General features: G+C 53.5%; 3 protein-coding genes across 9 annotated transcripts; 1 reads left to right on the plus strand and 2 right to left on the minus strand.

Annotated features, from left to right (window-relative positions):
* Positions 1-49,008: 49,008 nt before the first annotated feature.
* Positions 49,009-68,962, minus strand: DHCR7 (7-dehydrocholesterol reductase). 3 transcript variants are annotated; one of them, XM_040255297.1, is made up of 9 exons: positions 68,588-68,867; positions 62,749-62,877; positions 60,388-60,491; positions 59,606-59,828; positions 58,016-58,106; positions 57,118-57,331; positions 55,164-55,368; positions 54,252-54,383; positions 49,009-51,050 (listed from the first exon to the last, which is right to left on the minus strand). In XM_040255297.1, exons 1-9 carry the CDS (start codon positions 68,669-68,671, stop codon positions 50,586-50,588), a joined length of 1,647 nt encoding a protein of 548 aa, XP_040111231.1. In that variant the 5' UTR covers positions 68,672-68,867; the 3' UTR covers positions 49,009-50,585. The 3 variants fall into 3 exon arrangements, with proteins under 3 accessions (XP_040111231.1, XP_040111232.1, XP_040111233.1); XM_040255298.1 differs by lacking the exon at positions 68,588-68,867 and adding an exon at positions 68,895-68,962 and having other exon boundaries at positions 49,263-51,050; XM_040255299.1 differs by having other exon boundaries at positions 49,789-51,050; positions 68,857-68,940.
* Positions 68,963-73,682: 4,720 nt separating this feature from the next.
* NADSYN1 (NAD synthetase 1) lies at positions 73,683-102,324 on the plus strand. Of its 5 annotated transcripts, none has more exons than XR_005723599.1 (21): positions 73,683-73,914; positions 74,934-74,994; positions 77,057-77,173; positions 81,209-81,262; positions 81,674-81,763; positions 84,008-84,059; positions 86,539-86,627; positions 86,792-86,909; positions 87,676-87,807; positions 92,245-92,319; positions 93,142-93,266; positions 94,076-94,124; positions 94,877-94,979; positions 95,431-95,599; positions 96,769-96,904; positions 97,723-97,829; positions 98,384-98,678; positions 98,860-98,929; positions 99,202-99,330; positions 100,001-100,177; positions 102,030-102,324. XR_005723599.1 is itself a non-coding variant. In XM_040255300.1 (21 exons), exons 1-21 carry the CDS (start codon positions 73,830-73,832, stop codon positions 102,078-102,080), a joined length of 2,121 nt encoding a protein of 706 aa, XP_040111234.1. In that variant the 5' UTR covers positions 73,685-73,829; the 3' UTR covers positions 102,081-102,324. The 5 variants fall into 5 exon arrangements, 2 of the variants coding, with proteins under 2 accessions (XP_040111234.1, XP_040111235.1); XR_005723600.1 differs by having other exon boundaries at positions 98,384-98,515; positions 99,206-99,330; XM_040255300.1 differs by having other exon boundaries at positions 73,685-73,914; positions 98,384-98,515.
* Positions 102,325-107,202: 4,878 nt separating this feature from the next.
* LOC120874111 (mas-related G-protein coupled receptor member B5-like) lies at positions 107,203-108,141 on the minus strand. The gene has a single exon (XM_040255217.1). It carries the CDS (start codon positions 108,139-108,141, stop codon positions 107,203-107,205), a length of 939 nt encoding a protein of 312 aa, XP_040111151.1.
* Positions 108,142-108,804: the final 663 nt, after the last annotated feature.

A 108,804-nucleotide genomic window follows, 5' to 3' on the forward strand; every position in this document is an offset into this window, starting at 1 on the left:
GATTCATGGGAGGCCTGGCCTGCTGTGATTCATGGGAGGCCTGGCGTGCTGTGATTCATGGGAGGCCTGGCCTGCTGTGATTCATGGGAGGCCTGGCGTGCTGTGATTCATGGGAGGCCTGGCGTGCTGTGATTCATGGGGTTGCAAAGAGTCAGAAATGACTGAGCAATTGAACTGAATGGAGTTTTATATATAATGTATATACAAGAGGGCTGCTGACTTTGGAAGGGAAGCCTGTATTGATTATATAATACCTGATACATTTATCTTTCCATGAAATTCCTGAGTCTTTCCTATTGCCCCAATAGCTCTGGAGGGGGAGGCATAGAGACCACCCAGAGCAAGGAGCACTGCTGTGCTTGGGGGACAAGCCTCAGTCCTTGGTCTCTGAGGGGTGAAGAAAGTGCTTATTTAACCAAGAGCATGTGGGTGGCCCCATCCCTCCAACCCCCAGCCACCCAGCCTGGGCTCATGCTGATCTGGTTCCTTACAATTAGAGGGAGAGACAGGAAGATGCTTCTTCCTGGCACAAATTGGGACTGAAATTCCAAACCCAGTGTATCAGTTCAGTTCAGTTCAGTCACTCAGTCATGTCCGACTCTGTGACCCCATGGACTGCAGCACTCCAGGCTTCCATGTCCTTCACTAACTCCCATAGCCTACCCAAACTTATGTCCGTTGAGTCAGTGATGTCATCCAACCATCTCATCCTTTGTCGTCGTCCCCTTCTCCTCCCACCTTCAATCTTTCCTAGTATCAGGGTCTTCTCAAATGAGTCATTTCTTTGCATCAGGTGGCCAAAGTATTGGAGTTTCAGCTTCAGCATCAGTCCTGCCAATGAACATTCAGTACTGATTTCCTTTAGGATGAACTGGTTTGATATCCTGGCAATCCAAGGGACTCTCAAGAGTCTTCTCCAACACCACAGTTCAAAAAGATCAATTCTTTGGCGCTCAGCTTTGTTTATAGTCTAACTCTTATATCCATACATGACTCCTGGAAAAACCATAGCTTTGACTAGACAAATCTTTATGGGCAAAGAGATGTCTCTGCTTCTAATATGCTGTCTCGGTTGGTCATAGCTTTTCTTCCAAGGAGCAAGCATCTTTTAATTTAGTGGCTGCAGTCACCATCTACAGTAATTTTGGAGCCTCCCAAAAATAAAGTCTGTCACTGTTTCCATTGTTTCCTCATCTGTTTTCCATGAACTGATGGGACCAGATGCCATGATCTTAGTTTTCTGAATGTTGAGTTTTAAGCCAAATTTTTCACTCTCCTCTTTTACTTTCATCAAGAGGCTCTTTAGTTCTTCACTTTCTTCCATAAGGGTGGTGTCATCTGTGTATCTGATATTATTGATGTTTCTCCCTGCAATCTTGATTCCAGCTTGAGCTTTATCTAGCCTGGCATTTCATATGATGTACTCTGCATATAAGTTAAATATGGATGACAATATACAGCCTTGACATGGTCCTTTCCTGATTTTGAAGCAGTCCATTGTTTCATGTCCAGTTCTAACTGTTGCTTCTTGACCTGCATACAGATTTCTCCAGAGGCAGGTCAGGTGGTCTGGTATTCTCATCTCTTTAAGAACTGTGGATGGAGGTTCATGACATTGTACAGGGGGCAGTGATCAAGACCATCTCCAAGAAAAATAAATGCAAAAAGGCAAAATGGTTGTCTGAAGAGGCTTTACAAATAGCTGAGAAAAGAAGAGAAGCTAAAGGCAAAGGAGAAAAGGAAAGATACACCCATCTGAATGCAGAGTTCCAAAGAATAGCAAGTAAAGATCAGAAAGCCTTCCTCAATGATCAGTGCAAAGAAATAGAGGGAAACAATAGAATGGGAAAGACTAGAGATCTCTTCAAGAAAATTAGAGATACTGAAAGGTTGTTGCTGAACCACAAAAGATGCCGGGATTCTTGGCCTGCGGAGGAGAAGAATTCTGAGGCTTGATTGCTTAGCGCTTTTGTGCAATAAAGTTTTATTAAAGTATAAAAGAGATAGAGAAAGCTTCTGACACAGGCATCAGATGGGGGCAGAAAGAGTACTCCCTGCTAGTCTTCAGCTAGATGTTATATAGCTACTCAGTTCAGCTCAGTTCAGTCGCTCAGTCGTGTCCAACTCTTTGCGACCCCATGAATTGCAGCATGCCCGCCAGGCCTCCCTGTCCATCACCAACTCCCGGAGTTCACTCAAACTCATGTCCATTGAGTCAGTGATGCCATCCAGCCAATCTCATCCTCTGTCATCCCCTTCTCCTCCTGCCCCCAATCCCTCCCAGCATCAGAGTCTTTTCCAATGAGTCAACTGCTCACATGAGGTGGCCAAAGTACTGGAGTTTCAGCTTTAGCATCAGTCCTTCCAAAGAACACCCAGGACTGATCTCGTTTAGGATGGACTGGTTGGATCTCCTTGCAGTCCAAGGGACTCTCAAGAGTCTTCTCCAACACCACAGTTTAAAAGCATCAATTCTTCGGTGCTCAGCTTTCCTCACAGTCCAACTCTCACATCCAAACATGACCACTGGAAAAACCATAGCCTTGACTAGACGGACCTTTATTGGCAACGTAATGTCTCTGCTTTTGAATATGTTACTAGCAGTCTGCTAATTAAAGAAAGGAAATGTCTCAAAACAGAGGATGGCACCAGGCCCCTCACCCACAAGATGCATTCTGAGAGAACCTTGGCACCAGATGAGCCCTCCTGGGCCATAACGTGATTGACATGAATCTTGGGGAAAGGCAGATTTCCATACAAGTACATAGTTTCATTAACAGATTAGGAGAACAATGTGTGAGTATAACACACTGGTTTGTGAAGTCAGTTCTGAGCCTTTAGGTGAACCCACTTGAAGACAAAGTCTGGGGTAAATACATAGCCCATTAACATAGCTTAAGACAAACATCTCCATAAGAAAAACGCATTGGTTAGCTCTAGGTTTGAGAAAAGTTAAGTTCAGGTGGAGCCAGGTGTCTTTCTGGCAACACAGAATTTTAAGAGAAACCTCCTTTTAAGTTTGCAGAGATAAGGGGGGAAATGTAGACTGGTTTGTTCCCTCCTGCTGCTTAAGAGAGAGATTAAAAAACGTCTGACACTTGTAGCCTAGTTCCTCCATTTGGAGACCCCTGGCCTTCCTGCCTGTTACCCTCTTAATACCAAGGGAACATTTCATGTGAAGACGGGTACAATAAAGGACAGAAGTGGTGTGGACCTAACAGATGCAGAAAAAACCCAGGGCATACACATTGCTTCTAGAACTACTTTTATAAACAGGAGGGGGGGAAAGAAAGAAACGGTTTGAAAATGGAGTCAAAAAGAAGCCCACGTGCAAAGGCTACAGGCTCTGTGATTCCAGCCACACGAGCGTCCAACGACTTGATTCCAGCTACATGGCATTCTGGAAAAGGCAAATCTATGCAGACATTAAAATCATCCGTCGCCGTTGCTCGGGGCCGGGGCCGGTGGGGAGCAGTGGGCAGCTCCCAGGGGGTTATAACATGAACTATCATGAGACAGCCACAGAGAATGTGGAATCACTTCCTCTACAGGACAGGGCGTCTGCGGGTGCACGGCTTTCTACATTCCTCAGAGCCCAGCAGACGCACAACACCAGGGGTGAAGCATGCCGTCAACTCCAGACTTCAGTTGACAACAATTGGTTCACCGGTTGTAACCGACGCACCAGAAGAGAACAACGGGTGGGCTCATGGGGCAACTGGGTGCACGGGGAGGAATCTGGGGGAACTCGCTCTCTCTTCCGTTTTTCTGTAAACCTAAGACTGCTCTTAAAAACTAAAGGCTGCGAATTTGAAAGTAAACAAGTAAAATTTACATGGTGGTGAGAGCATGGCAGGAAGCCCCCTGGCAGGGGTGGAGGGTCAGGCAGGGGAGGGTCCCTGCCTTCCTAAAGCCTGAGGTGCGTGGAAGCCGGCCTGCCTTTTGCAGACCTGGACCCAGGAAGTGGGGGTGGAGGTGGGAGAAGCGGGGGGGGGGGGGGGGCCCGCCTTTGCGTCAGCCTCTCTCCGCGCCATCAGCTTGCTCTCCTCTCAGATAGTCCCCGGCAGGGGTCATCCAGGCAGGTAGCTCTCCCGTCTTAAAACCGCCGCCACCGCACCCACAGAACTGATCTGGCGTCCCAGCTTTTCTGTGCTTCTTTGCAGCTAAAGTCCAAGTCCCCTCCAGACATGGGTTTTACAGGCCCTCCAGCGGGTCTGTCTCCCCGGACAGAAGACGCTGAATCCCGGGCCCCCAGGGGCTGGTCGTGAGCCTTGCCCCACCTGCCAGTGCTGCAGGATTTCTAGCCCGCTTTCTGCCACCTAGTAGGGCTGCCCACTCTCCTCCTTTCCTGCCTGCGCTCTGGAGCTCCGGTCCCTGGGGGCACCCCTGTTCCTCCAGCCTCTCCCGATGGACCGAGGGGGCTGCGTGTGGAGCTCGGCCCAGCACCCTGCCTGCACCCCTGCCCCCCCAGTCTCTAGGCATCCTGCCTCTGCTGAAGTCTCCAGTGTGGAGGTGGAGCCCAGCCTCCTCCCACCTCTGAGCTCTAGCCCTCCTGAATTCTGCTCCCCGACAGAGAGGGGACATCCCAAGTGGATGAGTCCAAAACGCCACTTCAGACTTCCCCTGACTCCCCCTCTGGTGAGCTTGACCATCTCTGCCGCAGCGTCTCTGTCTCCCCAGTTGTTCAGGCTAGAACTTCAGGACCTGCCCAGGGTTCCTCTATCTCATCACTGCTTCACATCTCCCCGAAAATCTTATTGCCTTTGCCTTGAGTGTGAGCTCAAAATTTGGTCACCTCCCCACACCCTCCGTGCTGCCGACCCTGAGCCACCAGCATCCCTCACCTGGACCCCAGCATCACCTCCCAGCTGCATCCACACAGTCCACCCCCCAGCAGCCTGACCCCCCCTCCAGAGCCTGGCCTGATGTTGTCACTGCTCTGCCCAAACCTCCTGCTGGTTTCCAGTCTCCTTCACGGTAAAATCTCACATGGCTTCTCTGAGCCCGTTTACTCTGCTCCCTCTCTCAGCCCAGCCAACCTTTCTCAGCGTTTCCTTAAGAAACCAGCCTCTGGGCCGCTGTGTGGGCTGTTCCCTGAGCCTGGATGCTCTTCCCCACATATCCAGCTGCTCCCCTCTCCTCCTTCAAGTATTCACTCAACACTGCCTTTCCAGGAATGCCCCTGCCCTGACCGCTATCCCCTTCTCCTTCCTTACTGTCTCCCCACCCCAAGGCTAATAGCCCTTCCCAGCATATTACCTCCGTACATATGAACTGTATTGCTTACTCCTTATCACCACCCCCAACACATACCAGAATGTAAGCTCCCGGAGTTTTGTCGTTTTCTGTTAACTGAGGCTTCTGCAAGCGCCTGGCACCTCAGAGACATTCCAGGAACATCTGTGGAATAAATCACTGAGCCCCAGAGGGTGGGTGGAGGGGCCCTACCTTCACATTAATCTTCGGGGAGACCAGGGTGTATGCTTCTTTCTGCAGCCGGGACCTCAAGCCAGAACAGGTGCCCGTACCTCCCGACAGGATGATGTGGCCAAAAAGGACCTTCCAGAGGGCGGGGTTGCAGGAGCTGATGCATTCGAATGCCTTTATGTGGATGCCCAGGCTGTTCCTCCCTGTCAGGATGGACGGAACAAGGAAGAAACTTAGGGGACCAGAGGCCTAGCAGCTGCACCCCTGAGCTCCTCCCTTCCCCGGCAGGGACAAGGGAGGCAAGGGCCCCCGCGTCTAGGCAGTTCGAGTGCAGTGGACAAACAGCACTGCTGACCACGAGGCCCTTACGGGTTCAACACAGCAAAGTACGTGACCTGCCCAGTGCAGTCGTGGGGTCCACTACTCATGACTGAAGAAATACATGTTAATTCTCCTCGCTCATCCGGACGACCTTGCATCGAAATGTCACCGACAGTTCTTAATTTTTAATTAAAATTCTTTAGATTAATTTTGATCGGGTACGGTTTCTTTACGATGTTGTTTGTCCGTCTCTGCTGTTCACCAAAGTGAATCCGCTATTCGCACACACACGTCTCCTCTCTGCTGGATTTCCTCTCCGTTTAGGTCACCGAGCACTGAGTTCTCTGAGCTGCACGCAGGTTGCCATTAGCTGTCTGTTTTACACACAGTGTCAATAGTGCAGAAATGTCTATCCCAGTCGCCCAATTCATCCCACCCCCCTGCTGTCCACATGTTTGTTCTCTTTGTCTGTGAGTTATTCATTTACAATGTGTTGGCATCAGTTGCCTTATAAAAGGACTTCTGTAGCCGCAGGGTCTTTGCTCAGGGGGCCTTGGAAAATTATCCTGGTCCTTCCTCTCCAGACTCATCCCTCGCCTGTATGGCCTCAGATGCAACGAGCACAGACCTAAAGGATATGTGCGCTGTGGTCCTGTCTGTCTGAGAGTGTGAGGTGCTGGGAGGGATGGTTGGTGCCTATCACTGTGGCCGCAGCTGTGACGGTTCCGACGCGTGACGCTGGGACAAGGACCGAAAAGTCGAATTCACAGGAGCCGTGTAGACGTGTGCACCAGCAGCTACCGTCAAAGTCACAGTTGTGCCTGCAAAGCTGCAGTCTACCTAGACCCGGAAGAGAACTTTCACACTGCGGGTGAAACTTCATCCAACGGCTTCTCCATTTCCCCTTAATATCTGGAGGCATGTGCCATGTTTTAAACCTTTACCCCCTACACAGCCTGTCAGAGAACACAGAACCCGGCTCACCTATACTAGATAAAAACGCTGGGTCCTTCCTAGGTACTAATTCGGCGGATGTTTACTTCTCTTTTATTCCCCTTTGTCCCTTATTAATGTAACCAAGTATCTTTAAGTTTTGATTTCAGGCAAGAGCTGGCTTTCCTTGACTACTTTGCAGACTTCATTTGCCCAATCAAAGGGAATTTTATAACTCATCACTTTTTTTCCCTGTTCTCCCATGTCTACCAGAGAACTTTGTCAGCTCAACCTTCATTTAAAATCTCTAGATCAGCCAGATTTTTAAAGTTTCCTTCAAATTCCACGGGTTTTGCTTCTTTGCCTTGTCTCAATACTTATATTCCAAAGTATCTTGTAAGTAGGTAGAGTATAAATAATATGTAATGAAAGAGACTTGCTGTCCAGGGCAGCATCTCATCACGTCTGATGAATGAGCTAACACTTTCTAGTGGGTTTCTTCATCTGTAAGATGAAATAATGTGAGATCTGGGGAAGGCTGAAAGGACACAACCCACGTACAAATGGTCTCTGCTGTTCAGCAAAGTGAATCTGCTATTCGCACACACACATCTCCTCTTTGTTGGATTTCTTTTCTGACGGGTATGCTGTTGTTAATTGTTGTTTAGTCACTGAGTCATGTCCAGCTCTTTTGTGACCCCCATGGACTATAGCCCACCAGGCTCCCCTGTTCATGGGATTTCCCAGGCAAGAATACTGGATTGGGTTGCCATTTCCTTCTCCAGGGGATCATCCCGACCGAGGGATCGAACCCCCATCTCCTGTATTGGCAGGTGGATTCTGTACCTGCTGAGCCACCGAGGAAGTCCTGGAGACTTTAAATAGTGGTAAACTGTGTTTTGGTGCTTAACAAGTGACGGTTGATATCAGGGCACCTTTTGAAATGAGGTGTCAGCTTGGTATTATTTGCTACTCAAAATAGAATGCCCTCCTGGCAACCCATCTCCTTCTGCCTTGTGACCTGCTCATCTGTCTGTCCCCTCCCACGGACTCACCTATGAGGTCTGGCTGGAAAAGCGCTTCGGGGCAGAAAAACCTCTCCCTCCCAAGGTCTATCTCCTGGCCGTCAGGCAGCTGACACTTTTGTGGGTAGGAGGGAGAGTTGGCTTCTGCCTTCTCTTTTTCAAAGTCCAAAGCCACAAAACAGTTTTTCTCTTTCAGGTCCCGCGCACACTCCCGATCAGCTGTGGAAGAAATGAAAAGGGTCTGGCTGTGAGTTGAGTTCACGAAAGGATTTGTTTCTCCAGGAGCCTCCTTCTAAAGCTTCAGCTCCTTGCAGGTGTGGGGACCAGACGGAACTGTTAAGGGAAGCAGACTGATTGAAAATGCCCACCCTGGCCAGGCACCATAGTAACCATTTGCATGAGTTTTACGACAGGAGGTCCTGGCAAGGAACAAGGAACTATAAGCCTCCACCAACCAGAAGAGTTCGGGAAAGGTCAAAAGGAGACACCACCTGTCCGACCACCTCCCAGAATCCTGCTCTCTGGCGTCCATCTCTGAACAAGGCGTGCACCACCAGGAAGGACTCTGAGTCAGAATGACTGGCTAAGGACAACCCGGACACTAATCCCGTCACCATAAGACCCGAGACTGCAAGCCAAGTGACAGACCTGTTCTCTTGGGTCCCCTTACCTACTGCTCTCCACCCGGGTGCCCTTTCCCAATAAAATCTCTTGCTTTGTCAGCACCTGTGTCTCCTCAGACAATTCATTTCCGAGTGTTAGACAAGAGCCCATTTTCGGGCCCTGGAAGGGGTCCCTTTTCCTGCAACAGAAGCATGCAGTGGCAGTTTCTCCTTTCATCTCATATTCTAGTACTGGACTTCACATAGCTCAGCGGAAAGACTTTTCCTGCAATGCAGGAGACTCGGGTTCTATCCCTAGGTTGGGAAGATTCTTTCAAGAAGGGAAGGGCCACCTGCTCCAGTATTCTTGCCTGGGAAATCCCATGGACAGAGGAGCCTTGGGGGCTATGGTGCATACGGTCTCAAAGAACTGGACACAACTTAGCGACTAAACAGCAGCACTCTAGCGCCTGCTGATCCGTGACATGTGCTGGGGCCAGGTCTGTGCTTGAGAAGGGTGGACTAGGGATGTTCCGAGCTAAAATGCAAATGTTTGAGAAGCGTCTTCATTTTATATACCGTGTGCTTTGGGGGCTGGATAATCAAGTTCAATTTTATTATCTCTTAATCTAGGAGGTGATGGTGCTCGCAGCCCTACCTGCTACAAATATTGCCTCCGAACAGTTCACAACTGCCTCCTCCTCTGGAGAACTGCCCAAGACAATGGAAGCCCCTTATTCCAGAAACATCCCACCTTCTGGACTGCTGAGAACAGGTTTCAGACTCAGCTGCATCTCCTGGTGTTAGGCTTCTATTTTTCATCCCTCATCACTTTTGAGATTGGGTCAGACAGCTCTCCCTGCGCCAGCTCCCCTGGAAATCCCACTGGTCCTTCAGCCCATGGACATCTGACCTCTACCTTGTCACTTCACCTAAACCAGGATGACGAATCTGTCACTTGGTAACGGCAGAAGTGGGAGAGGTGAAAGTTAAAAGTAGATTTTTTGTTGACTTCTTTCCCTCCAACAACTGATGCTGTTGGTCACACCCTTCTCTTTCCTTGCCTCCTGGGTAACACCTTATAGTTTCCCCTTCTTTGCCTGGTTTGGGCTTTGGTGAGACAAGTATAGGTTCAAATAACCTCTTCCACCTCTGCCATTTACCAAGTGCCAAGCTTCCCTGATAGCTCAGTTGGTAAAGAATCTGCCTGCAATGGAGGAGACCCTAGTTTGAGTCCTGGATTGGGAAGATCCTCTGTAGAAGGGATAGATTACCCACTCCAATATTCTGGGGCTTCCCTTGTAGCTCAGCTAGTAAATAGTCCACCTGCAATCCGGGAGACCTGGGTTCGATCACTGGGTTAGGAAGATCCCCTGGAGAAGGGAAAGGCTACCCACTGCAGTACTCATGGCCAGAATTCCATGTGCTGTATAGTCCATGAGGTCGCAAAGAGTTGGACACAACTGAGCAACTTTCACTCACTTTCAAGCTCATTATCCTCTTAACCTTCCCTCTCCTTGTCTTCAAGAGTGGGACTGGTCCTGCCTCACAGCATTGCTGTAAGGATGAGATGAAACAATGTATTTGTGGCTTTGCTGAGTGTGAGGGGTCAGTAACACGTCTGAGTCTGTCCCAGCCGATCCTCACCACTGTCCCTTGCTTTCCTCTAATTGCCACTATTCCTCTGGGGTTCCGTACTTTGCATGCTTTGGATACAGACCCCTCGCCTGAGAAGACCAGAAACCGCAAGGTGGGTTAGAGGCTTGTTGGGAACGGGTGTCAGGTAGGGTCTACAGGCTGGGACTTAGTCCAGGAAGTGGGTGAAGAGTGGACAGGCACCTCCTTGTCTGCAGTCCTTGGGTTCCCTTCCCATCAGTTATACCTACTAGTCATGGGAAGTTGAAGTCATCTAACTTTCCTAAACCTATTCCTCTTGCAGTGGAGGTAATTGTTTCTACTCAGGGTATCGAAGCATAAAGCAATGAGAGAATGTATGCGAACTGTTTCCTTGGCCTGGTGCCTTTCACAGGTAAGTACTCTGTAAAGCTTAGCTCATCAGCCTCAGCGTCAGCGTCCCCTCACAGCCGTTACCATCACGACCACCACCATCATCACCACCATCGGCACCATTACACCCGCATCACCGCCTTCATCACCATCATACCCTCGTCTTCACCGTCATCCTTGTTGCCATCATCAATGCAGTAAATGTCCCTAAACATAGATAGCATTGCTTTTTAGAACTAGAATGATGATAAAGTAGCCTTTGCTTTACAGATTGAGAGCTGTAGGTGGAGGAAGCTAAGGAGGCCATTACAGCCCAAAGGCTGGTTTACCTGGCTGAGAAGAGCAACGTCCTACCTGTGCTCACAAATGAGTGCCCACTTTCTGACAGCAGATGTAGGAAGTACAAGGTTAGGTCTTGGCCTGCAATGTCCATGTGGAAGGTTGACTGATGCAAAGGACAGCCATCAACGACGGGCACAAAGTATGTCATTCCTTCTCCAGATTCAATTGTCATTCCTAGGCAAGAAAACACACTGGCATCATAATGTCAGGTACAGGGCATTGCTTATCAATTGTCAGGTCTGCCTGAAGACATGGCAGAGGAGCAATAACCGGATGGGAAAACAAGGGATCCGAGGAGAACACTTCCTTTCCCTGCAGGAGAACGTGCTGGGATGGTGCCAATCTGGGTCAGACCAGTGGCTAAATGCGTTGGAGAGGAAGCCTGCAGGTTTTCTAATTAAATCAGACATTCAGGTATTAGCCTTTTCATACTGTTCATGGGTTCTTAAGGCAAGACTACTGACATGGTTTGCCATTCCCTGCTGCAGTGGACCATGTCAAGGCTGTATGTTGTCACCCGGCTTAATTAACTTATTGCAGAGTACATCATGTGAAACGCCCAGTGAATTCCAGATGAATCACAAGCTGGAATCAAGATTGCTGGGAGAATTATCAACAACTTCAGATATGCAGATGACACCACTCTAAAGGCAGAAAGCAAAGTAGAATTAAGAAGCCTCTTGATGAGGGTCGAAGAGGAACAAAACTGGCTTAAAACTAACATTCAGAAAACAACGATCGTGGCATCTGATTCTATCACTTCATGGCAAACAGATGGGGAAAAAGTGGAAACAGTGACAGATTTAATTTTCTTGGGCTCCAAAATCATTGTGGATGGTGACTGCAGCCATGAAATTAAAAGATGCTTGCTCTTTGGAAGAAAAACTATGACAGACTTAGTGTATTGAAAAGCAGAAACATTACTTTGCTGGCAAAGGTCTGTATAGTCGAAGCTATGGTTTTTCCAGTAGTCATGTATGGATGTGAGAGCTGGACCATGAAGAAGGCTGAGCACCTAAGAATCGATGCTTTTGAATTGTGGTGCTAGAGAAGACCCTTGGCAGTCCCTTGGGCTGCAGGGAGATCAAACCAGTCAGTCCTAAAGGAAATTAGTCCTGAATATTCATTGGAAGGACTGATGCTGAAGCTGAAGCTCCAATACTTTGGCCACCTGATCATAAGAGCCAACTCACTGGGAAAGACTCTGATGCTGCGAAAGACTGAGAAGAAGAAAGGAGAAGGGGGCGACAGAGGATGAGACGGTTGGATGGCATCACCGACTCAAGGGACAGGAGTTTGAGCAAGCTCTGGGAGATGGTGATGGACAGGGAACCGTGGCGCGCTGCAGTTCATGGGGTCACAAAGAGTAGGACACGACTCAGCAACTGAGCAACAGAAGGGCGTGGCACCAGCATATTCTTATTTTAAGACTTCTTAAGCCAGGAAAAGGCAAGCCACTCCAGTATTCTTGCCTGAAGAATTCCTTGGACAGAGGAGCCTGGCGGGCTACCGTGCACAGGGTCACAAAGAGTCAGACATGACTGAGTGACTCACCTTTTCAAAGCTACAGTAATCAAGACGGTAGTATCATCCTATAGCTACACAAATAGATCTGGAGGAGGAATGGCAACCCGCTCCAGTGCTCCTGCCTGGGAAACCCCGTGGACAGAGGAGCCCGGCGGGCTGCAGTCCATGGGGCCGCAAACATCCAGACAAGCACACACAAACAGACTGAGGAAGCAGGACAGAGGACACAGAAGCAGACCCCCCCACACAGACAACTGGCTTTCAAAAAATGGGCAAAGGCAATTCAATGAAGAAAGCCTGGTCTTTAAACAAATACTGGGGGGAACATGAGACCTCTACACACACACAAAACCTCACTCACACTTCATACCATATACAAAAATTTATTCGAAATGGGTCTAAATGGAAAACTAAATGACAGTCTCTAGAAGAAAACAGCAGAAAACTTCTCGGGCTCCGCATGTATTTCTTAGATATGACACTGAAAATAAGATCCACAGAAACGAAATTGATAAACTGATCTTCCTTGAAGTTAAAAGCTTCTGCTCTTCAAAATACACATTGAAGAGGGTGAAAAGTCAAGTCATAAACTGGGAATAAATAGTTGCAAAACTTCTGTCTGATAAAAAGAGTTGTACCCAGAATACCAAAAAAATTTCATAAAGCTTCAAGATAAACAACTCAATAAAAAATTGGGCAAAACATTTGAAGAGACTGACGTAGATCTACGGATGGTAAATAAACACATGAAAAATGCTCAGTCTGATTGGTCTTCAGGGAAATGCCAATTGAAACCACAATGAGAAACCGCTACCCACCTGTTCAAAAGCAGAAATGAAAGACTGACCCCATCAAGGGCCTTGGAGGAGCCGGGCCCCTCACAACGGCTGCGTGGGACCACACAAAACGGCCCATGCGACACCACTCTGCAGCTAGTTTGGCCGAGTTTTTCAAAAGTTAAACACCCACCTACCACATAACACAGTCACCTCCCTTCTAGGTATTTGCCCAAATGAAATGAAAACAAGTGTCCGTGCAAATGTACACAGATGGACACCTGTACACAAATGTCCGCAGAAACTTTATTGATAAAGCTCCCCAACTGGAAACATCCCAAATGTCCATTCCCGGGTGAATGGATGAAGTATGGGCACTCATCCAAAGGAGCATTACTCAGCAGCAGCAAGGGATGAGCTGTTGATGCAAACAACAGCATGAGTGAGTCTCCAGATAATCACCTTGAGCGTAAAAAGCTGTACAGGAAAGGGCACCCACTGCATGATGACACTTCTACGGAACCTCGGAAGATGCAGACCCATGTGTGGGGACAGACGCCCGGAGGAGGCAGCGTGTGGGGTGGCGGTGGGGGAGTGTTTGCGGGTGATGGACAAGTTCGTCCTCTTGACTGTGCGGGTGGGTTCAGGATGTACCCATGCCTCAAGGTGTATCCAGCTGTACGCACTGCCATTCAGTACATGTCAATCACACCTCAATAGAGATGCTCAGGAAAAAAGTGAGTCAGTGTGGGAAGTCGGGGGGAAGTTCAACCAGGAGGGTTGAAAAGGGCTCGTAGGTGGCTTTTATGCATTTTTCTTTTCTTTTATTATTTGGCAACAAGGGAGTGGGCAGCCAGAGGGATGGGCTGGTGTGGGCGTGGGCTCCCAGGGACGGGCTTCCTCAGGGCCACTCACCAGCAGTGTGGCCAGAAGCATAGAGAGAAAGGACTGCTTGGTTGGCTAAATATAAGGCAGGCACACTGAAGGTCTCAAACAGGATCTGTGTGCGAGAGGTGTAGAAGCAGTCAGGGAGCGGTTTGCCCAAATTCCCTGAGCACACGAGTCCCTTTGGCAAGAGGCACATGACTCCCGCAGAGGGATCCAGACAGTGGGGTCAGGAACGCCCCTCTTCATCCCAGCCCTGCCCTGACGACCTCTACAACACCCTGTCTCCCTGTCTGCAGAATGGGCCCGCACCCTTCCCAGGTACTGAACGGGTGAGCACCTTCTGTGCTGTCTCAGGACCTACTAGAGGGCATCACGCCGTCTTGTAAGCCACCATTTCCTCACAGTGGGGAAAACGCAGATTTCCAAAGCCTCTGAGAAGCCATTGCTGGTCCCTCCACTGAGGACACCCTTCTTTCCTCTCTCCAAGGGCGGGCAGACCCATACAGACCAGGGTTCTTGTCCTTCCCCAATCAATAGAAATCGACCAGAGGCCAGACAAGACATTCAGGCAAGGCTTGATCGGGGCCCCTGTTGCAGAAGCGGGGGGTGGCAAGAACAAGTAACAGGTGCCTGGCTGCCCCTGAGGGGGAATGAGCTGCTTCCTTACGTGGGGGAGGGTCGGGGTATGTCCAGGGGTGAGCAGAGGAGCGGTGTAGGTGGCTTGCACACCCCTTCGTGGTGCTGAGAGCAGGGGGCACGCACAGGGCCCCGCTTCTGCCAGCACTACCCACTTTCCGTCAGTTTTGGTTTTTTCTGCTGCCAGCTCCTCAGAAGTGGCCGCTGAGGTTTTCCGTCTCTTTGTATCTTTTGCTCCGGAATTTGTCCCCAGTGCACTTGCAGTTATTTTGGGGGCTGTATAGTTTCTTTACTGGAGGAGAGGTGTGTCCCAGCGCAAGCACCACAGCAAAGGCCAGGTCCCAGGGCCTCCCATCTCCAGACGTCATCGAAATTCCGACACTTGGACTTGGGACAACTCGCTTGTTTCATCACGATGGAGCAATGAAAGCTAAAGGCTATTGTGTGTCAACTACAGGCCAGGCACTTAGTCCAGACGTGGCTTGGTCAAGAAATCTCTCCTGGGTGCTATGTACAGGGGGAAGGCGCCCACAGGGGAGGCCTAGCCTCATGTTTATGGCCCACGGTGGCAGCCCCCTGGTGGATGTGACGTACGATCCCCTCCCGCCAACCCCATCCACATGAGAGCCCAGTGGGCAAGAACGTGAGGCAGCAGGTGGCAGAAGTGGGATGTGAGCGTGGGCTGCGGGGTACGCCGGGGCACCACCTCTGCGGCCTTGGTGGGGTAAGTGAACAATTCTCCTGCAAGATGGTGACACTGGGGTCCACAGGACTATGGGTTCTTTTTTTTTTTAAGTTCCCTCAAGTCCTTCCTAAGTGTATTCCTGCCCCTACACTCCAGAGGCAGCCACGATTGTTTTTCTTTTTTGGCTGGGCTGGCTTGCTGCATGTTGGCTTTGGTCTGGGTGTGGGGGCTCCTCTCCAGTTTCACGGCGGCGGCTTCTCCTGTTGCAGAGCCTGGGCTCTGGGTGCATGGGCTGGGTAGTTGTGGTGAATGGGCTTAGTTGCCCTACAGCATGTAGAATATTCCTGGACCAGGGATCGAAGCTGTGTCCCCATTGAAACTGTGGTTGCATTGGCAAGAGGATTCTTAACCACTGGACCAGCAGGGAAATTGTATCGGTTCTTCCAGTGGCGGGACTCAACGTGGTCTCACTTGGATAAATGGCAGGCAGACTTTGTCACAAGCAGCTCCAAACCAGGGACAACAGCCAGGCTGCGCCATGGGGGGTGGGACGGAGGTCACCCAGGGACAGGTGAGCAAGCGCTGATGGGTACAGGCTGTGCCATGGGGGTGGGACGGGGGTCACCCAGGGACAGGTGAGCAGGCGCTGATGGGTACAGGCTGTGCCATGGGGGGTGGGATGGGGGGTGCACCCAGGAACAGGGTGAGCGGGCGCTGATGGGTACAGAGCACTGGTGCCTGCGGGGTGGTCTGCCCAGTTTCAAGGGATCCTTTGGGTCAGCTTGTTTGGCTAAGGTCATGGGCTCCTGTGCATAGAAGCAGACCCTAGTAGTCTAGTACCCGGCTCTGAAGCAATTAGGGCAGGTGTATAGTGCCCTGGGGTGTGTGACAGGACCACAAACAGAGGGGTTGGGGTGTGGGCTTAATCCGCTGCCCAAGAGGAAAATTAACCAGCCTCTAGCCAAGACCCCAAGCCAGGTCAAGACAGCCTTTTTAAACAACATTCTACATGGAACACACACCACTGAGTGTGTTACTCACAAAGTGCTACCCTCTAAGGGGGTTATTACAGAGCAGGGTCTGGGCCTTGAAGATTTACCCCGAGAGGTGAGAAGATACGTCCACACAAAGGTTAGCCTGTGAGTCTGTGCCATTCTTGGGTCCCCCCTCGACTGGATCCTGGAATTTGGATCCTAGTGGAGGTGGGAGGGCAGCTTTTACAATTCAGCTAGAGACCCTTCCCCTTAAAAACACAAAGAAAAAACCAGCTCCACTCCCCGTGGCCTGGCAAGAGCTTGGAAGGGTCTTCAGGGAACCTGAGGTCAAGCTCCCATTTCATAGATGAGAAAAAAGGTGTAGAGACAAGAACCAGCGTTTAGTGAGTGCTTGATGGCGCTAAACATTGGGACAAGCACTTCACAGCATTAACCTATCTCATTTCCATGGCGCCCCCGGGTGATACCGTTATCACCCTCTGAGCGGGCACCAGGACGCCGAGAAGACCAGTCACCCACCCGAGGTCATGGGGCCAGTACTCAGGAGGTTCAATGCCAGCCCACACCCTTCCCTGTGTGCTAGGCTGACCCCACACTGGTTTCTTTCCTGGGACCTGACCCCCAGAAATCCTCTTCAGATACACGTTTATTCTCGGAGGAGAACCAGCCCCGCAGTACTCAGACTGCTTGTCTCCAGGAGGAGACCCGGTTGGATCAGCTGCTGGACCAAGGGCCAAAGGCAGGGAGGGGACCAGCTGGAAGGCCGGGGCAGGATGGGGAGCTCGGCACAGAGCCGCAGATGTGGAGAAGTCCCCTGCCCGCAGGGAGGTGGCGTTCCGGGGCCTCAGCGCAGCCACCACGGCTGGCTGCCTCTTGTTTGTCTGCAGAAGCCCCCACCCTCCAGCACTGTTCCGTTCTGGGCTGTGCTCACAGGTTCCCCTGCCCTGGGTAACCCACTGGGATCTGCCCGTTGGGGTCCCGAAGGAGAGACAAGGGAGGCAGGAGAAGGCACTGGGCCCCACTCCCTCCCTCCTGGCCCCTCTGGCTGCTGGTGCCTGCCGGCTGCCCACTCAGCCCCAGGGGTGTGTTGGCTCATTACCAGCCCGGAGCCCTGCGCCTCTCCTGTGACTGTTGTTTTTTCTTTCTTTCTTTCTTTCTTTCTTTTTTTTTTTTTACTTTACAATATTGTATTGGTTTTGCCATACATCAACATGAATCCGCCACGGGTGCAAACGTGTTCCCAGTCCTGAACCCCCCTCCCACCTCCCTGAGACTTGGGCTCCCCATGTCTGTCGGCTCTTCAATAAACTCTCACCAATGCTACCCCATGTGGGTGTCCTTTGGTTTCCTACTGGGATCCTGATACAATTAGGGAGTGAATTCAGAGACAGTCGTGGCAGAAAGGCAGGGAGTGGGCTTGGGGGTGGTGGGGAAGCGCCCAAGCCAGGCCTCATGGCCGGCACTGCAGTTAGAGTGAGGCTGGTCAACTTGCCTGGGCCACAGAGTGGGGGGGCCAGACATTGGGTCAAACACCGGTCTGGGTGTGTCTGAGGGTGTTTCTGGACGAGACTGGCAATTAAGGGCTGTGCTCAATCGCTCAGTCGTGGCCAACTCTTGCAGCCCCATGGACTGTGGCCCGCCAGGCTCCTCTGTCCATAAGATTCTCCAAGCAAGAATACTGCAGTGGGTTGCCATTTCCTTCTCCAGGGGATCTTCCCCACCCAGGGGTTGAACCTGTGTCTCTTAAGTCTCCTACACCGGCAGGCGGGTTCTTTACCACTAGCGCCACCCATAGACTGAGCAAAGCAGATTGCTTTTCCCACAGTGAGTGGTGTGAAAGTGAAAGTGCTAGTCACTCAGTTCTGCTGGACTCTTTGTGACCTCATGGACTGTAGCCCACCAGGCTCCTCGGTCCGTGGGATTCTCTAGGCCAGAATACTGGAGTGGGTAGTCATTCCCTTCTCCAGGGGATCTTCTCGACCCAGGAATCAAACCCAGGTCTCCTTCATTGCAGTCAGATTCCTCACCACCTGAGCCACCAGGGAAGGTGGGTCTCATCTAATCAACTGAAGGGCTGACAGAACAAAAGGCCTGAACTTCCCTGAAGGAGAGGGAATTCCTCCTGCCTGACTGCCTTTGAACTGGGACATCCGGTCTCTTTTTAAAAAATATATTCCTTATTATTATTTTATTTATTTTTGGCTGTGCTGGGTCTTCGTTGCTGCTCGGGCTTTTTCTAGCTGCAGCCAGCACAAGCTTCCCGTTCCCGTGGCTTCTCTTGTTGTGGAACCCAGGCTCTAGGGTTTGCAGGCTCAGTAAGTGTGACTCCCGAGCTCTGGAGCACAGGCTCAGCAGCTGTAGCACACGGGCTTCGTTGCCTGAGGCATGCGGAATCTTCCCAGATCAGGGATCGAGCCCGTGTCTCCCGCCTTGGCAGGCAGATTTTTACCACTGAGCCCTCAGGAAATCCTGGGACATCACTTTTTTTTGTGGTTTTGGACTGGAACTTAGACCACTGACTGTCCTGGGGTCCATCCTGCTGGCTGCAGATGCAGGGACTTGCCGGCTCCCACGATCCTCATTGACTCCTTACAATAATATGTATTTCTCCTTGTTGTCGTTGAGTCGCTCAGTCATGTTCAACTCTTTGCAACCCCATGGACTGCAGCACAGCAGGCTTCCCTGTCCATCACCATCTCCCAGAGTTTGGTCAAACTCTTGTCCATTGAGTCAGCGATGCCATCCAACCATCTCATCCTCGGTCGCCCCCTTCTCCTCCTGCCCTCCATCTTTCCCAGTATCAGGGTCTTTTCCTGTGAGTCGGCTCTTTGCATCAGGTGGCCAAGGATTGGAGCTTCAGCTTCCGCATCAGTCCTTCCGGCGGATATTCAGGGTTGGTTTCCTGTAGGAGGGACAGGTCTAAATCCCTTGACTCTGTGTTTCCTCCACGGCATGTGTATCTCCTCCTGGGGAGCCCCGATCAAGATTGTCTGGAGCAGCGCGTTCCCTTGGGGGAGGGATGCTTCTGTCTCTCTCTTCTCTCTCTGGCTCACAGGGGCCCCTTCGGGCACTGGGCATTCTCGAAGCTGCTGTCTGCCATGGCAGGACTGAGGCTTATGCCGGGTCAACGTGCCGCCTGGCATGGCCTACCGCCCGCATGCAGGGGAGGACTCGTGGGCACCCCCGAGCCCTGTGTTAAATGAGGCAGAGCTCACACCTGTGCTGCGGTGGATGCCCCTCTGTTTCTGGGCTGTGGAGGGAGCCTCCTCCCTGGGCAGATGGTGCCTCGGACCGCTGGGCATGCCTGCTGGGTCACCGCTCGCCGCAGGAAGCGCCGCTGGCTCCAGGGAGTCCACGCCTGGTGGTAGAACCTGGCTGCTTGCTTAATTAGCTCGCCGATGAACTCATTAGGCAGCCGCTGCGGCCCCTGCCCCATCTGGACCCCGTGCCAGCCCTGAGGAGGGCTCTGCTGTCTGCACTGGGGGTGCAATCCCCTCTCCCCACCAGCCTCGATGGGCTCCGTCACCCAGTTCAACCCAGTTCGAGCTGAGGCAATCCAACCAGCACACATCACCCACTCCTTGGGGTTGGGGAACAAGCCGGGGTGAGGCCTAGAGACGGAGGAGGTCCTGGAGCTTTTAAGACAGGCTTAGACCCGCAGGCTGGACATACCAGGCATCAATGCTGAGAATACACTGCAAACACAGACCCCGGGGGTCTGGGTGTGTCCACAGGCCACTTGCTGTGTGACCTCAGCCCATGACTTCCTCGGCTCCTGGAAGCCCCAGTTTCCCTGCCTGCCCAAAGGGGTACATAAGCGCCCTGCACATACAGCAGCTGCAGGTCCCGATGAAACCATTCAGCTTCAACAGCTTACCTGTGCTCGAAGGTTTGGTGAGCCCTCTGGTGGAAGTTGTCACTCTTGCTGCTGATGTTGAAAGGGTCAGATCTCGCTGGCGTCTCTGTCTCTCCCAAGGTTGGGGAGGGGCCCCTGCCGCCCTCCACCAGGCTGCTCCCTGACCCCCGAGCTCAGCTCCTGGCCTCTTACCTGTGACAGTCTCTCTTTACTGGACATGGAGTTCAAGGGCGGCTCTGCCATCAGCAGAGGGTGCTGCTCTGGGGCCACGTGGAGCATCCGGTAGAAGGAGTAATGCCAGATCTGACGAGAGAGGGGGTGCGGCCGTCAGCACCCCGCGGCCCCCACCCCGGCCCCTACCATTGCCCACCCGGGAGGAGGCCAGCTGTGGGCCGTGAGGACTGTAGGGAGGCCCCACAGAGAGGCCACGTCGAGAGGGGCCTCCTTGCTGGCCCTGCAGAGCAACATCTCAGAAATGCGTCCTCCGGCCCTAGTCGAGGATGCCACAGCCCCAGCCAACACCTGCCTGCAACCCTGTGAGAATCGAGCCAGAACCACCCAGCTAAGCTGCCCCCAAGTTCCTGGCCCACGGAAAGTGTGGGAGGTAACCAGTGACCATCCCTGTTTCCAGCCACTCCATGTCGGGATGACCTTAAGCCTTGGATACTTAACGCACTGTCCAAGGCAATGTGAACCTGTTCGACTACGTACGGAGCCCTCAGTTACTGAGAGAGTGGTTCAAGTCAGCTGCGTCCATCCCAACCACACTGCACTGGACATGGTTGGATGGCATCACCGACTCAGTGGGCATGAACGTGGGCAACCTCTGGGAGACAGTGAGGGACAGGGAGGCCTGGCGCGCTGCAGTCCATGGGGTCGCAAAGAGTCAGACACGACTGAGCGGCTGAGCAGCAATAACAAAGATACACAGAACACAAACTCTGCCATTGTAACCTTTTTCCAACCGCACAGTCCGGGGGCATTAAGTTCATGAACACTGCTGTACAACCATCACCTCCATCCATCTCCAGGACTTTCTGTCTTCCCGAACTGACCCTCTGTCCCCAGGAAACACTAATTCTCCATGCCCTCCCCCAGCCCCTGGTCCCCAGCCTCCAACTCTCTGTCTCCATGAACTTGATGACCCTGCGTCCTCATGGAAGTGGCGTCATACATTATTGCCCTTCTGGGACTGCCCTATTTCCCTGAGCATCTTGTCCTCAAGGTTCACCCCCATTGTAGCTGTGTCAGGATTTCCTTCCTTTTAAAGACCAGATAATAGTCCACTGTATTGAAGGGCCACACTGTGTGCGTCCAGTCGTTCACTGGAGGACCCTTAGGTCATGTCTCCCTTTTAGCTGTTGTGAATCTTACTGCTATGAACACACGTGTACAAATATCTCTTCCTGGCCTGGCTTCCAAGTCTTTGGGGATTTACTGAAGGGGCATTGCTTCCCTGGTGGCTCAGACAGCAAAAGTCTTCCGGAGACTGACTGATCTACAGGATACCCTGGGTTCGATGCTTGGGTCAGGAAGATCTCCTGGAGAAGCGAATGGAAACCCACTCCAGTATTCTTGCCTGGAGAATTCCATGGACAAAGGAGCCTGGCGGGCTACAGCCCACAGGGTCTCAGAGTCGGACACGACCGGCTGGCTAGCACGTTCATTTTCATGGTGATTTCAGCATGATTCTTTGAGGAACCACCGTATCGTTCTCTCTAGTGACTGCACTGTTTTACATTCCCACCAAGAGTGTTTGAGAATTCCAATTTCTGACTCCTCGTTCTCACCAACATTTGTCATTTGGTGGAAGGTGAGGGGTGAGGTGTTTATTTGTTTTTAAGATAATAGCCATCTTAATAGGTGTGGCGCGTGTTTCAGAATTTTAAAAATCCATTGTCTCCTTTAATTCTCACAACAGCATTACATGGTAGGAAAAGTTAGATCCCTTTCTTACAGGTTAGGAAACTGCGGACCAGAGAGCCAAGTTGTGGGTCCGAAATGATGCGGGTCACGTGTGATGGAGGCGGGATTCAGGCCCGGGTCTGTGGTCTAAAGCCTGTATGGTGAGTACTGTGCTGCAGCAACTCCAGGGACCCAGAGCCGGGAGATGCCGCGAGCGCCCTGGGTGCTGTCCGTGCATCCCTTCCGAGATGCCGGGCAGCAGGCCAGCCCAGGCACCGGTGGGGGCCCTTGAGCACATCCCACCCAACAGAAGCCACAGCCTACCTTCTCCATGTCGTCCCAGTTGGTGATGGCAGCCCGCGAGATGGGGTATAAGAGGTTGAGTTTCCCTCGGTTTTTCAGAACCTCGTTTCCGATGAACCAGTCTTCCTCTTCCATTCCCACCAACAGCTTCTGAAACACACAGGCCAGGCCACGCCTGCCCTCAGCAGCATCTCCCTCGACTTTGGTCTGTGGGTGCCCAGCGGACGGCGGGGAGCCCCAGTGTAATGCCGGGGACCACCCTGGGTCACGGCGCCGCTGCTGGTGGCCTCCTCAGACCCCCACACTGTGTCAAAATGCTGCTAAGGGGTTTCAGCAGATGACCTGCATGCAGAAGGTGCACCCAGGAACCCCTGCTGGGACAGGCGCTTGCCCGCTTTGTAGGTGAGGAGACTAAGGCCACAGAGAGAGGGGTGGGAAGGAAGGAGCTCTGGAAGAGGGGGTGGGGGCGGACACACTGCTTTGGAAAGTAAGCAGGCAGAGTCTCCAATTTAATATAATTCGTTATTTGGGGGGAGACAAATCTACTTTAATGCAGATTAAACCATGCATTCCATCATTTGGAAACGATCTGAGAGTCAGCTGTATGTTAATCTGAGTCCACCAAAAACCAGACACCAAGAGGAGATGAACAGTATACAAGGATTTTATTTGGGAACACGCCAGATGAGGAGAGACACCAGGCTATTGTTCAATTCTGAGGCCAGGTGCAGGACAGTGGGCTGGATGGGCGACCTGGAGGAGTCCTTGAGCCAAAGTCATTCAGCAGGGTCACTCATTCATTCGTGTCTCCCAGAAGCAGGTCTGCCTGGGTGTCCCGCTGCGCTCTGTTGTTGGCTACCGGGCATCTGCGGGCAGCATGGCCCTGGTGTCCCAGGGCAGGCTGGCACTGGTGCGGAGGCAGGGGGCTGTGGTGGTGTGCTGGTGCACGGGGGCCATGCCGCATGGTGCCAGGTTCCGATGGTGTGTGTGGCAGTGATGCTGGGGATCCAGTGGCCTGGTGGTGCCAGGCTGCCCTGCTGCAGCAGATTTCGGAGATAGGAGGCCCCGTCAGGGAGCAACACAGCTCCTCCGCACAGAGCTCTCCCACCTCAGGAATTAGTATTTTAGGTGGAAGAGGCCGTGCGCCTCACGCGTGGAGCCCACCCTCTCTGAGCTCCACTTCCTTCTCTGGCCGGTGTGACGATGGCCGGCCGGCCCTGCGTCTGGCCACAGTGTTGCCAGGGATGAAGTCTAGTGAGTCCGTGGCTGGGAACACATTTTATAAACCGAAAGTATCCGTTGATACAAGGGGCAGATTTCAGCTCAGCCCAATGTTCGTGAGAAAGGAGAGGGACCAGGGGTGCCTGCGGGAATGAGGCAGAGGCAGCCTCGTCCTGGTTTGACGTGGACGGAGCTCGGGTCTGACGACGGCTTTGGTTACAGCGGTTGAGTGACTCTGGGCAGAGCCTGTCCTGCCCCTCCATGGGCAGAGGTCCCCCACGAGGGGTCTCCCTGCCCTCCTGTGGCCGCACAGAAGGGCCTGGGATGGACTGCGGCGTGGTCGGCACGGATGGAAATGAGCCCACGTGGAGCATCCTGCAGCGTGCCGACCCCTCTTGGAGGCAGAAGCTTCACCAGGGACTCGCCTGGAGCCCAGACAGGCGGCACCGAGATGCCTCACGGAACACGAAGACCAAGAACCCAGTAGGCTGCGGTTCCAATAGAGGGTTTGCCTGAGCGTCCATCTTGGTCACATGGTGCCATTTTGGTGAGGAATTCGAACTTTTTTGCAGTAACCTTGTGCTTCCCCAGGTATGTAACCTACACTGTTTCTCATTGAACCTCTTTGTAGAGTGAACAGGTTTTACACCCTCCCTGGGACTGTAGCATGTTGTTCTGTGAGCCAACGTTAATTTATTATTATTATTTTTTTTAGGATTTAGGCTATTTCTTTCTTTCTTTCTTTTAGTTAGAGGATAATTACTTTACAACATTGTGATTTTTTTGCCATACATCGACGTGAATCAGAGTTAGTTACACACATGACCCCTCCCTCTTGAACCCCCTTTCCCACTGCTTTAGGTTTGACCTTGCAGGACAAATGACCACACCTGTTGGGGCAAGAGATGTCACACCAAGGGTTTCAAACAGAGGGACTGAATACAGGGAGGCGGTTACACCGAGCTGGGAGTTTGAAAATGCACAAAGGACCGAGAGTAGGACCCCCTGGAGGCCACTCGACTGTGGGAAGAACCGGGCAGTGGGTTTGCAGAACAAGGCTCAGAGGAGGCCCCTCAGGGCTGGGAGGGGCTCTCTTGGGGCGGCAGGGCAATCCACAGATGGAGGGGAGGATGAAGACCGCCTGCTGGTGGGGGGTAGTGGGGCTGAACAGTGTGGGGAACAGGAAGCCCACCCCCTCCTGCCGCCTTCTGAGTGGCTTTGGTGCCTCCTATTTGCAGAACCTCTCCGAGGCCAGTTGGTAGAGGAGCCCCAGCACCAGCATCTCAGAGCAGAGCAGAGGTCTGAATGGCGGTTCCTGGGATAGGTCCACGTGTAGCCCCAGAACCCACGTGAGTGCGACCTTGCTTGGGAACAGGGTCTTTGCTGATGTGACTCATTTAGGGATCTGGAATGCGGCTGGATTTAGGGCAGGCCTCAGACCCAGAATGTGGTCCACTGGAGAAGGGAATGGAAAACCACTTCATTATTCTTGCCTTGAGGACCCCATGAACAGTATGAAAAGGCAAAATGATAGGATACTGAAAGAGGAACTCCCCAGGTCAGTAGGTGCCCAATATGCTACTGGAGATCAGTGGAGAAATAACTCCAGAAGGAATGAAGGGATGGAGCCAAAGCAAAAACAATACCCAGCTGTGGATGTGACTGGTGATAGAAGCAAGGTCTGATGCTGTAAAGAGCAATGTTGCATAGGAACCTGGAATTCAGGTCCATGAATCAAGGCAAATTGCAAGTGGTCAAACAAGAGATGGCAAGAGTGAACATTGATATTCTAGGAATCAGCGAACTAAAATGGACTGGAATGGGTGAATTTAACTCAGATGGCCATTACATCTACAACTGCGGGCAGGAATCCCTCAGAAGAAATGGAGTAGCCATCATGGTCAACAAAAGAGTCCAAAATGCAGTACTTGGATGCAATCTCAAAAATGACAGAATGATCTCTGTTCATTTCCAAGGCAAACCATTCAATATCACAGTAATCCAAGTCTATGCCCCAACCAGTAATGCTGAAGAAGCTGAAGTAGAACGGTTCTATGAAGACCTACAAGACCTTTTAGAACTAACACCCAAAAAAGATGTCCTTTTCATTATAGGGGACTGGAATGCAAAAGTAGCAAGTCAAGAAACACCTGGAGTAACAGGCAAATTTGGCCTTGGAATGCGGAATGAAGCAGAGCAAAGACTAATAGAGTTTTGCCAAGAAAATGCACTGGTCATAGCAAGCACCCTCTTCCAACAACACAAGAGAAGACTCTACACATGGACATCACCAGATGGTCAACACCGAAATCAGATTGATTATATTCTTTGCAGCCAAAGATGGAGAAGCTCTATACAGTCAACAAAAACGAGACCAGGAGCTGACTGTGGCTCAGATCATGAACTCCTTATTACCAAATTCAGACTTAAGTTGAAGAAAGTACGGAAAACTGCTAGACCATTCAGGTATGACCTAAATCAAATCCCTTATGATTATACAGTGGAAGTGAGAAATAGATTTAAGGGCCTAGATCTGATAGACAGAGTGCCTGATGAACTATGGAATGAGGTTTGTGACACTGTACAGGAAACAGGGATCAAGACCATCCCCATGGAAAAGAAATGCAAAAAAGCAAAGTGGCTGTCTGGGGAGGCCTTACAAATAGCTGTGAAGAGAAGTGAAAAGCAAAGGAGAAAAGGAAAGATATAAGCATCTGAATGCAGAGTTCCAAAGAATAGCAAGAAGAGATAAGAAAGCCTTCTTCAGCGATCAATGCAAAGAAATAGAGGAAAAGAACAGAATGGGAAAGACTAGAGATCTCTTCAAGAAAACTAGAGATACCAAGGGAACATTTCATGAAAAGATGGGCTCGATAAAGGACAGAGATGGTATGGACCCAACAGAAGCAGAAGATATTAAGAAGAGGTGGCAAGAATACATGGAAGAACTGTACAAAAAAGATCTTCACGACCCAGATAATCAAGATGGTGTGATCACTCATCTAGAGCCAGACATCTTGGAAAGTGAGGTCAAGTGGGCCTTAGAAAGCATCACTACGATCAAAGCTAGTGGAGGTGATGGAATTCCAGTTGAGCTGTTTCAAATCCTGAAAGATGATGCTGCGAAAGTGCTGCACTCAATATGCCAGCAAATTTGGAAAACTCGGCAGTGGCCACAGGACTGGAAAAGGTCAGTTTTCATTCCAATCCCAAAGAAAGGCAATGCCAAAGAGTGCTCAAACTACCGCACAATTGCACTCATCTCACGTGCTAGTAAAGTAATGCTCAAAATTCTCCAAGCCAGGCTTCAGTAATACGTGAACTGTGAACTTCCTGATGTTCAAGCTGATTTTAGAAAAGGCAGAGGAACCAGAGATCAAATTGCCAACATCCGCTGGATCATGGAAAAAGCAAGAGAATTCCAGAAAAACATCTATTTCTGCTTTATTGACTATACTAAGGCCTTTGACTTTGTGGATCATGATAAACTGGAAAATTCTGAAAGAGATGGGAATACCAGACCACCTGACCTGCCTCTTGAGAAATCTGTATGCAGGTCAGGAAGCTACAGTTAGAACTGGACATGGAACAGACTGGTTCCAAATAGGAAAAGGAGTCCATCAAGGCTGTGTATTGTCGCCCTGCTTATTTAACTTATATGCAGAGTACATCATGAGAAACGCTGGGCTGGAAGAAGTACAAGCTGGAATCAAGATTGCCGGGAGAAATATCAATAACCTCAGATATGCAGATGACACCACCCTTATGGCAGAAAGTGAAGAGGAACTAAAAAGCCTCTTGATGAAAGTGAAAGAGGAAAGCGAAAAAGTTGGCTTAAAGCTCAGCATTCAGAAAACAAAGATCATGGCATCCGGTCCCATCACTTTATGGGAAATAGATGGGGAAACAGTGTCAGACTTTATTTTTTGGGCTCCAAAATCACTGCAGATGGTGACTGCAGCCATGAAATGAAAAGATGCTTACTCCTTGGAAGAAAAGTTATGACCAACCTAAACAGCATATTCAAAAGCAGAGACATTACTTTGCCGACTAAGGTCCGTCTAGTCAAGGCTATGGTTTTTCCTGTGGTCATGTATGGATGTGAGAGTTGGACTGTGAAGAAGGCTGAGCACCGAAGAATTTATGCTTTTGAACTGTGGTGTTGGAGAAGACTCTTGAGAGTCCCTTGGACTGCAAGGAGATCCAACCAGTCCATTCTGAAGGAGATCAGCCCTGGGATTTCTTTGAAAGAAATGATGCTAAAGCTGAAACTCCAGTACTTTGGCCACCTCATGCGAAGAGTTGACTCATTGGAAAAGACTCTGATGCTGGGAGGGATTGGGGGCAGGAGGAGAAGGGGATGACAGAGGATGAGATGGCTGGATGGCATCACGGACCCGATGGACGTGGGTCTGAGTGAACTCTAGGAGATGGTGATGGACAGGGAGGCTTGGTGTGCTGCGATTCATGGGGTCGCAAAGAGTCAGACACGACTGAGCGACTGAAATGAACTGAACTGAACTGAACTGAGACCCAGTGGCAAGTGTCCTTACAAGATAGAAGGGAGGGGAGAGTGAGCAGAGAAGGGGAAGGAGGAGAGAGAAGCCACGGGACGATGGAGGCAGAGGCCGCAGCAATCCAGCCTCAGGCCTGTGAATGCCACTGGAAGTGGGAAGATGCCGGGAGGACCCTCCCCCAGACCCTGGAGAGTGTGGCCCTGCGAAACGCTGTTACCTGCTGTATAAGTAAACAGAGGGTGTCGTGGCCAACAAGCCCCCAGCCAGTGCAGCCACCCCGACTGTGCACCCCCAGGGGACTCGGGATGGAGAAAAGCAGATGCTGGCACCAGAGAGCTGAAAGTGCTCGTCGCTCAGTTGTGTCCGACTCTTTGCAACCCCATGGACTATAGCCCACCAGGCTCCTCTGTCCATGGGGATTTTCCAGGCAAGAGTACTGGAGTCGGGTGCCATTTCTTCCTCCAGGGGATCTTCCCGACCCAGGGATCAAACCTGCATCTCTCAGTTGGCAGGCGGGTTCTTCACCAGCTGAGCCAGACAGTCGAAGTGCATATCAAAGGAATGATTCCAACGAGCCCAGACTCTTGCCTCTTTCCGTATAGAGAAGACCGCTAAATTTATTGACTTGAGATATGTGCCTTTCCTTAACTAAGAGCAATCTTGTGATGTACTGACTACCTGGTTTTCATCACAAAACCCCCTATATCCCCTGGTTCCTCCCTCACCCTTCAGAGCAGATCCTCAGAGCGATCTGAAAGCATGTCTGCTGGACCTAAGTCCCTCAGCAAGTCCACCGAATGAAACAGAATTCTCAGCTTTCAGGCTGTGCCGGTTTGTCTCTTTGCTTCCGTCGACAACACCTTGATTCTGGGCCTTGGGCTCCAGAACCAGGACAGTCCGAAGTTGCACTGTTTCGGCACCAAGACAGCAGCCCTCGGTCATGGCCGCCCCAGGGCACTAACCCAGCACCAGTTACAACAGATGAAGTATAAGCCTCCCTGCTCCACGCACCCCCAGCTAACTCCCATCCCCCCTCCCAACTATCAAGTAGATAAACCCCTAAAAAGCAGCTTGGGCGAGGGGGGAGGTGAACACATTTCCATCTCCTCAAGGCTGGTGGGGAATTATTCAGAGACAGTTCAGTTTCCAAGAGAGAGTGGAGAGCAGAGGGGGTTCAAAGGCCCCGTACCTCTGGGAGGGAGGAGCCAGGGGAGGCCCGGGCCAAGCTGCTGCTTCTGGGGATGCGGCGGAAGGTGGGCAGGGACCGACGGACAGTCTGCTCCTTCTTGGCCTTGACCGGCAGCTGTCACGGTGGCCGGGGCTCTGCCTGCAGCTGTGCGTTGGGAGGGCGGCCTAGAGGGGTGTCGGGACCCCTCTCTCACCCAGCTGAGCTGTGGTAAGTGGATTAAGCGGGGCTCTTACAGCCTTTTCTTATCTCCAGTGATCACGCCGCCCCAGACTCTGGAGCCTACGGGACCGGAAGTCAGCCGCCACCACTAGCAACAAAGGCTAGACGTGGGGAGCTTGGGCGGCTCTTCCTGGAGGTCAGGTGGCTCAGGCTCCCAGGAAACCTGCACGCCCGACAGGCTCCCCTGCCTCTGACTCTGGCAGCCCTGCCTCTTCCGCCCCCCATGCTTCCTCTCTCTGCTTCTCGGGTGCATAGGATGGGCCCACCTGGCTCCAGGGGATGCGGCTGGAGGGGCAGCCAGGAGACACAGAAGGAGGGAAGGGATGGCCTCAGAGAGAGGGGGCTCATACAGGGCAAGGCTGGTGCTTCTTTTCCCTCCCCCAAGAGAGCACACCTTCCATTACTGCTTAAAGCATGTTATCAGCTGAACTGCGTGTCCTCCCAGCAAACCCTGTGTTGAAGCCCTGACCTCAGAGTGTGGCTGTATTGGGAGCCGGGCCCTTAAAGAGGTGATTACAGGAAAATGAGGTCACGAGGTGGGGCTCTAGACCCACAGGACTGGGGTCCTTATAAGAGAAGGAGGTCAGGCCACAGACACACACAGACGGACAGCCCAGTGAGGACACAGGGAGGAGACGGCCGTCTGCACGCCCAGGAGAGAGGCCTCAGGAGGACCACCCCGCCCACAGCTGGGTCCGGGATTTCAGCCTCCAGGCCTGGAAAGAGTAATTGCCTGCTGTTTAAGCTGCCCTGGCTGTGGGCCTTTGTCCCAGCAGCTCAAGCAAAGCAACACAAAGCAAAAGATAAGCAACATGTAGCGTTCTCAAGCCAGGTCCTCTTGGTGGGCTGTCTTAAGACAAGGCTCAAGGCCCTTTGAATCTTAGCTAGGGAGGGGCTGCGGCCCCCAGGGAGGACGCCTGGCACTCACCTCGTGGCGGAGTTTCCCGAGGGTGGTTGGGAACACGGCCAGGGGTGCCTCTGTCCCCGCGAAGCCCACCTTGCTGAAGCCCGAGCCGTAGTCGCAGATGAGGGGCACGTTCATGGTGCCGCGTGTGAGCCAGCTGCAGGGGAGACAGACGGTGCGGCTGTCTGTGCCGTTCGCAAGGTGCCCACCTGAGGGGCAGCTGCCGTGCCAGGTAGGATCTCGGCTCTGGGCACCCAGAGCTGGGCCTGCCTGCGGGGTGAGCTGCCGTCTGGATGCACTGGGCGGTTTGCTGGAGCAGCCGGGCTCTCAGATGACCACCTGCACTGGCTGCCCTGGCTGTTTAGACACAAGGAAAGAAACCCAGGCTGCTTTGCTGTGTGCTCTGCCAGGAGCCCCTGACTCTGGGGCCTGGGAGTCTGCTCAGGTGCCCAGACTCACAAAAACTGGGGAACTCCTGAGACTTTGAGAATTGAATTCCAGACCGTTTCAGACATAATTTGGTTAAATCCCTACTTAGAAGTCTTTTATATATACATCTGAAGGAAGAGGATTGAAAGAAGAATCAAGAGAAAACTTGATGAGGAATTTCCTGGAATATTGGTTAAGAATCTGCCTACCAGTGCAGGAGACATGGGCTCGATCCCATGTCTGGGAAGATGCCACAAGCCATGGGGCAACTAAGGCTCGCGCCACAACCACTGTGCCCACCTGCCCGTGAACATGCTCCACGGCGAGAGAAGCCGCGGCAGTGAGGAGCCCACCCGCCACAACAAAGCCCTAGTGTAGCCAAAAACAAAATTTCTGATTTTTTGGAAAAGAGAAGACATGAAACCATTCATTTTTGTCAATGTTGTTCAGTTGCTAAGTCTTGTCCAACTCTTTGTGACCCCATGGACTGCAGTACGCCAGGCCTCTTGGCCCCTCATCATCCCCCAGAGTTTGCATAACTAAGTTCATGTCCATCAAACCATCTCATCCTCTGCTGCCCTCTTCTCCTCCTGCCCTCAGTCTTTTCCAGCATCAGGGTCTTTTCCACTAAGTCAGCTCTTGGCATCAGGTGGCCAAAGTATTGGAGGTTCAGCTTCAGCATCAGTCCTTCCAATGAATATTCAGGACTGATTTCCTTTAGGATTGATTTGTTTGATCTCCTTGCAGTCCAAGGGACTCTTTTGAGTCTTCTCCAACACCACAGTTTGAAAGCATCATTTCTTCAGTGTTCTTCCTTTGTTATGGTCCAGCTCTCACATCAGTGCATGACTACTGGAAAGATCATAGCCTTAACTATACACACCTTAGTCAGCAAGAAATTTGAAATTCCCAAGCACATCTTGCTTCTTGTAAAGCGACCAGCCCCCTCTTACCTCCAAGTTCCCAGGGAAGACACGTGGCCGGTGCAGGCCTGGTTCTCAGGGGAGGGGTTCTCATTTACTCAGTGCTGAACCATCAGTCTCGTTCAGCAACATTTCTCTTTCTGTTAGAAAAAAGATTTCAAAGTCCTCTAATTAAACAGTGAAAGCATCTAGGCCAAACCCGAGGTAAGGAAACAAAGAGCCGAATGACCGTCACAGACAGTGCAGCCCACTAACGACCTCCCTGCCCCGTCCACTGAAGAAAAGGCCTTCTATAAAACTGAGCTATCTGGTTAACTGAAACTTCATGAACATGAATGTTTGCAAATACACAAGCCTCTCAAGGAGATGACAAACCTCTCTGCCTGCTTCACCAAGGATGCTGGCCGTGGGGTAGCCTTGTCTTGGTGGCCTGGGGCCACCATGATGCAGAACAATCACCCTGTGCTGTGACACAGCTGTGACCTCAGGGTCCTGCCCTGATGTCAGCTCCAGCTTGCCAGCTCCCGCCTTGCCGTCCAGTGTTTACAACCTCCTTTCTGCTTTTCCTGTATCCACTCTTGTGGTTGTTCTGGCTGGTGGGGCCCTCCAGGAATTGGCCCTGCTGCAGAAGAATGGAGATGCAGGCCCCTACCAGACCCCCGAGGCCTGCCTCTGGGATGTGAGCTCCAGGCACTGGAGGAGTGTTGACTATTAGGCAGAGCTGCCTTCAGCCTTGGGCAGGAAGGCAGCGGGCTGGCAGAGGCAGGTGTCCTGGCCTGGATGAGGCAGGGGCAGAAGCAGTGGGGTCCCCTCTGGGGCAGGCCATCCCAGCACCTTGACTGAAAGGGCGTGTATCTGGTGAGGCAGAGAGCGGGGGGGCTCCAGACCTCCCATCCCAGAAGTTGGGGTCCCAACAAGCAAGGGGTGACGAGACTCCTGGAACCAGTCTGCTCAGAGGATCACGGCACAGCCTCTGGCATGTGGGGTGCAAACCCGGGGGCCCAATGGGGTAAGCTGTAACAGCCCTGCTTTGCTGAGTTCATGATCCACTCCTAACGCTGTCTCCATGAACACCTCATGGAGGATGCACAGACCCACCTGGTCAGGTGAGGGGCGAGTGAGTGGCTGCAAGGGATGGACTTTTAAATGCACGTGTGTGATGAATGCCAGCCGCCGTTCAGCGCGGGGGCTCTCTGGCTCCCTCTTGTCTGCCTGCTCAGGGTGTCTGTCCCTCTACCACCTCCCTCTGCACTCAGAGGGTCTCTGCCAAAATCTGCAGCACAGCTGCCCCTGCTCGCCTGGCGCTTTCCTCCCGGAGGCTGCTGGACAACCTAGCTCTCCACACTCAGGGACTCTGCACCAGCCCTTCCCCTGTGTGTCCATGCAGAGGAGCTGCCTGACTCCTTTCTTCTTTGTGGAAAGACATGATGTCCAGGTAATGGTGCACACGTGTTTACGGGCACACCGGGACTACCGTGATGCTCGCTGTCCTTGTGTAGCCGGATGGAGACTCAGGTGTTTCTAGTCCCCAGAAGGGCACCCTGTACCCTCCCCTTTGGCCACACCCCTGCCAGCCTTGGCGGTAACCACCCTCTCTCTCCTGGTGCAATGACGCGGCCGGCCTGACCTTGGAATTGCTGGAAGTGTTTCCCCCGGGGCGGACTTCCTTCGCTCTGCACCAGGCACACGGGTCGGACTTCTCTCCCGCGCACTGTAGCCTGGGGGAGGGGTTTACCTGGGTCACTCACTCTGCTGTCCACAGGCTTTCAGGTTCCTTCCTGTTTATGAGCAGTGCCACCATGAACACAGCTGTGAGCACAGACGCTTGGTCCCTGGAGGCCAACCTGGTGAGGGGAGTTACTCTGAGTGGACACAGGTGTTGGGCTTTGAGATGCTGCCAGACTCCTCCCTGAAGGGGCCATCCCAGTCTGCACCCCCATTTGGGGCAGACTGCCTGAGGCTGCACAGGTAGGCTTCTGGGCTGTTTCATCTTCGCTCCCCCGACCCGGGGTGGCGGTTTCACCTGCACCTTCCTGACAGTAAGGATGCTGAGCACATTCTCATATGGTTATTGGTCCTTTTCTCAAGTTTCTTCCTCCCTGACAAAACTCAGCTTGCCAGTCACTATCTTAGTGGCTTGCTGTTGTAGCTGTTCAGTCGCCAAGTCATGTCTCCCTCTTTGCGACCCCATGGACTGCAGTATGCCGGGTTTCTCTGTCCTCCACTACCTCCTGGAGTTTGTTCACATTCATGACCATTGAGTCGGCGATGCCGTCTAACCACATTCTGTCCATGAGTCCTCCAGTGGAGGGAGCATCACTGCAGACACCTTTCCCTCCTTGTGAATTACCCGTTCACTCTCTGAATGTTCCCTTTTGATGAAATGGGAACGTTTAATTTAATTTTGTTAAAATACAGTCTTTTCTTTTTTGTGGGTAGTGCTTCACTGTCCTTTGTAAAGAAATCTTTGCCTAACCAAGACGATTGTCTTTCATTTTCTAATTTATTTTTAAAAGAATATGTATTCATTTGACTGCCCCGAATCTTAGTGGGATGTTTTTTACTTGCAGCATGTGGGATCTAGTTCCCTGACCAGAGTTTGAACCCAGGCCCCTTGCATTGGGAACATGGAATTTTAGCCATTGACCACCAGGGGTGTCCCCCCACCTCTTTTATTTTTAAAGAAGATTTTATTGATTTACTTTTTACCTCTCAATTTTTTGTTTATTATTAGGTAGTTAGGATAGGAAAAAGGAGTCCCAAATGGTGGTGGCTAAAAGACAAAGAAAGGGAAAAGCCCATGAAAATGGAACAAAAGAAAATCCATGGACCGGAGTGAGAACTTCAGGTGAAATAGTCACACCCGAATTGGGCAGGTTCACGGGGGAGGAGAAAAAACATATAAAAATATAGGAGCCCAAACAGCCTCCCTCTTCCCTTTGCGTCTTTTGGGCCGGCCTACCCTCACACTTCGAGTCTGTATTTTCCTTTGCTTGCCAAATAAAACTGAGCTGTAACCAAGCTGTAACACTGGTCCGCTGCTTCAAATTTTTGCCATGGTGAGACAGAACCGAGGAAACTGCACACTCCCCTGCCATCTCTGGTGCCGTGATTCGGATTTAGCCTGGCTGAAACAACCTCGGCTCAGCTCCCGTGAGGCAGAGGCCAAGCACAGCAGAAGCCCGACTCAGATTCCACTTACACGGCGGAATCTGAACGCAAAGAAAACCCAGCACAGTGCAAGTGACAAGAAGCCCAGTGTGCTGGAAACTGGGACAGCAAAAACAAACTCGGTAGAAAGCTCACGCAGCTCAGTCTCAGATTCCAGAAGACCTCCGGTTAAGGTAGGAGGTCCTCGCGCCTATGGCTGGAAGGACATATGGCTAACAAAACCTTAATTCCTTTACATGCTTTCGCTTATTGCTGCCTTGAACCCCCTGCAGACAGGCAAGTGGCAGTAGGTACAATTCAGTGCCTCTGGCAGGGGCCACTCCCCAGGGTGACCTGAAGGCTCCACTATGCACTGTGCCCTAGTTGCTGTTACCCAAGCAGCTGGGGGTTCTTCTGTCCTTAATCTTCTTTGTGCCAAAGATCAGGCCAATGAAAACTGTGAGCACAGGTCAGGTGTTAGCAGATTTTCCAGCCGGTTATGAAGGGCATTCCTTGGCACGTTCTTCCACTGCTTTCTCCTTCTGTCCTTCAATTCCTCTCTCCATCTATGCCCCTGCTTACAAAGTAGTGGGCAGGTATTGGGCACCTTTGCACCTGAAAGTTGTGTTTGAAACTGTTTACCTAAGATTGGGACTCAAACCCATGTGGCACCGACTCTGTGCTATGCTTACTCACTCAGTCATATCCGAGTGGGACTTGAGCCCAGCCAAAACCCACAGTGCCTGGTTTCAGGACCTAATGAAGCTCAGGTTCTTGATGTCTCATTGCAAAAAAATTCAGTGAGAGACATAGTGATAGGTAAGAGGTGGATTCGTTCAGATTCAGAGAACAGCACATTCCACAGGGTGTGGGCCATAGCAGAGGGCGAGTGCAGTGGTCATGAAATGTGGTGTGGCTAGCTTTTCAAGGGCTGGGTGATTTCATATGCTAACGAGTTGGAGGATCATTACAGTAATTGGGGAACCACCCACTCCTTGGTCTTTTGATAGTGCCTTGGAACTGTCATGGCACCTCTGGGTGTGTCATTTAGCTTGCAGATTGAGGATCCAGGTTTAGTTGAATTTTACTTGTCTGCCATCTTGGACTCATTTGATTTTAATTGGTTTATATTATGCCCTTGGGCTACACCATTCTTTCAAAAGTTGTGCCCCTGCCCTCTTCGCTCCTGTTTCATGCTCTTTTTCTGAGCCCCATCCGGGCCCACAGTGATGCCTTTACAATCTTCTGGAGGGACAACCAGAAAATAGCTGGGCCTTGAGAGGGAAATCCAATCCCTCTAGATACTCAGGCCTTCATCTTCCATGTTTCCTACATGTGCAACAATAGCAACTCTCAGTAGACCCTCTAGGGCGGGTGACAGGCACATAATGCCTGCTAGAAGTCCATTTGTTGGTGGCATCCCTTCAAGGGCAGCTGGGCTTCCAGGGACAATGTTTGCCGCTGGGAGTTAGGCCTGCAGGCCCTTACCACCTTTCTCCTAAAGCTACAAACATACCCCTGGACCAAATCTCCACTCCACTTATGTGGAGCAACTGGTCTATTGCCTCTCATCCTTTTGTTCTTAAGCTACTTACTAACTCCTACAACCAGGACTCTGCTCCCTTGTAGGCAACATCACTCCACCCAGTATTATTGAAATACTCTAAATGGTTTTTCCAGTATGGATGTGAGAGTTGGACTATAAAAAAAGCTGGGTGCAGAAGAATTGATGCTTTTGAACTGTGGTGTTGGAGAAGACTCTTGAGAGTCCCTTGGACTGCAAGGAGATCCAACCAGTCCATCCTAAAGGTAATCAGTCCTGAATATTCATTGGAAGGACTGATGCAGAAGCTGAAACTCCAATACTTTGGCCACCTGATGCGAAGAACTGACTCATTTGAAAAGACCCTGATTCTGGTAAAGATTGAAGGCAGGGAGGAGAAGGGGATGACAGAGGATGAGATGGTTGGATGGCATCACCAACTCAATGGACAAGAGCCTGAGCAAACTCCAGGAGTTGGCTATGGACAGGGAAGCCTGACATGCTACAGTCTGTGGGGTTGCCAAGAATTGGACATGACTGAGAGACTGAACTGAACTGAACTGAATGTCTCTAACAGGACCAGATAACCCATTCCTTTATCATTCCTTCTGGTATTACCTAAAGTGGGTCTATGACAATGAAAGCTTTACCACTGAAAACACCTAAATTGCTCTTATGAAGGACTAGGGGAAGAAATCAGTGACTTACATTCCATCAGAGCAATAAGACAAGGCTTGTGGCTGTTTCACCAGGTTCCCAGTCTCAGGGCACAGACTTGGACTGCTTTAAATCATGGTATCTATTCCCATCCACAGCGGACAAATCAGCAATGAGTTAAGATTACACCCCCTCATCCTACCCAGCTCTAGTCACACTGGAGACCTTGGGGATGCCCGACTCCAGCCTGGGCGTCCCAGGAGGTCAACCCACCTCGACCTGCCTAGCTATCCAGTCTCTGGGAGGTTGTCATGCCTCAGCCTACTTGGGGATCCACCAGCCTGGGGTCCCAGATGGTCGACCTGCCTCAACCTGCTTAGGGATCCACCAGTCCAGGGGTTCCAGGAGGTCAACATGCCTTTACCTGCCCAGGGACCCAATTCTCAGGAGGCCAACATGCCTCGATCTGCCTGGGGATCTTACCCTGACCTAGGAACACCTGGCTCTCGGGTTGCAACAGTACTGGGTAGGATAAGCTTCAGAAAGATTCACCCCTAAGGAGGTCCACCCATGAAAGTAGCAGGAAGTCTATTAGTTTTGGGACTGTGCCCAGTCTCAGCAATAACTCAGGTGTCCAGTGAGAACCACATTGCCTTTCTGGAAAGTCTAAAAGAGGCCCTCCAAAAGTTTACCAATTTGGACTTAGGCTTTTATGAGGGACAGGTGATTTTAAAGGACAAATTCCTGTTCCAATGTGCATTAGACATCAAGATAAAGCAACAGCTGCAGCTGCAGGGCCCTGCTGCCTCTTTAGATGAGATGGTCCAGATGGCCACCAGTACCTTTTATTACAGAGAACAGGAGAGGGAGGCCAAGGTCCAGAAAGGGAAGAGAAGGAAAGAGATGAGGCATTCCCAGATGCTGGCTGCCCTCCAGGGAAGCTTATGGCAAACTCCGAGTCCTTAAAGGACAAGGCACGAGGCAAATGCCTAAACTGTAGACAGGTGGGGCATTGGGCCAAAGAGTGTCCAAACCATGACAAGTCTCCTAAAATGGCTTGCTACAAATGCCATCAGTTGGCACATTGGGCGGCACTCTGCCTCAGGACCCAAGAGCCTCAAGGTCAAGCACCAAGCCTTCTCTCACGATGGTTCAACAGGACTGAAGCTGCCCGCTCCAGCCAGCCTGCCTGTCACAGATAACCATCATGGGGCTGGAGACAAGGGTGCAACTGGATGTGGCGGGTATGTCTGAGAATTTCTTGGTTGACACAGGGGCTACCTACTGTGTCCTGACCTCCTACTCCAGAGCCTTCTCTTTCCAAACCTGTACCACTTTGGGTGCTACAGGAAAAGCAACTACAAAAAAATTCACCTGAGAACTTCTTTGTTGCTGGGATGGACAAATATTTCCCATATTTGGAAATTGGTGGTCCCTGAGTGTCCTACTCCCTTAGTGGGGAGAGATATACTCACTAAACTGGGGACTATCCTTGTGATGGGAAGCTTTTCAGCCCCCAGAGCCCTGAAATGTTGTTGCTGAACCACGAAAAGATGCCGGGGTTCTTGGCCCCTGGAGGAGAAGAATTCAATCTGGGGCCAGAGACAAGGCTTGATCACTCAGAGCTTTTGTGTAATAAAATTTTATTAAAGTATAAAGGAGATAGAGAAAGCTTCTGATATAGGCATCGGAAGGGGGAAGAAAGAGTACCCCCTTGCTAGTGTTAGCAGTGGAGTTATATACTCTCCAATGAAACAAAAGAATGTCTGGAGGTTGTAAAGACCTCACCAGGCCTACTCCCATAATTTAGATTTTAAGATAACAGGATTAGCCAGAAGATTTAATCCAGAAACTGCTCAGGCAGGATACATTGTTGTTATATAATCCTTGTATAGACCTCACCAGACCTACTCCCATAATTTACATTTTAAGATAAGAGGTTCAGCCAGAAGGTTTAATCTAGAGACTGTCCTCAAGCAGGATACATTATTGTTATATAATCCTAAGGAATGTAGAGGGAAATAAAGTTTGTCTTTTCTTCCTCCTTGAGAGTTCCAGACCCCTCTCTCCTTGGGGACCCCTAGACTTCTTATCAATCTGTTTAGGAAATGACTCTCTCAGCCCTACAGCTCCTGGTTACTACTGAGGAACCCACTGCACCCTCTCCAATAGGGAGGGACCAAAAACTATGGGAGGACAAAATTAACCCCCAGGTGTGGGACCAGGGGGCTCCTAGGCGAGCCCACTTGGCTGAACCGGTCATTACTGTCCTCCGAGATCCCACTCGATTTCGAAAACCAGAAACAATATCCTCTCAGAAGAGAAGCTCAGGAAGGACTACAGTTCAGTTCAGTCGCTCAGTCGTGTCCAACTCTTTGCAACCCCATGAATCGCAGCACGCCAGGCCTCCCTGTCCATCACCAACTCCCGGAGTTCACTCAGACTCACGTCCATCGAGTCCGTGATGCCATCCAGCCATCTCATCCTCGGTCGTCCCCTTCTCCTCCTGCCCCCAATGCCTCCCAGCATCAGAGTCTTTTCCAATGAGTCACCTCTTCGCATGAGGTGGCCAAAGTACTGGAGTTTCAGCTTTAGCATCATTCCTTCCAAAGAAATCCCAGGGCTGATCTCCTTCAGAATGGACTGGTTGGATCTCCTTGCAGTCCAAGGGACTCTCAAGAGTCTTCTCCAAAACCACAGACAGCATTGGACCTTGTTTCTATCACCAGTCACATCTACAGCTGGGTATTGTTTTTGCTTTGGCTCCATCCCTTCATTCTTTCTGGAGTTATTTCTCCACTGATCTCCAGTAGCGTGTTGGGCACCTACTGACCTGCGGAGTTCCTCTTTTGGTATCCTATCATTTTGCCTTTTCATACTGTTCATGGGGTTCTCAAGGCAAGAATACTGAAGTGGCTTGCCATTCCCTTCTCCAGTGGACCACATTCTGTCAGACCTCTCCACCATGACCCGCCCATCTTGGGTTACCCCGCGGGAATGGCTTAGTTTCATTGAGTTAGACAAGGCTGTGGTCCTAGTGTGATTAGATTGACTAGTTTTCTGTGAGTATGGTTTCAGTGTGTCTGCCCCCTGATGCCCTCTTGCAACACCTACCATCTTACTTGGGTTTCTCTTACCTTGGGCGTGGAGTATCTCTTCACGGCTGCTCCAGCAAAGCGCAGCCGCTGCTCCTTACCTTGGACGGAGGGTATCTCCTCACCGCCGCCCTTCCTGACCTTCAGCGCGGGAGAGCTCCTCTAGGCCCTCCTGCGCCAGCGCAGCCACCGCTCCTTGGAAGGACTACAGCCTCTAATAAATAAATTCCTTGCCTATGGGCTACTGGTCCCCACAAATTTGCTGTGCAACACCCTGATCCTCCCTGTAAAGAAAAAGGACAGGACCTGGCGAACGGTTCAAGATCTCTGGATCATAAACGACGCTGTAGTCCCCCTCCACCCCACAGCACCCAATCCCCATGTAATCTTGGAAGAAAGCCTTCAGTGCCAACTGGTTTACAGTCCTGGATCTCAGAGATGCATTCTCTTGCATACCACTGGCTCAAGAATCCCAGTTTCTTTTTCCTTTGAGTGGGAGACTCCAGGAGAAAAACACCAACAGATGACTTGGACAGAACTGCCTCAGGGGTTCAGAGATAGTCCCACTGTTTGGGCATGCTATTAGCCAGGATCTCCTAGATCTGGGACCTAATGGGAAAATATTACAATATGTAGATGACCTATTAATCTACTCTCCCAGTGAGAAAAATGCCTAACAACATGCAATGCAGGTTCTAAACTTCTTAGCAGAGATGGTCGAGACAAAGGTCACTTACCTGGGAGTTCAGATTACTCATGGGTCCAGGAGGCTGTCCTCTGATCGAGTACAAGAAGTCCTCCGAGTACCCTCCCCCATGACTCAAAAACAATTGCGAGCTTTCCTGGGGCTAACTGGGAATTGTAGAATCTGGATCCCCAGCTATGGGCTAATTGCCCAGCCCTTTTAAAGGGCTTTCTTAAAAAGCCCTTTCCTTTTAAGGAAAGTTTGAAGAGATGGGATGATTCAACTCCATTGATGTGGAGAACTCCTCAAAAGAAGGCAGAGGCTCCTCTAAAACAAGCCTTAACTCAAGCACCTGCCTTGAGGTTGCCAGATCCTCCCCCTCAAAAAAATCCACCTTTATGTCTACAAAAAGGAGGGAATAGCCTTGGAAGTGTTATCTCAAAGGTGGGGACCTGAGCCCCAGCCTGTAGCTTCCTTATCCAAGAGGCTCGACCCAACTGCCCAAGGCTGGCCTCCCTGCTTTCGAAATCTTGCAGATACTGCGGTCCTGACAGAAGATGCTTTAAAACTCTCTTCTGGGGTAAAGTATTTTTACCAGCCACCAAGTGAAGCAACTCCTGAATGGGAGAGACCATTTATGGATGTCTGATCAAAGGATCCTCAGATATCAAGTAGTGCTGATGGAAAATCCTGACTATATCCCCTTGTGAGGTTCTTAACCCAGTCACCCTCCTGCCTACCCACAAGGGCTCTCTCCCCTTTCACTCTTGCCTAGAAACCTTGGGACACTGGACAAAACCCCGAGAGGAATTGTCAGAAGATCCTCTGACCAATCCTGAGGAAATCTGGTACACTGGTGGAAGCAGCTTTGCCTTGGATGGAAAAAGAACAGCCAGATATGCAATAGTCTCCAATTCTGAGACCACAGAGGCTAAACCTTTGACACCAGGTACTTCATCCCAATTGGCTGAGCTCATAGCCCTGACTCGAACTTTAGAGCTGGGAAAAGTTGAAAAAGAATAGCCATTTACACTGATTCCAAATACGCCTTTCTGGTGCTACATGCACATGTGGCTATTTGGAAAAAAAAGACCACTTGACCACCTGAGGGTCCCCAGTCAAGGATGGTGATCAAATCCTTAGGCTCTTGGAGGCAGTCCACCTGCCCCCTGAGGTTTCAGTCTCCCACCGTAAAGGACACCAAAAAAGGAGCACGGAAGTGGCACGAGGGAACCAAGCAGCCGATGAGGCAGCTAGGAGAGCAGCATCACAGAACCATGACCTAGGAGGGGTTGCCACCTTAGGTCCACAGACTAATTTGCCAGAAACTCCTTCATACACTGAAGGTGAGACTCTTAAAGCTAAGAGTGAGGGCTTTCAAGAAGATCATATGGGGTGGTTCCAAAAGGAGGGACTCCTTTTTCTGCCTGGGAACCTCCAGTGGAAGTTGGATAACTCCTTACATGCCACCACTCATTTAGGAGAGAAGGCCCTCCAAAGATTACTAAAAGGGTCCTTCAGAGGAACAGGCCTCCAAATTACTATAAGGCAAGTAGTCTTCTCTTGTCCCACTTGCCAATTAAACAACCCCCAAGGAGCTCGAAGACCCCAGCTGGCCCAGCCTGTCCAACAGCATGGGACCTACCCAGGAGAGGACTGGCAGATGGACTTCACCCAGATGCCAGTTTCTTAAGGGTATAAATACCTATTAGTCATGATAGATACATTCACAGGATGGATTGAAGGCTTTCCCACTAGGACTGAGAAGGTTGAGGAGGTGGTAAAAAAAAAAAACTGCTCCATGAAATCGTTCCAAGATTTGGTCTACCCAGGTCATTACAAAGTGACAATGGGACATCATTTACTTCCAAGGTCACCCAAGGGGTCTCAAAAGCATTGGGCATTACTTATTGTCTCCATTGTGCCTGGAGGCCTCAGTCTTCAGGAAAAGTAGAAAGAGCCAATCAATTCTTAAAATCAGCAATAAAAAAGATAACCCAGGAGACCTCCCTGGGATGGAAGGAGGCTTTACCAATAGCTCTCCTCTGCACCCGCATTGCCCCTAAGGAACAGCTTGGTCTTAGTCCTTATGAGATGCTATATGGGAGACCTTTTGTCTATGTCAATGATCTCTTCCTAGATCCAGAGGTTCAGACCCTCCAGTCTTACACCATGGCCATTGGGCAACTCCAGCAGGATATACGCTTGTGGGGTGTCAACCAGGACCCAAAAGATTCTAAAGAGTCACCACTATATGCTCCAGGGACTCAAGCCCTAATTAAAGTCTGGAAAGATGGGTCCCCAAAGGCTCAAAGGCTCAACTCCAGTCCAATGGAAGGGCCCCTCCCCTGTAATACTTTCTACCCCCACAGCAGTCAAGGTACCAGGACATGACACCTGGATTCACTACTCACGAGTCAAGCCATGGGAGAAAACAGAAGACACTCAACACACCTGTGAGCCCCTGGGAGATCTCAGATAACTATTCAGGACTACCAATGAGTGCCATTCTAATGAACACCCCAAAATCAATACACCCGTGAACCCCTGGGGGATTTCAGATACCTATTCAGGACTACAATCGGGTGTCATTCATGAACACCCTCAACATCAAGTTTCTGGAAATAAGATTCCTCAGGACAGCTCTAAAGAGCCAACACAGCTTGGCAGAGGTTGTACTCCAAAAGAGACAGGAGATAGATCTCTTGATCCCTGAACAAGGAGGACTTGAGCCATCTTGAATGAGATGTGTTGTTTCTGGGTAAATACCTCCAGCCAAGTTAAAGAAAGTCGCACAATCCTCAAGAAAAACATTCAGATCCTATAGGATCTCAAAGAACAAGCTGGAGAGTTCTTGGGAGTGACTACAATCTCTTTTGGGGGGATCCTTCTCCCGGCGAGGGGGAATTTGGAGTTGGCTAATGCCCCTACTAATCCCTGTTATCACCACATTGATGCTGCTTATGATTGTTCCATGTATTATCAATTGGCTAACCTGTTTCGTCTCTGTCCAGTTCAACAAGGATATATAAAACTACACCCGAACATGGAAAATATCATTCACGCCCCTTCCTTGGCTACCCCAGTTTGCATAGGGCAGGCTCGGAGGGAGGAGAAAAAACATATAAAAACAGGAGCCAAAACTGAGCCTCCCTCTTCTCTTCCCATCTTCAGGGTTGGCCCACCCTCACACCTCAAGGGTATATTTCCCTTTGCCAAATAAAACTAAGTTGTCACCGAGCTGTAAGTGTTAGTCGCTCAGTCGTGCCTGACTCCTTGCAACCCCATGGACTGCAGCCCACCCGGCTCCTCTGTCCATGAGATTTTCCAGGCAAAGATACTGGAGTGGGTTGCCATTTCCTTCTCCAGGGGATCTTCCCAACTCAGGGATCGAACCCGGGTCTTCTGCACTGCTGGCAGATTCTTTACCGACTGAGCTACAAGGGACGTCCTAACACTGGTCTAATGTTTAAACTGTGCTGTAACACTGGTCCGCTGCTTCACATTTTTGCTGTGGCAAGACAGAACCAGGGAAATTACACAGTCCCCCAACAATATGATGTGAGCTGGAGTCAAGATTCGTTTTCGTCCATTTGGGTATTCATCTGACCCAAGTTTGCATTTATTATTTTTTAATTAAGACAACTTTTAGGAACTTCACTGGTGGCTCAGTGGAGAGGAATCTGCCTGCCAGTGTGGGGGACATGGGTTAGACCCCTGGTCCAGAAAGATCCCACACGCCATGGAGCAGCTAAGCCTACGCACCGCAATTACTGAGACCACACTCTAGAGCCTGGGAGCCACAGCAACTGATCCTGCGTGCTGAAACTTACTAAAGCTCACGTGGCCTAGAGCCCATGCTTGGCAACAAGAGAGCCACCGCCATGAGAAGCCCGCCCACCACAACAAAGAGGAGCCTCCTGCTCACTGCAATTAGAGAAAACCCTCGTGCAACAAGACCCAGCACAATCCAAAGTAAACAAATAAATTAAAAAGAAAAAAACAAACAATTTTTATTGAAAAGCCCCTCCTTTCCCCTTTGATAGTCAGATGTCTCATCACCTGACCGAGTTCTCTGACACACGTCCCTTGGTTGCTCAGGTGCTGTTTGTTAAGTGCCAGGTGTTGAGAACCATCCAGGTGCCAGGACAAAAGGCAGAGCCAGGCAGCAGCTACAGGCCACAGGGAGCCCCGGACCCCAGCAGGGGGGTGCAGCTGGTGGAACCCTGCCACCATCAGACCTGCCAGCATCAGCGACCTCCAGGGATCTCTGCAAGGTCACTTTACTGTCAAGTAACCTGTGGCAGCCTGCCTCCAAGATGACACCTCTGGCTGCTGGGAACACCTCTCTGTAGCCCCTCCCACACTGGAAGGCACTGCCTTGGGTCACCAGTGGAATAGCACAGAGGTGGGGGTGCAGGACTTCTGAGGTTGGTGGAAAGGCTGTTGTGTGAAGGGGATCACTCACTATGAGGGTCGCTATGTTGGGAGGACCCTTGAATATGGTGACAAGCTGAGGCCCTCAGCCAACACGCACACGTACTTAGTCACTCAGCCGTGCCCAACTCTCTGCGACCCCATGAACTGTAGCCCGCCAGGCTCCTCTGTCCATGGGGATTCTCCAGACAAGAATACTTGAGTGGGTTGCCACACCCTTCTCCAGGGTGATCTTCCCAACCCAGGGATCGAACTGGGGTCTCCTGCACTGTGGGCAGATTCTTCACCAGCTGAGCTATCAGGGAAGCCTGAAGCCAGCACCAATTGCCAAACACACTTGGAGCCGCCTTGCAAGCAAGTCCTCCAGCCCCAGTCGAGCTTTCAGGTGATGTAGTCCTGGCCAACACTTTGCCTGCAACCCTGTGAGAAACCTTGGACCGGAACGAGCCGGCTAAGCTCCTCTGAACTCATGAACCTCAGAAACTGGGTGAGATGATGTCTACTGCTGGTTTACAACACAGCTATAGAGAATACATAACCTTGCCTCTTCCTAGTGATGATTTTATGACCCAAGAGCGGTTTGCAAGCCATAGTCTGCAAAGTGCTGGTGGAAAGCTTTGCCTCTGGACCTTCCCTGCTTTGTGACACAGCCTGTCTAGTTATTTAACACCTGGAGCAAGAGGAGAGAAAGCTCCAGAGGGAGGTGGTAAAGGGCACAGACTCTGACGCCAGATGGCATTTGAGCCCCAGCTCTGCCATGCATCAGCCTGCAACCTGGGCAGGTCTCACTGACCATCTGTGCCTCAGTTTCACTAACTGTAAAATGGGAATGACAGTAGTATTTAGCAGCAGGGTTATTGTGAGGGTCACAGGGTGTGTGTAAGGTTTTTATGACGGTGGCTGGAGCACAGAGGGAGCTGTAAGAGTCAGCTTCTGACTTGTGGCAGATGGTGTTCTGGGGCTAGGGATACATCAGGGCACAAAATAATCAGAAATTTACCCTCCCTGGGCTTGCATTCCAGTGAGGGAGACGTAAGCAAGGTAAGTCGGTAATTCACCAGGTCAGTGGGCTTCCCTGGTGCCTCAGATGGTAAAGAATCTACCTGCAGTGCAAGAGACCTGGGTCAGTCCCTGAGTTGGGAAGATCCCCTGGAGAATGGCATGGCAGCCCACTCTAGTATTCTTACCTAAAGAATTTCATGGGCAGAGGAGCCTGGTGGGCTGGTCCACAGGGTCGCACAGGGTCAGACATGACTGAAGCGACTTAGCACTAACGACAGATGGGGTTACTGAGCGATTTCTTGAGCCTCCCTGTTTGTCCAGGTGATCGTACTGGTCCTGTACAAACCTCCAACCGCTGCCTGTATTCTGGGACAAGGAGCTGGGTGGCATGGCCAGGTCTGCCCATGGATCATTGGTGACGAGCCAATGCAGGGCACTGAATTTCTGGAAACGAATGTCATCCCCTCCTGGCCCCCCAGTCACTGCGGTCTCACCCCCATGGGGTGAGAATGACCTGCTCCTTCTAGAAAAGAAGCACATGGTGTGAACTTATGTCTCGATTTTGTACATTGTACTCAACGCAGCCTCTCACCCAGAGAAACTGGCTGTGTCACCGCCTGGCCTGGCTTCTCACCAATGAAACAACACCCACATCCAGACAAGGGAGTCCCAAGACCTAGAGGAATACCTTCCTGGAGTAACTCTCCCCAGAAACAGTACTGAAACCGAGCCCATCGCCATGGGTGGCGTGTCTCTGGTGTGGGAACCACCCTTTCCCCCACTGCCCACACCAGCCTCACCACGCACAGGGGTGGCACTCCAGGCTCCTCGTTCCTTGCCACAGAGGGCTGCTGGGTTTCATCTGCATGCAGAAGAGGTGAGCAAAGGCAGACAGACCTGCCCTGTTGCACAAGGTGCCTGGCTTCACTGTGTTGGCTGAGCGTGCTGGACAAAACAGATCAAACTGCAGCCCAGCTCCAAGATGCCGACACAGACAGGCGAGACTTGGCCAAGTGACACACAGGCCGACCTCAGGTTTGAACCTGCCAAGTGACATACAGGCCGATCTAAGGTTTGAACCTGCCAACTGACATACAGGCTGATCTCAGGCTTGAACCTAGAGCTCTCCCGGGAAATACATCTCAGAAGGCTTCTCACACAGGCGAAAGAATCATCACCCTCATTCTTCACACAAGGACACACAGAGGGAGGTTGCCTGCTGGCGTTCCCACTGTTGTTGAACGGGGAAGACAGGATCTGGCTCACAGGCACCACCCTCCAGCCTCCTTAAAATGAATTCGCCCAAGGTCTGGGAGGAAACGGCGGGGTCCACTGTACTCGGGGCCATCCCAGCAGGGGCCCAGTGCTCTGGCTGGTCCTCGAGTGCCTCGTGTGGCTGGTGAGATGCCCAGGACCCCCTTTGACCCTTGAGCGCCAGTGGGCAGGGGTGGAGCCCCAGCACAGGAGAGCCATGGCTCTGAGTTGGCCCAGCCTCTTGATGAGGGTGGAAGAGGAGAGTGGAAAAGCTGGCTTAAAACACTCAAAAAAACCAAGATCGTGGCATCCACTCCCATCACTTCAGGGCAAATAGATGGGGAAACAATAGAAACAGTGGCAGATTTCATTTCCTTGGGCTCCAAAATCACTGCAGATGGCGACAGAAGCTATGAAGTTAAAAGACGCTTGGTCCTTGGAAGCTATGACAACCCTGCTGCTGCTGCTAAGTCGCTTCAGTCGTGTCCGACTCTGTGCGACCCCATAGACGGCAGCCCACCAGGCTCCACCATCCCTGGGATTCTCCAGGCAATAACACTGGAGTGGGCTGCCATAACCTAGAGTGATTAAAAAGCAGAGACGCCACTTTGGCAAAAAAGGTCCGTATAGTCAAAGCTGTGGTTTTTCCAGTAGTCGTGTACAGATGTGGGAGTTGAACGGCTCACATAATGAAGGCTGAGCACTGATGAATTGATGCTTTTGAACTGCAGTGCTGGAGAAGACTCTTGAGAGTCCTTTGGATAGCAAAGAGATCAAACCGGTCAATTCTAAAAGAAACCAGCCCTAAATATTCATTGGAAGGACTGATGCTGAAGCTAAAGCTGCAATCCTTTGGCCACCAGATGTGAAGAGCTGACTCACTGGAAAAGGCCCTGATGCTGAGAAAGATTGAGGGCAGGAAAGGGGCACAGCAGAGGAGATGGTTGGATGGCGCTACTGATTCAACAGACATGAGTCTGAGCAAAATCCAGGACATAGTGAGGGAAAGGGAAGCCTGGCCTGCTGCAGTCCATGGGGTTAGAGTCAGACACAAGTTAGCAACGGAACCACAGTGAAGTCAGGCCAGGTGGGAAAAAAGCTCTGATCCTTCCTGGCTATTCCAGAGTCTGCCTGGCTTTGCTTAACCGATTCCAACTCGAGCAGGGGACACGTTGTCCTGCACCTGCCCTCCTTGCTCAGAACATGGGGCTCCCAGCTCGCCCCGGTCCTCGGTTCCTCCAGGCGTGAAGCAAGCCTAGCACCATCTTTCTGGTTTCTCCATTCTCTTGCTGGGGGCAGGCGGTCCAAATGGAGTTTCTCCCTTTGGCAAACAAAATGGATTTTCACACTCAGCACAAGAGCAGCCCCAGCAGAGGGCCGATGGTGGCGGAAGTGGGGGTCCCCCTGAATCCCATGATGGGGACCCACAGCTACGAGGCAGACCCCAGCATCTGATCCAATGTTCCCTGAGCATCCCTTCTACACACCAAAACCTGAGCCCTTGTCTACAGCCAGGTACCAGTGGGAGACAAACCACACGGAAGTCTGAACAGGGGAGGTTTAAAATGGGCACATCTCTTTTATTGTGCTTTGCAGATGTGGAGCTTTTATAGAAATCAAAGATGTCTGGCGACCCTGCGTCCAGCAACCCTCCTGGTGACACTCCTCCAACAGCTTCTGCTCACTCTGTGTCCCTCTGTCACATCTTGGCATTTATGGCCGTACTTCAAAACTTTGGTTACATTTGTTAACAGTGATCTGTGATCAGTGACCTTTGATAAGACTATGGTCATCGTTTCGGCGTTTTTTAGCAATAAAGCATTTTTTAATCAAGGTACATACACTGTCCTTTAGGACAATGCTGTCTCATGCTTAAAAGAGTACAGAGTCGTGTAAACATAAATTTTATATGCACCGCAAGCCAAGAAGCTCACGTGACTTGCTCTACTGTGACACAGGAATCCTCTGCATAGGAACCTTTAAGCTGCGGACTTTCAAAGATGCAAACAAGTGCTCTGGCAACATGAGGCATGGCTCTGCGGCTGGCCCTCCACCTGCTGCCGCTGGCCTCGTTCAGCTCTGCCATCGCCCACCTCCTCCCCCTCCTCCAGCCAGTAAGCGCTCTCGCCTGTTCATTCCATGCCAGCCCCTGTATGCCAGCTGTTGTACGGCACCACTCTACTTTTCAAGTTCTGTCCTGTGAGATTAAAAATGTTTTATCTGTAGGAAAAGTGCTATAAAACTATAACAGAACAGTACTGAACAGCCAGTTGTGCCACTGGGTACCTATACTAACTCTGTTGGACTTAACAAACAAATTGGACTTTGCCAACACTTTCTCAGAAGAGAGCTTATTCGTATGTCAGGGACTTACTGTGTTTGCTTTCCCGGGGTGGTCAGGAACTGAACTCACGATATCTCCCAAGTACACCTGAATAAAAGATTATTAACTCTATCAGGCCAGTAACATCTAAAAGTCAAGAATCCCTGTGGGTTGAGGAGTCGGCCATGGTAAGAAAGGGGTCCCCTCCTGAGGCTGGGGTTCGGGTCTCCTAGGAGACCCCCCTGATGGTTGGCCAAGGTCTCTGGGTCACCTGAGCAGAGTCTGTAAAGAACCAGAACCAGAAGCTGACCCTTCGGTGTGCAGCGTCCCTCAGCGCCCTCTACAGAAAAACGTGTGAACACAGCGCGGGTGCAAAGGAGAAATCTGAAGGACACAGCTCGCCACCGCCGAGCAGGCGACGCAGGCAGCACCTGGAGCCGGAGGCGGTACAGCGACAACCCGCAGAGCTGGCGGGCCCGCTGCTACTGTGTTCAGCAATAGCTAAGGGCAGGACTGGCCAGGGGGCTGGAGGACGTCCCCTTTGATGTCGGACACCCACTGTCTGGACTGCAGACAGAGAGGAGACGAGTCATCCGTGGGCAGACCAGGTCATCCTCTCGCCCTGGGAACGCTGCACACGGGAAGTTGGTGGTTTCTGCTGGTGAGAAGGCAGCTGGTGTGAACCCTGGGGATTGTGCTCTGGGCAAGAGCTCCATTTAACAGGTGAGGATGAGGAGGCTCCTGGAGGGCGGGGCTGGGACCCGCGCTCTTCACCGCCCTGCTGGGGCTCCTCCTGGCACGGGCCCCCTCTAGAAGATGCCGGGGAGCAAGCGGTAGGGCACGGCAGCCGTGTAGCGCTCCCAGTCGCGGCCGTACTTGTTGGCACAGCGGTGCTCGTCTCGCAGGCAGCGGTGGGTCAGCAGGATGGCCATGAAGATGATGTAGAAGTAGGGCAGGAGGTGGCCGCCGCCGCAGGCCAGGCAGTACGCCAGGCTGCCCATCAGGTCGCCCGTGTAGTTGAAGTGACGGGCCACGCCCCAGAAGCCCGAGACCAGCAGCTTGCTGTGGTGTTTCTGCCCGTCGGCCGACGTGTAGGAGCACTCGATGGCCTTGGGCTTCCTGCCCCAGATCAGGCAGCGCCCGTCCGTGCGGCGGAAGAGGTCCTTCTGGTGGTTGGTCATCCGGAAGATGTAGTAGCCGAGCAGGCCCAGCAGCAGAACGCCCAGCGCGTAGGGGGTGGGCAGCTGCACAGGGTGGTACACCAGGTACAGGCCCTGTGGGGCGAGGCGAGACGTCAGGGGCGGCCTTGTCCGGGCGGTGGGCGGACCACAGGCCCAGGAGCACCGCCCAGCTTCACACCCGAGCTGTGCCCCCTACCAGCTGCCCACCCGGCCCTGCCTGGGTTTCCTTTCCTGTGAACAGAAGCACCCGCCTCGGAGGGGATCAAACAAGTAAGTGTGCAAATGACGCAGGTTCCACCCCTGGGTGGGGAAGATCCCCTGGAGGAGGGCATGGCAACCCTCTCCAGTATTCTTGCCTAGAGAATCCCACGAACAGAGGCTGGCGGGGTACAGTCTATGGGGTCGAAAAGAGTTGGACACGACTGAGCGACTTAGCATGCGCACACGTAGCTAGTTGTCTGCCTCTATCTATACACACACATACACATCACATAGAATATGAACATAAAATATACAGCAGAATGGGACTTCCAATTACGGCTCAGATTGTAAAGAGTCTGCCTGCGATGAAAGTGACCCACGTTCGATCCCTGGGTCGGGAAGATCCTCTGGAGAAGGAACTGGCAACCCACTCCATTATTCTTGCCTGGAGAATCCCTAGGACAGAGGAGCCTGGTGGGCTACAGTCTATGGGGCTGCAAAGAGTTGGACACAACTGAGCAATTAACACACACGCCGTAATATTAAAAACACCATTTGAATAGGATAGTTAATTTTTTGTGTCCCCTTGGCTAGGCCATGGGACCCAGATCCTCGGCCAAACAGTAGTCTAGCTGTTGCAAAGGTATTTTTAAGATGTGATTAACGTTTCCAATTAGACTGAATGAAGCTGATCACCCTCCACAAGGCAGGTGGGCCTCATCTAATCAGTTGAAGACACTAAGAATAAAAGACTCAGGAACAAGAGTGAATTCCACCAGCGGACGGCTGTCAGACCCAGCTGCAATACCAACTCGTCCCAGGACCTCCAGACTGCTGCCAGCAGCCCTAAAGAGTCTGGACTTGACGGGACCACAATCACACAATCAAACAGACACATACACGCGTGTGTATGTGTGTGTATGTGACCTACTGCTATCGGTTTGCATGCCTGGAAAGTGGCGCTCACAGAGTCAGGGAACCAGAGAGCCTGCAACCACCAAGTGGAGAAATGTGTCCAGAGGGTCTGTGCAGAGGACCCAGCCAGAGTGGGGACTGGAGGCCAGAACTTCCAGCCTCCAGCCCAGGGCTCTTTCCCCTCCACCCTGCTGGCTCTGCTGGGACCTTCCTGCTTCCCCGCTCTGGCTGCGGGATGCCGCAGTGGGGTCAGCCAGGAAACAGCAGCGCTGCCGTCACAGCGGGACTCGCTGACTGCTCACCGCCTCGCACATGCTCATCCTGGCCGGCCCACAGCGTCTGTCCACCTTGCTTCCCTCCACTCTCACACAGCCTGTTAACGCAGGCCATCTGGGCTGCCGCGAACCACGCATGTGCCCAGGGACCTGTTCTCTTCCACCCCGCAGCTCCTCACTTGGGCTCACACCACGAGCAGGCGGCATGCTGCCAGGCTCTTCACGCAGCCTCCCTACACGGGAGCCCGCACACCATGCAGAGGAAAGGAGCGCTCTTCTCTGCGAGCTGGGAGCGGTGTGGAGGGCTGGACATCCCCCAGCAGCCTCAGAGAGCTTCCCAGGTGGCTCAGTGGTGGTGAACTCGCAGGAAATAAAAGATGCGGGTTCCATCCCAGGGTCGGGAAGAGCCCCTGGAAAAGGAAATGGCAACCCACTCCAGTCTTCCTGCCTGGAGAACCTCACGGACGGAGGAGCCTGGTGGGCTACAGCCCATGGGGTCACAAAGAGACATAACTGAAGTGACTTAGCAGGCACGCAACAGCCTCAGAACCAACCACCCCCCTCCCCGAGGTGGCTCCTGTGGCACAGAGGACACGGCGGGCACCGGGGCAGAGCTGCCCAGCCCAGCTCGAATCATCAGCCTAGCCCTAACCAAGGTGAGTCTGCCCTGATTTTCCCGAGACTCGAGGCCCCATCCCCTGGCTGGTGGCCCAACAGAGGTGCAAAGCCAGGTCCCTCCGGCTCCTCAGGCAGGTTTCTACACTCCACTCTTGTGACGCATGCGAGGGAACCTCTCCCGGAGCCTGTGGTCCCGGCCCGCCTCCACCCTCCTCTCCTCTGGAACGCTCCCCTCTTCCAGGCCTCCCGCCTGGCACTGGACTCTTCAGAGCCCAGCCTCTAGTCTGGCAGTGTTCTTACCCCCAGACTCTCTCATTCTGCTCTTGGTCTGGCTGTGGCTGCCCCAAGACGCTCTGGCTGATCCCCATGCCCAGGCTGTAGGCGCCTCCTTGGCCCTCTCTCAGCTGTCAGCACCCGACTTCCTGTCAGGCCCCCCTCCCCACCCTGGGCTGCCTATGTCAGGACCTTTCCCTGCCCAGCCACGAGCTCCGAGAGGGCAGGGCCCCCCAACGTGTCCTCCACTCACGTGAGTGAGCATTCAGAGCCTTTAATGGAAAAAATGACAGGAGAGCAGGCCTCTTATCCTTCCAGTGTTGAGATCTGAATAAATATCTATAGCCCCCTTCATCCCCCCTCATCTCACCCACCCTGATCTTTCTTTAGACCCAGTCTACTCTGAATCACCCTCTTCTCTGAGTCTTAGGGGCTGAGTTGTGTCCCCCACATTCATGTTGCAGTCCTGAGCCCAGCACCTCAGCAGGTGGCTGTATTTAGAGATGGGCCTTTGAAGAGGTGATTACGGTAAAATGAGGTCACGCGGGTGGGCCCTAGACCCACAGGACTGCGGTCCTTATAAGAAGGGGAGGTCAGGACACAGACACACACAGGGACGACCCTCTGCACACCCAGGAGAGAGGCCTCAGGAGGACCAGCCCCGCCCACACCCGGGCCTGCGAGTCCACCCTCCAGGAATCCCAGTGAATCCTGTTCCTGAAGACAGTGAATCCTGCTGTTCAAGTCGCCCGGTCTGAGATACTTTTTACAGCAATCTGTGCTGACTCATACAGTAAGCCTTCTCTTACCAGCCTCCTTCCTCCAGGTTCTGGTACCCGCCCCCACCTGAAAAATCCAGACACTTGGGCAAGGCCAAGGCTTGGCACGTGCCAGCTTGTCTGCTCTGAGGGCAGCACTGGGCATGCCTGGGGACCTGGCACTGAAGGTCCTGCTGGGCGGGGGGGCGGGGGGGCGGGCAAACATCACAGTGGCTCCCTGGCCCACTCCTCACCTGCAGCGTGTACAGGTATGGCAGCCAGACGCAGTCCCCCCAGCCCAGGTACCACCCAAAGTGGTCGTGGCAGATGTCGATGGTTTTCAGGTACCAGGTTTCGTTCCAGAAGAAGTCCAGCACGTAGATGGCCTGCAACAAAGGAACGGTCATATACTGACCACAGGCGCGGACGGGGTCCCTGGGTGTCTCTGAGCTCCCCTGGTGACAGGCACCGTGGGGCAGCTGCCGCACTTCCTGCCGGGCCAGCGGGGGTAAGTGGGGGAGGGAGTCCCTGTCTGCAGTCTGAGATGACACGTGGCCCAGATGAGGGGCACCCAGCAACGTCCTGGACGCCGATGCCCAAGGCCGTGGAGCTGGGAGCAGAGAGATGGCTCTGGGGGTGGCGGATTGGGACGGGGTCCTTCCACAGCCATCAAAGCTGTGTTGCCAGGACCACTGACACGCCTGAGTGGCAAACTGGAGTTCACCATGGGCCACACGAGTTCCCAGGGCCAGTGCAGTACCTGACAGGTGAGGACACAACTCCTCTACTTCCCACTCTACAGCCAGCCTCCCAGACACGTGCAAAGGGTGCCGACCCCCTTCTACAGTCTTTCAAGAGACTTCCCTGGGGGTTCAGATGGTAAAGAAGTTGCCTGCAGTGCAGGAGACCAGGGTTCATTCAGTCCCTGGGTTGGGAAGAGCCCCTGGAGGAGGGCATGGCTACCCACTCCAGTATTCTTGCCTGGAGAAGTCCATGGACAGAGGAGCCTGGGGGGCTATACAGTCCACAGGGTCTCAAAGAGCCAGACATGATTAAGCAACTAATATTTCTTACTGTCTTTTGAAATCAATCTGGCTTTCGGGTGTCCCCAGCACCCAGTCGGTGTCAGAGCTCACAACTCCCGATCCAGGCCCCAGACAGGCTACCTGCAGGACGTTGACCAAGACCATGGAGTTGGTCACGTGGCCGTAGAGCTCCTGCTGCTTGGCTGCAAAGGACAGGTTGATGAGGGTCCAGGCGACAATCCCGGGGCGTCCATTGAAGAAGAGCTTGAAGTCAAACCACTTCCCAATTCGGGGGTTAAACTCAACGCCCATCATGTAGTTGTAAAAGAAATTGCCTGTGAATTTGCTTGAAAACACAAACGACAGATGCATGCTGTCAACGAGTGCCTCTCACAAGCAGCCTCCTTGGCTGGCATGGACACAGGTGCCTAGCCCGGCCTGGGTACTGCAGGCCCAGGAGAGAAGACCCGGGGGACGCCTGCCGCGAGCTGCAAGGGCCCAGCACGCAGAGACCGCTTGCACCTCCGGCCCCTCCCCGACAGCCGTGATAGGTCACTTGGCATTCAGCCCCGGCCTTGAGCTGAGATGCTCGCTCTGTCCTAATGAAGGTAGGGAGACTCTACCTGGGCAGGTGCCCAGGATCCTCCTCCCGCCTCCAGCTTCCGTGGAGGCGAGCTGCCCAACTGGCTCGACTGGACAGAGATTTTCTTCCCAAGGACTCATAGAGCATTCGGGCCTCCGTGGGCAAGTGATAAACGATGCCAAGGTAGACGTGAAAAACAGCGCCAGCCTCAGAGCCAGGTGCCCGGCTCCAGGGTCCACACCCATGGCTTGCTGGGCAAATTTTAACTGTTTTGTTGCCCTCATCACCTGACCAGAGGTGTGACAGAGAATCAGCCAGGATAACCCAGCTGGGGACTCGCACTACCACCTGCTGCCCATACACGGGGATTTCTGTGTTGGCTAGGGAAACATATTTTCGTGTCCATTTCCCTCAATTAGGATAAATAGAAAGAAGCAAAATATACAAAGTCTACAACAGGGGGTGTGATTACAAAGCAGAGAAAATGATTTCCACGAGGCACAGAAGACCAGCCTCGTTATTCGATCATCACGCAAGCTCAAAGTGCCATAATCCAAACATGCTTCCTAAGGGCCTAGGGCTAACAGTTAAAGGAAGCACACTTTGCTTTCATCTGGAACCAAAACTAAAATGCAATCTGAGAACCAGAATCTTGTTCACACCTAAAGCCCCACTGCCTACACCTGTCTACAGGAGGGGCCCGACAAACATCTCTTGATGAATGTGTCCACGGAAGGAGGCGGGCAGGGAGCGATGGGAGGGTAAGTAGATGCATGGATAGATGAATGGATGGCTGGGTGGATGGATGGATGGGTGGGGACATGGGTGAATGGATGGATACAGGAAGACGGGGAGGGAGAGACGGAGGATATGGGATAGATGGGTAGATGGATGGTGGCTGGATGGGTAGATGAGTGGATGAATGGATGGGTGGATGGTTGGATGGATGTGCTGGATGGGTAGATGGGTGAATGAGTGGACGTGTTGGATGGACGGATGGATAAATGGATGGATGGGTGGGTGGTGGATGAATGGATGAAGAACTGTATATATGGTGTATGAAGAGATGGGTGGTTGGATGGTTGCTATCTCCCTCAAGGCTCCATCAGAATGGACACCAATCAGTAGGGCTCTCCCTGGGAAGCTATTACATTAAAGCCACTGAGACAACAAGACTTCTTACTAAGACTGCTTCAGGCCGCACTGACGTCTCACAGAAAGAGGGAACGGGCTGCCCCTGCCTGCAAGAAGGAGTTGCCCCTCCCGCCCTCCTTCTTCCCTATGGCCCTGCTGGAGATAACTCAGCCACTGAAGATAGACTTGGCCACCTTCAACTGCATCCTCCCCAAGTAGGAAAAGCTACCCATTCAATATGGATGCTTCTCAGAGTCCACCACGGTCCCTCCTCCTCAAGGATGCTCAATCCTCAGACCTTTGCAACATCCTAGCCCGATGTACTAGAAATAGGCACTGACCCGCCACCTAGGGCTCAGGCGGCCGCTGAGGACGTACCATTCCCGGGCGTCGGTGGGGAAGAGGTAGCCCTTGACCATGGCGAAGGTGGAAACGGTGTAGCCCAGTATGTTGGCGCACCAGAGCAGCGGGATCCAGTTGTCGAAGATGATGGTGGGGGAGAACCAGGCGAGGAGGTGGGCGTTGGCAAACCACAGGAGGTGCGTGAGGAGCCACGCCTGCAGGCCGTTGATCTCGTACTTGTTGACAGCTCCTGCAAAGGGGAGACGTGAGAGCAGGGCCGTCTGCCCACTGTGACTGCTCCTGGCTCCTTTCGGGGGTCCCCAGCCCCTAGCCCCCAGAGCCAGTCAGTGGCTCCTGCCCCTCAGGCCCTCGGGGTCAACACACCAGCAGCACATCTCACACTGTGAGCTGAGGACTAACCGCTCATGCTGGCTGAATCCCTAGAGGCGGAGAGCGGGTGCAGGACATCTATAACCGACCCGAGGCTGAGTCACCAGCCTGCAGTTTGCTGGAAGCTGGAGCCACAGCAGAAGGGACGAGGGTCCCCTATGGCACCTGGTAGGGCTGGGGGTCGGGGGAGGGTAGCCAAGAGCTCTCTGTGGGTTGGGCTGGGGTCTCAGTGACTGCAGGGAATGAATGGACCAGGCGGCCCTAAGGCCCTGTAAGTCAAAGCTTGGGCCCCCGCGATGCCCCTGGGGGACTCCAAGTGTCCCTGCTGGGGAGATACTCTGTAAGCCCAGCCACACCACCAGCAGGGAGCGGGGGCAACTTCATTCCCTGCCGGGGAACGTGATTTCTGACCTCGCTTCTGGCGGCCGTCCCTGGAAGCTGTGTGAGCATGTGTGTTGGCGGGGTGGGTGGGGGGTCAGGCCCCGTAAGAGGAACAGACAGGGAAAGGCGGCACGTGGGCGAGCGGGGGCGGACCCCAGGTTACCTGCGGGAGTCACGGCGCCCTCCTGAACACCCCCCACGTAGCCCGGCAGGAACTTGTGGCAGAAGTCAGGAAGCAGCATGTACAGGAGCACCTGAAATGCAGAGATGTTCCAGCCGGCTTCCCCGTGGGCTGCGGGGCCCGGCTGTGCCTCGACACGGCCGCGCTCTGTCACTTGAGACGATGAATGGGCAGGCACCGCACGAATGGGGGAAACCAGGATCGTGGCTGGTTACTTCTTCCAGAAGAGCTTACGGCTCTGGGAACACTGACCGCAGGCTGACTGCGGGCTTTGAGGGGAGCCTTGAACAGGAGACTCGTCACCATCACTCAGAACACCCACGCCGTCTCCCCACAGGGCTCAGCCACTCCCTCTGGGACAGCCCACTAGCTCACAGTCCATACAGTTCGCCCTTGAAAAGTATTCACTGAAAGTGTTCAGCGTATTCCCAAGCTTGTGCCACCATCCCCAGTGGCTAATTCCAGAACATTCTTATCACCCCGAAAAGGAGCCCCACACCCCGCTCATCCCCCCCTCCCGGCAGTCCCTCCCAGCAGCCGCTCCCAGCAGCCGCTCCCCGCCAGGCTCTGTCATCCGGCAATGCACTTTCTATCTCTGCGGATCTGCCTGTCCTGGACTTTGCATACAAACAGAATGAGACAGGACACGCCCCTTTGTAGCCGGCCTCTCCCACTGAACATCAGGTTCTCAAGGCACCCGGGTTGCAGCCTGTGTCAGACCCTGTGTGGGTCTGACAACGGTGCCCTGTGTGGTTGGATCACACTATGTGTGTGTCCACGTCTGCCGATGCACACGTGGGCTATTTCTGCCTTTAGGCTACTGACTATCACGGCTCCAGATCACCTTTTACTCAAAAGGACCAAAAGGACCGACATCTTGAAATGAGAGGGAAGCTGAAGCCCAAAAGCTGGGATCATGGGCAGAAACAGCTAGCAGAGGTCCGAGCCTTCGTCCAGGGCAGGAAACCCTGGCGGGGAGGGGTCGGGGGCAGGGGGCATCTCCCTGCACCATTTCCCAGGATAATGATAACATCATCATTAATACTCAGATATTAAACACTGTCTGTTCAGATATTAAATACTGTCTGTTCACCGAGTTCATGGTGCAGACAGCCTTCTGATGAACTCCTTCTGGTTGGGAAGCTAGTGAGGTCACAGCAGAGCCAAGGCCCACCCCACGCCCCCACCCCCACTGGCCAGGCCTGTGTGACGATCTCTGGGGACATGGCCTTGGCTTTGCCAAGACCAAGAGCAGCTCTTAGGAGCTGGGCAACCCTAGGATATGCTTCCCATCAGGCACAGGGCTTCCTGGGAGAGAGCCACGCCCTCACACCCTCCCAGGGGGCGTTGCTCCCTGCTCAGCACGGAGGCTCAATGGAAGGCAAGCCGGACACCAAGATGCCACCGGGTGGCCCTTGAGCTGAAGACAAAGCTAAGTCCATCAGGCAGCGGGTGAGGCCTGGATGGGTTCCAGGAATAAGGATGTCCGTATGAGCCAGATACCATCCCCGACCAGGGGCCAGGCCCACCCTAAGGAGGGGAGCCCCTGCTGCAGGGGCCGGGAGGGCTCACCTGGAGCGTGACCCACGCTGCGTAGATCTGGGCCGCCTTTGCGGTCACGGGCGGCGTCTTGGCCCAGATGTCGGCGAGCCGAGCCCGGCCGGTGGCGAGGTCCACCACGGGCGCCGTCAGGGAGCAGCTGTACTGGTCGCAGGCCATGATAAAGTAGTACACGATGAAGGGCGCAAACAGCAGCAGGAAGATGACGCTCGCCAGGGAAAACCAGTCTACCTCCCTGCGGGGCCGACAGACGGCAGCAGGTCACGGAGGGGCTGCCGGCCCCCGACCTCACACGCGGGACGCCGAGCCCCACGGGCCCACCAGCCAGCGCCTCCCGAGAGAAGGCTGTCGGCTCACAGGGCCAAGGCCTCCATTGCCCCCACTTGCATGCTCCGCTTTGAGCAGTCTGAAGGCCGATGAGCCCATGGACACCCCAGAAAGCCCAGGGCCCAGAACACAGCACAGAAGGCCTTCCGCGCCCCACGGGTCCAGAGGCTTCCTGTTCTGGGCCATCTGGGACACTCACCAAGTCCCCATCACTCTGTGGCCTGAGATCCATGACCCCGTGTCTTACGCACTGAGGGCAAAACCAGGACGCCCACTGCCCCTGACATCAGCTTTTACAGTAGATTCTTCTTTGGGTTCCTAACTTTCTAAGTTGGCAAACTGCTACTAATGACAGTCCTACTGATAAAAAAGAATCGCTTAAATAGGTTCCTGAAATCCAAAGGCTGGCCACCTCTCACCGAGAGCCCACTGTACTTTCCAGCTGGAAAGACGGATGAGATGCTTACCAGGCTCGGCCCCACTGCCCTTGGGCTGCAGCCTTGCCGTTGGTGAGGCCGCTGTCACTCTTGGTTTTAGGGGCGCTGGGCTGGGACTTGGCAGCCATTGGGCCCTGAGGAAAGGAGACACCACGCTGAGATCATCCCCTGACAAACAGACACTGCAACCCCCTGCCATCATTCATTCACAGGCCCCCACGGGGCTGGACTCATTCACCGACTCTCCACCTGGTCCTGGATGGATGATTCCAGGCAGGGACTCCCACTCCCAGAACCTGCAATAGCCTCCCGCCCGGCCCTACTTCTGCTCTCATCTCAGTTCACTTTCCAACAACAGCAGAACATCCTTCTTGTTACAGAAACCCAAACACCTGTGGCTCAGAAACCCCCCCACCGCATGCTCCTGCCCCCCCTCCCCGGCACCCTCCCATCACACCCTCTGCTGCAGGCACACAGAGGTCTCTATCCCTCCATGAATGTGATTTATCTTATTCACGATACCTGCTACGTCTCTGCTTAGAACACGCTTTACAGGTCTCCTTATTTGGGTCTCACAAAATGCTCCCTCCTCAGTACGACCTTCTATTTTTCCTGGAGTTAATGGTTGCCTCACTTTTTCCATTCACTGAGATTTCTATGCATCTATCACTATTTTTTTTTTCTGAATGCTCTAATGAGCTGTCATACACATTAATAACTTCTCTACATATTCCAGCACAATTTATCAGTTCCATTCCTCCATCCCACCCATAGCCATTCATCTTGTACCAAGAGACAAGCCAACCCGTGGTCATAATATGAGGGAACTAGGGACACCCTCACTTTCAGAATGAATTCACAATCGTGACATTTCAGAATATCAGGCATGAAAAAAAAAAAATGATCTTCAAGGCTTTCAGAAAAAAATCCAGGTTTAAGAATCATGCCAGTAGCAAGCTGGTTCTAGAAGACAAGACGGAAAACTTTAAAAATTCTGAGGGAAACGTAAGCTGCTAAAGAAAAGGCCAGTGGAAGGAGAAGAGGAAATCCCAAGATAACAGCTCGGCAGTGAACCAGACAGTAACCAGCCCACCGTGGCGCAAGATGAATGGCTTTGGGCCGGGGTGGGGGGAGCAGGGAGTGAAAACAATACATTCTGTTGTGTTGCCGAGTATACAAAAATTACTGATAACTATGATGGCTCTGTTGTAACATGCAGGAGAAACAGTTAGTGACAGGTACATAGAAACCTTAGCATATGGAAAAAGGGAGGCAACCATTAATTCCAAATAAATAAAAAGCCATATAAGGGGAAAAACACCAAATCATAATTATAGTACATTACGTGGCTTAACAGTAAATAATAATTTTGCCAGACAGAAAAAAAAAATGTGTAAAGTTGAGGGTGTTAAAAGGAAAACATTTAGAAATAAGCAGTAGCTTAGAGAATGAAAAAGTACTTGCTTCTGGGAAGTGAGACTCTTAAGATGACGTAGAGAACTGTTTATTTTTTATGTATAAGTCTTTTAATGCTGGTTTTATTTTAAATGTGAAGATGAATCACTTTAATACAACTGTACATTCACTTAAAACTTCTCAGTGATGAAAGCTGCAGCACATTACTTTATTTTCACAGGTTAGTTTATGGAGTATTCATGATGTACACGGCAGACGAAAGAGTTCTTCATGGACAGAGAGCCACTCATCTTTCAGCCCGAAACACAGACTACTGAGCCTAACATGTGGCAGTTGCTGGAAAACTGCAGAAGGGCCAGAAAAGTACAGGCTAAGAGCTAACTTTGGACACAAAAGCATATTTTCTAAGGATTAAAACAAGCTCACATAATTATTTTGAGCTTATAATGGCCTTCATCCACCTCTCTGTCAGCGTGTGTGAGCTGCTCAGGCATGTCTGACTTTCTGCCACCCCATGGACCGTAGCCTGCCAGGCTCCTCTGTCCATGGGATTTCCCAGGCAAGAATACTGGAGTGGACAGCCATTCCCTTCACCAAGGGATCAACCTGACCCAGGGGTCAAACCTGGGTCTCCTGTGTCTGCTGCCCTGTAAGTGGATTCTTTACCGCCTGAACCACCAGGGAAGCCCCAGAAGGGAACGCTGTGGCTGCGTGGGCCGGGAGATGCACGTGTCTCTCCCACGCGGCAGGCGAGAATTCTACCACTGAACCATCCGTGCACCTCTCCGTCATAAGCACTGGATTTTTAATAAATGTGGAGGGGACACCCTTAGCAGTAGATGGCTGAAAATAGGGGAGAGGGTGGTGTCCAGGAAGTAACTAACTTTTTTTCCTAAGAATCAGGCAGGAGTGGACAGTGAGCGCTGACGGACCAGCTGCCTTTGAAAGCAAGCAGCAGCTCTGAGAGGTGCTTACCTCCAACCTCTTTCCAAGAGGCTCCGCTGCAGAATGCAGGTTTTCCTTCCGGAACTGCCCCCTTTCAACTCTCTCGACTCCTACGCTCCACAGGCCTGCGAGATCCTTTTCAACCCGCTGAACAGAGCCCTGCAGGGCACACAAAGGTGATGAAAAGACTCAGGGAGATAAGGACCAACAATGATGATTTTCTCAAGTCCCACCTGGTAACCAAGCGAAAGGTGTGGCTCGGCGCCCAGGGTTTGAAAGTGCAAGAGGCCCCTTGTGTGGGGATCTCCACGATAAGGTAAGCTCATCCCGTAGCTTATCTGCCCGGCACACGATGTCTGCCAAAGAGGAAGCACTTATAAACAACGGGTGGAGCTGGATGAGGGGTGCTTTCTGGAGGAGTTGCCCCGGAGACGAGCCTTAACATGGTGGACTGATGAACAGCCCAAGCTGGCTTCTTTGCAGACTCATACTGGGCAGCGCGCACGCCTGGGGAGTGTCTGCATCATCGACCTGAATCAAGCCCCACCCTGCCCACTCCACCCCCACGCCCACCCCTGCCCCGAAGCATGCATCTTCTCCCTAGGCATTCCCGGAACCAGCGAGGGCCGTGAATACAGGGCATCACAGACAGTGATCTGGGCTTGGAGCCTGGTTCTCTGCAGACTCACTGGACCCAGTGACCTTCCTGAGTGTCTTGGGGCTTCAAAGCCCCATACAGACCCAGGGAGGAGCCAAGGAAGTGCATGGGGCTTTTTGGCACCCTGGTGAGCTCCCTGGGCCGCTTTTTGAGTTCCACAGGTGACCCCATGGACTGCAGCCCACTGGGCTTCCCTGTCCTTCACCATCTCCCAGAGTTTGTTCAAACTCATGTCCATTGAATCAGTGATGCCATCCAATCATCTCGTCTTCTGTCACCCTCTTTCCTTTCGCCCTCAATCTTTCCCAGCATCAGGGTCTTTTCCAATGAGTCAGCTCTTGGCATTGGGTAGCCAAAGTACTGGAGCTTCAACTTCAGTGTCAGTCTTTCCAATGAATATTCAGGGATGATTTCCTTTAGCATTGAGTGATTTGATCTCCTTGGAGTCCAAGGGACTCTCAAGAGTCTTCTCCAGCATCACAGTTCAAAAGCATCAATTCTTTGGTGCTCAGCCTTCTTTATGGCCCAACCCTCACATCCATGCGTGACTAGTGTTTCCACTGCTGCCCTGCAGCAGACGTATGAATGCCTACGGCTGATTCATATTGATGTGTGGCAGCAATCAACACTACTGTAAAGCTCTTATCTTCCATTTAAAAATAGACAAATATTTTTTAAAAAAGAGTGAGCCCATGAAACTCTAGACACTTCACTCTCGTGCCCTGGTAAAGGCAGGGCTCCAGGCCCACACACTCATCCTCTTTCCACCCACACAGTCTGGCTGAGTGGATGCAGGCAGGCAAGTACCCACAGGACCTATGAGTAATAAACCTTGTTCCTCAACCTTCCCTAATGGCTTTTGCTGATGGTGTCCTGCAATCATAAGAACCGCAAGGGCCGGTCTGGCCACTTCATGGTCCTAGTGGGAGCAGGGTCTATGGGGCTTCTCACAGTTAAGGAGGCCAGGTGAGTGCCTTCAGCGTTCCTAGCTGAGAACACCACCATCAACAGCCCAGGACCCGTGCAGCAGATGCTTAAGTCCTGTGGCAGCCCTTCTGGCATCTTGAGGATTTGGTGTTTGGAGAAGCATCAGAGGTGCAGAAGCACAGCAGAGATGGGATGGCACGGTGATGCCCAGGAGGCCCGGATGCCACTGGCAAGGCTGCGGGCTCCCTGCAGGATCAGGTCTGCTGCCAACACGTCCCCACTTGGAACCCAAAGTGGGTGACCATGAGCAGCTCCTTCTGCTCGCTAGCCTCAGTTTCCTCATCTACAAAGTAACCCACCCTGTGGGGTAAACGCGGTCCTGGGGCCCACTGGTGCTCAGAGCCCCTCCCAGCCCCGTCGGAGTTCTTCCCAGAGAGGCAGCCACTGCCAAGACCGCCGGCAGCACCACTCAGGCCTCAGGAAGGTGGGCTCACGCGGGGTGTCGGGGTGAAGCTCAGCCTGGCAGAGGTCTAAGGCAGATGCCCCTGCAATGTCCAACACTGAAGCATCCTGCTGCCTTCCACGCAACTCATCTCTTCTCAGTGCAGAGGCTGAAAGCAATAGTCTTTTGGGAATTCCCTGGCCGTCCAGTGGTTAGGACTCTGCACTTTCACTGCTGAGGGCTTGGGTTCAGTCCCTGATTAGGGGACTAAGATCCCACGAGCAGTGCAGTCCAAACCAAACCAAACCATCCTTTGCCCTCTTTCAGTGTTCCTGTGGGTCGGGGACCTGGGGAGGCTGGCTAGGCTAGCTCCAGCCTGGGATGTGATGGGGTGGGTGAGCCTGGGTTTCCTCCCAGCACGGAGGCCTCAGGGTGGAGGGAGGAGGTGCCCAAGCTGCCTCTTCTTCCTGGGAAGGCATGTGACATCACTCCCAGAGCGTTCTGTTGGCTACACTGAGTCAGAAGCCCATGACCTTTCTAGGGGAGGGGAAGCAGGCTCTGATTCTTGATGGGGGAGCAGCAAGATATTAGGGCAGCACAAGATACTGTTGGGGCTGTCCCTGGGTGACACAGGCAGTCACAGGGCCACAGAGCAGCTACCAAGCTGCCAGCACCTGTGAACCCACAGAATTCCCAGCCCACTCTGGAGACCGCTGTCATCGGGCCCAGTTTTACAGATGGGGAAGTTGAGTCAAGGAAAGTGGAGAAAGTAGCTAGCACAGAGCTACAGGGACGGAGCTGGGTCTGTGGGCACGCCCCCTCCTGTGATACACTTGGGAGGCTGAGGAGTACAATTCAGAGTAGTGGGCTTCCCTGGAGGTCCAGGGGCTAAGAGTCTGCCTCGCAACGCAGGGGACACCGGGTTGCTTCCTGGTCCCAGAGGAGCCCACATGCCACAGAGGAACACAGGCCCTGCACCACCGCCGCTGAAGCCACGCTCCGCGATGAGGAGCCCCCGACACGAGAAGCTCACGCACCACAGCAAAACGCACCCCCGCTTGCCACAAGTCGAGAACGAAGACCCAGCACAGCCCAAACAAAAATAATAATAATAAAATAAAAAATTCCGAGCAGTGATGATAACAGTCAATCTTTGTGAGTGCTGGGCTAGGTACTATCCTAACATACACAGAGAAGCAGCTGGAGCATGGCTGCAACAGCAGAGGTTCTGGTTTAGAAACGCGTCTGTCTAAAGAGGAGGAGACACACAAAAGGACAGACGTGCCCCAAGTCATACTTCAAGGGATGATAGAATCAGGCCCAGTGAGGGCTGGGCAGCTGCTCTTCAACTGGAGGACAGTTCCAGAGGCCGGGTAGACCTCCGGGTTGGCTCAGTTTCTACCTGTCGGAATTTATCCTGGGACATAAACAGATGGCTGTGTGAAAAGGCAAATGCAAGCACTTCCATTCTGGAGCACTTGCAACATATTGGAGCTGACAAAACGACTATCAATAGGAGATGAGAAAAACAATGGCGCTCTGGTACAGTGGAATACTCAGCAGCTATTACAAAGAATCAGGTTAACATGGAAGAAGGTTCCCTGGTATGTACCAGCACAAGGGCAAGCTGTAAGACAGTCTATCACTAAAAAGCTATTCAAACAGTCACTCTGATCCATGGCTAAGACTCTGTACTCCCAAAGCAGGGGGCCCAGGTCCAACCCCCGGTCAGGGAACTAGATCCCACCTGCCGCAACTAACACCTGGTGCAGGCAAATTAAATAATTATTTTTAAAGCCAATCACCAAATCCTCAACAGTGTGGGCCTTCCACTTGGGTTCCCCCAGCCCCTTTTCCTAATTTTTCTAGTAGACATGTACTTGTATTATAAAATAATTTAACAACAATAAAAAGAGCTGTTGAAATAGCTCTTGGGAGTCCTTAAATCCACAGTTCTGAGAACATCTGTGGCTCTCTCTCCAGGGGCAGGGAGGTCATTGGTCCTCAAGGCAGGGGTTGGTGATGTGCGGAGTGATACTTGAGTTTACCTGCAGCTTTTTTACATCCTCCCACCCACTTTGGGTGGGGTGGTCATCCCCTCACCTGCACGTGCAATTCACGAGCCTCCATTGCCAAATGCAGAGATGGTTCTCGGCCCTTCCCAGAGCTTGGCCCTGGAGAGCTCTGGCCCGGCTGCCGTGGAGAGGGTTGAGGTCCTGGTTGGGGCAGAGCAACTCACGCCTGGGGCCCTTCTGGGGCCTCCAGAAATAGGCAAGAGCCCTGGAAGGAAATTCCAGAAACACCAAGTCCTAATTCTAACTCTCTAATTCTAAAGGGTAAACTGTAGCTTTGACTGCAGACGCAAGGGTTTCTGTTTTCCAAAAGTTAACAACACACATGCTCCCTGGAACACAATCACGTTTAGAAGTCAAACGTCCAAGTCCAGGGGCTTCCCTGGTGGCTCGGTGGTAAAAACAAAAAGTCTGCCAGCCATGGCAGGAGATGCGGGTTCAGTCCTTGATCCAGGACGATCCCGCATGCCTTGGAGCAACTAAGCCTGTGTCAGGAAGTTGCTGGTGCGCATCTGCTGAGCCCAAGCACCCTCGAGCCCGAGCCCGTGCTCCACAACACGAGAAGCTGCCGCGATAAGACTGCACACTGCACCTAGAGGGCAGCCCCCGCTCGCGGCCACCAGAGCCCTCAAAGCCGCAAAGACCCAGCAGAGCCAGAAATAAAGAAAGAAAAGTATTTCTTAAAAAAGTGCAAATCCCCTCAGTCCAGCCCCAGGAGTCCCTGAGCTTGGCTGCTTATTCTCCAGATTGTCACCAAGCTACTTGTCTCTAGATACTCACCCACCCTCCCTCCTTCCCCCCCCCCCAAATTAGTTTACCTCCACATTCTTTTGCAACTTCACTTCTTGGCTTTTTCTAATCTTAGTCTTAATCTACTTTCTTAATCTGCTACATTAATTCATAACTTTTTTTTTTTAAGCAGTAGGTATACAGGATTTTTATGAGGATTATAAAAGAAGTAACTGCATGTTTGTTTCTGGGTTTTCGCCTGGGAAACCATCCTGTTTTTTCAGTGGAGAGTGTCCTGCAGGTGGGGTAACTCCACCCCCTCAGGCCTGTTCCTGCCGGTCTTCCTGGGGGCCTTCAAGGCACCTGGGATTGTTCACCTGCCCACCCACCCCGCTACCCCCCAGTAAATGCAGGCATTGCCCTGAAGACTCCTCTCTCCAAACCAGTCTGTTGCCAGTATCTCTGGGTTTGAACCCTGGCTATGTCGCTAAGTACACGACTCTCCACATGTTACTGCACCTCTGGGGAGCCTCAGTCTTCTCATCTGTAAGATGGGGCGATGTCTAGAACGCAGTGTTTTGGGAATTTAGATCAGAGCACCCAGCACAGCGCTGGACATTCAGGAAACCCCACTTTTGATAAACTCGATCTCCTCATTTGCAGTTTTCCTCTCTCCTTTCTCTTGTTTGAAATCTCACCAGGGCAATTCCTACCCTTCTTTTCCATAAAATTATAAAATGTCCAAGAAAGCGGCAATACTACTCCATCAGTTAAGTTAGTGGGGAACGCTGGAAGAGAAGGAGGGCGCGATTGGTCTTTTGTGAGCAACTTCCTGCACGGCCGGCCGGGGCCCCGACCCCTACCCCCCAGCCCCCCTGCAGTTAGTCTATTCCTAGAAGCAATTCAGAGTCCGCTGCTCCGGGCTCCCCCTTCTCAGTGAGCAGACAGACGCCGCATGTTTCCTCAGCAGAAAACTGCATCCATTCGTGCGGGGCACCTGAGGAAGGAAGCGGCCCCCCCCCCGGCCCAAGAGGCACTCACCGGGCTCCGCCCCGTCTCGGCTCGCCCGGGGAGCTCCCGACCACCGCCGGGGGACCAGCATCCCCAAAGCAGTCCACGCAGCATCCACCCAGCAGTCTTCGGGAGGCCAACCCGGGCCCCCAGACCTCCAGACTTTGCTCGCCCACACTCACGCGCTCCCTGCCCATGCGTCTGCTCCTACGCGGAGCACCCGCCGCCCTCCCCGCCCAGCCCACCCCCGGCCTGCGCGCGCGCCCGGATCTGTCCATCCGCCCCCTGCGCGCACCCACCTGCGCGCAGCCCACACCGGCTCAGCGGGCCTGCTCACCTGCGCACCCGGCTCCGCGCCAGCTCTGACCCGCGCGGTCTGAGCCGATCGCCGCCCCGTCCCCGCGATGAGGTGTAGCGACAGGCGGCCAATAGCAGACGGGCCCCGTGCGACCCGGCGCCCCTCGGGCCCGGCGATTGGCCGCGGCGCCTCGCCCCACCCCGTGGGCTGACTCCGGGCCACCGCGCGCTCCACTCGGCAGCCGCGGGGTGCGAGACTGACAGCGGAGGACCTGCCTAGCGCGCCGCCTGCCGGCGGGGGCGGAACCCAGGGGCCCCGGGAGCGCGGCCCAGGCTGGGGGACGCGTCCCCAGCCGCGGTGGTGGACGGGCCGCTGAGCTCCCCAGCCTGTTTCCTCTTCTGCCAATGGGGCTTCAAAGGCGCTCAGCACACACTGAGCCAACCGTGTACAGACTGCCGGGTCCACATCAACCCACGAAACAGACAAGATCGCTGCCCTTGGTGTGCACGTGCGGGTGGCAGTGCCGGGGAAGCGGGATCAGTAACCAAACCGTCAGTGAGGAATATGGTGAAAACCGGCGTGGAGGAGGCAGAAGCAGGACGGCACAGGCTGCACTTTTATTCGGGGTATCAGGGAGAGCTCTCGGCTGGAAGGCCATCACCGGTGAGGGCTCGCCTGGAAGGCGGCCAGAAATGGCGTTCATACCCATCAGCTGTGCAGTGCCCCGAGGACAGAAGTAGCAGAGTTGGCCAGAGGGAGAATTTGAATGGGGGATGGGGGCGGGGGGCGAACTGTAGGCTCACCAAAACAACCCGTCTGTGGCCTATTAAACCAGGCATTCTACCTCTGCTTTAACCATTCAAAACAAAGAAGGCCGTTTAAAAAAAATCGAAATGGGGGAACTATGGTTCAGGCATTTGAGATGGATCTGGATGACCACTGTGGACAGGGTTTCATACATGTTCCTGCGTCACCGAGAACTTGAATTTTCTGAACTTTATCACCCTCAAGGACCACCAGCTAGTCTCAGAACAGCAATCTGCTGGCTGCCAGTAGTAACCTTCAAAGACTCAAGGTCTCCTCTTGTCATTAGGCAACCATTTTGGACTCCAAGCATACTTACCTCTTGCCAATTGCGATTACAATTCTTGGCAAACAACTTTCATCATTTTGTGGGGTTTTGCCTTCTTAAGCATCCCCCACTTTGCAGTTTTAATTGCTTCTCGAATCAGAGTCTCCTCAGCTATAATCAGTTTGGCTCAAATAAAACTCTTCTATTCCTATTATAGATTGGTTTATTATTTCTGTTGACAGCAGGAACAGCTAACTCTCTCTCATATACCCCTGCCTCCCTCAATGATGGTACACAGGCTACTTTTGCAAGGGCATGACCTTGACCTGGGTGGCTGTGGAGCCCAGGCAGCGTCTGGTGGTGAGGGGCGGCTCCACTTGCAACATCTGGGCATCAGCCTTTCTGCCGGAGGGCTCTGCGTGGGCGTTCCCGTGTACCTCATGGAAACGTTTCTTCCCTCTGCAGTCTTTTATTTTGAAGATGTCAAACATGCAAACCAGTTGAATAAATAGTAAAGTGAACACCCACATACCTAGATTCAGCAGCTGTCAACAGTTTGCCACATTTAATTTCTCTCTGCCTTCCTGTAGCTGTATTTTTCCTGAAACACTAATTAGCTATAGATGACACCTCCTTCCTGAATATTTCAGTATCCATCTCCTAATAACAAGGACATTCTCTTACACTATCAAAATAAAGTGGCCATACTCTGGAAATTTCACATTCATTCAATGCTATTGTCTGATATATTACTCATATTCAGTTTGCTCCAATTGTCCCAATCATATCCTTTATGAAAAAGTGAAAGTGACTCAGTCGTGTCCAACTCTTTGCAACCCCATGAACTGTACAGTGCATGGAATTCTTTAGGCCAGAATACTGGAGTGGGCAGCCTTTCCCTTCTCCAGGGAATCTTCCCAACCCAGAGATGGAAGCCAGGTCTCCCACATTGCAGGCAGATTCTTTACCAGCTGAGCCACAAGGGAAGCTGAAGAATACTGGAGTAGGTAGCCTATCCCTTCTCCAGCGAATCTTCCTGACCCAGGGATCAAACTGGGGTCTCCTGTATTGCAGGTGGATTCTTCACCAACTTAGCTATCAGGGAAGCCCATATATCCTTTATAGCTCATTAAAAAATCCAGGATCCAATTGGGGAACCACACTGTGCATTTAGTTTTCTTCCTTCCTCAGCCTCCCTTAATCTAGACCTCTGCCCCAGCACTGCTTTCTGTTTTGTTTTATTGTATCTTCTTGGCCCTTGACCATTTTGAAGAGTCAAGGCTGGCTTTTCTTCACAGCAAGTCTCTTGATTTGGTTTAGCTGTTTCCCTTGTCCTTGTTTTGTTTTTTTTTTTTTTTGTTTTTTTTTCCAGCCACGTTGAGTAGCATGTGGGATCTTAGCTCCCCAACTAGGAATGGAACCTGTGCTCCCTGCAGGGTCTGAACCACTGGACCACCAGGGAAGTCGCTGTGCTTTCATTTATGTGATGCATTGTGGGGCAGGATAATATACTACGTTGATGTCATACATCATAGCAGGGGGCAACATGATGTTGATGTGACTTTGTCCCTCTGTAGATGGTGAGTTTGATCCTGTGGCTCACGTGGTTTCTGCCAAAAGCCTCCACTTTCCTTTCATGATTAATGAGTAAGCTGTGGAGCGATACTTTGAGACTGTGTAAATACACTGCTCCCAAATAACCTTCGGTCCAACTACCTAGCATTTAATGATGACTCTTGCCCGAATCAAACTTCTTGATGCAAAAGGGTGATCTAACTTCATCATCCTTTCAGGATTGATTAGTTGGCATTTTTTCTGTAAAGAATTTCCCTTTCTTATTTAATTCTTTCTCAGTATGGGCTAATAAACTTTTTGCTCGTTGAGGAACTGTCATTTACCTTTTTCAAAAAACGTCATTATCTTTGCATATACAAATTGTCCCATAATTGGCCAGTAGGAACCCCTCCAAACCGACTCTCTTTATCAAATAACACGCTCACATCGTTATGAGAGAATGTGCTTAGTTTCCACTCCAACCAGATATTGTAGGATTTGCTCCATTCCTGGCTAAGGCCTAGTATCTGCCATGGTTCAGTTCAGTCGCTCAGTCATGTCCGACTCCTTGTGACCCCATGGACTGTAACACGTCAGGCTTCCCTGTCCATCACCAGCTCTCAGAGCTTGCTCAAACTCATGTCCATTGAACATGGTGATGCCATCCAACTATCTCATCCTCCATCATCCCCTTCTCCTCCTGCCTTCAATCTTTCCCAGCGTCTTTTCTAATAAGTCAGTTCTTCACATCAGGTGGCCAAAGTATTGGAGTTTCAATTTCAGCATCAGTCCTTCCAATGAATATTCAGGACTGATTTCCTTTAGGATTGACTGGTTGGATCTCCTTGCAGTCCAAGGGACTCTCAAGAATCTTCTCCAACACCACAGTTCAAAAGCATCAGTTCTTCAGCCCTCAGTTTTCTTTATACTCCAACCCTCACATACATACATGACTACTGGAAAAAACATAGCTTTGACTAGATGGAATTTTGCTGGCAAAGTAATGTCTCTGCTTTAATATGCTGTCTAGGTTGGTCATAGCTTTTCTTCCAAGGAGCAAGTGTCTTTTAATTTCATGGCTGCAGTCACCATCTGCAGCCATGGTTGGCAGGAGAGATTTGAGTTAACTGAAAAGGACTGAGGTGCTTCCGGCAAAGAAAACTATCCCCCAAAGGGTCAAAGTTAGAATTGAATGAACATGTAAACATTTTCGTTCTTTTCTGAAATTTCCAAATTGTGTATCATGAACAAGTCTTACTTTATAAATAGGAAACAAGTTTGTTTCAAATGTAAACATGTGTATGTATAGGAGAGGCAGCATCGCAAACTGGGAGAAAAGGGTGCCTCTTCTATCAAAGATGGCCAGCCAGCTGCTTATTCATACAGGGGAAAAAAATGAATTCCTACCCTAAGGGGACTAAAGGGTTAAATGTGAAACCAAAACCTGAAAAGCTACTGGTAGTGAACAGGTTCAAACGCCACAGAGAGGAAATTGGGCAACATTTAGTAAAGTTGCACATATGCATAACCCAGGTCAGGCGTCTGCGGAGACGCAGGTAGCTGCAGCCCCAGGGGAAACTGGCACCCGCAGATGCAAAGAAACTACAGGTGCCCTCCAAGGAGACGAACGTGGGAACGGAAGCAGCAGTGCGTGTATGTTCAAGCGCGCGTGCGCTGGCACGGGGCTGCTTACTTAAATGCCCGTCGGTGATGAACCGATAAACACAGTGCGGTGCCGAAGTGCAGCAATAACGAAAGGAACGTAACGCGATGGGGGGCGGGGGACTCGTACAGGCCTGTTAAGACGCAGTTTGCGGGGAGGTGTGGAATTAAATAGAGGGATGGGGGCACGCGGGCCGGCCGGCCCCTCCACCTGCGCTCCAGAACTCGGAGACGGTCCCACCTGCCTGGGTCTGGGTCGGGGGGCGGCGCCAGCAAAGGTACCGAGGATGGATCCTCTCGGGCCCCAGGCTGGCCTCCCCGCGCGCAGGCGCAGCGAGGAGCTTCGCGGGCGGGCGGGGCGGGGCCTGTTGTCGCTCGCTCGGAGGTCCTGTACGGGCCTCGCTTCGCCAGCGGGGCGGGGCGACTCAGGCCGGGGCGGGGCGACCAGGGGGCGGGGCCTGTCGCCATCGCCTCTGAAGTCCAGCCCTGAGGGACGGGGCCATCAGGGTGGGGCGGGGCCATCAGGGGGCGGGGCGAGACGCTGCAGCTGTGCGGTCCTGTCCCTGTAGGGACTGGACTGACGCAGCGGGACAACCCGGAAGGACCCGAGCCGCGGCCGCCTCTCTCCCTAGGACACAAAGCCCCACTATCCTGCCGGCCTTTTTGTCCAGGCGTCTGCAGCCAGGATGGGGCGGAAGGTGACCGTGGCCACCTGTGCGCTCAACCAGTGGGCCCTGGACTTTGAGGGCAATTTACAAAGGATTTTAAAAAGTGAGTCTAGGGTGGGCGTGGGGTGAACAGGCGAAGGTCAGCTCTGGTCGCCCAGATTTGCTGTGACGCATACGCAGCCTTGCTCTGGAGAAACTCGCGGCCATGGGTATAGGGATCCTGAGTGAGGTCGGGCATGGGGGTGGGTTACAGTGCCTGGGGCATGTGGTATGTACACGTGGTAAGAGAAGTCTGGTCCTGGAGGTGGAGGTGAGCAGGCTGGTGAGCTGGTCCTCAGGTACCTTTGGGGTCCCGTGTGGCATTTATAGAGCTGAACCCGGTCCAGAGAGGGAAGTGGAACAGGGGTGAGGCCACCAGCTTAGAGAGCAGTTGTGGTCGTTGTGTGTGTGTGACAGGGTCCGTGAACAGTTTTCACCTGCACCAGCTCACCTTTGAGAGTGGAAGTTTGCACCGTTGACCTCTCCACCTGCAGTGGGGCTGCCCTGGGCGGTCTGCAGGCTGGCCATCCTCAGGTGCTTCCTGCAGCAGGGCCACCAACCACAGTAAAGACAGGGTGATTCAGGCGAGGGCGTCTTATATCAGCCATGTGCCTCGGACCTTCCTTTTATTTTTTTCATTGTCAACCTGCCCTCACCTCGTCAGAGCTCAGAGCAAATCTAGTTGATGAGAGGTCGTCTCGGGTGGCCAGAATTGTGTGTCCACTCAGCTGGCCTCTCCTCCCCAGACTGCATCTGGAAGCTGCTGCTCAAACCCAGAGGCAGATGGTACCTGTCACCGGCGGCTTCAGGTCCTGCCTTCTCCCTGCACAGAGTCCTCTCTGTCTGATTGTTAATGAGCTACCAGTGTGTGGCTCCCCCAGCCCCACCCCTGCCCTCCTTGGTGCTAAGGGTCAGCCCTGCAGGCCCCGCCTCTGTCTCATTTCCTGCGGGTGTCAGCAGGGGCTGGGAGATGCCCTTTGGCTTCTTATGACACCAGCAGCAGCAGAAGATTGAATCTGCCTCCCTTGGACCAGTTGTAGGTGCTGAAATTCCCTCTCTTTCTCTCTGTCTCTGTGCATGTAGGTATTGAAATTGCCAAACACAGAGGAGCAAGATACAGGCTTGGACCAGAACTGGAAATCTGGTGAGAGCAGAGCACACAGACACCCTAGGGTGGGCAGGTGGAGGCCTCTGCATCAGCTCCCTGCAGCTGAAAGGGCAAGGAAGGAGAGGCCGGGACTGAGAGCTGGACACGCAGGCGCAGCTAGGAGCAGAAGCCCCGTGAGTGGGCCTGCTTGATGCCTTTCAGCAAGAGCAGGCCAGCCGGCCTGGGTGATCCTGGATCCCTACGTTGAGGAACACAGGAGCTCGTAGAGAGGCTGACTTTTCCCAGTCCAGGGCCAATGTCAAAAGCTGGCTGGATTTCTGGCCTTGCGTTGGTGTTTGGTCTCACACGTGGCCTAGGAGCTGAGGGAGTGGCAACCTCTGAGCAGGAGTTTATCCTTGGAGAGGAAAGGATATCCCAGGTCTGGATCCCACACAGGGCATCTCCCTGACTTCATTTTCATCTAAGAACCAGGCTCTCCTCCTCATCAGAACCAGAGGCCCAGAGGAATGCTCCTCCAGGCATTAAGAATGGCAAAGGCCAGTTTGGAGGTTAGTGTTTTGTTCGTGTCAACAAAGTTTGCTTGGCATTTTAACATCACTTCTGCTATGTAGTGAGTGCGAAGGACTTTTTGAAGATTTAAAAGTAGTTTACAGGGACTTCCCTGGTGGCCCAGTGGTTAAGAATCTGCCCTTCAAGGCAGGGGATGTGGGTTCGATCCTTGGTTGGGGAACTAAGATCCCACATACCTCAGGGCAACTAAGCCTGTGCCCCAGCTACTGAGCCCACTTGCTCTAGAGCCTGCAAGGTGCAACAAAAGATCGCACATGCCGCAACTAAGACCCTGCGCAGTCAAATATATAAATAGATAGATATTTTTTATTAAAAAAGTAGTTTACAAATACTCTACACATCATTACTGGGACCTCTGCACTGAAAAATTACTCTCAACCCAGTCTGCCCTTGTTGGGACCTCATTGAGCATTGTATTAGTTTTTTTCAGGGTCTGTTATACTACGGTGTCACAAACTGGATGGTTTAAAACAGCAGAAATTCATTCTCTCACAGTTCAGGAGGCCTGAAGTCCAAAATCAAGGTGTGGGTAGGGTCCTGCCTCCTCCGAGGCTCCAGGGGAGGGTCCTTGCTGCCTCTTCCAGCTCCTGACTCTCCTCTCCTCGTCTCATGATTGCGCCCCTCCAGCCGCAGCCCGTCTCCACTGCTTTCCTTCATGTAAGGACGCTTCTTGTTGGATTTAGGGCCCACCCAGAGAGGCCAGGATCATCTCATCTCCAGATCTTTCACTTACTCACATCTCTAAAGACACTTTTTCCAGATGAGGTCACATTCACAGGTTCTAAGGGCTTCCCAGGAGGCTCAGTGGTAAAGAATCTGCCTGCCAGTGCAGGAGACGCAAGTTCAGTCCCTGGATCGGGAAGATCCCCTGGAGAAGGAAATTGCAGCCTGTTCCAGTATTCTTGCCTGGAGAATCCCATGCATAGAGGAGCCTGGTGGGTGACAGTCCATGGGGCTGCAAAGAGTTTGACATGACTGAGTGTGCACATGCGCACCCTAAGTTCTGGAGGTTAAGACATAGACACGTCTCTTTGGGGGACACCATTCAGCCTGCTGTAAGCTCACGTACATCGCAAGGAAGTCATGTAGCTGTGTAAGTGGCGCTTGAATGGTTATTCACGGCCCCTTTGCCTGAAGAACGTGCTTCTCTGGGTCCAGCTTTGTTTCTTTTGCATCTTTTTCTTGTAGATTAGTGTAATTTGGGCCACGTTGAAGGTTAAAAAGAATCCAAGGGCAGACAGTTTTTGACATGACAGAGAATTTCTCATAGTAACTAAGAACTGGGAGCGATGGACGGGGCCCAGTCCCTTAATTTCCAATACAATGCGTCTCTTTTCTTCTTTTTTGTAGCAGTGAGTCTAACTCTGGTTGCACAATAGACACTCCTGGGAGGCTTTGTAAAGATATGGGTGCCAGAGGTGCACACTCGCGCGGTCTCCCTGCCCCGGCCCCAGGCCCCTGCCCCATCCCTACCCCACGCCCACCTGCTGTGTCCCGGGCACTCACTGTTCTCGCCCTCCCTCTGCAGTGGCTACGGCTGTTGGGATCATTATTATGAGTCGGACACCCTCCTGCATTCGCTCCAGGTCCTGGCGGCCCTTTTGGAGTCTCCGGTCACTCAGGATATCATCTGCGACGTGGGGATGTAAGTGCGGTGTGGGCGTGGGAGAAGGGGCCCGTTCCAGGGCCTGCTGTGTCCGAAGCCGTCCCTACTTCGGGGATGTGGCATCTGCTCCCTGCCTGGCCCTGCAGACCGCTAACTCCCCAGGTGGAGGCAGCTTTGGGGAGATTTTTTATGTTTCTCCAAGCACTACTGTGCACGTAGGACTTGCTTCGCACAAGTCGGAGCTCAGGGTTCCCCAGCCTCGTGTATAGCATTTTCCTTACTTAGTAGTAAGTTTGGGGATGGTTCCCTGTCACTCTGGGCTTCCCAGGTGGCGCTTGTGGGAAAGAACCCGCCTGCCCATGCAGGAGACATAAGAGACATGGGTTCGATCCCTGGGTCGGGAAGACCCCCTGGAGGAGGGCATGGCGACCCGTTCCAGTGTTCTTGCCTGGAAAACCCGCATGGACAGAGGAGCCTGTGAGCTACAGTCCATGGGGTCGCGCAGAGTCGGACACGGCTGAGCTGACCGAGCGCGCGTACGCGTGTGTCCTTCCAGGTTGACACGCAGGCCATCTGGCTCCAGAGGGTGTGGATGCAGGAGTGTAGGTTCCGTAGGGGTGGGCATTATGGTGGCGGTCCGTATGGTGCCGCTTCCGTGTGTAGGCCCGAGGCCTACAGGCAGACCTCTGAGACCTTGCAAGCTCAGTTCCACACCACTGCAGTAAAGCCAAATATAGAAATAAAGCAAGCCACACCAATTTGAGGGAGGAGGTTTCCAGTACATATAAAAGTTACGTTTACATTTTACCATTCTATCTAAAAATATACATACATACCTTACTTTGAAAACACTTTATTGCTAAAAAATCCTATCGTCTCAGCCTCCAACGAGCTATCATCTTTTTGCTGGTGGAGGGTTTGAAATATCATGAGAATTATCAAAATGTGACTGAGAGACCAGAAGTGAGCAACAGCTGTTGGGAAAATGGCATCAATAGACCTGCTCAACGCAGGGTTGCCACAGACCTTCAATTTGTAAAAAATACAATATCTGCGAAGCACAATGAAGCAAACTGCAATAAGATGAGGTCCACCTGTGGGTCCCTACGGTGTGGATTCCCCGAGTGCCGGTCACATGGGTTGGACTCTGGCCCAGTGTTCTTGCCTGGAGAATCCCAGGGACGGGGGAGCCTGGTGGGCTGCCGTCTATGGGGTCGCTCAGGGTCGGACACGCCTGAAGGGACTCAGCAGCAGCAGAGTGTGTCTGTGACCGTCTTTGTGTAACCAAGCCCACTGGCGGGCTTTGTTGCTTCTGTTTGCGTCTCTGTTCCGTGTTACGTGGTGTGAATGTAGCCGAGTTTGCTTTCTTTATCCTCAGGCTTGCCTGTATTCTACACTTCAACCTGCTGTGACACCTGTGTAGCAGGCTCTCTCTTAAGCAGTGAACAGAGGGACTTTTAGCCCAGTGTGTTCACGTTTATTATAATTCTTGATAGCTGGGCCATGTTTGTTTCCTATTGTGCTGTGGTGCCAGCTCACCACACATGCAAAACACAGAACCACACAACTTTGCTGTCTTGTGGTTCTGGAGGTCGCGAGTCTAACTGAGTCAGTGGGGCTGGTTGCTTCTGGAGGCTCTTGGAGGAGAGTCGGTCTTCCTGTTAAAGCCCAGCGTCCAAGCTCGCCCGCAGTCCTTGGCTTGCGGCCGCCCCCTCCATCCTCACAGCCAGAGATCACATCACCGCGGCCCCGCCCCTGTTGTCACAAGTCCTCCGAGCGCCCTTCTCTCCCGTGTAAGGGCCTGTGCTTCCCAGCAGGGCCCCGGGGAGTCTGGGGTAGTCTCTTGTCTCAGGATCTGGAGCTTAATGATGTCAGCAGGGTCCCTTTTGCCACGTGAGGTGACATGTGCTCGGGTCCCGGGAATCAGGATGGGGGCGTCAGTGGGGGTCTTCCCTCGGCCCACTGCATGGACGGAGTCCTGCCTTTATTGAGTGTTCTGGTCGCTGTGGTCTCTTTCCTTCCTGTTTTCTCCTTGTCTTTTGTTTTTTCTCTTTGCCTGTTCTCCTCTTCTGGCCTTGACTTTGTAATCTGACTTTAATTTTTCTACTTTTTTGCCCTTAAAATATTAACAATCATATTTCAAAATGTTTTTCTGGGATTTTCCTAGTGGTCCAGAGGCTAAGACTCCGTACTCCCAATACAGAGGCGGGGGTGGGGGGGCAGGTTTCATTCCTGGTGAGGGAACTAGGTCCCCCATACTGAAACTAAGAATTCGCAAGACAACCCACTCCAGTATTCCTGCCTGGAGAATTTCATGGACAGAGAAGCCTGGCGGGCTGCAGTCCATGGGGTTGCAGAGTCAGACACGACTGAAGTGACACACACCACTAAAGAAAGGTCTCGTGTGCTACAGTGAAGACCAAAGGCCCCAAGTGCCACCGCTAAGACCTCGTGCCGCTTAATGAGGAAATACGTTTTAAAATAAATTTTTGTTTTGAAATCCAGCATTTACCTGGATCTGTAAGTGCCACTGAATAAAACAACAGTTATACCATGATGTCCCTGATACTCACCATCTAGAATTGTCTTACTCAAAAGACACTGAGTCTCCTCCCAGCTTTCTGTGGCTAGAGGCGTGTTACCCTTAGCACTGCTCACAGAGGGCCAGCTCACAATAAAGAAAACTTAAAAAAATGAAATAGAGAAAATCTTAGAGTCAGCAATAACTTTTCTTTAAAAAGCTACCATATTTCATTGTTGTCATGATTTATGAAATCGAACTTATCTATTTGTTTTTTCAGCATCTGTGACACACTCTTGCTTGTTCTTTTGCCAGCGACTGGAGTGTTTGTGTCTGATTTATTAAGAGTTCTTTATACGTGAAAGGTATCAAGCTGTCCCCATATAGGATAAAAATACATTTCCTTGTCTGTTGTCTGCTATTTAATTTTACGTTTTGAGCTTTAAATCTTTCTTGTCATGCTTTTTGTTCGTTTTTGTCTGAGAGGCTTACTCCCGCTGGAAGTCAGATATTCACCGTGGGTTTCTTTTTCATTTAAAAGATGTTCACCTCCCGCCTGAACACGTTTTTGTATGAATGTGAACACAGTGAGATTTTGGTTTGGCCTGGGAAGAATGGAAACCTTGACGGTGGGAGTGCTGGCTGGCGGCATCCGTGTGCTGAGCCCCGGCCTCGGCGGCCCGCCTGCATCCTGCCCCTTAAAATGCCCCGAGAGGAGGAACCGGGGCCGCTCGGCTCAGCCAGTGTGAAGCGGGATTGGAACCCGGCCACCTGCCTTGACAGCCCTACTGCTTACGGATGCTGTCATTTCCTCTTACACCCTCCCCGTCTTTACTCTTGTCCCTGGGCCTGGGCCTTATTATTTTTTATTTCATGATCAATCCTGAAGGCCCTCCTCCCCGGGTGCCTGATGCCTTCTGCCCTGAGCTCCTGCACTCTCGCCCTGAGCTGGGGGCTCTGCCATCCCCGCCTGGCGCTGCCCCAGCTGGAGGCCAGCAGAGTACCCTGGCCTCCGGAGCACTGGCCCCTCTGCTGCAGAGGAGGAAGGTTCCAGGTGATCGGGGAAGGTGTCTGTCCTGAGGGGTCCAGACAGAGAGGTGAGCAGATCTGTCCAGCGCCCTCCACCCCCTGCCCCTGCCCTGGCCCCCCGGGCCGGTCCCCCTGTCTGCCTTCTTGGTGGAGGGGCTCAGTTAGGAGAGATGCCGTGGCGGAGAATTGGGGACGTGCAGGGGCGAGTCCCTGAGGCCAGCAGGGGGTGGACAGGTGACATGGCCTCAAGGATGCGAGCAGAGGGAGGGAGGCGGCCACTCAACGGTCTGAGAACCTTCTGGAAGCAGAGGACAAGCCCTGAGTGGGAGGGACTTTGTGCTGGATTTAGAAGACTCTGCCATTTAGAGTCTGTGCCGTGGCGGAAACACTCGGGTTTGTTGTTCACTTTCATTTGAGAAGCCACAGAGGAGCCTTCTGACTCTCACAGAGGACCCGGAGAAACTCCATGTTAAAGCCGACCTGGGGCTCTGCTCTTTGCAGACACGTGTGCCCTCTCTCTGCAGGCCCGTGATGCACCGAAATGTCCGCTATAACTGCAGGGTGATATTCCTCAACAGGTGAGTTACTGCCGGGAGCAGCGCGACCCCCTTTCCCCCCAGGCTCGGAGCTTGGTCCCTGGGGGCCGTGGCTTCTTCTGGAACTACCTTCATGGGGTAGGGTACCAGGCAGGCAGATGTCTCGGGTGGCCCTGCTTCTCCTGGGCTCTGTCACCACTGACACCTTCAAACATCAGGAACAATGGGTGGAGTTTGGGAACACACAGCTCTGTGGCCAGGAGGTCAGTCCTGGGAGGGCGGTCTTGTAATAATGTCCCCTTGCAGACCCTAGGCATCAGTTGCTGGCCAGTGCCCACCCTCCGGTTCTTAGCTGCTCTGTCCCCATCGGCAGTCAGGGTGGACGGGCTGGTGGCTGCTCCGTGTCACGTGGGCGTGTTCATCTCAGGAGTGGCCTTGTTCCCCTGTCTGTAGGAAGATCCTGCTCATCAGACCCAAGATGGCCTTGGCGAATGAGGGCAACTACCGTGAGCTGCGCTGGTTCACGCCGTGGTCCAGGAGCCGGTGAGTCGCTGCCTGCACTGTGGTCCAGGGGCCCGGATGGTGGCCGCTCCTAGGATTCGTGGGGGAGATAGAGATTCGGGCCAGCGTCCCTGCCCCACATGGGACCTGTCATTTAGTGACAGCTGCCTGATACTGCTGATTAACTTGTAGCTAGTTTATCAGACACCACATAAAACGCTCAGTCATCAATCACCCGTCATCCATCTTTCTACACGTGACCCTACAGATCAGGGTTTCCCTACTCCAGCCCTGCTGCCTTGGGGCCGGCTCGGTCTTGTCGTGGGGGCGTCCTGTGCGTGGAAGGCCTGCAGTAGCATCCCTGGCCTCCGCTGGCGGATACGTCTGCATCCCTCTGTCAGTCTACAACGTCCCCAGACGTTGCCAAGCGTCCCCTGGGACAGAATCGTCCCTGTTTGCCTGCCCTCTGTTCTTCTTACAGTTATCGCTTTTTTTTTTTCACTGTTGCCGCTATTGCCAATGGAATCTTTAACGTGATTTTTAAACATTTTATTGACATGTAGTTGATTTACAACGTTGTGTTAATTTCTTCTGAGCAGCAAAATGATTCAGGTATACGTCTAGATACATTCTGTTTCAAAAATGGTGTGTGTTTATTCTTGGGTCTTTGTTGCTATGTGGTCTCTTCTCTGTTTGTGGCGAGCAGGGGCTGCTGTCTAGTTGCGATTCAGGGGGGCTTCTCACTGTGCTGGCTTCTCCTGCTGCAGAGCGCGGGTTCTGGGGTACGCGGGCCTCAGCATTTGCAGCACATGGCTCCAGGTCACAGGCTAAGTGTTGTGGAGCGCGGGCTTAGCTGCTCCGCGGCATGTGTGATCTTCCCGGATCAGGGACCAAACCCGCGTCTCCTGCACTGGCAGACAGATTCTTTACCGCTGAGGCACCAGGGAGGCCCCGTATACATTCTTCTCATGTGTGAATTGAGGGGGGAGGTGAGGATGAAGGGAGAAACCTTGGGTGGCTCTCCCTTGAAAAGGGATTGTGGTACAGCAATATCACCATGAACAAAACCTACCCATGGTGAACTGAGTGCTCATCGTGGGATGCCAAGGCAGCTCGGGGGTCAGACGGCGTCTGAGTGTCTGCTCCCTTCATTAGTAAGGGCGAGACGGCATCATCCCCTCAATGTTTCTGCTTTTAAATTTTAGTTAAGGGATGTCCCTGGTGGCCCAGTGGTTAAGACCTCATCTTCCAGGGCAGGGGACGTGGGTTCGATCCTTAGTTGGGCACCTAAGATCCCACATACCTCAGGGCTGAAAAACGAAACCATAAAACAGAAGCCATATTGTAACAGATTCAGTAAAGACTTTAAAAATGGTCCACATTAAAACAAAAAATCTATCAAAAAATTTACTGAAATAAAAGTCACTGAAATCTCCCAGAAGGTTCTTATGAGTTCTGAGAAAGCAAAAAGAAATGTAGTTAATTCAGTGTCTTCATGGCACATCTGGTAACAGCCCACTTGAGGTCAGATTTGGAAACCCTCTAGTATTTGAATTCTGCCTGTTAGGGTCGACCTTGGGGTGGCTCGGGCTTCCCTGGGGGCTCAGACGGTAAAGAATCCACCTGCCAGTGCAGGAGACCCGGGTTTGATCCCTGGGTTGGGAAGATCCCCTGGAGAAGGGAATGGCTACCCACTCCAGTATTCATGCCTGGAGAATTCCACGGACACAGGAGCCTGGTGGGCTACAGTCCATGGAGGTGCAAAGAGTCAGACAGGAATGAGTGACTAACACTCACTTCCTGGGATAGCTTGTACAGAAGTTGTGTATTAAACTCTGTCCGTCGTACACGATTCGGAACGTGATCAATTGTTTCAGTGATGATACAGGCTTGTCTCTGCGTGCTGGCTTCATGCAGTGCGATCTTTCTGGTTGAAGAATTTTGATCAGAAAGTCCAGCCGCATTTCTCTGTGGGGAAACGTGTCTCCTTCTCGGACAGTTCCCTTGACGTGCCTCTCAGAGGGCGTAATGAAAGCGTGGGGCAAGCAGGGCTGTGAGGGAGCCCCCAGGTGCCTGGGTGTTCCATGCCCCGGAAGCCTCATGCAGTCGCCTTGCTCTTCCCTTTTTCCCTTAAATTGGTCGCAGCAGCGTCTGTCAAAACTTGACAGTTCCTTTGCCAGCTCACGGGCTCCGCACTCTCAGTCTGAGCTTTACTCTGCCTCTGGATGCCATTCTGCGTTTTCCCCGAGATGGTCCTACTCAGGTCTGTGGTGGTTTCCTTTCCAGGCAAATAGAGGAGTATTTTCTCCCCCGGATGTTACAGGACCTGACGAAGCAGGTGAGTCTCGGGGAAGAAAACTCATCCGTCAGACTGTCCCTCTGGAGTGGGCCGTGGGGGCAGGACCCTTGGGAACAGAGTCACGGCATCTCCGTGGCCCATGTAAGGAAAACGCAGACGGGGGAAGATTTCTGCCGGGGGGAGGGTCCCAGGAGCGTGGGGGGTGGGCGCCTGCTGGCCCCTGCGTGATGTCTCCTGCTCTCCTCCGGCTCACACCGTGGGGTGGGCTCAGTGGAGCTTGGGAGGGGGCTTCCTGCCCCACCCTGGCCAGCTGTTCCCTGCTGGGCTGCAGCTCCCACCCTCGGGGCTGCCCAAGAAGCCGAGTGTGGGGGATTTCTGGTTGTAAACCTCATGGAAGACTTTACTTGGCTGCCTGTTTATTCTGTGAAAACTCAGCATCAGAAATCTGTCTTGTCTTGTCTTTGGTACCTGGCTGTCCAGGTGTGAAGAGCTTTGACCTTGCAGCCTTATCCAGGGGGTCCTTATCCATCCCCTTCATCCTGGAACCTGCTGGAACCCCATGCTATCTACTTCCGGTGGGGGGTTGGGAGCCAGGGGCTCACAGGGAATGTTTCGAGGGGCCCCTGATATCTCTGGCTCCTACCTGAGTTTCCATTCCAGTTGCCAGGTGTATTAACTTGTTCAGGTTTCCATAACCAATTCCACAGCCTAGGGACTCAGACAGCAGACTTTCATTCTCTCCAGGCCTGGAAGCTGGAATCCCAGACCCTGGTGTGGGCGGGACTGGTTCTGAGGCCGCTCACCTGGGCGTGTGGACGGCCGTCTCCTCCCCGTGTCCACACAGAGTCGTCCCTGTGAGTGTCTGTGTTCTGACCTCCTTTTCTTACAAGGACCCCAGTCCTGTGGGATTAGGGCCCAGCCTGATGACCTCATTTTACTTAATCACCTCTTTGAAGACCTCATCTCCAAACACAGTCACGTCTGAGATACTGGCGGTCAGGGCTTCAGGATATGAACTCCAGGGACACGGTGTCCCCAGCCCTCTTGGGTTGCTGCCACCCGCGTGGCAGTCTGGGTGGGTGCGGCTGAGCCTGGGGGAGGGGACTGTCAGTCAGGTCTCCCAAGTGGCCTGGAGGCTTTTCTGACCTTGAGTTGCTGCAGCAAGAACAATGTAAAATCACAGTGATCCAGAACACGTGTGTGTGAAACAGACCTTTCAGCAGCAATCCTCCTGGCACGACACTCATTCCGTTTCATCCTTCTAGGACCCTTTCACATCCTAAACGCCCCACCAGGTGGCCCCCTAAGCCCACGTGGGACCGTCGGCAGGTGGAAGGGTGCTGCTTGCTGTCTTTGGTTGGGAACGAGTTGCAGGAATTGGCCCTGGGCAAATGTGGATTAAAGTTCACGGCCATTTTCAAGAGACAGAGCAAAGCCAGCCGTGTAGCAGCTGCAGCCTGGACAGTGCAGATCGGGGCCCGTCCCTGGCTGCCATCCTTGATGTTTTGTTTGTTGCCCTGAACCCTGGTCTTGTCCCAGGAGGATGGGGTCAAGATTCCAGCCCTGCCCCTGTGGTCAGGGTTTCAAGGGCAGGGGATGTGGTGGTCTGCAGACAGCCGGCTCAGGGTCCAGGGTGAGTGCTGTGTCCATGAGCCGAGGCCTCAGAACCGAAAAAGGCAGGCTTCCCCCGGTTCCTGCCCTTGGCGATGAGAGGAGCTGAGCTCACACACACAGCCGTCAGGGAATCTGACCGAGATCCCAGGCCTCCAGGGCTGAGTTCTCTTGAGCAAGTGAAATAGGAGCACAGCAGAAACTTGGTCCCGAGAGACGTAGCCAAGGTGGGTTCCACACCCGCAGTCAAGGTGGGTTCCACACCCGCGTGAGCCGCTCAGCACACGTTCAACCTGGCGACGCCTCAGACCCGGGCCGCGCCCTCGGGGGGCAGCTCCATCCCCACCGTACCCCACCACCCCCTGGCAGCCGCACCCCTCAAGGGGCCATGAATGAGAGGCTCTTGGAGACACAGGACCCTGAGTCCTGCCCCAGGCCTGCCGCGCGGGAGCTGGTGACCTGTCGGCTGGAGGGAACTTTGCCGGGCTCAGTTGGGTCTTTCTTGCGTGGGCGCGGGACACCCAGAGCACAGACGATGTCGGAAGAGCGTCCGGAAACCGACGCGGCAGATGCTGGCGGCCCTCTGGGCCCCAGAAGCTTCATGAGCCGAGTCAGTCGGTTACGGCCACAGTCAAGGTCATGGCAGCTCAGAGCTGGGCTCTCGGCTGGTGAAGGGCGTGGCCGGGGCTCTTTGGTCCGCGGAGGAGACGCCCTCTGGCCCTGGGCTGGGAATGCTCCCAGCGGGGTGGGGTGGGGGGGAGTAGTGAGGGTGGGGGGGTTCGTTAGGGCTTGAAACAAGATGGCGGCCTTCCTGCGAGTCCTGCCTGTAGCCTCTGGAGTCCTGGCTCAGCACGTGGCCCAGACGGGATGGCCAGGGCACCTTACGAGCTCTGGTCCCCGCCCCCAGGAAACTGTGCCCTTTGGGGATGCCGTCCTCTCCACGTGGGACACCTGCATCGGGAGTGAGGTCTGTGAGGAGCTCTGGACGCCCCACAGGTCAGCCCTGCCTCCTGATCCCCATCCTTGCAGGGCCTAGGGGGCTGGGGGTTTGCAGCCATCTTGGCGTCTCAGCCCGGGGCAGGGAAGACACCCCAGGAGCTGTGGGGCTGGGTGGGCGGGCTGGGACACGAGTCTCTTCTCTCCGACCCCTCTGCCTGAAGCCCGCACGTGGACATGGGCCTGGACGGCGTGGAGATCTTCACCAACGCCTCGGGCAGCCACCACGTGCTGCGCAAAGCCCACGCCCGGGTGGACCTGGTGACCATGGCGACCAGCAAGGTGGGCAGCGGCAGGGACGCTGGCGCATGTCTGTCTCATGCACGTGGGACCCCGGAACCCAGCGCAGGGCGAGGCCTGAGCGCGAGGCTGCTCGGCGTTCCTCCTGGGTCCGGCCGTGGCTGACCGGCCCCTGTGGCCCCCTCTCCTGGGCCCCACGTCCGTGACCTCATTTAATGGTGGGAAGCTCCCTATGAGGCGGGTGCTGTTGCCACCTCCGCTCTCTGGAGCAGGGCAGCCAGCATGTGACTGTCAAGTGGCCCCTGGCCTCACACCCCAGCCATGCAGCTCCGGGGCTCTCAACCATCACAGTGGTCTCGGGACGAGTGACCGGGAATCAGGACCCTGTTGGCACCACAGCCGGGCATGGGAAATGCCCACGAGTCCGCCACTCTTGTGGACAGCGTGGCCCCAGGGGCCGTGTCTGCTCATTCCGGGGGCAGAATCTCGGCTTCGTAATCCAGCGAGTTGCCTTCTCCAAAGTTCCATCTCTCCTCCCTTCTGGGGGAGGTGACAGCGCCTGCCTTGGAGGGTTGTTGGGGGTGAGAGTAGACGCTCTGTGTGACGCCTGGTGCCTTGCGAAGTCGAGGGCGTCATAGCTGCGGGGACTTCCCTGGAGGCGTGTGTTTTATTGGCTGGAGTTGGGGCACTGATTATTAGTACAGCAGAGTTGCAGGGCTGGAGGCCTGAAGCTTCACGTTTGGGCCGGCAGAGGGTGAAGGTAGGTCGGGGATCAGAGCTGACCACTGCTGTCGCCTGTGTTTTCCAGAACGGCGGGATCTACTTGCTGGCCAATCAGAAGGGCTGTGATGGGGACCGGCTGTACTACGATGGCTGTGCTCTCATAGCCATGAACGGCAGCATCTTTGCCCAGGGGTCCCAGTTCTCTCTGGATGATGTGGTACGAGCTGGCCCGAGCAATGGCGGGAGGGTCTCATTCAGAGGCTGTGTTCTCTGGTCTCCCCGTAACCCAGGACCTGATGTGCCCGCCCTGGGAGGGATCCTATGGGATTTGATTGCTTCCTCTTCACCTCCTTGGTGGGGTGAGGGTTTCCTACCCTGAGGTTATGGGGACACCCCCACACAGTGAACTGGACAGATGGGTTCACGGCGGGCTGTCAGCCCTGCATGCCCTGGAGGTCCCCGCGAGGCTGCAGTGGAGCTGAAGGAGAGGCCCAGAGCTGCGGGAGAGGGGACTTGGTGCTGACCAAAGTGTGGGTGGCCCCTGGCTCCAGGGAGGATGGGATGGGCTTGCGGGAGAATCCCACGGCTGGCAGGGAGCTGGAGCCGGTCCCAGGAATAAGCAGACACCGCACAGGGTCCAGAGATAAGGGGGTCATTTGGGAAGAGCAGAGCAGGGAAGAGCCTTACAGGTGGGCCCTCGGAGGGATTCCCCCAGAGGTCAAGGCAACACAAGCTGGAATCAAGATTGCCAGGAGAAATATCAATAACCTCAGATATGCAGATGACACCACCCTTATGGCAGAAAGTGAAGAGAAACTAAAGAAAGAGCCTCTTGAAAGTGAAAGAGGAGGGTGAAAAAGTTGGCTTAAAGCTCAACATTCAGAAAACTAAGATCATGGCATCCGGTCCCATCACTTCATGACAAATAGAAGGGGTAGAAATGGGAACAGTGAGAGAATTTATTTTGGGAGGGGCTTCAAAATCACTGCAGATGGTGAGTGCAGCCATGAAATCAAAAGATGCTTGCTCCTTGGAAGAAAAGCTATGACCAACCTAGACAGCTTATTAAAAAGCAGCGCTTTGCCAGCAAAGGTCCATGTAGTCAAAGCTATGGTTTTTCCAGTGGTCATGTGTGAATGTGAGAGTTGGAGTATAAAGAAAGCTGAGCACTGAAGAATTGATGCTTTCGGGCTGTACTGTTGGAGAAGACTCTTGAGAGTCCCTTGGACTGCAAGGAGATCCAACCAGTCAATCCTAAAGGAAATCAGTCCTGAATATTCATTGAAAGGACTGATACTGAAGCTGAAGCTCCAATCCTTTGGCCCCCTGATGAGAAGAGCCGACTCATTAGAAAAGACCCTGATGCTGGAAAATCCCACGGACAGAGGAGCCTGGTGGGCTGCAGTCCATGGGGTCGCACAGAGTCGGACACGACTGAGCGACTTCACTTTCACCTTTCACTTTCATGCACTGGAGAAGGAAATGGCAACCCACTCCAGTGTTCTTGCCTGGAGAATCCCAGGGACAGGGGAGCCTGGTGGGCTGCCGTCTATGGGGTCGCAAAGAGTTGGACACGACTGAAGCGACTTAGCAGCAGAGAAGGGGATGACAGGGGACAAGATGGTTGGATGGCATCACCGACTCAATGAACATGAGTCTGAGCAAGCTGTGGGAGATGGTGAAGGACAGGAAGGCCTGGTGGGCTGCAGTCCACGGGGTCACAAAGAGTCAGACACGGCTGAGTGACGGAGCTCCAGCAACAAGGCAACACATGCCACCTGTGGGCCCTGCCTCCCCCCACCACCCCGGTTCCGGAAGCAGGACTGGAGACCTCCCCCGCCCTCCTTGGTGGCGAGGCCCCATTCCGGGGGCTCCTCTGGTCTCACTGAACCGATGACCAGCTCGGGGGATGGGAGACACGTCCCCCCATGGGATCATGACTTCACTGGGGCCACAAATATGAAAACCACAGCCGTCTGCTTCTAAAGACACATATTAACATGGGTGTAGAGCCTTCCCACGTGATTGAATGTTAGTTTCCTTCACAGAGAGAATAACACAAGATGAAAAGCTCCTTGTAAAGAACTGTGTCCCCTTCACGGGTCACAGCCTTGTCATGGTGGAGGGGCTTCCATAACTCCATGAAGCTATGAACCATACCGTGCAGGGCCACTCAGGACAGATGGGTCATAGTGAGAGCTGGACCATAAGGAAGGCTGAGTGCCAGAGAATTGATGCTTTCAAATTGTGGTGCTGGAGAAGATTCTTGAGAGTCCCTGGGACAGCAAGGAGATTAAACCAGTCAATCCTAAAGGAAATCAACCCTGAGTATTCATTGGAAAGATTGAAGCTGAAGCTGAAGCTATTTTGGCCACCTGATGGGAAGAGCCAACTCATTGGAAAAGACCCTGATGCTGGGAAAGATACAGGGCAGGAGGAGAAGGGGATGACAGAAGATGATATGCTTAGATAGCATCACCGACACAATGGACCTGAGTTTGAGCAAATTCTGGGAGATGGTGAAGGACATGGAAGCCTGGCGTGCTGCAGTCCACGGGGTCGCAGAGTCGGACACAACTTAGCGATTGAACAACAAAGAATTGTGTGGCTCTCGAGAGTTTTTTAAGCATCCAAGAAAGAAAATGACTGTTATTGCCCCCAAATGGGAATCGATTCCAAATCTGCAAACGCAATACAAAGTAACTTTCGGTTCTGCCAGAAAGAGTTGCCTTGACTGGGCTCAGGCGGCCAGTACTGGCTTCACACGGTATCTCTCATCCTGTCTTTTCGGGGTTTTTGGAAACAACTGTTGGAAATGTTTGTTCACAGAAGCAGGTAGTAGCAGGAGAAAAAAAAAAGGTTTCTGGGGCTTTCTCTGCCAGAGCAAGACAAGCGGGTGTCTCTGAACAAGGATTTCTCCAGGGCCCCCTGATGCAATGTCTGTTTCTTCACCTGTTGTTTCACGTACTCGTGCGGTCTCACTGGGGTTGTCGGCAAGGAGGTGGTTATGAAATCAAACTTCGGTTTGAGAATGGACTGAGGAAAGGAGCCTTGGAACGAATTCATGGTATTTCTTGCTCAGAGCGAAGCCCAGGGGTTGGCAGTCTGGCCCTAGCAGCTGGAAGAAGCCACCTCCCTGCAAATGGTCCCCAGACCATGGGGACCCTGATCCTGCCTTCCCGGTGGGAATGAGCATGGTCCCCAGACCTTGCCTTCCAGGTGGCGGGGTCCCCAGAGGCCTCCTGCTGTTCGGTGGTAACCTTGATTAAGACGGAAGGCCTCTGAAGGCGAAGATGAAGTCCATGCAGACGGCCAGCACTCGTCTGCTCCGGACACGCCTCAGTGCAGGCGCGCTTGGCCAGGACTCTCGACCAGACGTCCAGGCCGCAGGCACCTTGTGGTGGGACTGACTGGGAGTGAGTTTCGGGGACCACCTATACCTGGATGAGCAGGTGTGCAGGCGGCTGCAGCTTCCAGGCCCCCCAGGAGCCCCCATTTCAGCGATTGTTTACCACACTATGACCTGGGGACCGTTTCCCCACACCCCCGGGGGGCCCTTGAGCCAGAGTTCTCTGATTTGAGTGTTCCTGGTGGAAGTGGCATCACCGCCTTGGGGTGGGGGCAGTGCCCTTCAGTTCTGCCACCTCTTTCGTCTGTGGAACTTCTCGAGGGCACGTGCTTCTCATGGCCTCGACTCCGCCTTTGTGTGAAGCTAACTTAGTTCCAGGAAAAGTGGACTGGGGCCTTCCTCTCAGGAAGGACTCACTCCTCTGGGGTCTTCCCAATTTCTGTGGCTTCGTCAGGAGCAGCCTGGTGGCTTCAGTGAGCAGCACTTGGGAAATGACAGAAGAACTAGCAGATGTGGGAGTTCTCTGTCCTCTGTCTCTCCACAGACGTTTCTCTCTTGCGTTAGGCTCGGTGTTGGCATAGACAGCTGCCCACGGCCAGCAGCAGGAGCAGGGGCCCGGCCGCCCTGGGTCCCCCTCAGAAGTAGTTCCTGCTGTCCTGCACCTGCACGTATGGGACGGTACCCTAGTAGTATGATCTGATTAGCATTTTTTTCATAAAGAAAGGAGTAATATCTCTGAGTTAAAACTTTTCTATTTTCTGCTATTGTTTGCACGTGGCAGAACCTCCATCTCATCTGGACTCAAAGGCAATGAAGCGTCATGTCCCAGAACACATGCAGCACATCTGGGCGGGGACCTTTGTGTGATGATTGTGGGGCTCTGGCTCCATCCCTCTGTCTCTCCAGCTGGGCCTTCCTCTGCGCAGGCATCATTGTCAGTCGCCTCATGGTCACAGCATGGCTGCAGCAGCTCCAGCCATCCCATCTTCATACAACCACATTCAAAGGCAGAAAGAGGGCCTTTACTCGCCCTGTGTCTTTTTAAGAAACTTTCTCAAAAGCCCCCAGCAGACATTTATTGTGCCTTATCAGAAGGTGTGTCAATTCAGTAGAAGTTCTGGTGGCAATGACAAGAGGGAAGGGCTTTGGGTGGGCCACACCATTGGTGCTCCCCTCTCCCCAGGCCCCTAGTCCCTGCCTTAGGAGGCGGGACTCATTGTGTATAACGTGGCATACTTATGAAAACAGGTGCGTGAGGGAAAAAAATAGGAAATCATGATTTTTATTGGAAACTCCCTTCTCTAGGAAGTGCTCACTGCCACGTTGGATTTGGAGGACATCAGAAGCTACAGGGCAGAGATTTCATCTCGAAACCTGGCGGTAAGCGATTATAAACACACCCATAGGATGCTCATCAAAGACGGAGACATTTTTTTAACAATAGCTTCATTGAAATGTCATTCCCATACCCTGTAATTCACTGATCTCAGCGCAAGATGCATTGGTCTTTAGTATATTTGTGGAGTTGAGCAGCGTCACCACCATCAGGGTCAGAATGTTATCTCCTGAAAGAAACCTGGACCCACGAGTTCTCACTCCTCGTTCACCTCCCCCAGGGCCCCTGGCAACCACGGTCTGCGTTGACTATGGATTTGCCAATTCTGGACGTTTCATATAAGTGGAATCATAATATGTGGCCTTTTGCAACTGCCTTCTTTCCCTGAGGATGGTGTTTTGTGGCTCATCCGTGCTGAGGCGTGTGTTAGTTCTTCATCCCTCTGTATGGCTGCCCGGATAGTGCACACACATCCATTCACCTGTCGGAGGACATTTGGACCGTTTCTGCTCTGCCCATGATGAATGGTGCTGCTGTGGGCATGTGCCAGGCGTCTGTGAGGGCATGTTTGCGTGTCTTCTGTTATCTACCTGGGACTGGCCTGTGGGGTCCTGAGGTGATTCTCAGTTTAATTGTGGGAGGTCCTGCCAGACCGTCCTCAGTCACTGCTCCATCTCGCGTGCCCCCAGCGCTGTGCAAGGGCTCCAGTTCCCCACATCCCACCAGCGTTTGCTACATCCATCCGTGTCCTGGCCATCCTGGTGGCTGTGAAGGGTCCCCACCGGGATTCTGAGCTGTGTAGCATAACCCTACAGTCATCCTGGGGACCTGTATGGGTTCAGGCCCTCAGGGAGTGTCCTTCCCAGGCCAGCAGGGTGAGCCCCTACCCCCGCGTAAAGGTGGATTTCGCCCTCTCCTGCCACGAGGACCTGCTGGAGCCCGTGTCTGAGCCCATCGAGTGGAAATACCACAGTCCCGCCGAGGAGATCAGGTGGGGCTGTTGGTGTGCAGGGGAGGGGGGTAGAGGAGGGTCTGGGGGCTCAGATGGTAAAGAATCCATCTGTAATGCGGGAGACTGGGGTTCGCTCTCTGGGTCGGGAAGATCCCCTGGAGAAGGGCATGGGAACCCACTCCTTCTTGCCTGGAGAATCTCATGGACAGAGGGGCCTGGCGGGCTACAGTCCACGGAGTTGCAAAGAGTCGGACACGACTGACCGACCGACACACTGTCCTTCCCAGGACACTCCCTCCATCCCCTGCTGCATTGCCAAGTGGCTGCTTGGGGGCTTTGCACCCTGGTCTCCAGGGCCTGCAGTCGACACTGTAACTAGACCACAGGCCCCACGCCCAGCCCTGCCCACCTTGCCCTGGGCCCTCGACACTGTAACTAGACCGCTGGCCCCACACCCAGCCCTGCCCACCTTGCCCTGGACCCTCGACACTGTAACTAGACCACAGGCCCCACGCCCAGCCCTGCCCACCTTGCCCTGGGCCCTCAACACTGTAACTAGACCACAGGCCCCACGCCCAGCTCTGCCCACCTTGTCCTGGGCCCTTGGGCATGGAGACACCGTGCCTGCTTTTCTGTGTCTCCATTTCCCCCACGGGACCATGATAGCACCTACCTCCTGGGGCTGCTCTGAGGCTTCAGAAGCACTCATTCCCTCGAAAGGCTGAAAGCAGCCGGGGGCAGCGTGCTGATGCCACTCACCAGCCCTGCATCCACCTGGGCACCTGCCCCCAGGTGAGCTGCAAACCAGGGCAGCGCCTCGCCAACCTCACACTTCCCACTGTTCCCAGCCTGGGACCCGCGTGCTGGCTCTGGGACTTCTTAAGACGCAGCCGACAGGTAAGGCACCGGGGGGTCTGGCCAGCCCCCTTCAATCCTTCTGCGCTGGGTTTGCGTTTGACTCTGTGGTGTGCCAGTGACTTTTTTTTTTGAAGACTTATTTATTTAATTTGCTTTCTGACTGTGGTGGGCCTTTGTTGCTGCGCACAGGCTTTCTTTAGTTGCCATGAGTGGGGGCTACTCTCTGGTTGCGTGCATGGGCTTCTCACTGCGGCGGCCGGGGCTCAAGGCACACAGGCTGCAGTCATTGCGGCTCCTGGGCTCTCGAGTGTGAGCTCAGTAGTTGCGGCACACGGGTTTAGTTGCTCTGCGGCAGGTGGAATCCGCCCAGACCAGGGATCAAACCAGGGTCCCTTGCATTGCATGACAGATTCTTAACTACTGGATCACCCGGGAAGCCCTGACCGGTGTTTCTTAATGCAAACATGTCCTGACTCTGCCTCAGTCAGGAGCCTCGGCTACCCTGGCCAAGGGCGCCCTGAGGTTTGGCTCCGTGTTTGAGGTCCTGTCTGATGACCCCGAGTTACAAGACTTCCTGCCTAGTGGTGTGATTGTGCACGTCTGTAATTCGCGGCGGAGACACAGCCTTGGGCCCTCCACGGTGGCGCTCCCTTTGCTTTGTGGAGTGTAGAGGGCGCCCTTCTCCTCCCCCGGGGAGGGCACTTTGTGGGCGCTCGTTTTTGCTGGGGGAGCCGGGCTCACTGCTGTGCGCGAGGCTCCGCTCACGCCGCCATCTGGTTGGCCTGTTCCAGGCGGGGTTCTTCCTTCCCCTGAGCGGTGGGGTGGACAGCGCGGCCACCGCCTGCCTGGTCTATTCCATGTGCCTCCAGGTCTGCGAGGCTGTGAAGCGTGGAAGTAGGTGACGCCTGGGGCCCGAGCAGGTTCCGGGGGGGCTCAGCCTGCGGGAGGAGCAGAGGGGCAAACCCAGCTAACTCAGCATTGTGGTGGGGGCATGCTCAGATATTCCAGCATCACCCCAAGTCCCGGGGCCCAGGCACAGCAAGGCCGCTGAAGTCCCTTCCAGGGCCTCGGGCCCTCGTGGCTGGGTCCGGCAAGCCCACAGGGTACCTGCTGCTGCTGCTGTGTGTTGGCAGCCTGACCGGGAGGGAAGAACAGGGCCCTGGGGTCAGGCCAGCCCAGGTTCCCACCCTGCCGCCATGAGGGGCAACGTCGGTCATTCCTGAAGTGTCCGCAGCTGAGAAACAGGCACTGTGGTGCCATCCAGCTAGACTGCCAGGCAGTAGGGAGGAACCGGGTGGTGCAGGCGCCGGCACACAGCACGTGCCCTCTGTCCCACGGGTTTCAGATCCAGGGGTGCTGGCCGACGTCCGAACCATCGTGAACCAGCCCAGCTACACCCCCCAGGACCCCCGGGAGCTCTGCAGCCACGTCCTGACCACCTGCTACATGGCCAGCGAGAACTCCTCCCAGGAGACCTGCGACAGGGCCCGAGAGCTGGCCGAGCAGATTGGAAGGTAGCTGGTCCCTGGTGTCGGGCCTGGCTGGCTGACGGGGACCGTGGGAAGCTCCCCCCGAGACCCCATTTGTGGGTCACTGAGCACCCCAGAGGCGAGCAGCTTTCCCATCAGCTTTACTCCCAGATCTTCTCCATGCCTGAGATCGCCCCTTCCCCTAAGTCCTTCCCAGGAGCAGGCTGATGCACTCCAGGTGGGAGCACGGAGCCCCTCGCCCCTCCGGGGGTGCTGCCCCCTGCCCTCCTCTGCCTCCCTCGGAGGCCACTGTACCAGACGCAGGTGCAGGGTGGGGCCTCTCTCTGTTCAGGGAGACTTGGTTCCATTCAGAACATTCCATCTGTTCTGCTTCCAAAGGAAAAATAAGAAGCTGCCCATTCTGTAAGCAGAGCTCAGCTAAAAGCTGCCCCCACCCCGCAATCCTGCTCCCAGATGCCCAAAGGGATTGAAAGCAAAGAAATGAGCAAGTATTCACACATTCGTGTCCACGCAGCATAGTCACAGCTCACATGTCATCAGCAGTTGAGGAGAGAAACACGATGTGGTCTGTTCGCGCACAGGGGTGCTTCTCAGCCTTAAAAAGGAAGGAAGCGCTGACACAGGCTGCCGCCTGCGTGAACCCGGAAGCATTAGGTTCAGTGAAAGAAGCCAGACACGAAGGGACAGATACTGTGTGATCCCATTTCCACGAAATGTCCAGAACAGGCCAATCTCAGGGCCTCCCCGGTGGCTCACTGGTGACGAACCCGCCTCCCAGTGCGGGAGACGGAAGGGGTGCAGGTTCGATCCCTGGGTTGGGAAGATCCTCTGGAGAAGGAAACAGCAACCCACTCCAGTATTTTTGCCTGGAAAATTCCGTGGACAGAGGAGCCTGGCCAGGCTACGGTCACTGGGGTCACAAAGAGTCAGACACGACGGAGCGCGCATGCACACACACACACACACACAGAAAGGGTGTCCTTGGTCGCCAGGGGCTGGAAGAGCAGGGGGTTGGGGAGGGACCCTCGCGGACACAGGTCTCCTTCTGGGCTGATGGAGGGCTCTGGAGCTGGAGGTGGTGGCGGTGCATCGTGAATGTCCTCAGCGCTGCTGGACGGGGCCCTCAAAGACGGCAAGCTCCGTGCCCCGTGTGTGTGCTTCGCTGTCTGAATGCCTGCCTGTTCTCCTTCCAGCCACCACATCGGCCTCCACATTGACCCGGTGGTCAAGGCCCTCGTGGGCCTCTTCAGCCTAGTGACGGGTGCGAGCCCTCGGTTTGCGGTTCACGGAGGGAGCGACCGGGAGAACCTGGCTCTGCAGAATGTCCAGGTGTGCCCCACACCTTGCCTGCAGGCGCCTCGCCCGCACGCAGGGACCGCAGGCGCCTCGCCCGCACGCAGGGACCGCAGGCGCCTCGCCCGCTCGCAGGGACTGCAGGGAACCCAGGGGCGGACAGCACGGGGGTCCACAAGCAGCCCGCCTCTTAGAGACGCAGAGCAGGCAGCCTCGTGGACGAGGATGAGGCTCTCGTGTGTGTGCGTGAGAGGTGCGGCCGGGGGGGCGGGTACGAGGGTGAGAGTGTGCACAGGTGTGTACACAAGAATAAGTAAGTGTGCAAGAGCAGGGGGCGGTGCATCTGAGAGCGTGCGTGTGTGGGGATGCAAGCACGTGACTGTGTGTGTGAGTGTGCATCAGCGTGAGAGTCTGTGAGCATGAGATATGAGTGTGTCCACGTGTGTGTGTCCTCTGCGTCTTCAGGGACCGGCTACAGGGGAGCTGGACCCTGGGTGGTCCGTGCAGGAAGAGGGGGCGTGGGCCGCATCTGCTGGGGTCTACCCTGTCTCCGTCTCCTTCCTGGGGTTGCTGGTGGCCTTCCCCGGGGGTGCAGGGACTGGCTGGAGCGGTCGAGGTCTCTCCCACTGGCCTTGCAGCTCAGTCTCCCCGCTGCCCAGCTCTCATCTCAGGCCCTGGTCCCTCCCTGCTGAGTGCAGGAGCCCCTCGGGGGAGGGCCCAGGGGCTCCGGGACTCTGGCCGCTAGAAGCTCCTGCATCACTTAAGCGTCCCTGCTCTCCAAGGTGTGGGGAGGTGGTGTTAGCGCGCATCCCCCAGCCCCGGCCGGCACGGTGATGCGCCCTCCTGTGGGCCAGGCGCGGGTCAGGATGGTCGTCGCCTACCTCTTCGCTCAGCTGAGCCTCTGGTCTCGCGGCGCCCCCGGCGGGCTTCTCGTACTCGGGTCCGCCAACGTGGACGAGAGGTGTGTGTGGCCCCCAGCCTGGAGGAGACCCCGCTCCACCAGGCCACTCCTGTGGGTGTGTGCCCCGCTCCCTCCGCCTCTGCTCTGGGTGCACCTTTGGGAGCAGTTGAGGGGCGGAAGAGGCACAGGGGTCAGATGAAAATGGCCATCTCTTCTGGCCTGGACATCCTGACCCTTGCCACAGACCGGACCCTGTTTGTACCATCAGCCATCCTTTTTAACGGGACAGGGAGTAACCTTACACCCACCTCGAAGTTGGTTGAAGGAGCCCCACTCGGGGCTGGCACTGGTCATCCCCCAAACTGTGGCCCCTCTGGCTTGCTAGATACCCATCCTCGGCTATCCGCAGCACCTGCCCCTTCCCCAGTCTGCCCCAGCACATCAGACTTCAGACTTCTCCGAGACCCTTGAGTCTGCCGAGCTCTGGCTCCAGGGCCCCGGAAGAAAGCGTGTCCCGGCTCCCAGGGGCCAGATGGCCAGGCCCCCCAGGGTCTCAGAGTCTGCAGCTCCCAGGTCTGCTGCCTCAAAACCACCTGTCCTTTCTCCGGCTGCAGCCTCCTCGGCTACCTGACCAAGTATGACTGCTCCAGCGCCGACATCAACCCCATCGGTGGGATCAGCAAGACGGACTTGAGAGCCTTTGTCCAGCTCTGCGTGGAGCGCTTCCAGCTTCCTGCCTTGCAGAGGTGCGTGTGCACCCGCGAGGCCACGGCTGTGCCCCTGGGCCGCCGGGTACGCGTCTTCTCAGCACAGCCCCGGCCACTCTGCCCCCCCTCAGCCACCTTCCGTAGCACCCATCGCCTGATGGAAGCTGTCCGGCCTCCAGGGGCACTCAGGCCCCGAGACCAGGTACCTGCTTCCTTCCCATTGCTGCCACCCTGGCTATGGCCAGATCCGGTGGCCGCTGCCACCCTCTGCCCCTTGAGAGGCTGGAAAGTCGGCGCTTGCCCTGTCTCCACATTTGCATGATGTCTGTCGCGCTGACACCCTGTTAGCTGTTGTGACCGACCTCTGTGTGTCCTGACCGCAGCATCCTGGCAGCACCAGCCACAGCTGAGCTGGAGCCCTTGGCCCACGGACGGGTGTCCCAGACCGACGAGGTAACCCTGATGGCTTTGTCACCACACTTCCTCTGCCACCTCCCCACTCTGGGGCTCCCGAGCAACCGTGCTTCATCACTGGGGCCCCGGCTGGGAGTCCAGGGCTTAGTGTCATCCGTTGCTGACCTCTGATGTTCCATTCGGGTCTCTCGAGGTTGGGGCCGGGAGGAGGTGGGGGTGGGGTGCTTGGTTCCGTCTCCAGCAGAGGTTTTAGGCTGTCCCCCCAGCGCTGACCTGCTGTCACGCGTGAGGCATATCTCTTTCGTCCCCAGGAAGACATGGGGATGACGTACACGGAGCTGTCCGTCTATGGGAGGCTCCGGAAGATCGCCAAGACGGGCCCCTACAGCATGTTCTGCAAACTCCTCGACATGTGGAAGGACACCTGCTCGCCCCGACAGGTGAGGCGCCCGGCGTCTGCCGGGAGCCGGCGGGCGAGGTGCACCCGGCATCCACGGGGAGCCGGTGGGCGAGGCACCAGGCGTCCGCAGGGAGCCGGTGGGCAAGGTCACCTTGTGGGTGGGTTTGGCTCCGAATCAGGTGGCCACCGCGTGACTTTAGGGGGAGAGCACTCCGTAAGGAACCACGGCCCAGTTCTCAGCCCTCCCCCAGCCCTGGCTGAGCTTATCTGAGTGGGGCTGGACCCCGTCACAACACGCAAGCTCCTCCCCTCTTTGGGGGGCAGAGGGCAAACTCCGAGGTCAGAATATGGCTTCTTTTCCCCTAGTTGTCAGGCTCATTAGGGCTGAAGCCCATAGACAAGGCAGTCCCTGCAGAACCACCTGGAAGCTTCACGAAATAGCAATACATCTTCCTGGGACCCCTGCCCAGGTCTCCTGATACAGTTTCCAGGATGCTGGAGTCAGGAACCCCCATCCTTACAGCTCCAGTTCGCTGCTCTAGCCCAGGCAGCAGCATCGGTCCACTCCTGCCTTTGAGGAAGTCCCAAGGCAGCGCTCTGGGTGTGCTGGGGGGAGGCTGTTAACTGGCCTGCGCGATGCTGCTGAGAACGCCAGCGTGGGGGCTTCCCGACTTGCTAACACCAGGCCCTGTGCGCCCCTTGCCTCCCAGGTGGCTGACAAAGTGAAGCGGTTTTTCTCCAAGTATTCCATGAACAGACACAAGATGACCACACTGACCCCTGCGTACCACGCCGAGAGCTACAGCCCAGACGACAACAGGTTTGACCTGCGGCCGTTTCTGTACAACACCCGCTGGCCCTGGCAGTTCCGCTGCATCGAAAACCAGGTGAACTGGGGGAAATGGTGTCTCTCTGTCTTAAACATCGGTCAAGGGAGCTCGTCTCCTCCACCTGCTCGTCTCCACGGAGGACTGGAAAGCTTTTTAATGTTCAGTCACTCAGTCATGTCCGACTCTTTGTGACCCCAAGGACTGCAGCATGCCAGGCTTCCCTGTACATGGTTAATGTACATGGTGGCATTTTTTTTTTATTGTCCTGCTTTCTGCCAAGTGTCCAGGATGTTTCAGGTCCATCAGAGCTTGGCATGTGCTGTTTGGGGTGGTACTGAGAATGCTAAACTTAGCGGCTCCATCACACGGTCAGTGTGAGACCAACCACTGTGATTTCTAGATTACTGGGGCGTCCAACTGGCTTCTCATTGTCTGAACCATCTGTTTTTCCTTACTGATTAATAGTAGAATAAAGGAAGGAGAAACAAAATGAGTTTAATAGGCAAGTCTAGGTCCTTGCCTTTGCCGTGATGGAGGCAAGTTCGAGGCAGCCCCTCAAGACGGCTGATGAGTGAACACAGGATCCGTGAAAGTGATAAATGGTGATAATGTTGCCGAGTCCAAGCTCATCCTGCTTGATGCATGACAGTAAATCGAGAGATGAGTTGCTGAAACAAGGAATAGCGACTTTATTGGGAAAGCCAGTAGATCAAGAAGGTGGGGGACTCATGTCCCAAAGAACCATCTTGCCTGAGTTAGAATCCAGGCTCCTTTTATACTAAGAGTGGGGGAGCAGTCAAACACTTCTGGTTCCTGTTGGCTGCCTGAGTTAGAATCCAGGCTCCTTTTATACTAAGAGGTGGGGAGCAGTCAAACACTTGCTAGTTCCCTTTTTGCTTGTGGGGGACGGGCTCATTCCCTCCTCCCTTGCAGTCACTCACAGGTGGGTCTGTGTTTCCTGTGAATTAAACAAAGGTATTTCAGCTTGGCGCTCCTTACCTGGGGGGCAGGGTTCCCAGAGATGACCCTAACATATAATAGGCAACATCTCTTTAGGGCAGTGGTCCCCAACCTTTTCAGCACCAGGGATCAGTTTCACAAAAGACCGTTTTCCCAGGGGTGGGGAGCGGGGGAGATGGTTCAGGTGGTAATGTGAGTGATGAGGGGCAGATGAAGCTTCACTCGCTCACCCACCCACCGCTCAGCTCCTGCTGTGCAGCCTGGTTCCCAACAGGCCGTGGACTGGTGCCCGTCTATGGTCCGGGGGTTGGGGACCCCTGCTTTAGTGATAAATTGTAATACATCCCAAAGGTTCTTTCCTCTTACAATAAGAGCCGTGTTGAGCTGGAGGACCGTAGGGTTGGGCAGAAGGGAGCATCCACGAGGAGGTGATGTGCAGACTGAGATGGGAGCCAAGCAACCCTGCGCGGCCACGACCTTCCTCCAGGGGGTGTCAGGCCATGTCCAGAGACGGTTATCCCGCCTGGGATGAGGTCTGTACCCCCACATCTAGCAGAGTCCAGGGATGCTGCTGAGCAACCCACAGTGCCATGGACGCCCCCTCCCCACAAAGAACTAGTGAGGGGCGGGGCTTGGCTCCAGCCAAGATGCCCTCAGGCGTGGGGTTCAGAGACCGCAGCTGGAAGATCCACACATGCAGGAAAACAGCTCGGTGAAGATGGGCTTGCTGTGACCTTCTAGCACAGCAGTGACCCCTGTCCCCACCCCCACCCCTGGCCAGCACACGTCCTTCCGGACTCGGGATCCCCCCCAGGTCTCCTTCCCCTGCAGATGCAGTTTGCAGACCTGCTTTCTCAGTCCTGTGACTGTGACGCTTTTGGGGTAGATCGGTGCGTTTCAACAGCGTGGCTCTTCGGCCCTCGTGGTGACACCGCGTCTCCTCTTCCAGGTCCTCCAGCTGGAGGGGAGACAGCAGCAGGAGCTAGACGGCGTGGACTGAGGCTGGGCCCTGTGCAGAGGGCTCCCCGCCTGCCGGCGACCAAGAGCGGGAGTGGAGCCCCGTGTGATGTATTTCAAGGAGAGGGAGCCGTACAGTCTCGTTCCATTTTTAAAAAGGCTGAAAGAAAGAGGATGAGATTTGGCTTGAATTTTTAATTGAAATACATATTGTCGATTTACAGTGTTGTGTTCATTACTGCTGGACAGCTAAGTGATTCTGTTTTATATATATATGCATACTTTCATCTTTTTTTAAATATTCTTTTCTATTAGAGGAGATCATAGGATATCAAATACAGTTCTCGGTGCTGTACCGTAGGGCCTTGTTGTTTATCCGTTCTGAGAACACGTGTGAAAGTCTACATCTGCCGACCCCAGCCTCCCACTGCATCCTCCCCCGGGCCGCTCCCTGCCGGCTCCTGCAAGTCTGTTCTCTACATCTGTTCCTGTTTTCGCAGAGAGGCTCCTTTGTGTCGTAGTTTAGATTCCGCGTATAAGTGGTGTCGTATGGTGTTTGTCTTTCTCTGTCTGACTTCACTTAGTATGACGATCTCTAGGTCCATCCAGCTGCTGCACGTGGCATCCTTTCGTTCTTTTCTGCGGTGAGTAGTATCCCACTGTGTGTGTGCACCGCTTCTTCTTCATTCACTCATCTGCCCGTGGGCATCTAGGTCACTCCCATGTCCTGGCTATTGTGACTAGTGCTGCAGAGAACACTGGGGTACACGTGTCTTTTTGGATTAGAGTTTCCTCCAGATAAGGAGGCAGCAGAGGGTGAGATGGTTGGATGGCGTCACTGACTCAATGGACATGAGTTTGAGGAAACTCTGGGCGATATGAAGGACAAGGAAGCCTGGTGTGCTACAGTTCATGGGATTGCAAAGCGCTGGACACGACTCAGTGACAGAACAACAACCCATGAGCAGGATTGCTGGGTCAGATGGCAGCTCTATTTTTAGTTAGTTTTTTTTTTTTTTTTTTTTAAGGAACCTCCATATTGTCCTCCAGAGTGGCTGTACCAATTTCCATTCCCACCAACAGTGGAGGAGGGTTCCCTTTGCACCCCACAGAGGATGTGGTTTTAAACCCTCTTGAAGCCAGCACTGCCCCAGCCCCTCTGGCCCTTGTTTGGCCCCTGAGTCTCACCTGAGCTGCAGGAGAATTTTCCGGGCAGGGATGGAGGAGGCGCTGGGGGTGGAGGGTGGTTCTCGAGTGACTGTCCCCACCGGTCACCCGCCCTTGCAGCTTTGTGGTTTTGCAGAGCAGCCCTTTCCCCTTCTCTTCTGCCTTGCTCATGGTTCTTCTCACTGCAGACCAGCCTGTTTCCCTCAGTTCTGTTTCCTGCATGCATGCTCAGTTGCTCAGTCATGTCTGACTCTTTGCGACGCTATGGACTGTAGCCCGCCAGGCTCCTCTGTCCTTGGAGATTCTCCAGGCAAGAATGCTGGAGCGGGTTGCCATGCCCTCCCCCGGAGATCTTCCCGACCCTGCGTCTTTTATGTCTCCTTAATTGGCAGGGGGGTTCTTTACCACTAGTCCTGGTTTTTGTAACTGTCATTCTGAAGACCTCAACCTGCAGGAATGTAGGTCCTCCTGTAGCTTGTCTGGCACCACCAGGGAAGGCCTCTCATGTACCCGGGGCCAGGCTGTACAATCGTCATCCCTGACCCCGCCATGTGCTGCCCTAGGGAGAGACTTCTGGGGAGGCTGCTGTCCACTGTCCTTGCCAGCCTCCTCTGTCCATCTTGGTCTCACCGTCCTGGGGTGAGGCTGGTATAGGTGGGATCAGAGAGCTGGGTTCTGCTTGCTGGCCTTGTGGAAGGTCCAGCTTGGGTGTGAGCAATACAGCTCAGCCCCCGTTCTGCTGGAACCCCAGGACTTCCTGAGAATCCCCAGGAACATTTGCAAACTGCATCAGCATGAAGTTTCTACATGTGAGTTACCAAAAGACCTACCCGAGAAAAGAACCTGGCGAACAAAGAAAGAAATTTCTTGGCTGACATGCTGAGTCCAGAGGGAATGGCAGCTTCAGGCTTGGCTGGACCCGGGGTTTGTGCCACGTCATCGGAACTTGTTTCTCTCCTCCCCCGACCTTGCCTCTCAACGTGGGCTTCCTCCGTTCTCTGCATCATAACACTGCGACTCTGGTTGTACAGACTCCCAAGTTCAAGTCCAGCAGGAGACTGGCAAGTGCGTCGAGGGTTTCTTCAGAAGAAGCCCCGGATGAGCTCAGTTGGCTCATATGCCCATTTCTGAACTATTTAGCTGCCACCCCAAGGTCCTCCAAAGACCAGGAGGTGTTACAGAATTAGGAAAAGTAGATGGTGAGTTCTCCGAACAGGAACCCTGAGGCCCTGGCCTGGGCCCCGGCTCTGGATGATGGCTCCCTGGACTTACGTCCACATTTCCCGCTGATGCGCCTGCAGACCCTGGGCCGCACAGCAGGCGCACAGGCCTTTCCTCACCTCCCCACCGTGGCGGCAACACCTGGGGCACGCTAAGAAGTCTCCACCGCAGGTGTGGGCCGAGGGGAGGAGACAGGGCACGCTGCCCTCTTTCCCCGAAGGCTGCCTCCATCTGCATGTCTCCCACCCCGGGATCCAGAGCCCCTCCTGCAGCCACGGGGGCAGAATGCCCACTCCTCCCACACCCCACCAAGGGCCACAAGTTTGGGATGTAAAGTCACCTGACATAAAGACAGCATATTATGCAACCATGAGAAGCCATGTCCTGCCCACCGTCTCCAGCCCCTGTTCTAGGAGAGTCTTGGCCTTGTTGAGCCAAATCCCAGGGCTACAGGCTGAATGTTCACACCCCCCAAAACTCACGTGTGGAAACCCTGTCCCTGCATGTGATGATGTTAGAGGAGAGGCCTCTGGGAGGTGATGAGGGCCTGTGTGTGGAGCCCCATGAAGGAGACCGGGGTCCTTATAGAGGCCCCAGAGAGCCCCCGGCTCCAGTGAGAAGTCACCAGACCGACCCAGAGGAGGGCCTTCCCCGCACCCTGCTGGACCTGGTCTTGACTCCCAGCCTCCAGAGCTCTGAACTGTGCAGTTTTGTTCACGGGTCGCCAAATCTGTGATATGCGTTATAGCAGTGCACGTGTACTAAGACCCCATGAAGGTGTTTTTCCTGAAACACAGCAACAGTCTGTTCATAAAAGGAGAATGCAGTCCTTCGCCTTCAGCAGACTCTAGAAAGAAAGCAAAACTGGTCAAAGGTAGGTGATGTGGCCCAGTTATACTGATGAGTATTTTCCTAATTCAAGGATGGTTTGGGGGACATGGCCAGTCAGCAATGAGTGGGTCCGATGCAGGCAGTCCTCCCTGACCACCTGGGTCTCATCCCAGCCTAGGCCCTTCGCTGGTGGAGATACAGATAAACTCAAGATAACGTGACCACGGGGTTCAGCGGTGGAGGGGTGACGGCTCACACCAGGCTGTCAGCTTCTGGGATGGCTGTCACCTGGGGTGATGGGCAGGCCCCGCAGTGCAGGTGTCAACACCCCCCGCTGTTCCTGGGAGGACAGGCACCTTGCTGACGCCCCGGGGAGAAGAGTCCTCCTGTCTGCCACCCTGGCCCCTGCATACCCCCAGGGAGAAGAAGCCTCCTGTCTCCCACCTGCAGCCCTGCAGCCCCCTTGAGGCCACGGCTCCTGCGTGTGTGCTGGGAGCAGGGTAGGGGCCTTTGCCCCAGGGCAGGGAGGTGGAGGGCAGTCAGCCCTGGGGCAGTGGTCAGGGACTGTGTCCTGTACCTTGTCCTGCAGGGGCCGCTTGCACTCAAAGGCCCCAGGACGCTGGCCACTGGTCATCAGTGTATAAAGTGTGTCCCCCATTTATAAGGTAGGGTCCCCCAGGCCTAGGGCAATGTTTCCCAGTTATAAGGCAATGTCCCCCAGTTATAGAGAGTGTTTCCCAGTTCTAGGGCAGTGTCCCCAATTATAAGGTAATGTCCCCCAATTATAGGAAGTGTCCCCCCAGCTCTAGGGCAGTGTCCCCCAGTTATAAGAGTCGCCAGAGCTTGGCTAATGAGAAGCGATGGGTTCCTGTCTGCAGCACCAGTCTGTCACACGGGGTCCTTTTTTCTGAGCCCCACAGACAAGCCCCATGCCCCATCTCCTGTCAAGGCTCATGTCAAACCCAGAGCTAGCTCAGAGTCTCCAAGGTCGATCCTGAAAAGTAAAACCCATCAGCACCTTCTTCTCAGCCTGGGGTGGTCCTACAAGCTTGGGCTGAAGCACTTCCCTCAAATGACCAAAGCAGTCTGGGGACCACATGGACAGCTGAGTGTCACTGTAGCATGAGTTACTGATGGAAACAAACAGGCACCAACTGAACGTTGTCCCCCCAGAGAGCACTGGTCACAAAGCTTTATTTTGCTGGAATTCTAAAGACAGAGGAGAGGACTTTGAGAGAGAACACACATTCCAGAAAGCAGATCCACTTAAAGTCAAGGAAGAAAAAAACAAAAGCACTGTATTCAGACCCCAGAACATGCCTGGAAAATGGGCAGAGGAAAAGCCACATCATCTCCCACGCCCAGGCTTTGCCCAAGAGGGATTCTGCATCCCAACCTGGAAACAAGCAGAACTTTCACAGTAAGTCAGATGTCAAAGTCGACCTTCTGAGGTTGGCCAGTGTGACTTCATAAACTTTCTGAAGGATAATTTGACAGGTTTTGAAAGGCTTGATGGGATCCCCCAGCGTCTCAGTGGTAAAGAATCCATCTGCCAGTGCAGGAGACACAAGAGACCTGAGTTTGATCTGTGGGTCAGGAAGATCCCCTGGAGAAAGGAATGGCAACCCACTCCGGTATTCTTGCCTGGAAAATCCCATGCACAGAGGAGCCTGGTGGGCTACAGTCCAGGGGGTCGCAAAGAGTTGCACACGACTGAGCAAATGAACACAACCAAAAGGCTCAGACATGTGCATTTGGTTTCACACACACACACACACCCCTACTTCTGGGGATTTGTTCTCAGTTTTTACACAGAAAGGAGGCTGGGAAGGGAGCTCTTTGGGGGTGCTGACTTGGGGATCTCTCTCCTGCTGGTAGTGAGGCATGGGTACCACCACGAGATTGTAGGGACACTGATCCACTGGGAACCCCCTCCCCCTCATCCATCAGAGGCCCACACTCTCCGTCTTGCCAGTTGGAGTCACTTTCTGGTCCTCAGCATCCTCCGTCTCCTCACCCAGGGCTCTTTGAAGGACCACCTTGAGGGTCTCCGTCGACCGCTCCCTCTGAAGGCTCCCAGTGAAGAAGTAAATGGCAGGGTTGGCTGTGCTGTTGATGCAGGACAAGAGGACACAGATGTCATTGAAGATGTGAATTTTCTCAGTTGTACAGAACCGGATGATACTGAGGGGCAGGCCAAAGAGGAAGCCCAGGAACGAGAGCAGGAGGACCAGGTAGAACTTTCTGGGCTGATGCTTCTGGGAGCTGGCCTGAACTCGCTGGAGCAACAGCAGACTGGATATGCCCAGGATGGAGAACTGGAGGAAGACCAACACGGCGGTGGCAATCTTAAATTCGTCACAGAACTTTTCCTCCTTGGTGAGTAGCTGACCACAGGCATAACCTCTCAGTGTATTTAACAGAAAGGTCAGGATCCAAAGGAGCGCACTCACGATGGCCGACAGGTGCTTGGGGCAATGACATCGATACCAGATAGGGAAGAGGGCGGACAGACAGCGCTGGAAGCTGATGGCGGTCATGATGCCCAGACCAGTGAGGTAGAAGAACCACCTCAGGACCATGAAGAGGGCATGAAGACCAAAGCAACGGTGGAGGAACGGCTTCAGGATTTGGCGGAGAGAGAACAGGATCTGGAAGCCGAGGTTCATGAAGTCCGCGATGGCCAGATTGAGGCTGTAGATGACGAAGGAGGTCTTCTTGTGAGACAGACAGACAAACCAGATCACGATTCCATTTCCCACCAGTCCGCAAAGGGCCACAACCACGGCGAGGGACCGGAGGGCCACATGCTCAACATCGTGTGACCCTTCAGCCAGCTCTGCAGCGTCAGGGCTGGAATGATGTGTCTCGCAGTAGTTGTCCATGGTGAGGCAATCCAGGCTCAGCAGGACTGTAGGATCCCCCCGTCCTGGGACTCCTGGCACTCCTGGGGAGTCAGAGATGGAGGTGCGGACCCTCAGGCAAGTGAGGGGGGCTCTCACTCCTCCCCACCCCCTGTCTCTTCCCTCTCCCCCACTCCTTCCCTCTGTGCCGCCCACCTTCCCTCACTTGTCTCTTTTTCTCTCCCCCTCTGCTCTTCACCCCCTCCCAAGCCCGGATACAAATGCAGTGAGTGCAGGTCCCGCCTGTGGTCCTTGGCTCTCTCTAGAGGGTGAGAGGGGAGCTCAGCTTTGTCCTCATGAGCAGGGGCTCTTGGGCATCAGTGCAGTCACTCATTCATCTCTACACTCAACAAACTGGTCTGCTGGGTGTCCCCTCCAGCTTAGGCTCTGAGGAGAAAGCAGGGTGGGGGGAGTTGGGGAGATCTGGTCTCGGACCCCAAGAAAGCCAAGGAATCAACCATTTACAGACAGTGTGACTGTCCTGGAGCAGTACTACAGGAACTCTAGTACTCAGGGGGGAGTTGACCCATGAAGACATGGTAGACGTTACCTAGAAAGATGACACCCAATGCAAAGAAACCACTTGAGGAAGAGCCAGGAAAGATGATACCCAATGCAAAGAAATCACTTGAGGAAGAGCCAGGA

This window comes from Oryx dammah, unplaced genomic scaffold (genome assembly GCF_014754425.2).
Source record: "Oryx dammah isolate SB20612 unplaced genomic scaffold, SCBI_Odam_1.1 HiC_scaffold_15, whole genome shotgun sequence".
NCBI classification, from domain to species: Eukaryota; Metazoa; Chordata; class Mammalia; order Artiodactyla; family Bovidae; genus Oryx; species Oryx dammah.

What these genes read in the sequence shown, in the direction of transcription:
- DHCR7 (XM_040255297.1), bottom strand. Translation starts at nt 68,671, where the DNA reads ATGCTGCGTGGACTGCTTTGGGGATGCTGGTCCCCCGGCGGTGGTCGG. An exon ending in CCCACCGACGCCCGGGAATG is followed by an intron (nt 55,369 to 57,117) that starts GTACGTCCTCAG and finishes TGTGTTTTCAAG; the next exon opens with CAAATTCACAGGCAATTTCT. An exon ending in CATACCTGTACACGCTGCAG is followed by an intron (nt 51,051 to 54,251) that starts GTGAGGAGTGGG and finishes CTCGCCCCACAG; the next exon opens with GGCCTGTACCTGGTGTACCA.
- LOC120874111 (XM_040255217.1), bottom strand. Translation starts at nt 108,141, where the DNA reads ATGGACAACTACTGCGAGACACATCATTCCAGCCCTGACGCTGCAGAG.
- NADSYN1 (XM_040255300.1), top strand. Translation starts at nt 73,830, where the DNA reads ATGGGGCGGAAGGTGACCGTGGCCACCTGTGCGCTCAACCAGTGGGCC. An exon ending in ATCATCTGCGACGTGGGGAT is followed by an intron (nt 77,174 to 81,208) that starts GTAAGTGCGGTG and finishes CTCTCTCTGCAG; the next exon opens with GCCCGTGATGCACCGAAATG. An exon ending in ACGCCGTGGTCCAGGAGCCG is followed by an intron (nt 81,764 to 84,007) that starts GTGAGTCGCTGC and finishes TTTCCTTTCCAG; the next exon opens with GCAAATAGAGGAGTATTTTC.